The 134,937-nt window shown below is 33.7% G+C and overlaps 1 protein-coding gene and 1 long non-coding RNA gene across 2 annotated transcripts in view; both read right to left on the reverse strand.

The window, feature by feature from the left end:
• Positions 1 to 46,813: 46,813 nt before the first annotated feature.
• LOC129223979 (uncharacterized) lies at positions 46,814 to 98,986 on the reverse strand. The gene is made up of 13 exons (XM_054858370.1): positions 98,804 to 98,986; positions 93,038 to 93,141; positions 83,231 to 83,371; positions 82,854 to 82,953; positions 79,330 to 79,449; positions 74,897 to 75,008; positions 74,030 to 74,101; positions 71,405 to 71,543; positions 65,332 to 65,490; positions 62,309 to 62,861; positions 59,041 to 59,180; positions 57,052 to 57,171; positions 46,814 to 47,241 (listed from the first exon to the last, which is right to left on the reverse strand). The coding sequence occupies exons 1-13, from the start codon at positions 98,835 to 98,837 to the stop codon at positions 46,945 to 46,947; spliced, it is 2,091 nt and encodes a 696-aa protein (XP_054714345.1). The 5' UTR covers positions 98,838 to 98,986; the 3' UTR covers positions 46,814 to 46,944.
• Positions 98,987 to 134,174: 35,188 nt separating this feature from the next.
• Positions 134,175 to 134,937, reverse strand: part of LOC129224712 (uncharacterized) — a 7,087-nt gene continuing 6,324 nt past the window's right edge. Inside the window, exon 2 of the long non-coding RNA XR_008580712.1 lies at positions 134,175 to 134,322. This is a non-coding gene — a long non-coding RNA (uncharacterized LOC129224712). The remainder of the gene's footprint in view (positions 134,323 to 134,937) is intronic.

A 134,937-nucleotide genomic window follows, 5' to 3' on the forward strand; every position in this document is an offset into this window, starting at 1 on the left:
ACAATAGATTTTAACACCACGCAATTAAATTCGCACCAACATCAGGTGGATCCACTATGCCGTAAAAAGCAATTCAACGTCAAGATTTCCCAAGTGATAAATCACACTGTTCCAAAAAAATATCGGCAAGTAAAGTCGAACAGCTTTAGACTCTTCTAAGAGGCTGGTCACTGCCTCTCAAAAACGCATTTCTCCGAAACTTGCCATTCGTCATCCAAGATTTCATCTTCCTTCTCTTTTCCAAAAAAAAAAGTTGAAAAGTTTCCTCACCTTTCGGACAGCTTCTGCACTGAGCCCAGTTGGCTGGCAAACGTGCCCGAAATACATCAGAAAGCTATATATTAAACAGGGCGGAGAAACAAGGAACAGAAAAATGAAACTACGAGTTTCGGGTGACAATATGGGGGCTGAAGACGTGGATTTCACTGTACTGCCAAGAATTTTTTTTAGTCTTCGTGGCATAAATAAAAGATGGAGGAATAAACGCAAGAACCATCTTTTGTCGTTCTGAAGCAACATTTTTTTTTTTTTCTTTCAAATCGTAACTGATTTGAACTTGGAAATTTTTGAAAGTCTCCGTTATCTTCTTTTCAAACAAACTCTATTCTTCTTTTTAAATTGAAACTAACTATTTACGATGGAAATTGAATTTCACTGTTATAAAAATGGTTGTAAGAATTGAGTTTTGTTTAGTTTTTAAAATCTAATGATAAATATGCAATTGTTCGTTATATCGCTGACATCTCACTTTTTCAGTGCTTTCCGAAAAATTAATAGTAAATAAATCCTGCTTTAAATTTGGTACCACTGAAGGAAAAATGTTGTATTTCTCGGAATGAGTAATTTCTTCTTTTTGTAATCAATGAACGAATGAACAAAACTGGTATGTTTTCATTCATCAAAATTTACTGCAGCTTAGGTTGCAACTTTGTATTCCTATTTCACTGAAAGACAATAGAAATTACTTTCTATAATAATTGTTATTATTATTTTGCTTGAAAAGAGCAACTGGTAAAATGCGGCTCAGATTAAAGTTCTGTATTCGGTGGTATACAGAAACAGGGCTTTAGCTCTGATAAATTGAGCTTTAAGAGCCATTATTTTGAAGTTCAGACAAGGTGTGGCAGTGACCATTTTTGATTTTTCTAATTTTTTTTATATGTCAAAGTAAGTCATGAGAAGTGAACATTCTGAAATTTTTAGCCTTCCAAAAAAATTTTTTCGCTCGTTAAAAATTTCCAAAGTTTGAGGTTTTGCAGCGCTCTTTTAGAAAAATTCTATAAGTCGCATTTCAGTGCGCTATAGCTCTTTACAGAAACACCACCGCACGGTTATGTTTATATTTATTGGTTGTACTGTATCTAGTGATGATGACTTCATAGTTATTTTGGTTGGGGGTTGTTGCTTTCTTCAGATAAGGGGTCGCAAAGTATGGATTTTATCCGTTTTCGCGTAAGTTTAACCTGCGTTATTTCCCCCCAAAAGCCATCCCCCGAAAAAAAATTTAACATATACTGAAAGTTTATACTATGAAGAGAGTAAATAGCACAAAATTTGTTTGAGGTTTAATTTTTTTTAGGAGAAAAATGCTCTGATATTTTTCAAATTTTCAAAAATTGTGCTTTTTTGATCGCAATTAACTCAAAACAGCATCACTAGGAAAAAAAAAAACCTTTTATATATTATGGTACCTGGCTATGTGTAAAATATCATGAAAAAGAAAACAGCATGGGATCTCTTCTTGTTTTCTAGAAAATAATTTTTTTGTAGCTCATTTTATGCGTTTTCTCGTGCGTAAAACGTGTGTCTAGTATACAGATTAGATCTGCTAAAACTTAAAGTATGTAGTAGGAATGTATATGAGTCATTCCATTTCAAATCAGGCAGGCAGGTATGAAAAGTGTCATATGACCATCACCGATTTTTTTGAAAAAAATACAGTAGTTACAACTAAGGTACATATGAACTATCCCAAAAGGATTTTGCAAGAAAAAATTTTTTTCTTCAGTTACAGCCTATTAAAATTCTGCACAAAATCCGACAATTGGAAAAAACGGGCAAAACACTCCATTTGAAATGGACACTATTTCAAAAGTATTTAACCTATTCGAATAATTCTTTTTTCTAAAAATAAATAAGGACCCATATATCCTCTAGACATCGTTTTTGAAAGTTTAGTTAGGTTTTTTGATAAAGAAAAAAATTCATTTTTGCCGCCAAAAAACTGCGTTTTTACCAACTTTATGATTTTTTTTCTCCATGAAAAAAAAGTTTTTTTTACTAAACGGAGATGGCAGTCTAAAGCCCTTATATGATAGTTTCATAACATATTTTATTAGAATCCTTGAGTGCATACAGCCTCGTAAATAAAATTTTAAATTTTGAAAATTTTCAAAAATTAGCGATTTTTGAAGTGATTTTACTCAAAAAACCCATTTTTTAAAAATCTAAAAATTGGCTCGTTTGTACCCCATATAATGCTTAACTAGTGGATAGACACCGCATCCGGTATTTTTTCCCATAAAATGTTTTATGATTTTTTGAAAGTGACCTTATCGCCCATGGCCTGCATGTAAAATAAAAATGTCTAATAATTTCAGTCACTGAAAATCTGATTATATTAATGCCTAATAGCTACAAAAACGGTGCACTTTATCAGGAACAACTAAAATCTTACTGACTTTTAATAATATATCAGTAACAAACTGCTTTTGATGATCCAGTCAATTCGTCTTTTTGTAAGACTCTGTGTGTAGTTTATAGGTAGAAGAGCCTTTGGTGATTATATTAATGACTAGCTATGATAATGATGTACTTTATCAGTAACAGTTAAAATCTTTCCTTTTTTAAAAAATAAATATTAGTTTATTTCGTCTCCAAAGCTATGCATTCACCGTTACTTTCATATGGAGCAACAAATCATATTTTTTCTCTTTCAATAGTCATTCTCTTCAACTCAATTACACGACAGGGGAAATCATCAAAAGGAAGAACAATACAATGCATTTAAAACGATTAATTTTAATTTCGTGCTTTGGTTGTCATTGGCGAATGTTGTCACATAATTTTTGGATCCTACCTCGTATGATTACTTTTATACGTAAGAATATTTATACTAAATTCAAACCGTAAAACTCACTTGTAGTTTAAGAATTCAAAAAGCCCACCTGTTTAATGAGAGAAGTAATCAATTGAACATGGTTGTAAGTTGAGGTAACCAAACAGATCTCACTAAAGGTGACTATTATAGCCAGGGATCCAATTTCTAACAAAAGAAGCGCAGGATCCCTATAGTCTTCAGAACTTGTTTTAATGCTTAAGTGGCCTGAATTCGGTCAAAAATACAAAAATTTGAGTAAAACAAATAAGAAAGTATGGGAGCTCAGCTCCCATAACAATTAGGCGCTGATCAACAGAAAAATATATTTATATAACGAAATACAAAAAGGCGAATTGACTGGGTCATCAGATATTTTGAAAAAAACTGCTGCGTTTTATTCAGAATGGCATAGGAATGATGTGAAAAAAATTGGACTTCATATTCGAATTCAGTTTTGCGTTATTTTGGTTTTACTACAAAATTTCAAGGTGTACGAACGCTTTTGGGAGCCACTGAATTAGTCATTAATATAATCACCAAAGGCTCTTCTATCTAAAGGCTATACACAGAGTCTTACAAAAAGACGAGTTGACTGGGTCATCAAAAGCGGTTTGATATTGCTATATTATTAAAAGTCAGTAAAATTTTATTTGTTGCTGATAAAGTGCACCATCATTGTAGCTATTAGGCATTAATCCATTAATATGATCAGATTTTCAGTGACTGAAATTATTAGAAATTTTTATTTCACATGCATGCCATGGGCGATAAGGTCACTTTCAAAAAATCATAAAACATTTTATGGGAAAAAATACCGGATGCGGTGTCTATCCACTAGTTAAGCATTATATGGGGTACAAATGAGCCAATTTTTAGATTTTTAAAAAATGGGTTTTTTGAGTAAAATCACTTCAAAAATCGCTAATTTTTGAAAATTTTCAAAATTTCAAATTTTATTTCCGAGGCTGTATGCATCCAAGGATTCTAATAAAATATATTATGAAACTATCATATAAGGGCTTTAGACTGCCATCTCCGTTTAGTAAAAAAAAAATTTTTTTCATGGAGAAAAAAAATCATAAAATCGGTAAAAATGCAGTTTTTTCGCTGCAAAAATGAATTTTTTTCTTTATCAAAAAATCTAACTAAACTTTCAAAAATGATGTCTAGAGGATATATGGGTCCTTATTTATTTTTAGAAAAAAGAATATTTCGAATAGGTTAAATACTTTTGAAATAGTGTCCATTTCAAATGGAGTGTTTTGCCGGTTTTTTCTAAAATGGCGGATTTTGTGCAGAATTTTAATAGGCTGTAACTGAAGAAAAAATTTTTTTCTTGCAAAATCCTTTTGGGATATTTCATATGTTCCTTAGTTGTAACTACTGTAATTTTTTCAAAAAAATCGGTGATGGTCATGTGACAGACGCTGCCTGATCTGAAATGGAATGGCTCATATATGTGTGAATAGAGAAAGAGAAAAAGACTAGCAATACTTTATTTTTCTGATTTTTACAAATTGATGGTGTTTTAATTGCAGGTAAATCAGAAAACGATAAATCGATATCATATGTATATATATATATATATATATATATATATATATATATATAATATTGATTTATCGTATCAATCCCAAAATAATTCTTTTTTATTTATGTCCATAGCAGTGGAAGAAATTTCATGAATAATATCTGCTTCACTTTCCTCTAAATGTCTATTTTCTATGTCATCTTCAAATACCTGCTCAGAGTTCTGTTTCTCATGGTCTTGGTCACGTATCTACCAGTCAACAAGGAGAAAACAAAGAAGAAAACATTTTGTTAATCTCATGTGAGGGGTGGGCTCTCCCAACTCGTAAAAGTACACGATTTTCAATGAAACAAAGAGAGTTTCTTTAAGAAAAGTTCCTTTATGGTGAGAAAACCGGGAGAAATTAGACGCCCGACCAAGTAGAACATGCAATGAGAACAGAGATGATTGAAGACATAGAAATATTCCAACCGAACAATATCTGACAAAAAGTCAAATTCAAGCTGCTTTTAGCCGATATACAAAGAAAAAAAAAGCAAAAAATACTGATTTATCAAGAACCGACAGCCTTTTAGAGGTATTTGAAGATAACATAAAAAATAGACATTTAGAGGAAAGTGAAGTAGATATTGTTGATGAAATTTCTTCTATTGCAATGGACATAAATAAGAAAGAATTATTTTGGGATTGATACGATAAAACGATAAATCAATATATATATATATATATATATACATACACACATATGATATCGATTTATCGTTTTCTGATTTACCTGCAATTAAAACACCATCAATTTGTAAAAATCAGAAAAATAAAGTAGTGCTAGTCTTTTTCTCTTTCTTTATACATATATGTATACATTCTTACTACATCCTTTAAGTTTTAGCAGATCTAATCTGCATACTGGACACACGTTTTACGCACGAGAAAACGCATAAAACGAGCTACAAAAAAACTATTTTCTAGAAAACAAGAAGAGATCCCATGCTGTTTTCTTTTTCATGATAATTTACACATACTCAGGTACCATAATATATAAAAGGTTTTTTTTCCTACTGATGCTGTTTTGAGTTAATTGCGATCAAAAAAGCACAATTTTTGAAAATGTGAAAAATATCAGGGTATTTTTCTCCTAAAAAAAATTAAACCTCAAACAAATTTTGTGCCATTTACTCTCTTCATAGTATAAACTTTCAGTATATATTAATTTTTTTTCGGGGGATGGCTTTTGGAGGGAAATAACGCAGGTTAAACTTACGCGAAAACGGATAAAATCCATACTTTGCGACCCCTTATCTGAAGAAAGCAACAACCCCCAACCAAAATAACTATGAAGTCATCATCACTAGATACAGTACAACCAATAAATATAAACATAACCGTGGGGTGGTGTTTCTGTAAAGAGCTATAGCGCACTGAAATGCGACTTATAGAATTTTTCTAAAAAAGCGCTGCGAAACCTCAAACTTTGGAAATTTTTAACGAGCGAAAAAAAATTTTTGGAAGGCTAAAAATTTCAGAATGTTCACTTCTCATGACCTACTTTGACATATAAAAAAATTAGGAAAATCAAAAATGGTCACTGCCAAAATTTCCGTTTTTTGTCTGAATTTCAAAATAATGGCTCTTAACAACGTTAAAATACTCATTTTCGGGAAGGAAAGGGTAATTGAAGCTGGGTTGAGTTGTTTCACTTCCGTAGTATAGTTTTACAAAAATATTTCAACTCATCCGCTTCAATAACTCGTCCCTTTTTTACTGAACTCCCTAAGAAGCTGTAAATAAATAAATAAATAAAGCTGCAAAAAAAAAAAAAGTAATAGTCTTATATTCCGACGCATCATGCGTATTATTGATAACAAAAAGGGGAGGGAGTAGAAATTTACCAGTGCGCGTTATACGCCAGAAAAAAGATAACAATGACGAAAGAATCGGAGTAAAAAGAGATTCTCCATGTACGTAAACGTTATTTATTTAAAATAAATTACATACTTTTATGCATTTAACAATTTTCATTATTAAATAACATGAAAAAATCCGCCATAAGTCTTCCATTACACATGTAAGCAGATCCATGGAATTCTGCATCATCTTCACAACCACTACTCTGATCCCTGATTAATGAATCTTCCTCTGGTCAAACAGCTTCTGAATTATGTCATATCAGTTCTTTCTAAAAATTAATTATACGTGCTAATATAAGGAATGTAATAAAACATTAAAAATGCAGTATGAAGTTCAGTGCGTACATTATACTCCGGATCTCGTTATGTAGCGGAATATGCGGTAATAATGCTTTAAGAAAATAGAATGTTTAGTTACAAGAATCATAAAACCATATTTATTAAATGCAACAAAATACAGTATCAATATACTAACTAATATAACTAAAGTGTCTCAAAAATATAATTAGGTTTGACCACATAAGAGATAAGACTTAAGAGATAAGACTTGTTCCACTTATCTCAACTGGCCTTATTTCTTCACTTGTGGTGATTTTTGACTACATGAAAAAAAAAAGTCGGCTATGCTTAATTGAAATTAGATAAATGCACACATTTTAGCTTAATTTCAGGCAATCACGTTCATTTCTTTTCACTCAGGGACATCATTGTTTAAATACAACATTGCAATTTTTTTTTTTGGGGGGGGGGGGCTAGTGATGTTACATTTTCCTTTTCAGGTGGTTAATTAATACACATGAAGTGACTGTAGATTGTAGTTCAACTGTAGTTGGGGCAAGCCTAATCTGGCCATGCAGACTATTCAGATCCTAATCACAGCATTTCGACCCTGCCTTTCGAGGCTCTTTTTGAGCAATCACATTGCTTATTGTTCTCACTTGACTGTTTTGAGGTCCTGTGATTTTATTTTCACCCCCGCCTCCCTCTGCAGAACCACCGTCGACCGGTAACTCCCGATGCTGCTCCTCTAGCGAAAACCGTCTCCAGGTTGCGTCCATATCCTACACACACACAAGCATGCATACATACACACACGCATGCCTACACACATGAATGTCTACACACTGTCGCATACATATACACGCCTACATACACACACATACAAACGCGCGCGTACATACACACGCACTCGTTTACACAGAGACACACACCACTATATACACATACACACGCCTACACAAAGACACACACGACTTAAGACGCACACGCTCGTGATTGCGAAAAACATAATTTGAATTTAAAATGCCAAACATTCGAACTTTCTTTTAGTTTTTATTTATTTATTTATTTTATTTTATTTTGAGCAATCACGAATTTCTTATTCTTTTCACTTGACTGTTGAATGACGTCCGTCCTTTGATTTTATTTTTCTGTGCTTTTAATATAATGCAGGGGTCCATGTGCCTCGGAATCAAATTATTTATAAACAACTTTCTCGACTTTACACAATCCTTTTTACTCGAAAAGTGTATCCAGCACACAACATTCGGCTCATAATATCCAACATACAGACTCTGTCATTCATTTGATTTTTTACGTCTTGAATTTAAATTATGGTTGCGATAAAAACTATTAATAGAAAAAATAAACCCAAAGAATAGGGTCCTATCGCAATCGTGATTGCGAAAAATATAATTTGAATTAAAGATTTCAAAATTCAAACATTTTTTTATCTTCTTTTTGTTGACACAAGCGAGAGAAAAAGAAACAACTAAAAAGCATACTTTTTAGTTCAATCAGGGCCGAATTTAGCTCCATGCCGCCCCCAGGCGGATTTGAAATCTGCCGCCGCCCCCTTCCCCCTAAAAGAAGCAAAAACTCAAAAACACGCAAAAAAGTGTTCCCGAAATTTAAACTGTCAAGCTTATAAAGAAATGATAATGTTTCACATTGAGGGTGCGCCCTATAGGAGGTCACAGCGATCTCCCAAAAAATTCCTTATTCGGCAAATTTTTCTGACGATTCGGATAATTTGGAGATAATATTGCAACATATTCTTTTTTCTTCTCTTACAGTTTTAAAATTGGTTTTTTAATGATACCTAACGTTTTTTCTCATTAGATTCTTCTCATTTCTGCTTTTCAAAACTGCCTATTTGAAAAAAATATATTGCGTTAAAAAAATTTTTGAAGACTCTTTTTTGTTCTGCGATTTTTAATTTAGCATGTTTCGTTTATTTAAAACCATTTAGCCTTTTTCGCTCGTTACTCATTTTCATTTGCCTCCGAGATTTAATATTAACAGAAAACAATTTTTAAATATTAATAATGAAAAAAGGAAAATAAACGTCAATTTCTCAAGAAGCCAGTTCTGAATAAACTTTGGTATAGCACTAAAAATCTTAGTCAAACTCCAATCTTGTTGCGACTTCTGGTCAAACACAACGGCACTTTCTGAAATTGACATTCGTTTTTCGTCTTCGCTTACTGTTTTACGTTGATCAATTACCCTGATTGAAATACATTTGATTTTCCTAAGATGTGTGAAAGTAATCATTATTAAATTGCAAGAAAAAATTGTCTCTGAAAAATGAAAGAATGCTAATATTTTACTTTCAAGAATAAAAATTTCATTTTTAAAAAAAATGTGGTTAAAGCAAAATTTGCCGCCCCTGAAAATGTTGCAGCCCTAGGCAGCTGCCTATCTGCCTATTGGGAAATTGGGCTCTGAGTTCAATAACAAAGTTTCAACTTCAGTTCTAGGAGGAGGGAAGAAGAAGTACAGACGGAAAAAAGATGGAAAAGAAGGAAAGTAAAAGGAAAGATTCGAATTTCCGCTCCCATAAGAATTTAAGAGACGATCCCGAGAGACAGAAAGAAGACAAACGCAGGGAGTGAGCAGTGTTGAAGAGGAAAGCTAAACGCGAAGGGAACACAAATCGTTATTTGTCCCCTCTGCCCCCCTCCCCATCACCTCCCAACACGTGCCGAGTCACCAAACAAAAGCAATTAGGCCTAACGAACTTTAAAAGCGGACCCCGTTCCGTGATTGACGCGAATTCCCTCATTATCGGTCGAGGGAACAAATCTCATTGGCTAATAGGGCACTCGCCAGTCATCAGCGCGCCCCCTGGCCGACCGCCTGGGAACTATCGACTCTGGTAAATAAGGTTGACCGGGACAAGCAACAATTGGATGTACCCCCCCCCCCCCCTTCCTCCCAGTGCTGATTCGGTTACCTTCGGGCCGCTGGTTTTTATTGGGAGGGAGAGTGCTTAAAATGAGCTGTCAGCAAGCCCCCCTGAGGTAAGACATTAAAAGCGCGTAACTCTATCAATGGTGGTTTGCGCAGACTTTGGATAACATTACGGTGAGAGGGATACGTGCCGTTTTGCTTTTCCCCGAGACGCAATCAGTGTCACTTAAACGGGGACCCAATCCAGAGCCCCATCAACAATAAATCCAAAAGCAAAGCTCTAATCTCTTGGTATTTTCCTGGTCATTGACATATTATGTTGTATCTTTTCCTTTATGATACAATTTGTAACTTTTATTGCCTTTAAATTTTGTGTTCCGATGGAATCCTGACGACTTTTATTGTTTTGACGAATACAAACGATTTCTATTACATCGATAAAGTTGAATTTTAATGACAGCGACACAGTGACGGCACCCAGTCCAAAACTCCATTAAATCCAAAAGCAAAGCTCTAATGCTTTGGTATTTTCCTGGCCATTGATATGTATGCTGTATCCTTCCCTTCATGGTACAATTGACAACTTTTATTGCATTTAAATTTTGTCTTCCGATGGAATCCTGAAGACTTTTATTATTTTGACGAATACAGACGATGTTTACTATATCGATACAGTTGAATTTAAATTATTATCAGTGTCACTTAAACGAGGAGTCAGTTCAGAGCTTAATCAACAATAAATCCACAAGCAAATTTTTTAACCTTTTGGTATGTTTCCGACTGTTGACATGTATTATGTTGTATCCTTCCCTTCATATTGTGTATGTGTACAAATTATAACTTGTATTGCAGATGAATTTTGTCTTCCAATGGAGTACTGACAACTTTTATTATTTTAACGATTAAAGACGATTTTTACTCCATCGATAGAGTTGAATTCAAATGACAATAAGTGTCATTTAAACGGAGATTCAGTTCAGAGCTCCATCAACAATTAATCTAGAAGAAAAGCTCTAATCCTTTGGTATTTTCTTGGACATTGACATGAGTTACAATTTAAAACTTATATTGCACTTCAATTTTGTCTTCCAATGGAGTACTGACAACTTTTATTGTTTTAACGATTACAGACGATTTTTACTCTATCGATAGAGTTGAATTCAAATGACAATCAGTGTCATTTAAACGGGGATTCACACAATTCAGAGCTCCATCAACTATAAATCTAAAAGAAAAGCTCTAATCTTTTGGTATTTTCTTGGCCATTGACATGACTTACAATTTAAAACTTAAGTTGCACTTAAATTTTGTCTTCCGATGGAATCTTGACAACTTTTATTATTTTGTCGAATACAGACTATTTTTAGTGTATCAACATCAATCGATGTTGAATTTAAATGACAATCAGTGCCACCTAAACGGGGACCCAGCCCAGAGTTCCATCCATGATAAGTCCAAAAGCAAAGCTTTAATCCTTTCGTATTTTTCAGGGTGACAAGTGTATCTTTTCCTTCATGTTACAATTTATAACTTTTACTAGTGGTATGGTACCCGCACGGCTTTGTCCGTAATAGAAAAATTAAAAGGTCTTTTGGTTCGCCTGTATATTTACAAATAATGTATGTTGAATTTTCTCGCCAATCGGCTTGTACCCATGTAACGGTTCCACGTTATGATAATTTCGTATCTCGTCAATTGGCTAGTGCCCATGTTACGGTTCCACGATATGATAATTTCGTAATTTACTCGTCCATCTTAGGATGATTTTGTTCTTAAAATTGGAGTAGAAAAAGGACCACATCGAACTTTCCAAAAATTGCTTCGAGGGGCACACCCCCATGCTACAAACTAATTCTGTGCCAAATTTCATGCAAATCGGCCGAACGGTCTAGGCGCTATGCGCGTCACAGAGATCCTGACAGACAGACAAAGATCCGGACAGAGAGAGATCCTGAAAGACAGAGATCCGGACAGAGAAACTTTCAGCTTTATTATTAGGAAAGATTGCACTAAAGTTTTGTCTTCCGATACAATGCTAATAATTTTTACTGCCCCCCCCCCCCATGTGGATAAATTTAAATGGCTGGGGAAAAAAATGAAAAGCGAACAAAACTTTTCTGATTCAGATACTTAAAACAGAAAAAAAAATGATTATTTGCCAACTATATCGTTACTTATCGTCTACTATTATCGGGGGCTAAACCTTAACTCTCTTTCTAAACTCTGAGGATATATGAACACATAAGCTGAAAGGGGAAAAAAATGCGACTTTTCCGCGCTATTTTTAAGTACTACTTAAGAGAGTCGTAAAATTTTTGTGTCTCTACAACACATTCTAAATCTTCAATCTTTTGTTTTGTTTTTTTTTGAGCAATCACGATTGCTTATTGCTTTTATTTGAGTGTTTTGGCGTCCTATCATTTTATTTTCCCACGGCCACCCTCCGCACCATCACCGTCGACCGGGTCCTCACGATGCTGCTCCTATAGCGAAAGCCGTCTCCAGGTTGCATCCATGTCCTACACGCACACGCATACTTACACAACTACACACACATACACCTACACACACATACACCTACACACACATACACACACGCATACACCTACACACACATACACACACGCATACACCTACACACACACACACAAAAACATACACACAACTACCCACACATTCATGCCTGCACACAGACACAAACACATATCCCTACACACACATACACATACCCCTACACACAAACACACATACCCCCACACACAAACACACACGCTTTCATACACACACTCGTGATTGCGAAAAACATAATTTGAATTCAAGATGTCAAAATTCAAATTATTATTATTTTTTTTTTTGAACTCTGAAGATAAACACATAGATCAAAGAAAGAAAAATGCACTTTTGTTTCTTTTTTTTCTGCTGAAGAGAGTCACAAAAATCTGTGTCCCTGAAACATATCCTAAAACTTCACTCTTTTTCTGAACTCTGCAGATACAAAAAAACATAACTGAAAGAAAAGAAAAAGACTCTTTGGCTAAATTCTCGACCAGAGTGCCCCGAACTTAAATTTTTGGGAGGGCGGAAATCCTGAATTTGCCGAATGATGGAAGTCCAAATTTTGCCGAAATTCTGCTCTCGATCTGCGTGAAAAGTAGAGCAGTATCTGCATTTTTTTTTTGAGCAATCACGATTGCTTATTGTTCTCACTTGACTGTTTTGATGTCCTTTGATTTTATTTTCCCACCGCCACCCTCCGCACCATCACCGTCGACCGGGTCCTCACGATGCTGCTCCTATAGCGAAAGCCGTCTCCAGGTTGCATCCATATCCTACACACACGCGCATACATACACAACTACACACACACGCACGCACGCACGCACACACACAAACACACAACTACCCACACATTCATGCCTGCACACAGACACAAACACATATGGCTACACACACATACACATACCCCCCCACACACACACATTCATATACACAACTACCCATACACTTATGCCAGCACACAGACACAAACACACAGGCCTACACACACATACACACATACCCCCCCCCCACACACAAACACACACGCCTACATACACACACTCGTGATTGCGAAAAACATAATTTGAATTCAAGATGTCAAAATTCAAATTAATTTTTTTTTTCTTTTTTTGTGTGTATTGTACTTAAGCCTTTTGTACAAGCTTTCTTATTTGGTTTCTGATGAAAATAAAGCGCGAAAAAAGTGTCACATTTCAACATTGTAGGCATAGAATTCAAAACGCGTTTCTTAAAATACGCCAAGAACTATTTTCTGCAGAGTGTGCGGCCTTTAATTACCTGGGTAAATTCATCAAATCAGGACGCAATTAATGAGCACTCCTTCATCAACGCTTTCGGAGAAATTCAAATTATTTAATTACACAACCATTGACATATTACAATAGATTACTTTGTTAACAGAATCCATAAAGTCTGTATTGTATTTGACGAACACGAAACAAATTTTGAACAGTCGTTTGAAGAATTTAAGCATTTAAATAATTAACCGGAAAAATTACCAATTCCGCATTTCCAAGAAGCTATCATAAAAGAATTCTAACAATGACCCCATTTAACACCACAAAGTTGAAAAATATAATTCAATGGGTTTGCCTTTCGGAAAATTATTCCCACTTTTCTACTGAAGTAAATGAATGTATAACAGATTGTAAAGGAATTTCAAAATCAATTAACATCCGGAATAGTTTGAAAAATATGCGTTTTTTCCCCCTTAGTCAACTTGCCGCGGATTAACAAGAAGATTCCCTGTTGCTGTCACTTTTCAAGGTTGGAAGAGTCTCCAAGCAAACGTAATTTCCGCGAAAATCAAGGAAACCTAAATCAAACGAATTGCACAAAAGAGTTTATCCGGAAGTTGCTTTTAATTCGTATGCGCTGCAACGATTAAAAATTCTTTTCAATTAAGACTCGGCGGATGGATACAAAGAGCACCATCTAATTAGATTCCCGTATTCATAATCGAGCGGCCTGCTTCAATGGGAGTTTTCAGCCCTTGTTCTCTTAGGGCTGACAGTTGAATAATGTAGTCAATCTGGACGACATAACTCTTAAATTCAGTGTTTCTTTTGTTTTGATAATGAAGGGAAGTTTTGTGTGAGTAATTTTATTTAGAAAAGCAATTCCGAACAATTGGAGCTGATTTTGAAGAATAACGGCGAGCAAAAACTGACGAATTTTAATTTGGAAGCAAATGACAACGACATGCACTGACATTTTTGGGAGGTCTAAAATTCTCAGTTTGCCGATTGGAACTCCAAATTTTGCCGAATCGTCCGACAAAATTTGCCCAATAAGGAATTTTTTGGGAGGGCACAGACCTAACATCGGGATGCCCAGGGCTGAAGAGAGCCAAGGCGGCCCCCCCCCACCCCCAAAAAAGGAAAAAAGAAATAGGGAAAAAAAGGGGGGAGAAAAAAATCAAAACTGCATACTAGAAAACAATTAATTCTATTTTAAGTACCACAACAGTGTATACCAAAATAATATAAATGTTACTTAATTTTTATGTTTTTTCTTGTTCGGAGTTTTCCCCCCTTTTTCTTTCTTTCTTTTGCGTCAGTGTTTCCGCCCCCCTCTCCCCCAAGGCCCAGGCCCCTATTTCCGACTAGGCTGACATGGCCTCTCGTCGGGCTAGGGGGAGCCCCTGTACACAGGGCACACATTGTAATAATCGTGATCTGGCAAAATATCGGTATGAAATTCAAGACATCCCCAATCAGGGTTCGTACTCAATTTCAGAAATAAAATGAAGGATTTTTGGAGGAGTTTTGAAGGAGTAAAATGAGATTTTGAAGGAGTGCTAATGGGCTCTCCTTAAATGGTGTTGCACTTTCATTCGTCGTATTTGACCCCCTTCCCCTTTGTCACAAAATGTCACACTTCACCTTACTACTCCTCGTCACATGTCATAACATAGTGTTGTAACAACTGTGTGATGTCACTTTTTATCACTCTTTCTCTTACCCTTGTCACAATTTCATGAACCCGGCTCCCCCTTTGTCACAAAATGTCACACTTCACCTTACTACTCCTCGTCACATGTCATAACATAGTGTTGTAACAACTGTGTGATGTCACTTTTTATCACTCTTTCTCTTAACCTTGTCACAATTTCATGAACCCGGCTCCACCTCAACTTATGACATCAGACATGGATGACCCTTTTTACATTGTTAGAACTGCCATTTACTAAACAATTGTTTTCTTTAACACAATTGCTTAATATAGTACATCTACTTAGGTATTTTTAAATATTTAAATAATAATTAGACAAACTAACTTTTGCTGCTGAGAGTGTGGTGGAGGGAAAAGCAAGTTATAAAACTTGAAAAAATAGCTAAGCACCATTAAGCATGTTTTACTTCACTTATGAAATGTCTTAGTCATCTAATAATATTTTCACCTTCAACTTTTATGACTTCTATGCTCTATTTGTAAATCACATCTTTATGAAAAAAAAAAATTTACGAAATTACTACATCAAAATCGTAAATATACTGTTTGACCATCGGTTACATGGTAAGGCTAATATCCGGTTTATAGGCGGAAATGGACGTATCTATTAGTTTATAGGGATGTTAGTTGGTTTGTTTCAGATGTGCACTTTTACCTCTCTATTATTTAACCTTAGTTTAGTAAAAATGAAAATTTGCTCACTGCAGCATTTTTTAAATCTGAAGTATATTCGATCTATATTCTCACGACAAAAATTAATTGATTTATTTATTCACAACGAAGCTTTGAGCTTACCATTTTGCTTTCACGCTCCTGAACGAAATGAAAATGTTTAATTTTCCCTTTTGCTGCTTCCATGGTAACTATTTTTGTTTCCCCTCATTTTATTTTTGAGAATGCAATAAATGAATAAGGCACTAGTGACATTATGAAACGCGTGCATAAAAATCCCATCGTTATTTTCCCTTCTGCTAGATTCATTAAGATGGAATCGTCTTCACTTGGCAGATTGCCGAATTACATACAATCCGTGGTCAAACAGTACCTTTGCCCTAGTGACGATGTTAAGTTGTCGATTGAAGTATTTTAAGTCACTGTCATAGAGAAAAATTATGTAGTCTTGAACAAAAAAAGAAGGAGTTTTGAAGGAGATAAAACCAAAATGAAGGAGTTTGAAGGGCCCTTTAGGAAAATTTCCTGAATGAAGGAGTATTGGAGGAGTTTTGAAGGAGCGTACGAACCCTGCCAATAGAACGAACTGCAACACAAAATAAATAAAACAAAAATGGAGCAAGTTTTGGCGGAACAATAAAATCGTGCAATGTCAGCAAAAAATCCTTACTAATATTATAAATGCGAAAGTGACTTTATTTGTTTGTTTGTTTTTTACCTTTTCACGCCTTAACTACTCAACCGATCATCATTTGTATACACGCTGTCATGGGGGCCGGGGTACCTTTCGTTTAGAAAAAAAGTATTCCATGATTTTTGTTCCAATTTTAAAGAAAACCATAAATTTGCGACGTCACATCGAAAAAAAAAAGTCATTTGCAGCATGTTGAAGTTCTTAAAAAGATGCTCAAGGTGAACTTCATCCAAAGTTCGAGGGATAATAAGAACACCCCTCCCCCAAATTCGTCATTTTAAGTTGATTTCATAACCTAAAACGAGGCTTATCTTGATTATTTTTAGACTTATATATCGCAAATTGTTTTCGCCAATGAATATTTTTTCAGAATTAAATCCTCGAGTCTGGCACAAACCTGTTTCGGCTATATTCATTACTCTGTGTGCATTAGATCATCACCATAGAAAGGGGGAAATTTTACAAAAATATTATCAATCTTGTTTCATTGAAGGATTGAAATTTCACTTAGCTTCAAATCAAGTTTCTTGTAATAGAAAATGTATAGTTGATGCAAGGGACGATATTCTTGTTTTACTTATGCAATCTAGTTGTTAAAGAGGTACACTGCACTCAAAATAGTTGTACTAATGAAACTATGCTTAGATAAATAATATTTAATGTCAAAAAGTAAACAAAAAATAATAATAATAACAAATCAAATACTTTAGTTACCGTGCATTGAGGCTCGCAAAGGTAAACAGTGCCTTTGATCTTTTGAGTAATGATACAGCCTGTATAAAACGTTATCAGGTGAAGTATAGGTGTATAAGTAAACAAAGTTGTCAGTCTGTTTTAAGATTTTCTATTTGCATTTTTGACTTTTATTATAATGTTTCTTCTTTTATCTGCTATATTTTTGATGAACTTTCAATCGCTGGTTTCGATTTCATCAAATGTTTAACATTTTCGGCTGGGAAGAAACACAAATTAAGAGTGATGAAGTAATTTCAATGCACACAATATTCTTAAAACTATTTTATTACCAATGTTTTACACACATTGACAACATTACGAACATTGCATCTCTAAGCACTAAAAAATGCAAAAATATGACAAGTTTTAAAATAAACGCATTATGCCTAGAGACTTTAGTGATATAAAAAAGATAATCTTTAGAAATTTTAGAAAATAAAAATTCTATCCCAAAGAAAAACGCAAGTCCTTCAACAATCAGATAATACTTTGAAGGCATATTAACGAGTCTCTTGGCTGCTCTGCAATAAGGGGCCATTCACTAACTACGTAAGGGACCCGAGGGGAGGGGGGTTGGAAAAATCCCTACATACCCTTACTTTGAGGGGGGGAGGTCCAACCCATTCTTACGTAATTTTTTCCAAGTCGATGTTTTATATCAGAAATCACGCGGTCAAGTAGTTTGTCAGGGATTATACTTCATTTGCATCTGGAAGGTAAAAAACGTATTAGGATGAGCTATTTTTTATTTGTTTTACAAAGAATAAATAGCGTAAAATATAATAAAAGAATCGTACTATCTATGGTATGTTTTCTGTTTAATTAGTATCGCATCCAGGGTTGCCAGATTTAAGAACAGTAAATACGGGACAGGCTTCTAGGAGTCAAAGGGGGGGGGGGGGGGTATTTTGAGGTTGGTGGCAATTACTTGATATGGAGTATTTTTAAGGGGTGCTTTCCGACGTAGAACGTCTCTTAGTGATAAATCTGAAAAATTCAATCGTAACAAAGCATTAAACCTTACAAAATCTCACCGATCAAGGTATAAAAATGATTTTCATTGCGATTGACGACGCATGCGCAGAGATATATTTCTAACATTTGTCAATGAGCAAAGAGGAAGCAATCATTCGACACCTCATGGTCTGCCACCAAAACAAAAACCAAATTAAAACGAAAATAATTTTTGCGTTTGTTGCCACATGATTTTCTATTCATATATTTATATTTCACATTTTTTGTTTTTATTTTTTCCCTTAGAATAATGTCTCGTTTTGTAAAATATTGTTATTAGCTAGAATACGGGTCTTGAGCCGTCCCGTATGGAAGTTCCCCGGAACACGGGACAATTTTTCAAATTACGGGACTTGTCCCTTGAAATCCGGGACGTCTGGCAACCCTGATCACATCATATGCAAAAAAATGTCGAAAAAACATTCAGTCTAAATTCCAACTTTTTAGTAAATCTATCTTTACAGAAAAAGGTTTAATTTCATAATAGTGAATTTAGTAATGATTCCAGTGATGTAAGATTCGTAATGTTATTATTTTGAAAAACGAAATGGAATCTTACGTTTAAGAATAGGGGGAGAGGTTTGAAAAATCTTACGTAACCTTACATCAGGGGAGGGGGGGGGTCAAAAATTGCCAAAGTCATCCTTACGTAATTAATGAATGGTCCCTAAGCTGACATGTCGATATTTTGAAATAGTTCGTTAGAAAGTTTTGGATAGTTACAAAGTCAATGCTTTTGATTCTACACATGATAAAATATTGGGAAATCAAAAGCGACGTGGCTGATATTGTTGGTGAGCTTCGAACATATCGGCGACATTGCGACTGGACCGAATAAATGCCCAAGATATAATCGTGATCAATCCCATGCCGCACAACAGAGCGATTCCCGCCACAGCTAGCGGTTTCCAAACGATAACGGGGCTGCCTGATGAAGACACTTTTTTTTCCACGGTATCATTCCCGGCTTCCCGAGTCAGGTAGATGAAGTTGTTAGCGGACACGTCCACAGAAAGTGACGAATTGCACAAGACAGAATCTAAGAAGAGAAAAAGTGCTTTGTTATGTAGAATGGTTACTGCAAAGTAAATTTGAACTTACAAGAATTTATAGACACTATGTAAGATTGCACGAAATACAGTTACAGTATAGGGCGGTAACTTACTGAATGTACCTGCCTTGCCTTCAATATTTGAGTTGAACCGAACCATTGTTTCGGTCACTCGTCTGGCCAGTGCTAATTCTGTATTAGCTACCAGTTTGTTTGGCACTCTAGGCTTCCTTAAGAGGTTTTCCACCTCCAGTTCAGTCACTCCTATGCCGTGCTGATGAGTGCTAATAAGCACGAAACTGCAGTCCTCGGCTAAAATTGACTGAGCTGGCGGTGTGTTTCATGTATTTCTGCTTTAGTCCTGGCTATAGGGCGGTAACTTACAGAATACTACATAAGATTGAAAGAAAATATTGCAACGTAAAATCGCAAATTTGGAGAGAACTGTCAACACGTGATTCGCAGTAACACGCATCAACTTTTTTCGAGTTGAGCTTATAAATGTGTCCAGCTGTTATGCTATATGTGGCATCGTAGCTCCTAAACGGATAAACCGATTTTGATTTAGTTTCTTTCTTTCTTTCTTTTTTTTTTTTTTTTATGGATCGGTAAATTTCCAGTGAGCAGATGCATAATTTCAGATTTTGATTTAGTTTCTTTTTATTACTAAGCACTTTTTATTATACTTGGCATGTTTATCACGGAAATTCTGAGGCCTGCTTCTGCTTATATCTCAGCGATTAGACCACTTATATACTTCGGGATTCAACGAAATGATTTGTTTGATCTTAAGGTACAACTTAGCGCTAAAAAATTAAATTCTAAAATAAGATTTTTGTTTTCAGTTGGGATGGAAAAACAGTAAACTTCATATAATTTACCCACTAAAAATAAACTGATTTACAGAACCTTTATGTGCAATAAAGTAGTTGCAGGGCCGGATTAAGGATTTCGGGGCCCATAGGCATTAGAATTATTGGGGCCCCTCGCACATGTATTTTATACGTAATCTCATATATTATTTCGCTAGCCCGTATTTCTGTCACCACGCAAAATCTTCCTTATTCCTTTATCAAATTTCATAACTTACCCCTCATTTTAAAGCTTATAGTTTTAGGTTCTGACTACAATTTTAAGTATTACCAGTAATTTTTATTAACAATTAATACAGTAACTAAAATGTGCTTATGTTTACTTTTCATTTTAGAGCTAGAAAAAAAGATGTATAGAGCATTACTCAGTAAAATGTTTCTGAAGCATTTATACCATTATTGTTGACTGTAGCGGATTTGAGGGGGGGGGGGGGGGGAGGACCGTTTCCCTCCCGAAGAGATGAAAATAACTTAACTACATTATTAACTAAATTTTAAGTTACTTCTTCAGAACGTAAGTAAAAACTAAAAAATGAAAAACATAAACACATAAAACATACATTTCAATTAAGTCCCTTCGATTTTGTTATGAGAGCAATATTGTAGTCAGAGGTCAGTGCAAAAAAATACATAAAGCTCACAAATTTCGAATTCAAAAGTACAAAATGTCACGACTCCTTCATTAATACTTTCTTTGGTGGAAAAATTTGATTTTTCTGTTTTAGCACCCTCTTGTTTTAATTACGATCTTTCAAAGTAATACAGAGCATTATTATACCATTTTGGTGAAATTATTTAAATTTGTGTGGCTTTAAATGCTAAAAATATGTTTTACCACCAAGTTTGAAGTAAATTAGAACATACGAATTATGTACTTTAAAGTAGATTAATCAGCTTTAAGGCTTCTTTTAAAACATTCCAGAGGAACCTCACAAAAACTGTTTAACGAAACATTATATGGGGGAGGAGACACTTTTGACCTTTTCATGAACCTCCCCAAAACTATATTACCCACGTCTGATAGCTAATTAAGTTGATTTCGGTAAAAAATTAATATCTTGTTGCAAATAATATGCCTGCAGCAGAAATGAATGATATGTAAAACGAATTCTTGGCATGTTATTATTATTTTTTTTAAATCAGTACATAATTGTTTTCTTACCTTTCTCATAGGAACCTTATTTCTTCTTATAGAAAAGTATTTCAATATCGTTGTGTTTTGATGCTTCATTTTTAAAGCAAAAAAAATAAATAAACACTTCAATACTGGTACAAAATAGCAACTCAAAAATTAGCTTTATACAAGAACTCCACTTTGAAGTTTGGTTACCCTGCACATATAAAAACTGAAGAGGACAAGAAATTCGTTAGAGTGAAACCTCTCTTCTTAAAAACACCACCTTTCATTCTGGGAAAAAGTGGTGCGGAAATGATAAAAATAATAGAAATGGTTTGCAGGCGTCTAACCATAAGCTCCTATAGAAAAAGTGTGTAAATAGTGGGAGGTGGCCTAGGAAATCGCCAAACCAAGGTTTGGTTTTTGCACATGGAAGTTGGCCTGTGGTTCCTCTTCTCTCTACTTAAGGCTTGTTTACTGAATAGGCCCATTAGGCCGTAGCAAAGCCACTTCTATTTGGGGGCTCCAATTGGCTAAAACTATTCTAGCAAAGGGAAAAAATTGTATTGTTTGACTACAAGAGGGCATCAAAAAAGTGTTTGACCTAGGGCCCCAATATCATAATCGGGGCCCTGGCTCAATAAGTTTTTGGGCTTTATGGGCTCCAGAAAAAATATTAGAGCTTAAAACTAAGTTTGATTTTTGGAAAATTTTTGCAAAATTAAATGAAAACAAAGCTCAACAATTTTCGGGCTCCTCTTGACTCCACTCTCCCCCCCCCCCCCCGTGGTGCGGTGTCTTGCGTCACTTAGTTACACCACTGAGTTATGTGGTTTATCGTTAGCCAACACTTAATGATCTAGATGCCGTCGGGCCACAATGACGGATCTACTCGTTTTTTTTTTTTTTTTTGGCCTAACTTGTATAACGTAAATACTTTTATCATGTTCAATTTTAATTCCTTCTTGGGGCCCTTATGTTGTGGGGGACCTCCCATATGCGACGATTGAAGTATGGAAAATCTGCCACTGTCAGCCCTTTTAGCAGCTAAAACAAAAAGGCCGTTTTCTGCATGACCTTTGAAAAATGAATAACAAAACCTTTTAGTAGGAGCCCCATAGCTGTTGTGTGTGCCCCAGATACCACATGTATAAAAAATTTCTGTTTGACAGCAGTAAAAGATGAGATAGAGAGAAAAAAAAAGGAAGTGAGCCCCATTTTTTTAAAAAACTTTTTCTTTTCTTTCTTTGTTTTTTTTTTTTTTTTTTTTCAAAAAGAACTTTTTTTCTTATATATTTTCAACTTTAAGATTTCTCCGCGGCCCCTGAGAACCTCGGGGCCCCTAGGCAGCTGCCTACATTGCCTATTTAGTAATCCGGCCCTGAGTAGTTGGAGGAATATGAAAAGCGAGACAAATAATTTCTTGACCTCTCAATCTGTATCTGCTATATCCAAAAAAAAAAAAAATAATAATAATAATAATAATAATTATGAGGTATGTTATGCCGAATAGATTGAAAACGTCATGGAAGAGCATGATCTATAGTTGGGGAAAATCTAACCTGTCAGCGTCATAATGCTGTGATTAGGATATACGTAGCCTTCACAGTGCTGCTAGGTTACGTTTGACTCAACTATAGATATTTTTTAATATTTAAGCAAGTGGCAATTCGGCAAACATGAGAGTAGCTTTTGCACTGATAAACAAAAAATATTATTGCACTAGGTTGCTTTTCTTATCATTTTCATTTGTTATCATTACATATTAAGTTGATTTCTAAAAACAAAACATGCCTCTCTCATCTGAAGAAATTGATACGTAAAAAATAAATTAAAGAAGAAATAAAGCAGAAACACCTCTTTAAAAATGCAGCTAATATATATTTCAATAAAAAAATATTTACCTCAGAGCCAGACGGACGTAAGTTCACAACTTACGGCTTTCCGTTTATTAGTGCATTAAGTATGTAGTAGCGATTAGTCTATTTCGCATCGAACAAAAAAAAAATCCTTTTCAATTGTTTACCAGGGTTAAAAGAGCGCGACCCATCCTTTGCATTCGCCAGAAGAAAGTTTTTTCTCTCTCCTGTAAAATTACCATAATGTATCTTATGTCCTCCTGGCTTTGAGGTTCAGAATTATCGAATTGTTGAAAAAAAAAAAAAAAAAGCAAATTAATTAAAGCTTTGGAATGAAAATAAAAGCAAATAATGTCAACAATCATTATTTCACAGTAAAAACCAGGGATGCGAAGTCGTAGTTGGAGTCGTCAAGTCGGAGCCGGACTGATTTTGTGGTAAACGAGTTAGAGTCGGGAGTCAAAGGCTTTAAAATTCCAAGAGTCTGATCCGGAGCCGGTTATTTTCCCTCCGATTCTATTTCTTCCATGGCTACTGAGTCAGAGTCGGACTGATTTTGGAGTACAAGAATCGGAGACGGAGTCGAAGGAAAACTCTAGGAGTCGGAGGCCGACTCCGCAGCACTGGTAAAATATTTGTTCTTTGAATTCCTTTCATTTTGATTCAGTCATATTTATTTCTGAATGTCAATGCCTACGAGAGATGAAATATTGCGACTTTTATGATAACTTTTTTCCTATTTCTTAAAACTAAAAGTTAAGAACACATTCAGGATCTGTATTCCCCCCCCCCCCCCTCCCATATTTAAGGTCTTCACCGTAGGCGTCAATGTGGAAATTATTTTAATGGTTCAAAAAATATTTCTTTAAAAATAGTAAAATTATAAACAGTGTAACTTCGATTTAACAATACCCGATTTGACGATTTCCTCAATTTAAGGATACATTTCACTGGTCCGGTTTTGATGGCATTGAATGTCTATGCTCCTCGATAAAACGATTTCCTTGATAAAACGATAACTTTTTCCTGTTCCTTGGCAATCATTAAACCGAGGTTTATTGATTCTTCCGCCATTCATACATGAGACTTCTTTTTATTATAGAAAATTTGGCATTAATTTATTTTTTTTTAAGAGCACAGATTATAAAATTAATCAACTTCCTATGATATTTTTGTCTCTTGAAAAAAAAAAATCCTCAAATAATCAAACTTCCTTATAAAAAAATACAAGCGCGTGATCGAAAGATTAAAAATAACCGAATTTTTTTTTTTCTACTCGCATTTACTACTCTGCTTCTGTATGTATATTTAAATTAATTCTGTATGCTTAACAAAGTATACATAAATTCTGTATGTACTTTGTTGAGCAAAGTTATACCAACGTTGTGTGATACAAACAATGTAACTACTAGATGTAAAGACGCGAGTTTAAATACGAAAAAAATTCTTTTTTCCTGAGCCCCCCCCCCCCCCCCCCCTCAGGTTTTCCCCAAGAAAAAAAATTTTCTACAAAGAATTCCTCTCAAACCCATTTCCCCAAAGAGCACAAGATTTTCCCAAAATGGGGAAATTTCCCCCAATCTGGCAACATTGCTGTGACTGATTTTTGGAACGTTTTATAGGGCAGTTTCTTCTCAATGCTATGAATAACTGGTTACTAATTATGAACCTAAAACAGGGGTAATAAAAATGATATAAATAGATAATACTTGAAAGTTCCACTTCTTTGATGAAAAAAATATAATTTGTTGGAAAAAATACTTTGAATTATGAATAAAAAAAGTGAACAATATATAAATATATCTTTCATTTTATGACTTTTTTTGTGTGTGGGAGGGGGGGGGGGTATTAATCTTGTTGTAAAAATTCTCGCAAAATAATCCGGTTTTAATTTTACAAGTTAAAAGTTAATGTTACAAATGATATTCGCAACTCCAGGGCTCGATTACGCTACCTTGCGGTGATTAATAATACTAAAGAAAAAGGTAAAACATTCCATTCCACGTGTTTTCTTTGGAGTAAATTACTGGCTTCAGACAGTTTGTGGTGTAATGTAATTTCAGAAGAATAAAAAATAAAGCTTCCCACAAACACGATGAAAAATTACCGTCATTCACTGAGCGTCAAAGCAAGTTATAAGTTACGGCATTTGTTTGTTTTACCTTTTTCATCCGCCATTAGACAGTAGCTGCAGCGCCCCCTATAGTTTATTGGAGTTGGGAATAGTTATTATCCTAAATAGTCCTTCACAGTTTATTATTTTTAGGCTTTTTTTTTTTTTTTTTGAGCAATCACGATTGCATATTGCTTTCGTTTGACTGTTTTGGCGTCCTATCATTTTATTTTCCCACCAGCATCCTCTGCAGCACCACCGTCGAGCGGCTCCTCACGATGCTGCTCCTCTAGCGAAAACCGGCTCCAGGTTGCGCCCATATCCTACATTCACACGCATACATACACACACCTGCAAACACACATACATACACACACCTTCCACACACTCATGCCTAAACACACACACACTCATGCCTGCACACAGACACAACACACACGCACACAACTACACACACACACACATGCACACACACTCATGCCTGCACACAGACACACACCTACACACACTCATGCCTGCATACAGACACAAACACACACGCATACATACAAATTCCTATGCACACACATATCCACACACTCATGCCTGGGCACAAACACACACCCCTACATACACACACACTCGTGATTGCGAAAAACATAATTTGAATTCAAGAAGCCAAAATTCAAATTAATTTATCTTTTTATTTATTATTATTATTTTATTATTTTTTTTTTTTTTGTAATCAAATTTATCTTTTTCCGGAACTTGAAGCAAACCGGCCGGGGCACCGGGATTTCGTTTGAAAACCGAGATGCATGTCTGGCAAGCCGTCCATACTGCATATGGGTCATTTCACGGTATTTTTGACATTTATGTAGAGTCCGTAACGTGGCCTTTTTTTGCCGTAACTTTTTAATTTACTGTTTGATTAGCATATTATTTTATTTTGAGCTTTTCCTACCAACACACCAACTCAAATTAAAATAATTTGCAAATCAAACAGTAAATAAAAAAGTTATGGCAAAAAAGGTACCGTTACGGACTCTACATAAATGTCAAAAATACCCTGAAATGACCCATATTGCATATTTGGCAGACAAACCGAATATTTGGTTCAGCCGAAAGCTTCAATATTCGGCAACTGGACAGTAAATAAATTTGAATGTTCGATAATTGGTAAGCAAACATATTTTTTATACGTTGAATAAAAGTTACTCTTGTTTATATTACCACAGTAAGAAACTAATTCAAATTGTTACTTATTAATTTTATCACATTCAAAGTAATTTTAATGTAAGAGAAAAAACACTCAGATGGGAAATTTAAAATTTGTTGCTTTTCAATTTTTCTTTAATCTTTATGACATATTATACTTTACTCAGGGCAAGATTGATATTTAACGGCCCCTTTCGTAGTCCGAACAACTTTTCTGTCGGTGGCAAAAAAGTCAATTTTTAATGTTTTTTCTTCCCCCCCCCCACCATGTTTGTCTCTTTCCTCTGAGATATAAAGCCATGCTTTTTTTTTTTTTTACATACGAATAACAGATTTGATTTTTTGAAAAAAAAGAAAAGGACTGATTAACAGGACATTAGAACACTTATTGAAATGCTGGGGGCGGGAGGGAGGGGATAGATGCGAGCGTGCAAAGTAGTTGTATTCATTTAGGTTTTAAGTTACGTAACATTTTCATTTAAGATTTCATTTTGTTAATTTCTTGTAGTCAGTCATTGGTATTTTCACTAACATGCATGACGACAATCTAGTTTTAAGTCTAAAAAATAAAGGTTCAGCGCAGTGCCGAATCAACGAGTTTTCAGAGCAGGGGCAAATCTTAAAACTGGCTCCCGTACCGTACCCATGGTTTTTTAAGTTTTTATATCGACTTTCAAAAGAAAAAAGCACAGAAATAAGGCGTATTGCCGTCCCCAAGAAGTTGCCGCCCGGTATTAGGGCCCGGCTTGCATCTCATAGATCCAGCAATGGTTTAACGATGCATTTAATAGATGAAAATAAAAATGACAAATTAAGAGGCAATCGCTCATTCAGATAGTTCTCCAAACTTTCTCGAATTTCATCAAAGCTCTAATAAACATAACCAACGTTAACTTCATTTAGAAATTTAAGACAACTTTGAGTAATCATACACATTTAACCTCATTCAATGCCGGATCTTTGATTTTTCCGAGCCAGGCAAAAAACCCGAAACTGCCGCCCATATACCTATTCTATTTCAAGTTTTACATCGATTTCTAACGAAAAAAATAAAAACACATAAATAGGGTGAACTTGCCGCCTCCAGAAGTTGCCGCCCGGAACAAGGGCTCACCTCAGATTCTGCTGTAGGGGTCATTCCACGTCAATTCAACCAAGCCATGACACCCACCGACTCGGATTTCGATGAAACTTGGTGAGTTTAGTCCTTTAAGGTAGAAAAGTATCCACATCAATTTTTTCTTCTCAGCCTGCTTTAGTTTTCATTTTACAGCCAGTCGAAATTTTGAATGTTTAGTATTTTTCAAACTATGACGATTCTGCTCGTTGTTTGAAAATAATTTGTATTTCATTTATTTTTCAGCCAATCTTTATGAAAATTTACAGTAATATTAATGAAAGTATGAGGATTTCAGAATAAAATATAAAAAAATTCTAAGTAATATTTTAAAAGTAGAAAAAAATTATTTTCATATTTTTTTTTCCTAAAAGTGGGTCATTCCGTGTCAGATCATCACACGGTTTAGGACGGACCGTCACAGAACTGGATGAAACTTGGTACATGAAGAGATTTAGCCCAGTTATGAATGAAAATGCTAAAAAAAAAATTTCTTTCACCTCATTCAAAAGTTATTAAATATTAATTATTCAAATTTTCATCAAAAAATGCTACACTTTGAGACGGTTAAATCTCATTTTCTCAGAAACTATTACAGATACAAGCTTGAAATTGGTCTTGTTTTGAAGCTCTTTTAATGTGCTTTAATTTGATGTGCAACTTGATAAAATCAAAAAATAATAATTTTAAAATTTAATTAAATTAAATTTTAAAATTTTAATTTCTTAAAAATGGACATTTTTAAAATTCTGAAAAAATTCACAAAATTACTTTGTGTTATCCTCTAGCATATTACCAAGTTTCATAATGGGATCTTAATGGGATCAGATGATACAGGGAGGACAAGTTTTACATATATCAAAGTTTCTGCATTTTGGACAAAATACCTTTCTGATGGATTACTCAAATATTATTCTAAGTTATTAAATTAGCACAGGAAACTATAAATGAACTGCTAATAGTAATGTAAAACCTTCTAATGTCTTAAACCTACTTTAAAATTGAATGAAATTAAAATAATAATGGAAAAAAATAAATAAAACTCACACTAACTCTTAAAAAAAAAAAAAAAAAAAAGAGAACGTCAGCATTGTCCTACATTTGACGGAGTTTTTTACTCTCTAAGCTGCAAAATATTTACAATATTGTTCTTTTCTTCAGCTGGTAGAGTGTATGTCCTCCCTGTTGGCGTGATGGGATTTATACTTTACAAATAATGTCCGAACAAGGTATCCATAGAATGTCTGGCACTGTTGGATATGAAAATGAAGGAGAAGGTCCTGGTGGGTCGAGGAAAGTGACTTTCACTTCATTTTTGGACAAAACATAACTTAGCCAGCATTTTTTATCATATATGGAAATGACATATCCATTGAGATCTCTCATCATTAAAGGAACACTTTCTCCAGTTGAGATGACAGAATATTCAGTGGATGATGGAGAAAAAGAAAATGCCTTGGCGCTCACCTTTGTTCCACAGCTTGAGGGAATAAAGGCATGCAGCTTTTGGGTACCTGGTATTGGCACTGCTTGCTGGAAACGATGAGAGAGCTGTTCTGCGTTTTGAATATATTCATTTTGGCTGGCGTAACTGAAGTACATGGTCTTTGAAAGGTCAGATTTTGCCCATTGGTACAGTTGCATAGGTGTCGTAATTTGGTTTTCATACGGCCTTTGAAGACTTGCTCTTGCTGCTTCTCTTTTGAGTGTACCACCCACGCCATCACATGGGCCTGTACCGTGAGCAGTGGCAGAAAAATGCCACACAGCCTCAACACCAAAATCTCTTTCATGGCAGCATAGATTTAAAAAATTCTTTTTATTTTTGTATTGTGCAGCTGATCCATCGGAGAAATAAAAAATTTTGTCTAACCTTTTCTCAAATTTAGATTTAAAAAAATTTATTAGCTTTTGTTGAAATAGGTGAACAGCTACTGTGTTGTGCTCAAGACATTCTGAGATTATAATAAAGCTAAGGTGATGAATTTTGTTTTCATTTTTGAAGTATATAACAAAAGGGTGAATTGTGGCTTGATTTCTGTTCCAGTGAAATGATTGTGCTTCATTTTACGAAACAAAGCTATAGTTTTCGGAAAAGTCTCAAACTACTGCCACCTCAAACTGAGACAAATTTTCTTTTGTATGGGTCATAAAAGAACTCTGCTGTTTAGCTATAAAGTTGTGACGAAGAAGAACTTTCAAATCATTACAAAAAATTTCAGTGAACTCATTGGTGGGTTTTTGTAAAGTTTCCAGATTGCATCTGTCTACATAAATCAATTGGCGGAATGTTATCGTTTCAATCACATTTTCTTCTGTACCATCTTCCAATATTTTCTGTATCTCATCAATGCCAGGACAATTTGCACAATTCGAAAAATAACAGTCAATGGAAGCTGGGTTGCACACCATTTTTACAAGACAATCTGTATATTTTTTTATCTTTCCATTTGTGATCCATCTCATTTTGGAATTTTCAATTTTTAATTTAACATTTTGATGAATGGTACACACACAAACTGCATGTGTACCACTTTGTCCTGCTAAAATACAATTCTTGGGTCTTAATTCGGCAAATTTGGAGCATCCAACTTTGACATCGTGATACATTTCTTGAAAAAGTTTGTATGCTTCTTTTAGATTACAAAGCATTAATCTTTTAGACATTTTAACTTTATTGCCTTCACTGAAATGCAATCTTTCATTCCTGGCATTGGCCTACTTATATCTTCACTTTCATAAAAATATTTTATAATCTCAGCAGTTTCTATGGGCAAATTTTTCCCTGGATGTTGATTGGAAGTGGACAAAACCCCTTTTTGTTTTATAAGCTTTTTAGCTTGGCGTGCATGGTAGTTCGATGTTTTGAATTTTTCAGAAATTTTTCTAATGCTCCAGTTATCTGGCAATAGAGTCAATATCATTGTCTTTTTTGCTCGACTGCTACAATTTTGATAAACTTGTATCAAATGATCAACCATTTCCTTATTTGGACTCTCTTTCTCACTATCGGAATCAGCATTTGGAAGAAGTTTTCTTTTCACTGCAGAGCTAATTTTTTTTGCTTTCATATGAGAATATTTCTTGTATCTTTTTTTCTTGTTAACCGGGGATTCACCTAACTGAACAATAGTCATTTAATGATCTGAATGAGTCTTTAAGTAATGATCTGTCCGAGTAATTGTCACTCTCACTTTCCCTATCTAAGTTCTTACCTGGTGATTCATGACTAGTGGAGGCACAATTATCTACAGTTGACTCAGCGGTTTCTTCTTCAACCGCAAAAGCTCCTTTCTGCATCTGTCACATATTTTAGACTTTTCAGGCATTTCTGGTACAAATGAATACATCCATGGCATTGCAGATCTCAATCCTTTTCTTATGTGTGAGTGAGAATACTTTTTGAACGGATTGCAACAATTTAAATGATTTATGATAAAATTAAATACTTAGCAAATAATATAAATACGCTGAGTGTCAAAATTAGTTTAAAAATAGACTGTTTCAGTTCTGATATAAACCAACTGAAATAAAATAACTGAAAGTTAAAGAAATGAAGTTTGCACAGCAGAAGACAAGGCTTGAATGATGACTGAAGATAGTTTCAACAGGAATTGTGTATTACAGAACAAGAAAGTATTATAAACACCAGAAAGAATCCCTCTATCCCCCCCCCCCCTTTTTTTGTGGAAGGATCATTTTGCAATCCCAAATATACCCTCCCCCTCCCCTCTCCTAAAAATTTTCAGATCATCTTCATCCCTTCACCCCCCCCCCAAATAAATAAATAAAAATGAACATTTTATGCTCTATTTGGCAAGCATTTCTAGAGGTTTAGTTTCCCTCTTCATGTGCTGGTTTTCTTTTCTAAAAAAAGACAACAAGAAGAAAAGAAAACACTATGACTTAAACAAAACAAAACAAAAAAGGATCTTGCAAAAAAAAAAAAAAAAAAATAGTTTCAGTTTTATTCCTTCCAAAAGTCTAGACGCCTTTTGATGCAAGGGCACTTTTCTTTTTGTTCAGTTCATTTGTGTTACAAAAGAAGTTCATGTGAGTGTACTGCTTTTGATTATTTTTGGAAGGGGTTTTGGTAACTTAAGGTGCAAAATCCTTTCTTTCAAAAAAATATTGTCGCCCCCATGCCATAAAATTATGACAGGCTTTTATTAATTCATTTCTCCCTTTTCTTTAATATTAATAGTAACTATTATTTACTTATTTATTTTGTGTACTCTAAAATTAATATTGCTACAAACAATTATTTTGGCAAATTTTACAAAAACAAAATTTGATTATAACCTCCCCCCCCCCTTTTTTCGGAATTAGTAAGTTATCTTTTGAAACTAAGGGGGGGGGGTGCTCTTGAGATTTTATGGTACTGCTGACTGAACTCCACAAGCAAAAACATGAAACATGTTGAAAAATTGGTCAATCCCAAACCAGTGACAGGTGGAGAAAAAAGCAGTGAGGCAGAACGAACCATTGGATCTCATTCTCAATAGCCACCCCCAGTCTGTTTCATTTTGTTAGCAAAGGGGGTGAAAAGGGTAGCTTACTGTTTCAGATCTGAATTTGTAGTGGATTATTTTAAGTTCACATCCCCAGAGAAAATATTTTTTTTTTTCCCTTTCTTCCTTTCCTTTTTTAAAATTTTATTTCTTTTTAATTTATTTTTCTCAATAAAATGAGATTTAGATGATTAATATTTTTATTAATGAGTTATTTTTCAGGAACAAATCGTACTAAGAAAAACTTCATTTCTAGTAGACAGTTCTGCATAAAAAAGTGAACATGTATGAAGCATATTTATTTATTTATTTTTTTTTTTTTGCACATAAAATAATAACTATTCGGCACAATAACCCATATTTTGGCAGATATGTGAAACTTGTCCTCCCTGTATCAACTGATCCCATTAAGATCCCAATATGAAACTTGGTGAGATGTGAGAGGATAGCACAAAGTAATTTTGTGATTTTTTTCAAAATTTTAAAATTGTCCGTTTTTGAGAAATGTAAATTTTAAAATTTATTTAAATTTAATTTTAAATTAAAAAATTTTGAATTTCATTAAGTTGCATATCAAATTGAAGCAGATTAAAAGAGCTTTAAAACAAGACCAATATCAGGCTTGTATCTTTTATAGTTTCTGAGAAAACAAGGATTAACATTCTCAAAGTGTAGCATTTTTTAACAAAAATTTGAATAATCAATAATTAATAACTGCTAAATGAGGAGAAAGAAATTTTTTTTTTAGCGTTTTCATTCATAACTAGGTTAAATCTCTTGATGTACCAAGTTTCATCCAGATCTGTGACGGTGCGTCCTAAAATTGCTTCAAATTGTGTTGATTTAACGTGGAATGACTCAAGTATGAAATACGTTAAAGTCAATATCAACTAAAGGGAATATGATAATCAAAAAAATTCTTTTTTCCTGATGATCTTAGATGTGTGTTCTGCCATTCAAAAAAATAAAATTAATGGCTTTTTCAGTTCTTTTTATTTTTAGCTTAAAAATATATCTGCTTCATTTTTTTTTAATTTATTTTTTTATTTATTTATTTTCCCACACTATTATCAAAAAATGAATGTATTGAAAAATATAAATATCTCAGTAATTTGCACATGAAATACTCTTAATTTTTAATTTAATCACAAAAATGCTATTTTTTTACAAATTTCATTTACATAGTACACTAGTGTAGCCAGAAATGGCTTCTGGAAGGGGTTTTCGAACAAAAAATGCCTACTGGAAGGGGTTTTTGGACCAAAAATACCTTCTGAAAGGGGTTTTTTGATTAACAATACTTTCTGAAGGGGGTTTCTTGATCAAAAATATCTTCTGAAAGGGGATTTTTTCATTTATGAAGTCCTTTCATTTGCAGAAACTACTGTATTAGAATATGCATATATGTTAAAACCAATGCTTTTGGGAGAATCTTAATAGTGTGTTCTGCCATTTAAAAAAAAAAAATTAAATTAATGGCTATTCCATTTCTTTTTAAGTATGTATATATTTAAAACAAAATATTTTCGAAAAAATTTTGTTACTCAATTTGTTTACATAGATGTATTATTTGCTAGAATAAAGAGCCTATAAACTCAATTTTTAATGTATTATTTTATTAAACATTTAGCATTATCAAACCAGCCTGTTATTCCTATTATTTACAAGGTATTTTTTTTATTTATTTTTCTCTGAAATATTGATTCAACTTAAATGCTTTTCCAACTTCTTTATGTAGTGTGATGATTAATATTTTATTACCTTTTGCAGAAATTCAAACTTTTTCAGAAATATTTTGTAATGCAGACAAATAGTTTGAATTCTTGTTCTGATTCAATTCGTTGCTTTAGGAAAATTTGTTCATCTTCAGACAAATCATTAACATTTTCTATAACTTGTGTGCTCCATGACTAAATTTATGACAATGAGTTAATGTCAACTCTCCTACACTATACTTATCTTCCATTTTTCTTACTAAAACAGGTAAACATAAGCAGCACACAGAACATCTAAATGCTACTTACTGCAATAGTTGTGGAATTAAAGTATCTCAAAGTTTGACTCAAATATCTTACAGTTTCAGTCTTACTTTATGTTCAGCATTTAATTTGCTTCCCTGTGTGGGGGAAAATCCTTTTGATCCTTGAAACATTTATCAAAAGGGGATATCAAATTAAAAAAAAAAAAAGTTTTTTTCTGACTCAACAGTATATTTATTTGTAACATTGAATCAGATGGCAATTAAGGAATAGTTTTAGAAAATTCTAACTTCTAGCCTATTTAGAAAATTATAACTTCTTGTACAGGACTATGAGTCTAGCTGTTTGGTAGGAATATACGGTACATAATTATCATTTGACTACAATTTCGAGTTTGAGTGCTTTAGAATTTTGTTTTATTTTTGAAAAACAATAGAACTGCTTTAATAATCAGATATTTAAAAAAAAGGTATTTTTTTATCAACAAACATATTTGTATGCCCACTTAAGAGAAACTCCATAAGAACAAATTTCATGAACTCCTTTTTTACATACACCACAAAACAAGTTGCATAGTTTATTCCTTTTTTTATAACTGTGTAATTCACACTGTAGCAAGTTTCACCCAGAAAATTTTTCTTAAGTAAAAATATTTTTTCCCATCCCTGATGTATTTTTGGGTTGCCAATTATTCCTTCTCTTTTCATCATTAAAAGCTCATAGGAAATTATTGCTAACAAACACGGCAACTCCTTGTCCCACTTTAGTAGTGAAGCAGGCGTTCGCATATGCTCTATGTACTGTTTCCATTGAGTTGAATCGAATGTTCCGATCAAAAGCTACTGAGAAAACGAAAGTATTTATATGTTTTCAACTTCATATACCCGGTATCCATAAGTGTAACTTCTTCAGCACTCTATGGACCCCCACGCCTTGCAAGAGACAAATGAATAAATGAGTAAACAGCACATGAATTATAAACTTCCGCCATTACAATAGTATTTTTGACAACCCCCTTTCTACCCCTCAGCCCTCACGAACCCCTAGGGGTTCGCAAACCACTGGTTGGGAAACGTTTAGATGAAGAAAGATTTGTGTTTCACTTTTGCAGTAGGAGAGCATTTCACAGGCTGGAAGAAAGATGAGAAGAGAACACTTTTGAATAGACTACTATGTCAGTGGCGCAGCGAGGGGGGAACGCCCCCCCCCCCCCAAAGGCATCGGTTTTAACATACATGCGTATTCTAATACAGTAGTTTCTGCAAATGAAAGGACTTCATAAATGAAAAAATCCTCTTTCAGAAGATATTTTTGATCAAGAAATCCCCTTCAGAAAGTATTGTTAATCAAAAAACCCCTTTCAGAAGGTATTTTTGGTCCAAAAACCCCTTCCAGTAGGCATTTTTTGTTCGAAAACCCCTTCCAGAAGCCATTTCTGGCTACACTAGTGTACTATGTAAATGAAATTTGTAAAAAAATAGTATTTTTGTGATTAAAATAAAAATTAAGAGTATTTCATGTGCAAATTACTGAGATATTTATATTTTTCAATACATTCATTTTTTGATAATAGTGTGGGAAAATAAATAAATAAAAAAATTAATTTTAAAAAAAATGAAGCAGATATATTTTTAAGCTAAAAATAAAAAGAACTGAAAAAGCCATTAATTTTATTTTTTTTAATGGCAGAACACACATCTAAGATCATCAGGAAAAAAGAATTTTTTTGATTATCATATTCCCTTTAGTTGATATTGACTTTAACGTATTTCATACTTTTAGGAAAAAAATTATGAAAATAATTTTTTTCTACTTTTAAAATATTACTTAGAATTTTTTTATATTTTATTCTGAAATCCTCATGCTTTCATTAATATTACTGTAAATTTTCATAAAAATTGGCTGAAAAATAAATGAAATACAAATTATTTTCAATCAACGAGCAGAATCGTCATAGTTTGAAAAATACTAAACATTCAAAATTTCGACTGGCTGTAAAATGAAAACTAAACCAGATTGAGAAGAAAAAATTGATGTGGATACTTTTCTACCTTAAAGGACTAAACTCACCAAGTTTTATCAAAATCCGTGTCGGTGGGTGTCAAAATGTCATTTTTTGGTTGAATTGACATGGAATGACCCTGTATTGAGAAAAGGAAATTAACAACACGAGAATAAGAAACCATGAATCGAATAATCGAAACCAATATAATCGCATAATGTAAATGAAGCTAAGGTGAAAACAAAATCAATGTTAGAAATACATATAAAATTCCGAAAAAGCATTCTTTTATTTAGCTTACGATGCATATGAGGAAAATTATAATACGTCGAGTAATTTTTTGCAAAAAATTTTTTTTAAAAGAATATATCAAATACTACTTACAAGAGTGCGAGAAAGCCAAAATTAAAACCAATATCTTTATGTTCTGCATTGTAACACTACAATCAACAATGAAATTTCCTACGTTATGTGTTATCAAAAAGTAAATACGTTAACAAAGAACAGAAATCAATCTTAGGAATTGATAGTGTAATATTTATCTTTTAAGAGGAGCAAAAACGAAAGTCAAACGAAGAAATCGTTTAACGGGTTGCCATCATACATTTAATTTTATGGTTGCCATATCGTGGAACAAAACGAATTGATTTGGCCATGGGATTATTAAAATCCCAGTTTGAAAATGGTCAAAGACAACATTGTGGCATTCGCAACTCCAACAAACTATAGGGGGCACTGCAGCCATTGTCTAATGGCGGATGAAAAAGGTTAAACAAACGCAAGCTGTAGCGTAGAAAATGCTAAAGAGGCCTAGTAATTTTTGTTTGTATGCATGATTTTTTTGCTTTATTCTTTTTAAATTAATTTTAAGTCTTGTGGATATTCTGGCCCACGTAGAAATAAATGAGAATTCAAGAAGCATTACTAAACGTCAGAAATTAATGCAAATTACGTAGTTTGTAGTTCTAAGTAGCCATTTCCACGCTGTTGAATTCGATATTTATCAATTCTTGATGGAACTACATTTTCATTGTGGCCATAAGCCTGACAAAAATAACATTTAATGCTAAATAATTTAAATACGTAAAATCCCTCAAATGCGGACACTAACGGGACAATTTTTTTTGTCCGCAATAGAGAGGTGTCTGCAGGACAGGGGTTTAATAATGCTATTTGCATGGAACTGGGGAAGTAAAAATTGTCCGTATAAGAGAAGTGTCCGCCTTTGAGGAGTGTCCGTTAGGAGGGGTTTTACGTATATGACGTTACGAAGTATTACCAAAAGAGGAAGATGTTACTTCTTTGTCTTGTTTGGCTAGCGCTCATTGTTTTACATTTGTACACATTGCTCTTCCCGAATTTTTTCCGAAACTGAAGTTTTAAACACGCAATTTTGGGTTACCTTTGTTGACGTTGCTAGGGGGAGGGAGATTCAATCGTCTCCCATCGAACCTTTTTAAAATTGAAGTTTAAAACGCAAATTTAGGCTGTCTTTGCTTACGGTAGGGGATCTGGTGGCCTTCCTCCGGGTGTTTCTCAGTCTTATTGTTTCAAAAACCCATTTTTGGCTATATTTGAAAATGATAGGGGTAACGTGAAAATGTTCTGAACCGAAATGTTTTTCGGAACTAAAATCCATTATGGGCTATTTTTGGGAAGGAAATGTTTTGGGGCTCCCAAGCGGATATTTCTAAAAGCGCAATTATATATTATCTTTGGTGACGTTAACGAAACTGGGAAGTTTCGGTAGATCTTTCGGATATTTTTCAATATTAATATCTAAAAAAATACAACTTTTGACCTTTTGTCCACCTTACCTCGACCATTGATGGGTATGACCTAGCGCCGTGAAAAATTACATAAGCCAGCCAGGCAGTTGTAATCCGGAATTTCTTAGAAATTGAAGTCCCAAAATCATATTTTAGGCATTGTTTGAGAACTATGAAACTAAGAGCGGGGGGGGGGGGGGGGGGGATCAGTGTGCCCTCATGAACTGTTTTTTGAAACTGAAGTCAATTTCAGGCTAGTTTAGGCAGGAAGGGTTCTGTGGCTCCACGGAACCGTCTAAAAACGAAATTTTAAGGTGTATAGTGATAGGGTTGGAGAAAAGGGGGATCCGGGGTCCTTCTCCGAAAGTTCTTGAAACTGATGTTTGAAAAACGCAATTTTAGTTTGTCTTCCAATACGTTAAGTGAGAGGGGGTGGAATTAGAAGCCTCTCTAAAGACGCTAATTGAGACTGTCTTTGTTAGTAATGTTTGGGAATGGATTTCGGGGCCCTCCATCGCAAAAAATTCGAAAAAGAAATCCGAAAAATGTCATTAAGCAATTTTTGATGACATTAGGAAAAGCTGTCCTCTGAAAACACATTTTGGATTTTAGAGCCAACATTTTTAGGCTATGTTTGATTAAGTTAAGGTAGAAGGGGTGAATCACAGACTTAATTGGGTCCTTAAGATCGGTGGTTCAACCAGCGAAAGTTTCTGAAATTTAAGTCCTAGAAACTCAATTTTAAGCCTTCTTTAGTCTCGTCAAGGAGGTCATGGCATCGTTTTGGAGCCACATTTAAATTTGCTTCCCGCTACTAGAGCCTTGTCCTCCTACCTGATCAGAAACCGGGCAGTTCATTCTGTATCTTAATTAGAAAAAATTACCGTAAAGGTGTAAAATTATAAAATTTTAGTTCGTCATTCAAATATGTTTGACTCCCAGGGGAGTCGCAATTTTCCACTTTCTCTCCTCGCATCCACGATTGTTGTACACAGAATTTGTTGTTTGAAATGCTTGCCCGAGTATCTAATCAGTATAGCTTCTTTTTTTTATAAATAAAATATGTCTTCATTGTTTAGGTCTATAAAAGTTTGGGGGGTAAACATTAGTGGCCGCCCTCGGTGCTCTTTTTAGAAGGCACCCTTTCATGCTTCAGGAGGGGAGCCATTTCCCTCATTTCTCCTCCCCTGTATGCATGCCTGATTAACGGTTCTGTCACAAATTTTGCAACCAAATGAAGCATGTGTGTAAAGAATAGATGTTGATGGACAATGAACCAACAAAATGTTCCCTAACATTCTATTTTTCTTAAACTATGCTATGCTGTCGGGAAATCGAAACTTACGTACTTTACAAATGAACATTTAAAATTCAGCATATTTATTCGACTTATTATAAGTTATCTTGTGAGAAATTCTTGAGGAATTTTGCTTGATTATAAGCACTATATGATGCGGCCCGCGGCCGCCCCTTGCTTTGGCCGCCCTTGTGCGGTGCACACTCTGCACACCTGCTAGGATCGGCCCTGGACAGAAAGATAGAGAAGAAATTCTCTACCTGATTTGAGCCGCACGTTTCCTCGTTTGTGGAGTCTCTACTTTCCCAATCAAGTCAGAAGAAAAGAAGAAAAAAAAGCTTGAAAGTAGGTTTAATGTATCTTAAAAGTATCACGAAAATATTAAAAAAAAAAAGTCAAAAATAAATTAAATAATTAAATAAATATCGAAAAATAAAAAATTGGAATGTTGAGTATTGAAATGGAGGAATGTCTGCCCCCTCCCCCAATAACTTTTGAATGATTAGTCCGATTTGAAGAATTTTCTTTTTGTTCGAAAGATCTCGGTGAGGACACCTCATTCCCATATTTCATTTTTTGATTGGAACAATTTTTCGTTCAATTTTGAACAGTTCAAAAAAACTTAACATTGGCGACCACGTGCAAATATAAATCCCGCACTAGAGGCGAATTTGCTTCAAATAAAGTTAGTAGGAAAGTTTTTGAAAAAAAGCCATGTATAGAAAATATCTTTTTGATTTGAACAATTTTCCGTTCAATTTTGAACAGTTTTAATCCCTACGGCGAAACTAAAAGTCAATATAGATCCCGAATTTAAAGGTGGATTTATTTCAAACAAATTTTGTTGGAATATCTCCTGATGACGAACTCCCGAATTCAACTCTTAGAATTTTAGGGCAGTCGACTCCGACAACATTGGTAGAGTTGCAAAACTTTAAGGGAAAATGACCAATTCCAAGTCTTTGAATTAAAAACCTTCGAGCTTCGACTCCCGAATCTGATCTTTTACCCTAAAATGAGAGCAAGTCCCACTCCGCACCCATGAATACTTTGAAATAATTATTATTGATATGATTTGTTTTTATTTTCCCGCTATAAAGTTTTAATTTATGTATATGCAGTGTTTGGAGGAGAAATTCGGAGTCCTTTATGTTTCTACACAAAGATATGCGCAGACGATTTTTATTTATTTTTTAAAATTGAAAATTATTTCTTAAGTTGACATTTTTTTTGTTTTTTATTTATTTTGAAATTTTATTAGGGTAGACGGGGCGAGCGGGGCAATCGCCCCGGGCGCTACGAAATAAGGGGGCGCCTCTCGATTTGACGGAACACGACGACATTCACACGAAAACGACATTTTCACGAGGGGCGACTTGCGGTGCCCCTCATCGTATAAAATGCCCCCGATTGTATAAAATTAGGGGCGCCTTGCTGCGCTCCCTCATTTCGGGTATCATAGATACATAGTCATAGACACACAAAATAGAGAATTATTGCAATGATTCTCTATTTTTTCCTAGGGCACGAAAATATTCTTCTCTATAAGTCTCCAAAACATTCGTTTCCTTTGTATTTGCAGATACAATTTCTGAGAATATAACTGTTTAGAATCAAACAAAAGGCACTTCTCCTTTGTCTAGTTTTCACCAAATTTACTTGAATTCTGTCCCTGCGTGCAAGTGACGTAACCAGAAAAAAGTTTTAAGGGGGCACATTCAAAAAAAAAAAAAAAAAAAATATATATATATTTTTGATCGGATAGAAAAAAAGATCAAAAGCTGTCTGGTCAAAATTTTGAAACTTTTAGTTTCAAAAACGCAATTTTAGCCTTAAAAACGCGATTATAGGCCATGTTTATTGACGTTATGGTAAGAGAAGGAACTCAGAGACTGTTTCCGATCGATTATTTTTTTTAATAGATTGAAATCAATTCCTTCTCCCTCTGCAAATTTTCGAAATTGAAGTTTTATAAAAACGCAATATTAGACAAACGTTGAAGATTTTATGAACAGGAGGATCTGGAGCATTTCCCACGAAAATTTTTCAAAATTATTGTTCAAAAAATTTAAGCAATGTTTTACATTCAGGGGCTATTCAACTTAAATTAATAAAAATTTAAAAAAATAACATCTTTGTTTATTATAGATATGAAAGCTGGAATTAACTTGGTACAAGTAAAACCAAAAAAACCTCTTGAAAAGAGTCATTGGATGACCCAATATCAAAATTTAATTTTGATGCAATTTACTTCGATAAACACATTTTCTCTTCATAATCAGCAAATTATTTATTTGTGTTCATAATTTGATCAATATGAATAACCAACTCAGTTTTAATTGCTTGTTTCTTATCTAGTGGGATAACAATTTTACTAGATAAATATTTGGATTTTCAACATTTCCATTTTTCGAAAAGTTTTTGGGGCATTTATGTTTTGCAAATATTCGAAACAGATGCATTGCCTGTGTTTTAATTTGTATTATGCATAGCCCTCTGATTGTTCTGTTCATTAATATGTAAAAAAAAAATAAGTATGTATTATGCATTGATGTTACAACTAACTTGATTTTTCTATGTGATAGGGGGGGGGGGCGCCTGGAAACTTCCGCCCCGGGCGCCGTCAGCTCTTCGGACGGCCCTGGCAGCACCCCCTCATTTTGTGTATCATAGATATACAAAATAGGGAATCATTGCAATGATTCTCAATTTTTTCCTGGGGCACGAAAATATTCCTCTCTCTAAGTCTCCAAAACATTAGTTTCCTTTGTATCATTGAAGCAGATACAATTTCTGCTTCCGATCAATTTTTTTTTTTTTTTTTTTTTTTTTAATAGATTGAAATCAATTTTTCCCCCCTGCAAGTTTTTGAAATTGAAATTTCAAAAACTTCAAAAACGCAACTTTTTTTTTTGACAAACTTTGAAGATTTTAGGGATAGAGGATCTGGAGCATTTCCCAGGAAAATAGTTCAAAATTATGGTCCAAAAAATGTAAGCAATGTTTTACATTCAGGGGCTATTCCACGTAAATTTTTTATAAGTGTCGTTTAAAAAAACCCATTACTTGTGATATTAAAGAAAGGCAGCATGGTTATTGATGTTAAGTCCTTTTGTGCAAAAATATAAAACATTTTTACTGTTTGTAGAAAGTGTTTTGCATCAATACAGGTTACGTTTTTAAGGACAAGTTTTATCTTATTTGTCCCTCATTTTAACCTTTTTCGGTTTATCCGCGGTTTTTATTATCTGCGTCACTTGTGCCACCCAATTCCGCGGATAATCGGGAGTGTACTGTAAAATGTGAAACATATTTTGGATAATAAAATCCTGTTTTCGTTCTGTAAAATATTAAAATGTCGTTTTTTGGGGGAGAGGGGGGATGCATTTAGCAGCATTGTGAGAGGAATGTAAGATGGGCGGCAAATTTGGCGCTTGCCCCGGGCGGCAGAGACCTACGCTACGCCGCTGATGGAGACCCTTGCAGGAATATTTTCTTAAACTCAAGTCTTAAAGCGCAATTTGTAAGGCCATATTTTGTAATATTAGGGTCAGTGAATTTTTAAAATTAGAGCTTCAAAAACGCAATTCTGAGCGATTTTCGACGTTGAGTATTTGTAAAATAAATACATTTTATATTTATAATCAGCAAATTATTTATTCATGTTCTTAGTTTGATCAATATGAATAACCAATTTAGTTATCATTGTTTGTTTTTTATCTAATCTGATAATATTTTACTCGATAAATATTTGGATTTTTAACATGTCCATTTTTCAAAAAGCTTTTGGGGCCTTAATCTTTCACAAATATTAGAAACAAATTCATTGCTTGTGTTTTAATTTGTATTATGTATATTCTTCTGATTGTTCTGTTCATCAATATATAAAAAAATTCAAGTATGACGCGTTCACGCTTATTTGCACTGATTTTTCTGTGTGTATAGGGGGGGGGGTGAGCGCCATTAAACTTTCGCCCCGGGCGCCATCAGCTCTTCGGACGGCCCTGACGCACAGTGCCCTTTTTTCAAAATGAATTATAACAAGTTTATGCAACCGACTTGAACTCGAGAAACGATTTTTTTTTTTTGACAATGTATTTATTTTATGAGCTCATTATTTTTCCTTATTGTTATTATTATTATTATATATATATATATATATATTTTTTTTTTTTTTTTTGAAAGCGATTAAAGATTTTTTTCAATGGAAAAAGAATATTAGCTGTTTTGTTTAAAAGGTGCTCTACTACTTTTTTTTGTTCGTTTATTTATTTGTTACTACGCATCTATTTCTTCAGATGAGCAAGGTATATTTTATTTCTAGAGAACAGATTAAAATGTTAAAAAATTATGTTTGAAATAATTTGCGATTTAAGCTAATTTTGAGAATATTGATCAGGTACCAGAAAGTAGATATTGGTATACAGGAAAGTAGGCTCGTTTAGTTCTGGACGGAACTTCTTGATAAATTATTTTGTACGTTTTGAAGACAGACCGGTAAATTGCTAAATTCAATATTCAATTGTGTCTTGAATATTCCAGAGCTGCTCTGAATGAACCACATTTCTAGAAACATTTTCTCTGTCCTAGTAGTTTGTAGGATTGGTTAGTATAGTTTATCCGAGTAAAGAATAAATTAAATACATAATTCCAAAATAGGCAGCAAAATCATAAAATATTTAAAACAATTTAGGAAACTCATAATTTTTGGATAGTAGGAAATATTTTGTTTCATGGCCGTTAAAGCATGAAATTTGCTAACTGCACACTAGAGTAGATCTTTAATCAAACCGACTGGGGCGGGGGGGGGGGGGGGTCAGATTACAGAACATATTGGTGCCTTTTACATGTCCTATACATAACAGGTAGAACCCGGCTAAAATGGACTATAAGTGTTACAGAAAAGAGACAAGTGCTTTGCGGCATAAAATATTGTTTATTTAATTGATAGTAAACACAGAATATAAGCAGCATCAGTCTCGGATCTATAAATTTTGGGCACCCTTGCAAAAAAATTAACAGGGCCCTAAAATGCTTACTGGATTCCCCTTCCCCCCCACCCACGTATAATTTTTAAAAGAGTGCTTGTTTGTTTCCTACTGCTTGAATATGTCTACCTTTATTTTGAATTCATTTGTATAAATCTTATTTATTATTATTATTTTAAGGTATATAACTTGCCTGTAGATAAGTTATGTCAGCAAGGAAACAAATGTCCAATAACTTTACATTGTTCGTTTCTCCCGAGTTTCAACCACTCTTGTAATTTCAATCTAAGTTAAAAAATTTGCAACTTTGGTGGCTTCCTAGTAAGTTATTTCTATTAGTTAAGATTCACTGTTCTCACATAATATCCGTTGAACTTCTATTTTTTCTCAAATTTACGCAAAAACATTATGAAAATATTTTCAACTTCTAAAATTTGAGTATTGGTTCTTTTAATTTATTTTTTATATATATTTTTTCTTTTTGTTTCTTGGGCCTTGTGCCCCTTAATGCTGTGGGTCCCATAGCACTGAGGGATTTGCGGACAAGTAGATCCAGGCCTGAACAGCATTACAGTAGAAAAAAAAACTATATCAATAAACATGCAGTACAGTACAATCCTACTGTGTTAATTAATCAAAAAGTCACTCATTTGTCTCGCTGAACAGTAAGTTTTTTTTTTTGCAGTAGATAAATTTCATCTCAGAGGCATTCGGATTTGTGGACGTTCGTATAACAAGGGTATGGAAGTTATGAGATTCTACTTGATCTACAAATTAACTAGTTCACATGCGCCATCAAATCGTGGAATGACGAGTTTTCCACATTTTACTTGGGTTAATGTGTGCATTGATAGCTTCTATACCCTTGGAATAAAAAATGCTTCAGTCATTTTCTTTTTCTACTCCTCTCCCCTCTTACTCCATTGTAGTTAAGTTTGGTTCTTTAGTTATTAAAAAATGTGCTCAATGATGGCTTCCATACCATTAAAATATGCTTCTGTTATTATTTTCCTACTCCTCTCCCCTCTTCCTCCACTTTTAGTTTAGTTTAATTCTTGAGTTAACAAAAAAGAAATAGCGTTATTTTCTTTTTTTTTCAAGGGGAATTAAGCAAATTTAAGGTCCCGTATCAATTGTGGCAGCCTTCTGTAACAGACTGAGGCTGCAAAGGTGGTTTGCTGTAGCTACCACATCCCTGTATATTTAAAAAATAAGGATATCTAAGAAAAAACTTACTTTATGCAATTGTTAGTTTCAAGCACTTATTTTGAAAAGCATAAACTAGTGTACTGTGTTCAGTAAGTTACCGCCCTATAACCAGGGCTAAGGCAGAAATACGTGAAATACACCGCCAGCTCAGTCATTTCCAGCCGAGGACTGCAGTTTCGTGCTTATTAGCACTCATCAGCCCGGCATAGGAAAGTGACTGAGCTGGAGATGGAAAACCTCTTAAGGAAGCCAAGAGGGCCAAACAAACTGGTAGCTAATATAGAATTAGCGAAGACCAGACAAGTGACCGAAACAATGGTTCGGTTCAACTCGAAATTTTGAAGGCAAGGCAGGTATATTCAGTAAGTTACCGCCCTATAACCAGGGCTAAGGCAGAAATACGTGAAATACACCGCCAGCTCAGTCATTTCCAGCCGAGGACTGCATTCTATATTAGCTACCAGTTTGTTTGGCCCTCTTGGCTTCCTTAAGAGGTTTTCCATCTCCAGCTCAGTCACTTTCCTATGTCGGGCTGTTGAGTGCTAATAAGCACGAAACTGCAGTCCTCGGCTGGAAATGACTGAGCTGGCTGTGTATTTCACGTATTTCTGCCTTAGCCCTGGTTATAGGGCGGTAACTTACTGAATATACCTGCCTTGCCTTCAAAATTTCGAGTTGAACCGAACCATAGTTTCGGTCACTCGTCTGGTCTTCGCTAATTCTATATTAGCTACCAGTTTGTTTGGCCCTCTTGGCTTCCTTAAGAGGTTTTCCATCTCCAGCTCAGTCACTTTCCTATGCCGGGCTGTTGAGTGCTAATAAGCACGAAACTGCAGTCCTCGGCTGGAAATGACTGAGCTGGCAGTGTATTTCACGTAGTGTACTGTGTGCATGCTTACCATGCTCAAAAAACAACAGTCTACTGATTACAAATTTTACAACTTTTTATATTGGCATCAACTGCATAATGACAAGGAATAGATAATTGGAGGGGAAACCAATTCTGCTACCCTCGTGTGCAGAATTTTGAACATAATCCATTATTTCTTTTTGAAGCCCTGCATATACCAAGTCATTCTTAGCTAGGTATGAAATACCTTAAGTATTTGTATGAACAGACAAATTGATTAAAAGTACATATTGTAAAAGCAAACAGTTCTTTCCATTTCTTTGGCTTTTGTACTGCGTTTTTAAAATGTCCAGCATTTTTCTTCAATTGTATGCTGTACGCCCACTAACTTGTTCATATAAAATACGTCCAAGCTCATCCTGAACATTTTACTATGTTATATTCAATTCACTGGCAAATTCAGCATCATTAAAAGCACAATTTTATTTAAAGAAATCAATCTTTTTCAATGATCATGTGATGAATTTCAGTGCTCACAATTGAATAAATTACTCAAAAAAGGGGAAAGGAAGAAATCCCTGATAAAGAAAAAAAAATAGACATTTTTATTTACATTCTTTAAATATTTTTGAAAATATGGCCAACATAACTTCAGAATCCTGCAGTAGATTTTCGAGCAAATTTCACTTTTGGTTTTAAAGGGGTGTGCAACGTTTCTCCTTGCAGAGGCCTTATATCTTGGCTGGAGGGTATCAGTTCTTTAGAATAGTCAGCACTCTCAAAAAGTTCATTGCAAAAAGAATCTGTAAATACAGTTCTTGGATCTAGTTGCATCTCTAAATCCCCAAGGGATGAAGAAGCATTGGCACCTTTTTCACTGACTGTTGACTGGGTATTGAATCCTGTTTCTGTACATAAATCAGACAAATCCATATCCTCTGGAACAACCTAAGTTATGAAAGATATCTTGTTTATTCATGTTTTAAAAAACGAGAGATAAGGCTGCTGAAAAGAGACGTAACAATTCAGTAAAAGTAGTTCTTTGCTTCAAAATTTAAAAGTATTGATTTCAAAGTTGGAAAACTACACATTGTCTAGTTTCTAATTTTTTGTCACAAATGTTTTTATTGTAAAAACCCGATTATATCAGCACCAGTCACGTAAGCACCATGTCTGAAACTATGCTCATGAAATAAATATGTAAAAAATTGTATATTAAAAAAATCTGAGTGTGGCATCCTTAGTGCACGAGCCGCATCTTCAGCACATAAATTTGTTTTATATTATGTTTATTCAATTTTCATTTGCATATATGATTAAGATTGTAATTTAATGGGAATGTAGCTTTGTATGCAAGGAGAAACACTTCTAAGATTTTTTTTTAAATTTTTTCTACTACCTGAACATAATTTTGGATGTGGCACTTATGCAAATAAGGCTGATATTCTGGTTTTTGTAATAAAAACTTAGCAAAAAAAAATATTTTTTTTTAAAAATAAAATGCTTTAAATGAAAAAAGTTAGTGTTATTGAACAAGCCTTTGATAAGAAATTTAAGTGAAAATACTTTCCCCCCAAAAACCAAAATCATAAAAAAAAACCATAGGGAGAGCGTTTTCTATAAAACGGGGGTTATATTTGGATTCTGGAGGTAATTTTATATAAGAATCAGCAGGAATAGTTAGTGTCAAATGTAATTTTCATACAATGTAGTGTAATCATCCATACTTGTTTGTTATACAAGTTCCAGATTTTAATTTCCTGGACTGACGTAACGGAAAACAAGATGGCGCTAATGATTGCATATTGAAGAGCATTTTCTTGCGCATGTGCAGTACAATCTACGCCATTCTAAAGTAAGTGGTTCTCATGGAAAGGCACATTAAAACATAGCTCTAAAATTCCTGTCATCGAGGAGAAAATGGATGAAAGAATAAACATTAAGTTTTGCTATAAATTGGCAAAGACAGCTGCAGAAACATTCGAAATTTTGAAACAAGTTTACAGCCAGGAAGTGTTATCCCACTCAAGAACTTTTGAATGGTATAAACACTTTTGAGATGGGCGCGAAAGCGTCAATGATGATCCACACAAGCCCGCCTCAGTTTGTATGCATGCTGGAAGCAATTGAAAAAGTTCGCATTATGGTGACAACATGAGTTGAAGAGCTACGTTTTAATGCCCCTTTCCACGAGAACCACTTACTTCAGAATGGCGCCGATTGCACTGCACATGCATAAGAAAACCCTCTTCAATATGCAATCAATCATTAGCACCATCTTCCAGCTTTTCCTTCTCTTACAGTTATGTCAGCCCTGAAAATTAATAGCCGGAGCTTTTACAAGTCCGATAAGAACAACACGCCTCTTTCCCTTTTTTAATTTTTCTTTCTGTTGTAGTTTTGGGGTATTTTGTATTGCACATCAAAATTTTATTTAGTTTTACATTATCAGCCATTTTGCTTCACACTTCCTTTTTGTTAGAATTTTTTTAATTTGTTTTTCGTACGTACATTTGAAAGCACATTTGCATATTTTATTATATATTTTTAAAGTGAAAAGTATCACTGCAAACCGTGAACTGAATTATGCAAATGTTCTGTCCTTATAAGTTAAGGAAACAAGATGTTTTTTGGTTTTAGAAGGTTATGCCGTTAATTTGGTAAACAACAAAGATAGTAGATATGAAATTCATGTATGTTATAATATCTTCAATAAAAGATTTGCTTTTAAATAAGTGTCTTCTGATCTCAACAGACGGAAATTGTTATTTTCATGGTGGATGTAAGTTATAAACGCTATTAGCGGTAATATATTCTACATTGGTTATGGGGCCTTAAAAACCCTGATAAATAACTATAGACTTTTCGTCATATTGTTGGACTTGATATATCAGAAAAGAATGGAGAACAGCCTAGAAAAAAATTACAGTAGTATCAACTTTCCAAAGCTGAATGCGTTCAACTATAGTTCATGGAAGTGTGATGTAAAAGTTGTTCTAATTGACAGAGGATGTTGGGAATTCATCGTCGGGGAACCAAAACAACCAGCAGAAACATCCCCGGAAGCACTGATAAGAAATTTTGAGCAGAGGAAAGCCAGAGCTTACACAACAATTTACACAAGTGTTGAACGGCAATATTTAAAATTGATTCAGTGTACCGAAGATGGAAAAGAAGCTTGGACTATTTTAAAGGAAAACTTCGAGCCTTGTTCCCGCGCTCGTATAGCAACTTTAATCGATGAATTTTATGAACTGAGATATTATCCAGATGAAGAAACAGTTGGAATCTTCTGTCAAAGAGTAAAGGAAAAGCAACTTCAAATCAAGGATGCTGGATTTGAAATACCTGAACTGTTAGTAACATTTCAGTTAATTAGAAGACTACCCAAAAAGTTTGAAAACCTTGTTCAAATATTATATCGCCTGGATGATAATGAATTCACTTACAACAATGTGGAAAAGCAGTTAATAAGCGAATCGGGAAGAATTCAGTTAAAGATGAAAGACGAGGGATATCTACCCGTAGATAACGCACACATTTCCAAATTGGAAGACTGTTCGAACTTGAATACAACCCCTAAATGGAAGAAAAGTCAGTTCTCGAGCGTTAACAGTGGAAGCAAGCTGAGGCAAACATCGCATGAAAGACGATATCTTCTGGGGCCGTGCACATTTTGTGGAAAGAACAATCATTTATCTAAAAACTGTTATTTCAAGAACAGAAGAAAACCGGATGTCAAAAGTAAATCGTCTCAACCAGACAGCCGCATTTTTTACACGGAATATATGGAAGTGCAGAATTCGTCAGTCTCGAGTAATGAAGATACGATAGAACTCGGGGAATTTTTGATAGACAGTGCAGCAACAGGAAATTTTTGCAACAACAAAGAATGGTTTGAATTCATTTATCCTGTATCTAAACGTGAAGTTTTAATTGGGGATAAAAATTGCACTAGTGAAATAAAGGGCATAGGTGATATAGTGTTTTATGTAAAAGATAATGGAAATTTTGTGAAATTAATTCTTAAAGATGTTTATTATACACCTAATATGCGTAGGAATTTAATTGGAGGTGCAAATATTGATTTAAGAGGGTACAAAATAATTTGGTGTAATAATAAAATGAGAATTTTTACTAAAGATGATGAATATTTCTTAACAGCTCATAGAGTAGGGAAATTGTATGTTATTTACGGTATACCTAACTATAGGAAATCTGAAATATTTAATGTGAATGCATATAATGTTTCCATTAACATAAATGATCTGCATAAAAGATTTGGTCATGTTAATGCTAATTTACTAAAAAATATGAGTGTTAACAATAGTGTCAAAGGTATTGAAAACGTAACGGGAAATTTCGATTCTTGTGTGACTTGTAAAATTGCTAAATCTACTAGAGTTTCTTTAAACAGAAATTATGGAACATTAACTAATAATGTGTTGGATAAATGTTATATGGATTTGTGGGGTCCCGCTCCAGTTCGTTCGCTGGGAGGTAGTTTGTATTTTTTTATCGATAATAGACGACTATTCTAGAAAAGTAGATGTATTTACGATAAAAAACAAAATTGAAGTATTTGATTGTTTTAAATCCTATCTAGCCAGATCTGAACGTACATTAAATTGTAAATTAAAATCAGTTAGAACTGATAATGGCTTAGAGTTTTGCCATAAGCAATTCGAAAAATTTCTAAATGAACGTGGGATAAAAATTGAACGCTCTTCTGTTTATACACCTCAACAAGTAGGCGTAGCAGAAAGATTTAACCGTACAGCTTTAGATGGAGTTAGAGCATTATTGCATGAAAGTGGATTGCAAGAAAGGTTTTGGGCTGAAGCCCTGCATACTTTCGTTCACATTTACAATCGTTGTGAGCATAAACTTACAAAAGGTAAAACACCAATTGAAATTTGGAGTGGTCATAAACCTTCAGTACAACATTTCAGATTATTTGGATCGCTAGCATATGTACATATTCCTAAAGTTAAAAGGCATAAATTAAACGACAGAGCTAAAATTGGCATACTTGTCGGATATGCAACAAATAGAAAAGGGTATAGAATTTGGTTACCGAAAGAAAAAACTATAGAAGAAACTATTCATGTTAGTATAGACGAGCGTAAAAACGGGGTAGAAAGTCTTTTCGGTGAAGGTCGTAAAAATGAGTACGCAAACTTTAAAATTGGTACGCTAAATTGGCCGATTGAAGAGGAACATGAAATTATTGAGGAACAAAAATCTGACGCTGATAGAAAACTAAAACCTTTAAACATTTCTGAGTGGGAAAGAAAAGAACGACCGCGAAAAAAGAGCAATAGAGTTGACGTCTATTACTATCCACCTGAAGGAAAACCTAGGTTAAGATCTTTAAAAAAAGTAAAAGAATATTGTGAGGAGCAACAAATCGAATTTAAACCTGATGCATTTTTGTTTAAGCCGAAAAATGATCAAACACCGGAGTCAGAAAATGAAAATAGTGACGAGTCTAATTCGGAGAACGAAAATAATTTTACTTGTGACGAAATAGATTTCGCTTTATTTCAGGACGAAGTAAATAACGTAGAATTACCTAGAACCTTCCAGGAAAGTCAAAATGTTCCAGAAAAACTTGAATGGGATCGAGCGATGAATGAAGAATTAAAAATATTCAAAGAAAGAAAAGTATTTACTTTAGTTGAACTCCCCAAAAATTCTAGAATCATAGGAAACCGTTGGGTATATAGCATAAAAAGGGATGATAAGAATAAAATTAAAAAATTCCGTGCAAGATTAGTGGCTCTTGGTTGGAAACAGCGGGCAAACATAGATTACAATTTGGTGTTCTCGCCAGTCATTTGTTTTTCAATTGTTCGATTGTTTTTCATTTTATTTGTATCCGTGCTATGTTGGTCTCATGTACATTTAGACATAAAATCTGCCTATTTGTATGGAAGTCTAAATGAGAAGGTATACATGACCCAACCTGTTGGACATGAAGTTAAAGGTGAAGAACATAAGGTTTGGTTGCTTAATAAAGCACTGTATGCGCTTCATCAAAGCGGAAGACAATGGAATTTGGAGTTAGACTCTCATTTACTCAAACTTGGGTTTGAAAAAATGAAATGGTGTAATTGTACTTATAAACTTAAAGATGAAATAGTTTTGTTGGTTTACGTAGATGATTTAATATTATTTGGAAAAAGTAAAAGTAAAATTGATGAAATTATAGCATTACTAAAAAGTAAGTTTGACATCGTAAATTTGGGGGAAATTAAATTTTTACTGGGTGTAAATTTTGAAAAGATTGGCAATAAAATTTATTTGCATCAAGAAACTTATATAAATAAACTAATGGAAAAATTTAAAGATTTGCCAAGAAATCATGTTAATTTACCTTTCAAAAACAGTGTTGAATTACCTCAAAGGGTTGACGAGAAAGAAATTGTGGAAAATGATGTAATGAAAAAATACCCGTATAGAACTTTGATTGGGTGTTTATCATTTCTAGCTGCGAGAAGCAGACCCGATATTTCTTTTGCAGTAAATGTCATGTCTCAATTTTGCAATGGATATTTATTTAAACATTGGACTGTTACTGTAGATATCATGAATTATGTGTTTAATACTAAAAGTTTAAAAATTAATTTGTCAAATGTTAACAATTCTAGTTTAATTGCGTATTCTGATGCAAACTGGGGTTATAAGTTAACGAATAGATATTCTACAAGTGGGCATATTGTTTATTTTGCCGGTATTCCATTTAACTGGAAATCGAATAAACAGAAATCAATCGCTCTTAGTTCAATGGAATCTGAATTTGTATCTCTAACAGAAAGTGTTAAAGAACTTGTATGGTTTTCGAGAGTATTAAAAGAAATTAATGTCGTTAAAAACTTAAATATTCTTATACAATTTTGTGATAATCAATCTGCTATATATTTTTCTAAAAATTCACCAGAAAATGTTAAAACTAAGCATATAGATATAAAATATCAATTCATAAGAGATCTGATCAAAGAAAACTTATTTAGTTTAAGTTATATCAGTAGTAAAAATAATTTAGCAGATTTCTTAACAAAACCTTTATCAAAGGAAAAACTTCAGTATATTGTAAATATTATTTTTGAACTAAGAAAGAATGAATGTACGCCCGATGGGGCCGATTGTTAGAATTTTTTTAATTTGTTTTTCGTACGTACATTTGAAAGCACATTTGCATATTTTATTATATATTTTTAAAGTGAAAAGTATCACTGCAAACCGTGAACTGAATTATGCAAATGTTCTGTCCTTATAAGTTAAGGAAACAAGATGTTTTTTGGTTTTAGAAGGTTATGCCGTTAATTTGGTAAACAACAAAGATAGTAGATATGAAATTCATGTATGTTATAATATCTTCAATAAAAGATTTGCTTTTAAATAAGTGTCTTCTGATCTCAACAGACGGAAATTGTTATTTTCATGGTGGATGTAAGTTATAAACGCTATTAGCGGTAATATATTCTACACTTTTCCATCATAAAAGTCATGAAATTTGAGACAATGTTTATTATTTCTTTCCAGTGTGCACTTTTTTTTTTACCTGACTGCGTGCGCAAGACGCAAAGGAGGGTAATGTGTTTGTAAGTCTATGTATGTATGCCTGTTCCTATGTGGCGTTCTAGGGACGAAACGCCTTGACCAATTTTGGTAATTCTTACGTCAATCGCTTTGTCTTTAACCTTGGGAGTGTCACTAAACACATGAAAGAAATCAAAATTCACCATATCAACAACCAGTTGCTATATTTTGTCAGTTTGGGATCGGCGCACGTTGGGTGTTGCACACTGTGTCACACGCTACCTGCGTGCGACAAATGCAGGTAGTTTTCGCTGCCTGAATTTTTTTGTTTACTAAGTCTACTAATTGGGGTTTCAATGGCCAAGTGGTCTAAGATATTGCTTCTCCCACTTGAGGCTGTGGTTCAAGACACCCTCGCTCCGGGTGTACTTTCCCCTCTTTCTGATGTAAATTCTTTCATGTGTTCTTTATATGTATTCTGTACTGTAATAAAAAAATATATTATGCATTATGAAGGCAAGACACTCAGATTGTAGTCCTCATCAAAATAATCTCATGCAATAAGCACCAAAAGAAAGAAAGTCTACTAATTCGTTTTTTACCTCTAACATGTTGCATTTGTTTTTGCCTTGATTCAAGGGACTGAGTTTCACGACGTATACTTTCTCGACAGGCTTTGTCTGACGACGTTTTTGATTTCGCATCACAATGAGTTATACAGGGTGTTTATAAAGCTGTGCTCTGGTTGACTTAAGTTCGCGCATTTTTGTCGAAGGTCAAGCACATGTAACTTTAAGCAGAGGGACTAATTATCAGCAGTTTAGACCACCGCAAGTTACTTAATAAACCTCACGATAGAAACAAACTATCCCAATGAAATGACAAGGTTGCAAAATGTACCGTCTTATAATCATAATAACTAAGTCAATGAAAATTAACTAAAAAGAGTAAAATAAAAACCAAAAACCCGACTGCGTAAAAATCAAAAAAACTAAAAAGAAAAATGTATAAGCCAAGTAGTTTAGAATATTATTTAGTACTACTGAATAACTACACCGTTGAAATAGTTTTATAACCGTACACAGATAAGACAAATCATAAATTCAAAAGCAGAATAGAAGGATCAACAGTCGAGGCCTATTCCTTTCTGGTTCAAAGAGCCCCGTAAAATTTGGATCAGCCCCGACTGTTGATCCTTCTATTCTGCTTTTGAATTTATGATTTGTCTTATCTGTGTATGGTTATAAAACTATTTCAACGGTGTAGTTATTCGGTAGTACTTAATAACATTCTAAACTACTGGGATTATACATTTTTCTTTTTAGTTTTTACGCAGTCGGGTTTTTTGTTTTCATTTAATAATTTTTTATTTTACACTTTTTAGTTAATTTTCATTGACTTAGTTATTATGATTATAAGACGGTACATTTCGCAACCTTGTCATTTCATTGGGATAGCTTGTTTCTATCGTGAGGTTTATTAAGTAACTTGTGGTGGTCTAAACTACTGATAATTAGTCCCTCTAGGGACCTAACTCGGCTTAAAGTTACATGTGCTTGACCTTCGGCAAAATTGCGCAAACTTAAGTCAACCACAGCACAGCTATATAAACAGCCTGTATAACTCATGGTGATGCGAAATAGGAAACGTCGTCAGTCAAATCTTTCTCGCAAAACTAAAAAAGCCTGTCGAGAAAGTACACGTCGTGAAACTCAGTCCCTTGAATCAAGGCAAAAACAAATGCAACATGTCAGAGATGAAAAACGAATTAGTAGACTTTCTTTCTTTTGGGTGCTTACTGCACGGGTTTATTTTGATGAGGACTACAATCTGAGTGTCTTGCCTTCATAACGCATAATATATTTTTTATTACAGTACAGAATACATATAAAGAACACATGAAAGAATTTACATCAGAAAGAAGGGAAAGTACATTCGGAGCGAGGGTATCTTGATCCACCGCCTCAAGTGGGAGAAGCAATCGCTTAGACCACTTGACCATTGAAACCCCTATTAGTAGACTTAGTAAAAAAAAAATTCAGGCAGCGAAAACTACCTGCATTTGTCGCACGCAGGTAGCTTGCGACACAGTGTGCAACACCCAACGAGCGCTGATCCCAAACTGACAAAATATGGCAACTGGTTGTTGATATGGTGAATTTTGATTACTGTCATCTGTTTAGTGAAACTCCCAAGGTTAAGACAAAGCGATTGACGTAAGAATTACCAAAATTGGTCCTGGCGTTTCGCCCCTAAAACGCTACACAGGAACAGACATACATACATAGACTTATAAACACATTACCCTCCTTTGCGTCGCGCAGGCGCTGTCTTTTGCTTGAAAAAAAATCAGTTTTTTTTTTTTCATCTTAAAGCAAAACTTTCACAGAAATTTCCTATTTGATTAATGGGCAAAAAAATAGCTAGCTTGATTAAATGTTTTTGCATAAAGATTTTACTTCTAAAACTGCATTTTGATTTCATTTCTGTCTAAAGCAGTGGTGTCCAACTATCTGGCCCCCAAAGCTGATCCATGTGTCCTGTTGTATTGTTTAATGTTACAAATCAGAAAGAATGATTAATGACTGTTCCAAATGTGGAGTTAAATATTCAAAAAATGGTTTCTAAGAAACAGATGCATTTAATAAAAGAAGCACAGTATTGATAATAACAAGCATTAGTTTTTTAATTCTCTTTCCTTTCCCATATAATTTAGATTTTAAACATTTCACGATCCCAAGATTTTAAACATTTTAAAATTTTATGTGATTTGGCCTGCTTGTAGAAAAAGGTTGGGCACCACTGGTCAAAAGTAAACATTATGCCTCCAAAAAGAACACGGGTGGTTTATATTCAAGGGCGTGCACGGGCAGGACACACATGTTGGCCCAGGCCTGAAGGGGGGGGGGGGGGGGCGAGATTTTTTAAATGGGGGTGAAATGTATGTAGGGACATAGGGGTAAACAATATGGAGGGGGCCCCGTAAAAGTCATTTGTGACGGCACCTAAATTCCTGTGTACACCCCTATTTATATTGGCTTGCATTACTAAATATAGGAGGAGCTAAACTACTAGTTTCATTGTTTACAGCTTAATTCATTACTCAATCTACTGAGCGAAAGAGTTGGGCCTTAAACCAATGAAACAATCCTCATCATGATAAAAAAGAAATGACATTTAAAAGAAACAGCAGTACATGAAAGCAAGACTTACATTTGAATCACTTAACCAACACTCCAAAATATTCTTACTGCATGAATCTGTAAATTCGGATAGGGCTTCTATGTTTACATTTAAATTTATCCTCCCAGAATCACTGCCAATGACATTCAACTGAAAACGAAAAAAGAAATGCAATTAGAACAACATTTGTACGTTTTCCCTAATTTAAAAGTAAATAAAACTCCTTAAGCAAATTTAAAGCTCAAGTTTAACAAAAATACCAGGGGGGGGGGGAAGCAATTAAAAACACGAAGTTTATAGATGAAAATACATATGAAAAAAAGATTGCTTTTGTTGGATAGCTTTTCATTCATAAGCTTATTTTTCACATAGAAAAAGAGGTTCCTCATACAGTTCATTCCCGATTATCCCCGGAATACTTTCACAGTAACCGCAGATAAGTGAATTTGCAGATAAAGTGTATGCAACTGTTTGAAAGATCTATAACACAGGCATACATTTAAATTGGAGCTAAAACAATAACAGTGTGTGTAAAAAATGCATGTTAAGGCTGCATAAGAATAGCTTATTATTGCAAACAGATTAAACACATAATGGAGCTTTTTTTTTAAAAATTACGTGCTTCAAAATAGTTAAGAGGGTAAAACATTTAACCATTTGCTCTTACAAAGTCTTGCAGTCCAGTATAAAAATGAAATATCTCCAGAAAGGAGAGCGTCTTGAAAAAGGAGGAATCGCGGTCTTTCCGGAGTGCAAATCAGTTGAAGAGATGCCCGCCATTCATGTCAACTCCTTCGTTGCACAAAATGCAGTTAGGAGAGTCCACCAGTATAAACCGATGTACTCGTAGGAGGTCATGTCCTGTCAGCAGGCTGAAAGAAGAGACCCCTATAGCTCTAGGTAGGTTCCTGGGAGTGCAAGGTGACAAAAGACTATCCCACGGTTTGCCGACAATTTTTTCCCCACTGGAGCCTGTGCGGTGTTCATGAATTTTGAGCAAAAGTTTGATGTTTTGCAGATGACACAGGAGGGGTCAATAAAGAAGCCTCTTTTGCAAAAGTGTCTGCATTTTCATTTCCCCATAAGACACAATGGCTTAGAATCAATTGTAAAATAATCTCCTTACTGGAAGTTAGGAGAGTTATTGATAATGTTCTTGTATTCGAATTCAATGGTGGTAGGAAGCAGATTGTAGGTTGAAATAGTATGGATTGCAATCTGACAGTCAATGAAGAGCACGAATTTTTCACCATGCATCTCTTCAATCCTTTAAACAGCCAGATAAATTGCCAAGATTTCTGGACCAAAATTGTCTGAATTCAAACTCAATGGTTGTTTAATTTGAAAAAATGTGGTGAAGATGCCGAAGCTCTTCCAGAGGTTCGCTCAGTCGCATACTCAACCATACCGTGAAGCAAATTTGTACAAATAAACTAACTGCAACGGATCATGCTAGGTTACATCAAAATCGCCAAGGGTTATGCTAGGAGAGGATTTTTTTAAAGACTGGTCTGGTCACTCATTCACATATGTAAATAGTGTAGATCTAAAAATCCGTGAGTAAGGTGGGTCCAAAAATTTACAAGTAGGGTAGAACTAAAAACCAGTAAGTAGTGAAGTTCCAAAGCAGTAAGTAGTGTAAATTTAAAAATTGGGGTTTCAACTAGTCAGGTTTCGGTGATCATAAAAAGTTTGATGCTATTGGAAGGGAGGGGGAAGGAAGCAATAGGAATGTCTAAAAATAAATTTCACACTTTTTCAGTAGAAATGAGTGCATTTATCTACATTCAGTAAATCTACTGTCAGAAATATTTTTTTTTGTTAGGTTTGAAAGCCTGCGGACAATCAGAAGTTTACTGCACCTCAAAATACGTTTTTGCAATTTAATTTGTTACTCAGGCCATTTTTTTTTTAATGATCACTTCATCAGAACTTACAGAACTGAAAAAAGACATTTTTTCAAAGTGATGAATTAAAAGAAATGTCTTCAGAAAACAGAGTAGTTTTAAATAAACTTACATTTGTTGCTGCTTCACTTAGCTGTTTACTTTGAAGGTTGTTTAGACCACAAAAAGGACATACATCCGAAAAAACAAACTCCTTTTCATTTTGTTCACATCGGCACAGAATACAATCTGCAGAAATTTCTTTTGGAAATTCTACAAGGAAAAAAATATTCATGAATTATTCCAAACCAAAGAAGTGTAATAAAGAATAAAATTGTCACGATTATAGATAGGAAGAAATTTCAGTATATCAGAAGTGAGTCTGTGTAATATTTTTTGAATTTCACAACATTTTCTGGAAAAGCACTAAATGGCAATTTAAAAGACAAACAAAGGTACATATTACACAGAGAATATGGGCATGTCTGTATACATACATTACAGTCAACTTTCAAATATTCAAATAGAAATATTATGACCAGCAACAGGCTCTGGGCCAAGCTGGGCTGGTCCTAGTCAGTTTATTAGTCCCCAATGAAGAACAGTGGTCCTCTTAAGGCTATCAACCCCCTTGCTCATTGCATTCTCTTCCGGTAAGCTCTTCCCAGTGCCCACATCCCAACCAAAGTAGGGATTTTTAGTAATTTCCAAGCCTGAGATTTGAATAGCTTAAAACTTTTAAAGGTGAGTGTTTAATTGATAGAGTACCACATCTTTCAACAAGAGAAAGAGCTAAACTAATGCTCCTGCAAAATTTAATGTTTTCTCAAATGATAAGTTCTTTTCAGGGGCTGTGTTGAAGATCGATTAGGGGGGATTAACAATACAAAGCATTTGTATACTCGCGTTCCTATGACTGCTATCCTTCCCACCATCTAGTAGGAGAAAAATGTCTACAACATCATGTAAAAGAACATAGGAGAATGGAACTCCCCACAGCAAATACTAGGAGCCAGTGGCTCACACAGGAATTTTTCATATGAGGTGGGGGGGGGGGGGGGGGGGGGTACAAGATTGAAGGTCCACCCTTCTCATGTCATCCTCCAACACACATCCAAACATATTCTTTTGATTTTATCGATTGTCAGGGACAAAAAACATTTTGAAATAATATTGAATAATTACTTAGCATTAGTTAATAAAATAAATTTATTAAAAACAAAGATTTAATTAAAGTACAGAAAGCACAAGACTGAATGTCTTTACTTTTCTAATACTTAAAAATGAAAACAGCAAAGCAAAATTATCATTATAGAACAATTTATGTTCACATACTGCTAAATTTTTCAGGGGATGAAAGAGGGGAAAATAAATTTTATGCTTTCATTTATTAAATTTAAAATTGTAGTTTCCTTTGCTTGAAATTATCTTACGTGCTACATGAGTAAGATTATAGTCAATTCAAAAAACTCAAGGAAGATGGGAGAGGTCTGGACCCCCTGAACCCTCCTCCCCTTGTGTGAGCCACTGCTAGGAGCTCAAGAATAACAATTATGCACCCCAAAGATGGGCAACAAATATTTATTTCTATGCTCATTCAAATAACTTGAACTGCAGTCCTTTTTTTTTTAAAGTAAGCAAAACATTCCTAATGCCATTTCTTTACTTTAAAATAACCTTTTTTAGCTCTAAATCAAAAATTCAAGAACATTTGATTTCAAAACTGAAAATTTTTAAGATTAAAAGGGAACTAAAAATTCAAACTATATAACAATTAAATTTACCTTTATTATCTTGAACTCTAAAAAACCAAGTTAAGCATTTAGACAATTTAACAGTAAAGAAAAACCACTGTATTCTGCAAATCACCCAAATGATAAACAAAATTTGGACAGGTTCTTACATAAGATATTTAGCAGTATCCTTTCCAGTTCAAAAACTCATATGAATGAAGATGGAATAAAATAGGCTGCAGAAAGCAATTTATTCAAAAATAAGAGGCTAAAAAGAAGCAACTGTTGTAAATTGCAGAATTTCGGAGTTGAGATAATGCATTGATGAACCTGAGTCAATCAAAAAACTATTTCTCGAAACATACAATTTCAGAATGTAATTAATTTTGCACAAAAATATTTAGAGAACAATGGGGTGGTTTCCTTCAGTCAAAAGTACTACTTTTAGTCACTGAAATGGATAGAATGAGCAAAAAAAAAAATCACATGGACCCAGAAAGTACTTTTATTTTCCCAACATTTTTTTTTAAATTACTTTTTTAAAACGTCTGGTTTTCCAAACAAGGTGTGGTCTTTATGATGTCACAAATGATGCAATTTGACGCATCTTTCTACTACGTTTCCACATTATGATAAACAAGCAGCGAATTAAAATTGCGCTCTACGCTTGCTACCAGCCATATCGTTGCCAATACACATGAGTAAAGATGCGAATTAAATATTTTGTTCTGTAAATGGCAACATTGAATGGCATTTCATCATTTGTGATGTCACACGACAGAAGTGTAAACAATGAAAGCGCACTGATTTAAGTAATTTTTTAAAAATATTAAACTTAAATAAATTATTTAAAAAATGGTGAGATCCTATGTTTTTAAGCATGCTCTTTCAGAAAAAAATACCTTTAAAATTTTGGAAACGACCCCATTGAGGCAGGGAGAAGAAAAGGGATGTAAGTGAAATTTATAAAGTTTTGAGTAAAATGCGTTTAAAGTGCAGATACTAGGTAGGCTTTCATTGAATTTCTTTCTAAATCATAATGTATAGCAGCACCTACCAGGGCTACTAGTACCACATCTTGCCCAAAATCAGAGAAGAGGTTATCCTACTACTTGTACTGATTATCTCCAATTTTTTAATTTTGGCACATCCCTTTGCTTTCACTGTCTCAATTTATCTTCAAAATAAACATTTTCCTAAAGGTTTATTTTTAGAGCCCAAGAAAGGACCAAATTTAATTTTAACCCTAGAGAAGTCGCGCTTCGGTCGATTCTCCGCCCGTTGTCAGATATTTCGCTCTATCCCACCACCCTTTATTCTAATAATGGGGCCCATCTGTGTAGCTGAAGGTCAGACCCTCCCCAGCCCACACACTTAGTTCTGAGAATTTTCTTCGGTATTTCAAGGTTGCATAGCTTTTGGAAATGTATGTTGGTCATTTAGACCAATAGCGCGCCATTCTAGTCAGGTGTCATTTTCTCCCTGGCACTTCCTTTCTTCTGCTTTCGTCTCACGGATCGCTAAGGCGGGAAAAGACCGAAGTGCGAGCACTAGCGTAACAAAAGGAAATGCGACTTCTCTAGGGTTAAACAGGATTCAAAATCAAATGCCATCTTATATTAATCATCTTGAGTTACGTAAAAGTGAATAAATGCAATAATCACTTACTTAGTATATCCTTCAAATCCGCATCAATGTGAGTCAAGGAATCAGTTGACTTTTGTTCATCCAACTGCATTTGATCCAAATTCAAATATGACAGTTGACTTGTTATTTTATCCACTGGTGGCAATACACATCCTGGACCATTGCGAAAATTTATAAGAGTTTCTTCAGAACTTTCATAAAAATCTTGATAAAATACATCTCCAAGTGAAGAGAGTTGAAAACATGTAAATCCATTACTTTTTGTATGAGGCACGGCACTTAATCCAATGATTGAATTATAAAATCTAGCACACTGAGAGTTGTCCACAAACACACATTGCAATTTTAAAGCTTCTATGCAGTCAGAAGGTGATGAAAGAAAAAAAGGTAAAGTTAAAGTGGTGGGCTGTACTTCAGAAACAGATGATTTCAAAGAAATTGCACAAATTTCTCTGGATACTTGAGTGCTAAGCAAGACAAAGACATCTGATGAGGGAAGTAAAGAACTACTACAGTATTCAGTGTTGCTACAGTACAAAGGATGGCTACCCAGCAAGTGGTTCCATAACATGACCTGAAAAGTTAAAAAAAAAAAATAGTATAAAACTAGCTTTTAAGTGCCAACTATAACAAAATTATAACAAGGTAAGGAAAAAATAAAAGGGGAAAAAAAGAACTGTTGAAAAATATAGAAAAGCCCTAAGATTTGTGTAATCCAGTTCCTTAAATGAATAATTCTCTTATGCTTTAAAGGCATTTTAGACGTGGGCGTTTTTATATATATGTCGGCGTTTTATATATAAGATATGTTTCGTTTTGAAACCCACATTCCATTATTCTTCAAATGTAAATTAGTGTATATAATTATGTGTCTTAGTGAAGTTTATTGAAAGTTCATTAGCAAAATTTCATTGAGTCAAGTTTCATCGACAATAATTACAGTCCACTGAACATAATCGGCGACAAACACAAAATAAATAAACAAATGTAAAATAAATACTAAAATAACCAGTTTGTTAAAAAATTTTAGAACTATACAGTATTAAAAATGTACCCATTGAAATTGATGTTCTGTAGCTAACCGAAATTAGCGATACTGAACAGTAGCATTTTACTACCTAAAAGTATCATGAACACATGAAAGTTTAGGTTGAATGTAGATGTTAGAAAAATAGTAATATGTTTTAGCTATTTTTCTCCCATAGTGTAACGTTTTCATCTCTTGCGTGGAGACAACAAGAGAATACATAAACTCTAAGAGTTGTTTCATATAAATAAATTTAATATTTACAGCTATTTTACAAATAATTTTATGATACAAAGATATTTAGAACTTCGAGAGCTTATCGTCTGTGGAGCTCTTTGCTCAGTAATGTCTCTTCCTTTGACCTTCTGTAATTTTCCTTGTATACGGGACCCCATAAATGGGGGAGCCTGTTATTGTTTAGATCAGACTCGCGGTGGGAATTTAACTGCTATCTGGGGTTTGGAAGCTCGATGACGGTGGCCTGAATAATGTTCACTATAGTGTCCCAGACATCACCTCACACAAAACGGAGAAAGTTTATGTGAACAACAAATGTCCAGCTCCGGATAGAATTCAGCTATTCTGAAGATTATATTGCCAGCATTTCTTAGAAAAGGAAAGCTATTTACTTGTGGTCCTAGATTTATCCAGCTTCCATTCTGATGACAGATCTAAAACACAAGCGATACATGTTTTTCTCACAATGAGTGAGGTCTGGGAAAGAATTTCTAGATCGAGCCCACACACTGAATCAAAATAGCAAACAACTGGAGGAATTGCATCGGTATAATAGCTCTATTTCCCCCCCCCTTCTTTGAACTGAAATAGGGGTTGTAAAACAGGCATTGCACTGTGGAACGAAAAACCAGCTGGAGCCGTGCTTAAGCAATTTGAATTAGTTAAGAATTACACCTAAACGGAAGTCCAATAACTAAACCAGTAAAAAAATTAGATATCAATCAAGGATGTGGAATCAGAAGGAGAAGGACAGGCTCCAACTCCTATGCTTGAAACTTTAATGTCTTTAACTCTTGACGCCAACTCTTTTACCCCAAAATCAATTCGACTGCATGGCAATATACTTAAGTCAGTATTGAATATTTGAATTTTATACAATCATCTCAAAACTTCTACTTTCAACTTTTCAAATTTCTATTTAGTATTAGTACCCGAAATCATCATCCATGTTGTATTTTATGAACGTTTATTAAAAGCACAACATAAACAGTTACAAGCCTGAGCAAGAGTCTGCAGTTAAACCATAGGAGATACTATTTATAGATTACACACAAGCATCAAGTTGCAGTTAAACCTGATATGCAAATCGCATAAAACAATCCAACTATTTCATTTCAGTCTCATTTGAAAGACTGCGAAAAATACCCCTGAAGTAGATTTACTTCCTTTAGATTTCAAAACCACCAAGGCTGTAAAATCACCAAGAGAAAAGTTGTAAGCATTTTTAAATGAAAGAACAGCAATATTAAATCGGAAATTTATAAGTTTTAATTGGCATGAATAAAATCATTGAGAAGAAAGATCTGTTGCTATTTTTTTCAACTGTGAACAAATAAAATTCTTGCTTTTGTTTTGAGGCTATTCCTGTAATCAGGATATTTAAAAGTTTTCCTTTTTGGTTATTTTTTTACAATTTGTCGAGAAATTTTACAGATTTTGTTTTTTCTTGTTGTTTACTTGACTCGTTGTTGCCTAATTGTTTACCTCGAAAATAAAAAATAATGTCAAGTAGACCCTAGAAAGCCGGACGACACAGCTAGTTCAGTAATCAAAAACAATTCTAATCATTTCAGCTTTTTGTTTACAAATTCCACACAGCAGTTTATTTCTCTCTTTATAGACTAGCAATGTACATATTTGGTTTGCTTAAAATAAGGGGCACTGGTATTGAAGTTCCCCAAGCTATCTAATAATCTGACTAGAGAACAACAAGCATACATATAGATATTCATATACTGAAGATACTGATTACTGAATTAAGAAGAGGGAGTAAACTCACCGGTTCTTTTGGATATCTTTCATCACACAAAAATAAATGGTTATTAGAAGCAGCAAAGTGTTGAAAAGTATTGCTGCTTAAAGTTTTGAGAACAGAAAGTTCTTCCTTCAGATAACATGATGGATGCTGGGTAGAGAAAAGAGAGCAAGTTGGCTTACTCTGGAAAAAAAAATGAAAAGAGTTAAGAAATATAACAATTTAAAAGCATGAAAACACATTCAAAATTATAAAAAGCCCCTGATTTGTATATATTACTGATCAATTATTTTTACAATGCTTCTGTTGCATTTGCAGTATTTCTATTTCAGTGCCAGCAGAGTGGTTTGATGGTTAGGCATTGTATTCTTAAGCCCGTTGCCTGTAGTGTTTAAAGCCGTTTGGCTTTAAATACTACAGGCAAAATTCAGTTGTGCATTGGAAAGAGCATAGTTGCCTCAAATTGGTGTGGAAACTGGACCTCAACATTCTTGTGGCAATGGCATCCGTTGATAGTGGAGACACAAAACTGAATGGATGCTATATTGGGGGATCTCACGAAGTCTGAAAAGTAAAGCCTCTAATCCACTCCCAATAGGAACAGATTTTCAACATTTCAATTTCATATTTTAAATTTAACTTCAAATTTTTAAATTAAACTTCGATCTTTTAAATGTAACTTCACAACAAATGCTTATTTTTCTTATTAAAACAACACAAATATATTCTGATTATTGTTCTTACATTTAGCAACAAAATAGCTTAAGCTCCTTTGAAAACATTACTTTCAAGAAAACTGTTTGTAAATAATATTAATTCCACCATCACATTTAGATCTAGACTTATAACATTTGAGAGGGATAATCATACTGATATGATACAAAAACTAATTGTCCCGGACTAGTTTACCTAAGACTCAAGAAAAATAATTTTTTAATTAAAGAGAACAAGACATTTTTTTTTAATTTAAAAAACCAAGTTGAATTTTTGGTTAGTAGGCAATTGGAATTCAAACTTGTTTTCTCATATGCCAACAGGGCCGATGATGGGGTACAGTATGTCAGCCTCGTCAGAAACTAGGGGCCCGCCTCGGAATAAAAGTAGTGCAAAATTTTGAAAGTTTTGACCTGGAGACCAAAATGCCCTTGGACCTTGGCAGCCCTGAATGCGATATGCAGTCAAGCAATGTTTATACGTTTTTGAAGGGATTGTCTGAAAAAAGCACAGAAATGAAAAAACATATGATAGGTATAGGTTAATGTGTATTAGACTCTGCAGGGAACAATTTCAAAAAACGTATAACTGATAAAAACTTATAAAAGAGAAACGTATAAACGATGCTTCACTGTATCAATTTCATCAGTTTTCTACGATTTAACCTAATGCCTAAGACATCAAAGCTAAAAGCAAGTCATAACAACAACAGCAGATTTTTTTAACAATAAATGTTTATCTTGAAGAAATTTTACTGTTATGATTACCGGTAGGTGGCAGCATTAAAGCTGCTGCTATGTGCAACATCATTTTTTTCTTCAACCAATCAAGGAATGGAGAAATATGATTTTTGTTTTGATTAGACACTGTATAGAATTTTACTCTTATTTGTATTTAAAAGATTCCATATATATCAAACAAACTGTTGCATATTTTTGAAGATTTTATTTTTGAAAAAAAAAAAAAAGGTGAAATATTCAGATACTACAACAACAAAAGACTAAAGCAAAGTTTTTTTCAGTTATTACTGGAGGGATTGATAAAATCAGAATTTTTTTCAAAATCCTATTTTTAACTTTTTTTTTTTCTTCTTCTTCTTAAAAGTCATAAAATATACAAAAACTCCACCACTTCCTTTTTTTGTCACCATGTTAAATATTGGATTCTATTATTATTGAACAGCTAAAAAAAATCTGCAAAATTTGAAATAGTTATAAGCAAAGACAGACCAGATAATTATCATGTCAAAAATTGGATTCTATTATTGCTGGACAGCTATATAAGAGGGGCAGTCAGAAAGTTAGTTGCATTGCTCAAGAAACAGGGTGGCGACAGGAACTGTGAAAAAAAGTTCCCTGACTTTTCAATGATTAAATTCACCAAATTTCCCTGATTTATGTTACCAATGATAATGGTTTTCTTTCTTTGCTCTACTTGAAATCCATTGTATGTTTGTATAAAATGCAGTATTTTAAACGTTTTAAGTTGTGTAAAGTTGTTGAACTAAAGATATATTTTTAAAAAATGCTACTTTTTAAATAAAATTGTTAAAAAAAAAAAACACATACCAAGTCAATTTTTTTGGAAAAAAAAAACCTACAAGACAGTACATTAAATTTTTCTACATGGAAAGATTATAGAAAAAAAAATATTTTACTTCCAGAAACCACTTAGCATAAGAATTTTAAGAAACTATTAAAATCACTCTTAAAAACATATGTGTGTATTTATGATAGAACTAAAAAGTAATTGAAATTATTTTGAACTAAATTTTCAAACAGTATAATAATTGTTGCAAGAATAACAAATAATAGTGAAAGAATAGAAGTAATGTACTTATTCTTATATAACTAATTGACATAATTATGCAAAACAGATGAAACCATTTGACATCCATTCATAGGAAGCTTTTCTCTAATCAAGAACATAAGTTTTAATGAATGAATACAGCATTTTAACAATAAAAAAATAAAGATATTTACTTAAGTACATAAGTTAACTCTATTTCAAATGATTTCAGTATGTAACGAAAAAAAATCTTGGATTGCTTTTGTAACAAACAACTTTGAAATGCAAGAAAAAAAACAGAAAAAAAAGCAATTAGTTGATTTTAAAATATATAAAAGAAGAATGGAACTTGGTTATAAAATAAAAGAATCGCTTAAGTCTGAAGAAAAGAAAACCTTTATAATCTGCGGTGACAACAAATAGTATAACAGCAAAAAACAAAGTTTTTTTTAGTTGAAAGTTCAATTTTAGCAATTAAATTAAAAATGCAAAGAAATAATAAATTTTAAGCTTTTATCAGTATTAATTCAAAACCCAAAGATTTCTTCTTGAGATCCTGATTACAGTACGCTAATTACTTCGAGACAATGGAATAAAGGCAAAGGAGCAAAGGCATTAATGAAGGCTTCGTCTTTGCCTGTATGGTTGTTTATTTTATGTTTATTCTTTTTCACTGAAAGCGTGAAAGGAAATTTCAAGCTAGGTAAAATAAACAACCTAACAGACACAGAAGCAATCTTAGGAAGTTCATCCTGTGGTTAATAAGTAAGATTCAATATTTTGACGTTGAGGAAAAAATATGCACAAATATGCGGCAGTGTATAATCGCACCTCATTAATTTTACCTTTTTTTGAACAGATAATTGGCGGAAAATGCGTAGGGAGTTAAAGTACTTAATTTTGTAAAGCAAAAAAAAAAAATTTTTTTTTTCCTTCATAAAATCAATTTTCCCTGATTTTTTGTTATTTTTTCAAAATTCCCTGATACTTCCCTGATTAATAAAGTTCCCTGACTTTTTCCTGATCTCCCTGATCTGTCGCCACCCTGAGAAAACAAAAAAAGGATTGAAATTTTACAATAACTTTATTGTTATTTTAAAGTTCCATTCAAAATCTACTTTTTACTGTAACCACCTCCATTATTTAAGCATTTGTCAAGGCGTGGTACAAGTTTTTCGATGCCTTCTGCAAAAAAAAACCCGTCCAATGTCCGATAACCATAGTTGGGATGCAGCTTTCACTCGGTCATCCAAATGGTATCATCGCTTTGAAAGTTCTTGTCTTCTGGGACAAAAAACATCGAAGTCAGGAGGTGAAAGGTTAAGGTAGCTAGGGAAGGTGATGCCACACTTCCCTACCGAAACTAGGCCATCCCTCACGCTCAGCGTCGTCAATGTCTGTACGTCCATTCTCAAACATGTTGCACAATTTCACGATAGCTTAGCGTGACATTGCATTTTTACCATACACTTCATGCTACTGCCTATAAATTTCAGTGCAGTTGCTCCTTTTTGCCCACAAAATTGGATCATTGCATGCATTTCCCATTTGGATGCTACTTGCAGCTGTCAAGACATGTTTGCGTCTGATCATCAGAAAAACTAAACTTGTCTTGGGGAAGCCGCTACGTCTCTCGATAAAGGTACATGTCTGAAATATCGCCACAGAATTTCATCAAAATTGTCTTAGACAGAACTGATTTATGAAGAAGTGCAACTAACTTTCTGACTGACCTACGTAGATTCTACAAAATGTGAAATAGTTATAACATGACAGACCAGATAATTATCCTTTAAATTTTGTTAAGCTTGCAGTAGCATTTTGCATAAAAGTCTAACCCAGTATCTGATCCCGACCTGGTTTGAGCACAACTACACAAATTACTGATTATGACACTAGGGATGTCTCGAAAGTTTGTACATGTTTGCGAAAAATTAAAATTTTACTTGCCAAGTAATAACAAAAAAAAAAAAAAAATCCAAAATGGTAAAAATTTCATTTTTAGAAAGTGTTTATGAACTTTTGGGACAACCTAGTAACTTGTGGTTTTAATCCCTGCTGTGGAAAGTCTCCAATTGGATGTGGCAATCTGCTGCTAGTGCTGATTGGCAGAATATGGTTCAGATCTTTCGGACATGGAACGACTGCAACATTTTCAAAACGTGGTTGATATAAAGAAATCATACTCAAGACTTGCAAAAGATTCTGATTATATTCTTTGCTGTATACAAGGGAATAGTGAGTTTTAATAAATTTTAAAATCCTCCTTTTTGCCTTACAGGTATGGTCCACTGTGGCAGACCACCATCAGCAAATGGTTGAACCTTGACCTACACCACTTTCGCATGAAGTAGAATGAAGTGAAAACAATTTTATGATGATGTAAGTAAAAATTGTACAAAATTGTCTTGCATCCTTTTTCCTCTTAATTCATATACATTACAATATAGTTTAAAGAATTGCTTTATGTGCCTAGATTATGTTTCTTGACTTTTCTTGCTATAAATACTATGAATAAATATACAATTGATGCAACAGTAGAGAATAGTTGAATTTGTGGAGTCAGAGGTTATATGGTATGAGCATTGAATTGATATATAGTTGAACTCTCTTAATAGGGATCTTGTTTAATACGAAATCACGGCTAAAACAAAAATTGTTCTAAGTTTAGTTTGCTATCTAATTACATTAAAAATTTCGCCTATAATACGACATTAAATTGAAAGTCTTGGCTAACATGAGCAAACATTTTTGACCTCTTTACTTAAAATGTTCGTAGTTTAATACTATAATTTTCTTTTTTAGAAATTATTCATCATTTTGTTTGGTAGTAGAAGTCCTATTGTGTAGAAGAAAGTATTAAATATTTTACACAGAAAATAAAGCCGTCCATTTGTTTACCTATGGCCATTTCAATTTACTCGGAGATAAAACTGTGCATCTTCCATTGTGGATTACAACCTATTCCGCGATTGTTGATTATCATTTTTCTTTTTCAGTATTTTCCAAAAAACATTCATTTCTAAAAAATAAGTGATTTTTTTCTGAATGTTGAATTACAATGTGTGTATTAGTAGTAATGTTTTTTAAATATAGGTAAGCATTTCTTCCTTTTTTCACAGTATTACTCATTCAGGGTTGTTACGAATAACAGCTAATAGCAACAAATTTGTGGATTTTTGACATTTCCTATTAACAGAGTTCAACTGCTTTTAAAAAATAAAATATGTTTAATATTGCAATAAAAAATAACATATTTACAAGGACTACAAAAACAATTTTTAGATGCATAAGAAAAAAGAACTGGAGATTTTTACAATAAATTAAAAGTCACACACGCACATCTGCAAAACAGCAAATGTGAGATCATTTCTTTTTTGCCTTTTTCGGGTAAGTAAGGTTGAACAGCAAATTGCTTAAGAAGAACATCATTGAATGCAATTAGTGTTTAAGTACAGAAAGAAGGAAAAAATTAAACATTCACTATACATTTGACAAAAGAAGTCGAAAAAATGACATTTTTTAAAAATCTATGACAGTAAAAATATAACTTATGGCATAAAAATCGAGATTCAAATTCATATTATTAGTGTACCTTTAATCTCAAGTCGTATAACAACAATTGATGATTGCTAAGGCTTAGAAATGAAAATGGTTGAGAGCCAAAACTACATCCTCTTGGGTATTCCATCAGAGCTTCATCACAGACTATTTTTGAGACATTAGTAACTTTCCTACAAAAAATGCAAATAAACAGATAAGTTGCAAATAAAGATAAATATGTATACAAATGAAGTAAAAATCAATGTCTGTATGCACCAATATTGCAGTAACCCCCTCTACCCCCCCTCCAATATACAAGAGCATTATAGAACATAGGCACACTATATTATTGCGATCTCTTCCTTATGTTTACACATATACTCTCATTCCCCAGCTGGCAACAGCTGTGTCACTCTTTGGTGTCGGGCATTTAACTCGACAATTAAGTTTGATGAGAAAAAAAAAACAGGTGAAGGCAATAAGGGCAGATCTAGCTAATGGTGTTGTAATGTCAAAAAATTATTTTTTTTTCTAAATTGAGTTCTTGCTGCTCTGGTAGTTTAGGATTTATTTTTAAAAGTACTTAACTTATCTCCATCTCTAAAAGTGGCACGATTAAATTTAAAAAAAAAATCATCCCAATGCTTTTAAGTTTGGAGTGATTCCAGATAACAGGTGCAGATACAAGGGGAGGGTCATGGGGTCATCACCTTCTCCCCATAAACTGCTGATAATAATATTCATCCACATTGTGCTCAAACACTTTATGAATAAAATGTAAATGACTTCAGTAATCTTTTCAATTCACTGATTTTTTTAAAGAATTTTTTTTGAAATACTACTTTGCTTCATTGCTACTGCTTTTTTTGCTACTTTGCTTCATTAATTAGTAACATTTGTTCCCTATTAGGTGCCTTATTCCTGGCCGATCTTTTTATTGACATCCAAGCAGCTTCAGAAATTTTTTGTACCTATAACCGTAGGTTCCTTTATATTGGAGGGGGGTTTATTTCTTCACTATGACTCTCTAAAATAGTTGTCTGTATCCACCTTTGCCAGACACGTGCATGAAATTAAACCAAAAATATAAACATAGGTTGGCAGTTAATCTCACAGTGAACCAAGAACCCTGGGTTGAGTTATCAAGCAAGGTGCTGCCAGAAAGAAAACTTTGTGTCTTCTTCAAGAGTTACGACTGATACATCCAACTAAAACATGCAAATAAGTATCGATGACATCAGCTAGTCACCAACCCAGTGGAACCGCCACTTGTCTTCACTTGCTCTTCTTCTGCTGGGTGGTTCTTGACCTTGGGAGCCTGTGGTGGGTTCTTGTGACCCAGAATCTTGGTGTGCCTACTTTGGGGTAGTAGAAGATGACGTCTTGTTATTGATGGGCTTGCCAGCCCCATTCTGGTCTACAAGTTCTTTTGCTGTGCTTCAAGGAATCTATTTGAAACAAGGCCTCTGTGTTTCAAGAAATCTATCTGTAAAAATGTAACTCTAGGATCAAGTAGAGCGACCTGTGTATAAGACTTCTAGTTTTGAACATTTTCCCCCTTGTTACTGCATTAGTGCTGGAGTTGGTGTAGGATTCTGCATGTCTTTGCAGTGCTATTTTTACGTTAAATTTTCCAAACCAGTTTTGTAAAATTAGAACTAATAAATGTTAATTGATTTTCTTAAATATGTTTCATTATTTTTTTTTCTTCCAAAACACACTTTAGCTTCTCTAACATGGAAATCAAATCATTAAGATATGAGCTCTCAAATAGAAAAGGAGAGGAACAGTCGAAACTTTCCTCCCAATAACTGTTCGAAAATGAAGTCCCAAAAATGCATTTTTTTGCTATCCTCAAGTGTTAAATAGAGGTACACGCCCTGGATCCAGCTTGGGGCAACAAATATTGAGTAGATGAATGTTGCCTCTATAATGTGTACCAAGTATAATGAAAAATCCCACTTTAAATGCATATGAGGCAGTGAGAAGCAAAGGGATGTAAATGGACATTTTCAAGTTTTGAGTAAAACGTGTTTAAAGATAACATCCTAGGTAGGCTTTCATTGAATTTTTTTTCCAAATCATGCTCTATAGCAGCAACTACCAGGTATACTAGTACCATCTCTTGCCCCAAGGCAGAGGAGAGGTTCACCTACCATTTGTACTGGTTATCTCCAAATTTTTAATTTTTCCACTTACATCCCTTTGCTTCTCACTGACTCATATTATGAAAAATCTAGAACATAACGAGCAGAGATTACTAACTGTCTCAAAAACCAAAAAAGAAAATGATTGCGTATAGGCTATGAAAAGATAGTATAGATTTAACTAATAATGAAAATTTGGAAACTAAGAATAATGCATAAAATATTAATCATTTTATTTAAAAGAGGAAATGACTGAGGATACTGATTATGATATTGGAAGTAGTGCACAGTGGATATCAATTTCGGGAAAAATCAAATTTAATTCAGTTTTAGAGAGTATTTTTCTGGGTCATGAGCTTTTTGTTTAATTCAGGTCTTACTGTATAACAAGAAGATATATCCGTGCAACCCTAAAAAAAATGTTTACGAGAAGATAACCATAATTCCATCGATCATGGAACTATTACTTTCTTAAAACTAAAAAATTAAAGAATTAAAATGCTTTTCCAAACTAAATAACTAATGCTTACCTTGTTTCAATGTTTTTCAACTTCAGTTTTCCATCTGGAAATAATGAAAGGAGCTCCAATGGATTGTATGGACTAAAAAGAAATAATATGATATTTTTAGCAAAAACAATACATTGGCTTAAACTTATATGTTACATTTGATATTCACTTGCAATAATAATGAAACCTAATTTAAAATTAAAAAGACGTTTAGAACATTAAAAGGAAAAAAAGCTTTAACATAATGATAATTTTGTATAAATCTTCACCAATGTGTTGGTGAAAGTCTTATAAACATGGCAAGAAATCATTTTCAATGTCCTTTCTAATGTAATTTGACAATTCAGTAATTAGTTGCAATTTGAAATACTTATAACTTATCAAAATTTTGTTACCATGTATAAATAGTTTGATCTAGAGAAATAAAGTGACTGCAATTTAACTTTGGTGACCATTTAGGTTTTTAAAATAAGCTAGAATTTAAGTTCAAATGAAAATTTCCTTTCTTCTCTCATTCATTGAAGAATAACTACTTATAAAGATACCAAAAAAAAAATAGTTACTACAAGACCACTACAAGATGACTTATTGTTCATTTTTAAAAACTAAAATGTAATGAGCGCACCAAATTCAAATTATTTACAGGGATCCTTTCCTTTATGGGAAAATTGGACAGAAAGAAAAAAAGTCTAATTTTGGCCAAGTTATAAATTATAACTTCAATGTAAAAGCAATTTATTTTATAACCTTGAAGTGTGAAATAGCTGCAATTTTATAAAAAACAGAAACAGAAGTAAAGCATGTACAGTTATTAACAATATAATTTTTAAAAATACATAACTACTAAAACCTCGAACTTTTTTTTTTAATTAAGTTTTTTCTGCATACCTTGCTGCTATATTTACAGCTCCAACTCCTTTCATGGTGTCTGTTTGAATCTCATTTAAATTCATAAAATTTATGAAATGGATGGATTCCTTTTGTCGAACATAGCATATGCCTAAAAAATAAAGAGAAAAGATAGTCAATTAACAGTTTTTAATACATCACACATATACACCAAAAAAATTTAATTCCTCCAAAGTGCACGCTAAAGAAGCTATAAGAAAAACTTTCTTCTGTAATCTATATCATTTTTCAACTTGATTTTAAGTGCTTAATCAACTTGAAAACTAGTATAAAAAAAAAATCTAGAAATTATGCACATGATATTTTCTTAAAAAATTTCTGGCTGTTTACCAATTCACCCTGCACTTAATACATTTGTGTTCATACACATGTGAAGTAGATTTCGAACTTTATGAACTAGATTCATTGATTGGAAGACTAATAAAAAATATTTTAAATTATGTACGCATTGAATGAGTTTATTAATATTCTTTGCATTTTACACTTTGTGTGAATAACATCATATGATATTCATCAAATCAATAACGGAATTAAAATCAGTGATTATTACTTGAAAAAAAAAACATTAGCGAAGTTAAATAATTGAGATTTTCAACAACATAATTTTATTGAATTTAAATGCTCATTTTATTGTCTCAATATAATATGGAAAAAAGAAAATACAGTAGAACATCCATCATCTGTAACTCTTTTAACAGGAGCCTCAAAAAAGAGACCTTTGCTTGTTCGAATTGTATTATTTATTTTTAGTAAGAGCACACAATCAGTTTCAGGTCACCAGAGGTTGCCATTCCAAGCACCTAAGAACTATACGCCATTTCTAGTGCTCCTACTGTTTTTTTTAATTTTTGGAAAACACAGAAAATGGTTTTAGTTTTTAAATGCTATTAAATTTGAAAACAATCAAATCTGCAACTGCAATTCTTTTAGTAAATATTTTTTTTAAATATGCAGCTATGTTTAAAATTAAAGGGAGGAAAACAAAGCTTACTGCATTGTTAAACACCCAATAAAGATTTAAGTTCACTATTAAACATCTTATTAAATCCACATTGCACTTTCTGACTTGTATAGACATTAAAATATGTATATACATTGTTTAGAATATTGGTAATGAAACAAAAAATACCTCATTTAGTAGTTTTTTAGTAAATAGAACGGACTGGAGCTACAACCCAATTTGGCTCACACGAAGTGTTTATAACACAAGTCTTTCACGAGTAGTGTACGTCAGAGCTAACACAAACCCTTCAGTGCAATTTGAGATTCTTTTTTGACAACAAAGTGCGAGGGATAGGTAAGTTTCAACTTCATGAATGAATTTTTATCCCTTTAAGCAGCACTGGAGGAGGAAATTCTCACACCATACCAGTTTAAACCTCGCTTTGAAGTATGAATAACAACTTCATATTCTTCCTATTTTGAAAGTGAGTTTGAATAACAATTTCATATTTCCCATTCTAAATGTGAAAGTTAACTAAATATAATCAGACCCACCCCCAGGCTTGGGCGGGAGGACGCCACACCCAACATGCCCTTTGAATCTTAAAATGTGCCCAACTTGCCATTTTATCAGTAAAACGGCGTCCCACGCTTTGGATTTAAGATTTTTACTAGGAAAAGGAAGGGAGCCAGTGTCCCCTCCCCTTGTTTTCCTACAATGACTTTTTTCTTTGTGAAAATAGGGAACGTCCGCACCACTCCCACATCCTCCCAACTTGGATTGCCATTGAGCTGACTATTAGAAAAGCATGCCTTCCATTATCAGTTACCACAAGGGATAAAAAGTGGCCTGGGCATTGTAGAGACTAAACAATGTTCTTCCAATGACCTTTCACTTTCGGAACACTACTGATAAGCCACTGTTGAATTCCCAGAACCACTTCCTTACTCCTTGCTTCACGGTTTGCATCCCCTTTTATTCAATAATGGGGGGTTTTTTCACACTAGTTTCCGGTGAAGAATACTGGCTGTCATCCTTCCTCCTTATCGCTTCATGACAAGGGAAGTGTTTCTTTGTCCAATTGACATGTGTTTTAGGATAATTCCAACTCTTCTCTTCCAGCCAGATAAATGTTAAGTTAGCCCTGCATTTGATAATCCTTCATTCAAATTCATGTTTTCAACAGTACTTTTATTTTTTGAATTAGAATTAAGCAGGTGCAGTGAAGCGCCACAAACCCACCGACCTAAATTCCGCCAACACCCAAAATCTGCATCGTTTTTTTTTTAATTTTTTTTTCTTTTTGTGCTGAGAATTTAATTTTTGTTTTAATTTTTTTTCAGTCTAAAAAATCTAAATCGTGATTATTTGCTGAAACAGTTGTTTTAGCGGATAATTTGTGGATAATAGGTTTTGTTTTATTATTATGCATTATATGCACCCCGAGCATTTTTTGGTCCAAAAAATACGTTTGTATTTTTGCTCAATCTTCTTCATATTATGTACTACAGAAAAAAATAAGAAATATCGAAAACTGAAAGCAGGTGCTAAAAGATTGCTGCAGATTAACAGCAAAACGCCAATATTTCGGGCGACACGTGGCATCAAAGAAACTCAAAAATATGACAAAAATACAAAAAATTCAGCATGTAAAGGCCAAATGTGCATGATTTTGGACATTTCAATTGAAAATAAATGATTTAACGATTGAAAATAAATACAAAGTGCTTTCATACTGGTGCTGTTTATTAGTGTTTGTTTCCTTATGGTGGTGGTTAACTCCAAGAACAATTATTACTTTTGGATTTAAAAGTCTTTTCATTTATAGCTAGTAACAGCTAAAAAAATTAGTTATCATAATTTTTTTAAAATGATTATAAACAATTCAAATGTCCAAGGAAGTAATTCATGAATGTTTCGAAGTTTTTATTGTTGAAGACATTTGAACCCAGGAATAACAGTATATATCTTACGACTATATCCACTAATGCTTTGAAGCAATAACATGCCTTTTAGTTTCGAAAAAATGCCCTTTTCTCAAAAATGTGCCTTTTTTAAAAAAGTAGCACCCTGCCCTTTTTTTAAATCCAGGGAAAAGCTCTGTATAATGGCACCTAAGACGGTTGTTTCATCTAAAGCTAGTGAAGGTAGAAAGAGAAAGTTTCTTCCAATCAAAGATTTGATGCATCTAGGAGTCGATGCAGGTTTCAATTTTTATATCCGAATTTTGTAGAAAAAAAAGAAATTTTTGTGAATATTTTTCTTAGTGTGAAAAGAATAAAAATTATCTTTTGTGGTATTTTTCTTTAGTGTATTTTTTGTGGAAAAAATCCTGTCATATCGCATTTAGCATATTTAGCTACCACATACCTTCTGCCTAAAAGACTACACTCGGAATGATTTGGAAGCTGGAGGTTTTCTTACTGATGTTTTGCCTTCAGAAGAATTGATTGAACTTAAAAGTGATGAAAAAACTATTTTTACAAATGAAATTTTTTGAATGCCTAATTTTAAATTTTGTGAAGGAGGGTTCAATTTGTGTCCTGGCATCATAACAGTATTTATTTTGAAAAATGCAGTTTTTTATTTGTTACACAGTATATATTTGGTTCTTTATGTAGACAACAGTAATATATAGCCAAGGAATGGTTAAGTTGAATGGGCTTAAGTGCCTAAAATTATTATTAAAAAGTCATACACATAGCTTTTCTCACAACCCAGAATTTTGACTTGCACAAGGTGTCTTGGAATGCATCCCTTGCATAAGTCATAACCAAGGGCAGATCTAGAAAATGTTGAAGGAGGGGGCAATTGTTTTTTTATCTTTACTCTTTGCAGCTTATATTTCTAAAAACTTTTGAAGGAGTGTACTGAACCCCATTTCTTATCCTTCTGTAATCAAAGGTCAGGTGCCCTACAGTTCTGTTTCTTTCAAAAAGTATCCAGGGTGAGCCTTTGAACCTATCCATAATATCCTCTAAGAATGTCTAAAATTGAGATTTTAGAACTTCAATTTCGAAAAACATCCTGTAGAAAGTTCCGGTCCCTTCCCTAGAGTAATAAGAGATGGTCTACGATTGCATTTTCAAAACCTCAATTCAGGAAGAATTCTGGGGAAGGGCTCTCTTCTTTCTAACACTATGGAATATTATTTTAAATTGCATTTTTGAAACTTTAATAACGAAAATGTACTCAAAGCAAGTTCCCGTTTCTCGACTTAAGGAGGGGGTGATCGCCCCCATTGCTCCTCCCTTGTATCCATCCTTGGTCATAACTCCACTGCATGCATATATTTAACCCCAGAGGTAAAATTTCTGTAGTCTCCCGATAGCTATTTTTAAGTGCTTTCTTTTATTTGGAACTATTGATTCACCAAAGGAGGTTCAGTCCCAATCACTTAGGTTAATCAAGTTTTTACTGTCCTGCAAAAGGAAACTATTTATTAAATTAAACAATTTTGAGCACTTACCATTTGAAGCAGATGAAATTTGTAGAATGGTTTCTCCCCTCAGTTTGACAAAGTGCTGACTACAAACTTTAGGATTAAATCTTTTTTCAGCTGTACCATTTTCTTCTAATGGAATGATAGCTAAAGTAAGGAAAGATCAAATATAATTTTTAGCATTTGTTAATTGATATAATAATTGGCTATTAATGCATTAGAAATGTTAATAATTTTTTGATAACTTGTAAAAATTGCTCACCAAAGCGGATAAAAAAAAATCTTCACATTCATTAAAGATAACGTATTTCATCTTAAATTTATTTTTGCAAAAAAAAAAAAAGACAAAAAATATGCAGCAAAACTATGGAGTTCCAGGCATTGCTGATGAGGTCATAGAATAATTTTCAACAATAAGTTTTTGTTATGAAGGTTAAGGCATAACTCTAATAGATTAAAGAAAAGTCAGTCCTTTTCAGACTATTGCAAAGGACAGGAAAAGTCCTTTTCAGACTAATGCAAAGGATAGATTTGGAAAAGGAAGGGAAAAACATGCTAAAATATTTTAAACTGAAACTGAATATCAATTGATAATGCTACCACTAGGCTTGGAGGGGGGAGGGAAGGACTTTTTTCACACTGAAATCAAAACCGAAAGCAAAATTACTTCAAAAGTTACTTTTCCCCTGTTTATTAAATTCACATTAATTATGCCATCAACGAAAACACAACATGAACTTTGAACCTGATGTGCAGCCGCTTAATATTGGAAACTATACTTTTGAAGGAGTCACCCAGTTTAAATACTTGGGTACGCTTATTACCAGTAAGAATGAGTTTAAAGTTGAAATCGGAAATCGAATTTTGATGGCAAATAGATGCTACTTTGGCTTAAAGAGCCAATTAAAATCTAAGCTCCTTTCCATTAATACAAAAATAAACCTACACAAAACCCTCATAAGACCGATCATTTTATACGGTAGTGAGACATGGGCAATCAATAAAACAGAGGAAAACAGACTTCTCATTCTTGAAAGAAAGATCCTTCGGTCAATTTTTGGAGCAGTAAAAGAAAATGATGCTTGGAGAAGTTTATATAACTTTGAAGTATACCATAAATACAGACAACCCAACATCTTAAGAGTAATTAAAGCCAATAGAATCAGATGGCTGGGGCACGTATTTTGGCGTGCAGATCTGGACCCGGTTAAAAAAGCTAAAAGACCAGCAACAAGTGACTGGATAGTGTTGAGAAGGACCTAAAAATTTTGGGAGTGAACAGGTGGAGAAACCTGGCAACGTGTCGTACCGCCTGGAGGAAGCAGACGGAGAAAGCCTTGGCCTGCACCAGGCTGTTGTGCTGATGAAGAAGAAGAACCTGAACTTTTCCGACAAAATAGGCTTTAACTTATAATGAGTGCCTTAATTAATGACTTAACACTATGTTACTATTCAATAGGTCTGATAACAATTTCATATTGGTAAAAGTGCTGATAATTTATGACTACAATAGGGTTTCTGATAGATTTTTTTAAATCAGTTTGATATAATTTTAAAAATTATTTGTTTAAAAATTCATAAAAATGCTTTATTTTTTGTTAATACACATCATATTAAGAGTGAGCTCTTACGAGGAAAGTACAATTGTTTTCAGTGGAAAAAAAATAAATACAGTCCACGCTCATTATAACGACCACACATTATAAAGACCGTCCCATTAGAACAACCGGTGGTAAAAGTCCCAACTTTGTTCCTATGGACTCCACGTTAATTTGCCTTCGTTGTAACGACCGTTCTGTATCGTCTAATCCAATACAACGACCGAATTCAGCGGATGCTATTTCTGGTGTTCTTTCCAATAAAACAAATTTGTAGCTTGAAATGACATTGATTTATTGTTTACGGACATCTGCCTGAAGTTTTCAATGTATGTCAAATCCAACTTTGAGAGGGGGGGGGAGATTACCATTCACCACAACTAGCACAAAAAAAATAATGGGTGGAAAAATCGAGAAATTTCCAGATTCCTAAGAAAAGGGAGTTGACAGACGTGTTGGTAGTTTGGTGTTTGAATCTATAGTGGTTTTTAAGATTTGGGGTTCTCGAAGGACTTTTAAATGTTTCTTTGAAAAGCAAAAAAAAAAACATACACACACAATTTATCACCTATATCTGAAACGGAAAATAATGTTTTGCAAAAATCACGTCTGCTAAAAAGACAAACGTCTGTTTCTGGTTTTATCTTCAGAAAGTGTAGTGGTAGCAGATTTGTAAGTGTGTAACATTTTCCTCCCGATATTTTCTACTTTAAAAGTTCTTTAATATCCTGTCATAGTATTTTGCACACGATTTTTCTAAAAATTCCTATGATAAAAATAATTTGGGCATTTAACTGGAATGTTTGAAAAAGTACCATTTTTTTAATGGAACAACAGGGCATGCAGGATGACTGTGTATATTTTTTAAAATTATACTTCTTATAACGACCACTCGTTATAAAGACCTTTTTCTCTGGGACGGAGATGGTCGTTATATCGAGCGTCGACTGTAGTCTTTTTTATACCACATACATCATTTAAGTCTGAAAGTACCAATTAGGAAGAAAAACACTACAAAAAAATAGATCAAGCTAAATATGAAGCTTATGCAAATGGCAACTGCTCCCTCACTTCTGAAAGTAAAAGGACCTTGTTCCTTGCTTTTCAAAGTTCAAAATTAAAGATATATCTCAAAAAGATGTTTTTAAAAAGTGGATATTTATTTCAAGGAGTAAAAACTAAAATTTTCCCAATTCCAGGTAAACAGGCTTTCCTTGTGTTATTATTTCATAAGAATTGAATGCCAAGCTAGCTTTTAAAAGAAAGAATGATGTTTAAATATGTAGTTAATAAACTAAATTAACTACTGTTGAGAATATTAAATGATTATCATGCCGTGGATCGAAAACACAATTATTAATGTTGAAGAAACAGTAACTACACAAGCAATGACAATATATGAAATACGTATTAACCAAAGAACAAAAACAGAGTAAGCACAGAGATTATTTATAGTTTAGTTCAGGATTAGTAATTTAACCAATTAAGATGCATGTAATGTAAACCAGCCAATGAAAGATAAATAAATAAAATATAGACAAAAGAAAAGGATTAACTTAAGAAAATGTAGGACCTGTGAGAGAGCTTCAACTAAGCTTTGACCAATAGCAAAACAATATTGGTCTAAGTTTGCTTTAACCAATTTCAGTGCGATTATAGATATTTCAACAACTACATATTTATGCAGAAACAAAGCACACATTTTACTGCAAATGGTATTTTGCCAAGCTGAATAAACTAACTAACCTAACAACGTTGAGCATGAATTTACACATGAAAGTTGTATACATGTGTTTTGGAGTTATGAGAAAAATACAGAAAAAAACATTTTGAATGTAGGAAGGAAGAATTTTGAAACAGGTGAAGCAATTTTCATAGAAAATTTGCCTTGAAGAATGCTAGATTTGTTTATGTATTCAATTCATCATTTAATGAATGTCAAATATCACATACATAACTTATTCAAACGTTTCCCACTCGGATGCAAAAGAACGGGGGAATCATCAGAATATGAATGTACCAAACATCCTCCAGCATATGAAAAATTTGTATCCTGCAAAAGAAGAAAGTAATTTCAATTCAAATATTAACACATTCGTACATTTGCTTTAAATAAAACTGAGTTCCGCAATTTTCGATATTTTTAAAATGTTCATTCCAATCTTAAATACAAAAACGATGTTTCGCATGAAGATTTACATTTGAGAATGTCACCCTATAATACAGTGTAAAATAATGTAAAATAAATAAATAAACAAAAATAATTCACATGCAAATATCATTCATGATAAGAAACATACAACATACACAATAATACATTTTTTACCTACAGAAATGGGCATGAACTGTGGAATTTCTTTAGAAAGCTCAACAATTTTCTCTGGAATTCGAACATTTTGTAATGATTCGTTTGAACTATTTTTCTTCAGCATCTCTAAACTGGACAGAATTTCTTTCTTGTATTTAGAACGCTATAATAATAATATTTTTATTATTGAAAAAAAAATTAAATTTGTTTATGAATAATCTAAAAATGACATGCAATACTAAAAATGATCATAAAATACAAATTAGTATTAAAAATATCAGAAAATTCAACTGTAAGCTGAAGCTTGAAGTTATTGTAAATAAAATACAATTTAAGTTTCACTGAGTTAAACAGAGAAGAGTACGTTAATTAACATTGATTTGATGTTTATTATCAATACTGTTCTAGGGGTATCCTAGGTATCCCTGGGCTGACTTTGGAACAGGACCTAAACTTCTATTCAGGTCCTCCTTCCTCCTAAGGCTTATTCTATTTTATATTATTTATTCACTTTTTGCGGATATTAAGGGGGGAAACCAGTTTAGACAGGTCAAAAAATCCACTTTTTTTTAAATGTCATAAAGTGTTAGTAAAGCTATTCAAGAATATGATGCCCAAATTTCAGTGAAGATTTCCTATTAGTTCCCATGCTATGAGCTCTTGAAGTGACGGTGGAGATTCGAAAACGTTCACAGCAGTATATTTTTCAAACTCATTTTTCTCGAAACAACTTTTTTCAACTGGTGGGTATTCTAGCTCAAAGAGTTATTGACCATTCCTTCTCTAAATGTGGTGAAATTTTTTATTCAATTACAATCTATATGAACCTAACTGTGGGATGATATCATTAATAAAAATATCTTTTTTAGTGTGAAAAATATGAAAAACGGTGGTAGAAAAGCATAACATTGTGATAATACATATCACATTCTTTTTACCCATTTATTTTTTTCCCATTTTTTTGTCATTTTAATCGTTTCCCCCCCCCCCCATTTCGTTCTTTTTTATTTTCTTGGGCATTCCACCTTTTCCCTGCGTTCCCCTTTAAATTTCGTTCACTTTATGATATCAACTATGTGATTTATTCATTTTTCCAATCGTCTAGCTTTTTGTCATTTTTTCAGTCATGGATCCGATTTTTTTCATCTTTTTGTCTGCCATTAAAATGGTGGTAGCGTCCTTTTCCTTCGTTGTTTGGGCGCCAAACGCACTCATTGGTTCCCGCGCATCGCCGCGTACCCGAATCTGATCGCTCATTCGCCAATTCATTTTTTCCACTCCACTTCACTCTGCTTGCAGCTCCCAGTCCGCTTGGTCGTGCTTTTTGCGGCTCTCTGCTTTCTTCAACGATGGCGATGCTGAAGCATCAGTGCCCGGCGTCCTTGGATGGCCGTGGTTTTCCGCCGTATGTTTAAGACCTCAAAATGAGGTGAAACCATAGACTAATAATTGTTGGCCTAGCGCCCCTTATATAATAATTAACGAATTCATCTCACCACTTATCCCACCATAATATCAGTCACTTGCCTAATCATTGAGAAATTTTCAACGATGTTTTTCTTTCTTCTAATGCGGACGCCTGATGACGTATCTCGCACGTGCAGTCGCCGATCTATGACGTCACGACCTTCACGTAATCGGTGATGCATCGTAACAGATCGGCACGTGCCTGATGCTCATTGGCCAGGTGCTATGCTGGCGTGTATCAGGTGATTTGGCGTCCGCATGCAAATGAGTTCACTTACGATAAAAGGAAATGTTTCGAGTAGAAAGGAGACTTCTTCGGTGTTTTCTCTCTGGCAGGTTGACTTGAGCGTTCGTTTGCTTTTATGCAACGATGCGGGTTCTTTTTAATAGATATATAATAGATTGATATAGCTCAGCTCTAGTTCGCGTTGTTTCAAATGTTTTTAATTTTATTTAACTAACTTTACTAAATGACCAAATAAATTTGGTTTTTATTTTTAAGTTGTCTTCAACTATTTTTTAATCATGCATTTCTAGTCATACATTTAATTAGGTTATTGCATTTAGAGATTATTAGTCTTGAGCATTCTCTTGCTCATTAAAAGGTTATGGGCCACCTGGACTCTGTTTTCGATAGCCTATATTTTCAGTAGGACTGGAGATGGAAATGATGTTTTTGACGTCTGTGATAATTTTCGATGGGGGGGCCGTATAGAAGATTTTTTTTCGACAAGAGCATACTGATGATAAATATTAGATTATTAGTGCTCATTGATATTGTCTTCCGACTTTCTGTCGAAATAATGGCAAATCCCCAGATAACTATTGAGAAATTAAATGGCACAAATTATGTGTCATGGGCAGCAGATATGAAATTTGTCCTGATGGAGAAAAACGCCTGGGACATTGTAACTGGTAAGGAAACAGTGCCAGTAGTCTCTAAAGATTCAGGATTTACTGAGAGAGACGTTCGTGAGTTTTTGGCCAGAGAACGAGCGGCATTATCTTTAATATATTTGTTTGTAGACAGCGAATTCAAAAGAATAATAGAGCATTGTGAGTCGCCAGAAAAATCGTGGGAATGTCTAAAAGCACACTTTTATCCTGATAACAGGTGTGTGCATATGAGAACTTTTACTGAGTTAACAAACTGTCGAATTGAGCAAGGCGAATCCATTAATCTCTTCGCATCAAGAATTCGTCGAATTTATGACAGGATAAAGGGAATCGACAAGAATTTTTCGGAGTCATACTTAAATTTTCAAGTTTTGAGATATCTTCCATCGGAATATGACAGCATTTGCCAATCAATTTTGAGAAAGAAACCCGAGGATTTTTCTTTTGATACGATAGTACAGGACTTAATTTCTGAAGAGAGCAGATTAAAGCTGAAGGACGAGGATAATATTAGCGCCAACTACGTTGCTCCAAAAGAAAAAAGATCGTGTTATAATTGCGGACGTACAGGCCACATCCGCAAAGATTGTAGTTTTCCAGAGAGGAACCGCGGAGGAAGTCCATCCACAAGCTCCAAGAAGTCAAGTTATGGCCAGAGGAGGTCAAGAGGAAGAAACAGGAACCAGTATACCAGAAGAGGCAGCTCCTCATCGCCGAAAAAGTGTGAGTACCCTTCCAAAACATTTTTTATTTCTGAAGCGAACTTTAACGAGATAGACTGTAATCCTTCATCATGGGCATTTGATTCGGCGGCCAGCCATCACTTTGCAAATAATAAGAACTTTTTCCATAAATATGAACCTGTAAATGATCGAAAGATGGCCGTAGCAGTCCAAAATTATGTTTTTCCAATTGAGGGGGTTGGAGAGATAAAGTTAAAGTTCGGTCCTAAGACCATTAATTTAGTAAATGTGATGTATTCGCCGCATTTGCGAAGAAATTTACTGTCTGGTCCCAGATTTGACCAAGCGGGAGCATGTTTTAAAGGGGGAAAAGGTTTGGTAACTGTATCAGATAATGGCGAAATAATTTTTAAAGCTAAACTATCTAATGGCATTTATTTTGTTAACCCAAAGGTAATTTCAAAAAATGTACATAAAAATGTTAATTATGAAGCTAGTAGTACTGAAAGCTTAGAATTATGGCACAAAAGATTTGCTCATGTAAATGTCGATAATATAAAGAAAACTGCTGAATATAAATGTACTAGGGGTCTACCAGTTTTTAAAAATGATAAAGTAAATTGTGAAGATTGTAAATTAGGAAAGTTCAGACGCGTATCTTTCAAACCAATGGACGAAATTCGATCAAAGAAACCTTTAGAATTAATTTATAGTGACATTTGGGGGCCATCGAGTATTGAAGGTAGAAGAGGTGAACGATACTTTCTTTCAGTTGTTGACGATTATTCCCGTAGAACGTCATTGTACCCATTGAAAAATAAAAATCAGGCAGCAGAAATTCTCATTAATCATATTAAAAGGGCAGAGAGATTTCTGGGAACAAAGCTGAAAGCAATAAGAACTGACAATGGAGGGGAATTTTCAAATACAATTTTAAGTAAATTTTGTCAAAATGAAGGAATAAAACATGAATTCACTAATAGTTATACCCCTGAGCAAAACGGGGCGGCTGAAGTATTTAACAGAACTGTGGCAGATGGTACTAGGGTAATTTTAGAAGAGAGTGGTATAGGTAAAAACTTTTGGCCTGAAGCCATGTTGTATTTCACGTACACGTGGAACCGCGTATGTCATAGAGATCAAAAACTAACTCCTTTTGAGCTATATGGGGGAAAATCACCCTCAATCAGACATTTGAAACCATTTGGATGCGTAGCCTACGTTAGTGTGCCGAAGCAACGTCGGCAAAAGCTTGATCTTAAAGCCCAAAAAGGGATTTTAATTGGGTATGCATTTCGGACAAAAGGGTATCGAATCTGGATTCCAGAAAATGATAAAATTATAGAGACCATAAATGTCAGATTTAATGAGGGAAAATTTTTCAAAGACGAATTTGAGTCTAAACGCAGTGGAGTCGTGATGGGCACCATAGAATGGTTAAATGTACCAAAATCAGATGAAGATGAAATTCCTGATGAGGAAATCTTAAAAATTCCCGAACTACCACCAGTTCATTCAGAAACAGAAGAATCAGATCGGGGGGAAACTGAATCATCAGATGATGAAAGTGATAAATGTTTAAAATTAGCAAAATGGGAAAGAAAAGTCGTACCAAGACCCGATGGGTCTCGTAACGATATCTATTATTTTGAAAAAGGAAGCAACAAACGATTGAGATCAATTTATGATATAAAGAAATATTGCAGAAAAAATAATATTGTTTATCAGCCAGATATATTTTGCTTTAAAGGTAAAAATACTACTGAAGGAGAGATTGATAACTCTGTAAACAGCAACGTAATTAATGAATTTTCTCAAGCATGACTAGGACATCAAATCATTATTCCTAACACTTACAAACAAGCCCTTAAATCGCGGGAAAAAGACAATTGGATAAGTTCAATGCGGGAAGAATTAAAAGTGATGCAAGATCACAAAGTGTGGAATCTTGTCGAATTACCGCCTGATTCTACTCCAATTGGTTCTCGCTGGGTTTTTACAGTCAAAAGAAATGAAAATGGGGAAATTTTGAGATACAAAAGTCGCCTAGTAGCTTTAGGGAGTTCTCAATTGAAATATGAGAGTTATGATCTTACGTACTCGCCAGTTGTAAATTTCAGCATTATAAGATTTTTCTTTTCTCTTTTGGTGGTAAAATTAAACTGGGTAAACATCCAATGTGATGTGAAAAATGCTTACCTTTATGCACCTATTTCAGAACCAATTTATATGAAACAACCACCTGGTTTTGTAGAAAAGGGGATGGAAAATTTATATTGTAAGCTAAATAAAGCAATTTACGGACTCCACCAAAGTGGACGATTGTGGTTTTACGAAATAGAAGAAAAATTGATTTCAATAGGTTTTTGTAAATTTGAATGGTGTAACTGTGTCTATATTTATAAATCTTCTGTAATTTTACTTTTGTATGTAGATGACATTGTTTTATTTGGAAAGAGTCAAAATGATATACAAACTGTTTTAGAAATGTTACAAAAATACTTTGATTTAAAAATTTTAGGTAAAACTAAAAAATTACTAGGCGTGGAATTTGAGGAGGATTTGAATTGTTTTTCATTAAGTCAAATTGGCTATATTGAAGAAATTTATGAACGTTTTGAGAAATTCAATATCCCTATCTCCTCATTGCCGATAAGTAAAGGTATTATATACACTAAACTAGATTGTCCAAATAACGAGCAAGATGTACAAGATATGTCAAAAATACCGTACAGGAATTTGTTAGGTTGTCTTTCGTTTCTAGCAAACAGAACAAGACCAGACATTAGTTACGCTACAAACATTTTTAGCCAATTCCAAAATAACCCCGGTATAAAGCATTGGGATGGTTTATTAAAATTATTAGGCTATGTTTCTAAAACTAGAAATTACAAACTTAAATTACAATGCAATGAAATTCAAGTTGTAACATATTCTGATGCAGATTTCGCCTCTAACAGAGACGATAGAACTTCACTCGGAGGTCAGATTGTTTTCATTAACAAATCGCCGATTTCATGGCGAACATTTAAACAAAAGTGCATTAGTTTATCAACGATGGAATCAGAGTTTATTGCAATGACAGAGGCCGGCAAAGAACTTCTTTGGTTTGATAGAATCATTGATGAATGTGTTAATAAGGGGGTAATTAACAAGGAACACAAAATTAAATCTGTATTAAAAGTTGATAATCAAGCTACAATAGATTTTGTGAGATCACCGATCGAAAATTATAGGACAAAACATATTGATGTAAAGCTTTTTTATATACGCGATTTAATTTATAAAGATATATTTGATGTTGAATTTGTTAGAAGTAAAAATAACATGTCTGATGTATTTACTAAGCCTTTGTCTCGATCTGAACTAATAAAGTTCAATGAAAATGTTTTTGTAATGTAATTGCTTTTGTGATATTTTTAGTAATTTAATTTTTTTTGAAAATGTAGCAATGTGGGAAAAGTAAACTATTTTAACTATTGGTAACGGGTTAAAGTTATATATATGTTTTTTTTTTTGCGTTTTACAGTTTATATTTGTACTGTTCAAATGTGTTTATACCAAGTATTTGTATACTCGCCAAGGTTTTTCAATTTTTGCAGATTGAATGTGTTTATATGACATGAACTGATTTTTTTCGGACTTGTTACTGACTTGGAAAATGGAACAGTTTGAACGGACTGGAATCGGATTGAGTGATATTTTGTTATAAAAGAATTTGCTTGTTGTTGTATTTAACTAATCTACTAATCACGTTTATATTTATTCAAAATCTTTTTGTAAAACTAGAGCTGGTATTGAGATTTGTTAGGAAATGAATTATCTTTAAATGTATAAGAAAATAATGTTCATAAGATGGTGAGAGGGGGGGCATTGTTGGCCTAGCGCCCCTTATATAATAATTAACGAATTCATCTCACCACTTATCCCACCATAATATCAGTCACTTGCCTAATCATTGAGAAATTTTCAACGATGTTTTTCTTTCTTCTAATGCGGACGCCTGATGACGTATCTCGCACGTGCAGTCGCCGATCTATGACGTCACGACCTTCACGTAATCGGTGATGCATCGTAACAGATCGGCACGTGCCTGATGCTCATTGGCCAGGTGCTATGCTGGCGTGTATCAGGTGATTTGGCGTCCGCATGCAAATGAGTTCACTTACGATAAAAGGAAATGTTTCGAGTAGAAAGGAGACTTCTTCGGTGTTTTCTCTCTGGCAGGTTGACTTGAGCGTTCGTTTGCTTTTATGCAACGATGCGGGTTCTTTTTAATAGATATATAATAGATTGATATAGCTCAGCTCTAGTTCGCGTTGTTTCAAATGTTTTTAATTTTATTTAACTAACTTTACTAAATGACCAAATAAATTTGGTTTTTATTTTTAAGTTGTCTTCAACTATTTTTTAATCATGCATTTCTAGTCATACATTTAATTAGGTTATTGCATTTAGAGATTATTAGTCTTGAGCATTCTCTTGCTCATTAATAATAAGAGTAGACCGAGCTTTCCCAGACTTGCTGATGAAAAAATTGGTTCATGGATACATCATGTGACTGGTGGAAGGCTTGGCGAAACCTTTGGCGGCATGGTTGCAAGATGGCAACATTATCTATAGTTTGACACTCGACATGTATTTTAGACGTAATGTATTTTTATTATAATTTTTTTTTTCAGGTGCAGAGATCGAACTGTTTTTCTTTTAGTTATGCCTTATTTTGGCATTAGTTTTTGATCACAGTTTTCAGTAACTTTTATTTCATTTGGAACTGCTACGTCAGCGTTGGCGTGAACGTAATGGCGTAAACGTTTTGCGTTAAAGCAAAAATGTACTAATTGGTGTCTTAAATTGAAATTTTAGGTAAAAATCTTTGCTGATTCTTTTTGGTCGCTTGTATCTTTAATTGCTTATAGAGTTATTGAAATTGACTAAAGAAAATGCACAATACGATCTAAACGAAAAACTTACTATATTAACAAAATATTTACATCTTAGAATAACAAATTTACAAATCGGACTCCATAAAAGATCATTCTTCCGTGTTCCATCAATTCTATTTATTTTATTTCTCGCGGCCGTTGATCGTCTGCTACGATCAACGCCCGCTGTTGCTAGGATATCCACCAGTCACATGGTTTGGTTTATGAGCAGCAAAAGGGTTGCCATAGCTCGGTCTACTCTTATTATTAGTCTATGGGTGAAACCTTTTATTTTTATAACATAATTATTTAATCAAGATCGTTAAACTTTGTGGCAGATGATGATAGCATTGGGAATGAATCACTTATGTGTATGATGACTTCGGAGTGAGGTACGCAGAATGTGCCTGAATCGAGCCCTTCATTAATGACCATATTTTGATGCTCAACATAGCTGTGAGTGGTGATGCAGAGCTGCATTTACCCCAATCAAATTTTAATTGTATGATGATTTCAACACCGCCACTATGGAGATTACCAACTGATGCGCCATTTTTTGGCGTGGCATGGCCTGCAATCGACATCGTTGATATCCGATGCATCCCTGAATACACCCCACCATCTTCAAAGTGAACTGCCCGTCCTGCGCCCATTTTAAGTTGAATGTTTTATAAACCATGCGAATGAACTCCCCGTTTTCCGATTTTTAACAAACTTTGCAAGCTCCAGCTCCACGTTTTTTTCCCCTTCTTTTTGAACTTTTAAGTATGTCGCCCGCGGATTTGTGTTTTTTTATTAAGTGTTTGAAGTTTTTTTCCTGGTGATCACCATACAAAAGTCCGGTCATATCTGGTCTGCTTCGAAATTTAACATGAAATAAAGAATGTACGGTAATCAATATGTTTCATTCCTATCGTCCACATACATTCAACATGGGGTAAGTCTTTTAAATTTTTATGTTCTTTGGGCATTCAAGGCAGTCGTTGATCTGAGGTTATGTGCGGCTGCGATGCTTCCACTTCCACGGCCTAGATTGTTATCTTTTTGGGTTTCTGAATAATTCTTCAAAATTGAACGCGACGCATCATGACAAACATTGTAATCAAACACCTCAAAAACATAAAATTTTCAATGTTTTTGGTCACATTTAAGTTCATATTCTTAGAAAATATGTTGTTTACAAGACAAAAGAATTGCTATAATTACAGACAAAAATTGTGGCTTTGGTAATGCCCACCAGCAACGAGCTCTAATAGCGACTGCCCATGGACAGCAGCTTCTAACTCCACTAATTCTGGTGGAAGTAACTTCAAAACACTACAAGTTGTACTTCAAAAGATGAATAAAATATCCCCCAAATTTAAAGAAATTCTGATTATTTCTCCCCCGTTAAAAAAATTCACAAAAAATGCAAAAATTTTGCCTCCTAAACTGGTTTCCCTCCTTAAGTAAAACTTGAAAACAAGGAGTTCTTGGATATAGGTATAAAAGCGTTCTTGAATTTTTGTTAAAAAAATAGTAACAAAATGTTTACATAATTTTACGGGCAGTGATTTTTAAGCTCTTTCTGACATAAGGACTTAGACTCAGGCCATGTGTCATATGGGCATTCGATACCCAACTCCTCAAAAGCAATGCTGCACTCCCTCAAATGTCACAGAGCACACCAAGTGTGAGGCCTTGAAAGAAGAAGAAGAAGAAGAAGAAAAAAAAAACATGACCTCCTAAAATGCTTCCTTAAAAGTTTCAAAGATAAAACCTGAATTAGTTTTTATTTTCTTAAATCCAAATTTGTGGACCATTATTAAAATAACAAATCAAACTATTGGAAAGAAAAAGAAATGAGCAAAAACTTACATGGTTCACATTCGATCTTTGATGCTCAAGCCCAGTACAAAAACTGAACATTTTTTCTTGCTGCTTTCTATGAAGTTCTAAACATGGGTCTGACATTTTCGTTGCTAAACAAAAGAAAATACTAAATATGAATTCAAAATATCTTGAAGGATGAACATTAAGCAGAAAAGTTTTATTGTGTAATTAATTGCTAAATGCAATAAAAAAAATCTTCTATAAAATACATGAAGAGTAAGATTTAAAATTATTTGTATTACAAATTACTTTTTCACTCAATTTAACTACACCAGTGTAAGAAATTAAGAGAATTTTAGATATGGTCAATTATCTCCAGAACTACTGGGCCAATTTTAATGAAATTTAGTATGTACATACATTGAAACAATGCAAAACAAATAACCGTCCAAGATTTAAAATACACACGCATGATCATAAAGAACTCTCTTTAGAGTTAGATAGTATGAAAATAGTGGTTGCAAAATTGAACAACAAAATGGGTTAATGGAGGTATGGCCTCCTCTAACAAACCTATAGACCTTGCAGTGTGACTCCATACTCTAAATGAAGTTATTTATGGGATCCAGGGGCAATTGTTTCCACTCGTTCAACAACGCTGTTCTCAGACTATGGATGGTCCCCGGAGAGGTGTTGCGAGTTGCTATTGCTCTCCTGAGACAGGGCTTCCGAATACAAGGGCTAGCTCGTTCCTTTGATCTTTTCATCCGCCGCGAAGTGGACAGCGAGAGGAGAAAACTCGTTTTTGACGTCATCGGGTACACTCCGCGAGACAATATCCACAGCCAGTCTTGCATAATATAGACGAACGCGCGAACGGCGTTCGCAGAAAATTTTTGGCTCTGCAGAAATTTTTTTTCAAACTGCTAACGTTGATATAAAAAAGAAAAAAAAAAATTTTTTTTTAAAGGGATTTTTTAAGAAAATCCTAGAGTTTCTTTCTGTTAAAGTCTTTCTCCAAATGAGGATTTTAAAGCACATGTGTAAAAAAAAATGGTTTTGGTAGTTTTCTTCAGTTGGTGAGAAATAAGCAAACTACAGTCGAGCCTCCATATATCGAACTTCCACATATCGAAATTTTCTATATATCGAAATCCCAGCAAATTTCTATGTTCATTACATAGAAAAATTGTTTCTATATATCGAAAAAATCTCTATATATCGAAAAAAAAATTTCGAGACATTCGTAGATTTTTTTTCCACTTTAGATTGTTTGTCTCATTGAAAAATGAAGGTTAGGGGAGAAAATTATGTTTACTAAAGGTTGCTAAGAAACTCATAAGAAATCATGGTTTGAGGGGTGTGTAGATAGATCGTTGTTCCGTTCTGGAGTTCTTAAATTCCCTCAAGTTTATTTCAAATCTAAGTTGTAACCAATAACACTAAAATCAGTTTCAAGTTATCCTTTTTGTCTGTTGATTATCTTTCTTAGTCTTCTTAGCTTCAGTAAAATCATTCAAATTAAGTAGATTGATTTTTTACTTTTCTGTCGATTACATTGTCAAAACGAAAATCCCCTCTTGTTGCGAATCAAGTTGAACTGCCAAAGAATGAACACGTATGAAGGCACAAAAATGTAATTTCTGTTAATTTTCCAGTTATTAACTTTCGTTTAATCCGATGCTCGTATAAATTAGAAATTGGGTTTCATGCACGAAAATTAGCATTAATTTTAATGTTTCAAGAGATTTTTAGGATAAAATAAGATCGTTTCTATTTATCGGAATTTCTATATATCGAATTTTTTCCCGGAAATTTGCTATTTCTATATATGGAGGTCCGACTGTATATGTTATTGCAAAAAAAAAAAATAAAATAAATGATTTAAAGCCTTTTTTTTTGTCTCTTTCATATTTGAATATAAAATAAATTTAATTTTCTATTCAAGGGTGAGTTGGGCAAAATAATTATTTGCAGAAAATTATCCAGTTTGGATTTGTGTTCGCAGAAAGCTTTTAATTTTATCTAAGTCTGTCCACAGCGTATGCTGAAAGAACTGTAGTATGCCTTAGCTAAAATACAATTTAAGAATTTTTACTCTGTACAAGGGTTGTTTAAGAGGCAGTTGAAGGGGCCGAGGTCACTTCCAGACAAGGCTAAAAATCACTCATTATGAATAAGGATATGAATATTGTTTTCAAGGTTTAATTTTAATTTGGAAATGTCTCATAACATTTGACTAGGGTTTCTTCAGAAATAAGCGCCTGCTCCTGCGCTAAATCTGTTGGCAGGTTATTTTTCCTTCATGTTATGCTAAAGTAGACATAAAAGTCACATTTTTTAGAATCGAAAATATTTGTGTGTAGTTATATTTGAAAGTATTGAAAACGCCTTCACGTGCTGATGGCCTAGTTACTGAAAAAGTTCTGGAAACTTAAGCTTTCCGTTAAGATTTTCAAAGAGCTCAAAACACATCCAAAAAATTAGGAATACAACCTTCCTTTCTGTTTTTTAATGCTTTTTTTTATGGAATACTAACTTTGAAGCTGCTTCAATAAATAATTGGGGGAAGAATTTTAAAAAGTTAAGGTAAAGAGCAAGACAAATTTCATAAAATGTGGTGTACGAAGTTATTTTTTAATGTAGGATTTGGTTCAACCCTGTCACAATGCAACTTAATATTATATATAATGATATTTAATTAGCTTAGTAATGGCACTGTGAGACTGTAATAAATTTCCTTTAACCGTAAAATTACAATGCATTTAGATGCAATGCATGAAATTACTTTGTAAATATTATTCAATAGATTTAACTTAATTTCTTGAACACTGTATCCCTATGCTTAAAATAATTAATAATTCGCATTGATGCGACAATGACTTAAAGATGGGAGAGGGGAGATGGAAAATGAGCACTATATCTTGATTATCTCAATCGTGTATCTATTTTTGTATAGGAGCTTTTTTTTTTTTTTGTGATCATTTAAAGCTTTCAAATCAGATACATTAGAGTTTTTATGATTGTACAAAAGCTAGGCCATTTAATTGTTCTTCTGTATTGAAAGACCAATTTCCTGACCCATATAAAAATGCTATTGAACCTTTTTTTTCGAGTAAGAACATTTGGAAGAATTCGATATTTGAATGAAAAACTTTCTGATTACAAAAGGTATGCCGGCATTTTTTTTTTTTTTAAATGGACTTTGTCACAGAAAAAAACTTTGTAGAATATTCGGAAAGATTTCATTTATTACTGTAACGTAATGGTTTGTAGAATTCAGACGTGAAGAAATTTTTCAGTCTACAAATAAGTTAGCTTTATAAATTTGGTGATAATCATTGAAGATTTAAATTTGGTTTACGTTGCTAAATTTCAATATGTTATTTTTAAATTTAAATGATTAAAATGCTGATTAACAATTTCAGTAAACACCTATTAATCTAAACTTTGCTTTATAAATAAAGAACGCGTTAGCGTAATAACGTATTTTTGTAAGGCTGTATTTTTATTTTTTTAGCTTTTTCTAATGCAACTTTATATTTCATTCTCTTGAATTCAAAATACAATTTTTACTGTGTTCAAGTATTTTACTTATGAACATTGGTTCAATTTATAGGTTATTTTGCTTAATTCGTTTTAAACAATCTAGATGACATGGATCCTCTATTAGTCCAGGTTAATGAGGTTCTACTTCAGTTTTCGAAAACAACATTTGTTGAGATTCTTGGTCAGAGTTATAGTTACTTCGTAAAAAAAACTTCCTCTAAAAAACATCGGCAGTATTTAGATTCAAATAGGGTATCACGAAATTCCAATATGTTTTAGTTATTCCGTATATCTGTCTTATCTCTTTCATTTTCTTTGAGACAAGTTGGAAAAAACAATATTATAATTATTTTTTAAAGTCTAAACTGACAAAATTATGTACACACAAGAGGAAACTTGACAAGTACAGTAAATTATTTTCATTTCTTTATAAGCTCAATTTTATTGTGCGAAATTTCCGCTTTCTACCCCTTTAAAACACGCATATTGGATAAAGAATATCCAAAACTACACAAGAGAAACTAAAAATTTGCATTGTAGATTTTAATTAGGTTTACTGTTTTTCGTATCGCTTATTAACTTGTTGATGGGACTCAAAGCATTTACCCTTGTATTTCATTCCTTTTTGAAGCTTAACCCTCAAGAAATAACATAAAAACGGGAAAAGAGTGAGGAATTACGCACGCACGCGCAACACAAATGTCCCAGATCGAGCGTACCTAGTGACGTCACTGGCACTTTCCCCCTCGTTCCTACTTTCGAGGCGCTAAGACCTAGCCCTTCCTCTTCTATGGCTCTGCTCCTGAGAGCATCCCTGACATGCTCTATAGGATTGGATTCTAAAGATCTGCTTGGCTAAACCCTCCAGTGAATATCCTCCCCTTCCAGAAATTCATCGAGCAGAAGAGCTCTATGTGGCCTTGCATAAACATCCATTAAAATTACCCCAGGACTAACAGTACCTCTCAAGAGGTGAGCATAGGGCTCCAAGACCACATCTCTATTCCTCGCAACTGTCAAAGAGCCTCTCTCAAAGACATGGAGGGGTGTGCGACCACCCAACATGATGCCTGTTCAGACCGTGAAACCACCACAGTCATAATGGTCAATTTGCAGCATATTGGAGGGTATGTAGTGGGTTCTTGCTTCTATCCAATGAACGTAGGACAATAATAGTCGGTAGGGCTGAGCCGGGAGCCACTAGCTGCCCTCCAACAACCGCGAAATCGACCATTATGGATGAGAAGGTTTGACGGTATGGGCAGGCATTATATTGGATGGCTGCACGCTCCTCCATGTCTTTGAGAGAGGTTCTGTTACAGTTGTGAGCTATAGGGATGTGGTCTTGGAGCCCTACGCTTACCTCTTGAGGGGCGCTGTTGGCCCTGAGTTAATTTTAATGTGAAAATTCTTAGCAAAAAACACTTGAAAACGTGAACATTTTCCCAATTTTAGTCTACCCCTTTTAAACAGATGCTAAAGAATTAAATACTTAAGCATTCTGCTATAATTTTACATGGTCTGACTGTGAAAGAAAGACTAAATAATTACAGTAAAAGGCAGATTATGCGGAAGGTGTGGGGATCGCCATATTCAAAGATTTTCCCAATAGTCGCTAATTAATGCTCATTTTTTAAAAATAATGTAATATGTCTGCAGTGTAAAATTCTGCTGATATAAAATCAAAATAAAAGCAACAACTAAAAAAAAATGGAAACAGCGAAATTAAACCCTTTACAAAAGTGAACCCTTTCGATACAAAAGAATAAAAACCAGACATTTTTAAACATAAAAATGTGCATTACATTTCATTTTCCTCCATTTTATAACGTTTAAATTCAAAATTAGTGGAAAAACGTTCCCTATTTTCTCAGAAAGTAGGTAGACGACTTATACGCGGGTTTTAGATCTTTTCCCGATTTTCCTCCTAAAAGTAGGGGGTCAACTTTTATGAGAGTATAAATGGTAGAGGTCAAAAAAGATGGTAGAAAATAGGGATGCCCATGCCCCCCTCCCCCACAGAAATGGTGCACCCTTACATCTCAGAAAAAAGAAAAAAAAAACCTGAAGGCCTGAAAAAGACCCTCCTTAAAATTTCCATGGCACAGTCAGAGCCCTTGGTGGGCACCAATGGAGAAAATAGAGTCAATAGAAGCTGTACGTATTTTGTTAAAAAACAGTATCAAAAGCAAAATTATGGTTTTGAAAGCAATCATGTCAAGAATGAAAAAGACAAAAACATCTTCGAAAATTAATCTTTACCTTTATGCATTTTTAAAAATGGCAAAGCACACATCCTCGCTGAAAAATGCACTTGATTAGTTGTAGATTTTAAACTAGAACACTTCACTTCACCATTTTCATAACACACATCTATACCGACCCCACCATAGTCAGGAATTTTATCCGTAAAAAGCTGCAATCGCTGCGACCGACCAAAGACATCCTTCAATGAGATGTTATGCCAAATTGGAGCAATCTTGGGCAATGAATCCATTTTTATTTATTTATTTTTTATGTCCTACAAAATAAAAAAACAAATAAGTCTGCAAAATTAACAAAAATAACAAATAAATAACTTAAAATAAATATTTATTTTCATCAGCCAGTTTTTTTTTTTTTTTTTTTTTTCAGGCAAATATAAATCAGACATTATTTATTAAATGAATCTTGAAAGAGAGCTAATAATACATGTCTTGTAACCTGTATATTAAAACAAGTAGCAAAGATTTTGACTCCACTGTCTCTTTGATATGACTACGAGTGGCGGATTAATTACCGTATTTCAAATCCTAGGGGTTCTATGACCATTGAGGGTCTGTAGGAGATACAAATATGTGCATGATTAATGTTTTGCACAGGTCTATCACAGACAATTGGAGCCCTAATCAGACCCAACATTTATGGGGATCAGGAGGGGAAATTGACCCTTTCCCCAACTTTGAGAAATTAATTTATTTACTTATAAGAGGGTGTGGTTTTGTTATCTTTTGACAGAGAATTTGCATTGAGTTAGTGCACTTTGATCCTCTTTCCCCTAAAAAAATTTGAAATGACAGGCCTGGACCCAATTCATTGATATGGGTTCCCAAACTTGTAAACCCACAATTGATAACCAGTATTTTGCAGGCTTATTTTCCATTATTTGCATATTTTGTTTAAAGTTTCTTCAAAAAAGTTACCAAATCATGTAATTTATTTACCTAACGTATCAGTGACAACAATTATAGAAAAAGGACAAGTGATTTTAAGAAAAGCATTATGTTTTCCACTGTAGACATTATTTCTCCCCATCATTTCTCTATTTATTCTACAATTTTTTTTATCAAAGAAAAAAAAAATTAAATTAAAAGCCTCAGTACAAATTTAAATGAAAATACTCTTTTAACGTATTTTAATAATGAAGACAGTCATAAAAATTAATGTTTATTGATTCTTCTACCATTCATACATGAGACTTCTCAAAAAAGTTCTTTGAAACGTGAAAATTTAGCATTTTTTTTAAATAATAGAACAGAGTTACATGAATATATTTTCTGTTTTCATAATTTTATGTATTTTCTTTTCTTGCTCTGACAGTATCGTCTATCAGAGATGCAAAAAGTGTGCATTTATAAGTAGCGTTCCCGTTATGCGTTTTTCAAAGGGCGCGGCGCCCTGCCCCTTTTCTTTAAAGAGCTGATGCGCCCTGCCCTCTTTAGACCCGAAGAAACGCGCCCTGCCCCTGCAGTAGAATTTTAATCATGCGCCCTGCCCTTTTACTGGTGTACAAACAATTTATATTTACGATATCTGAAGGGGAGGAAGGAGGAAACGAAGTTTGAAAGGAAGATTCAAAATCATGACGTCAGCGCTTTCGCTCCCCATCGAACGTTCATGGAAGGAGGGAGGGGGAGGGGCGGGAACTGACCAACCCAGCACCTCACATCTTGCACCCTTTTTTTTTTATTCCATGCGGTGAACTGGACAAAGCACGTGCGAATTTGCGGTCTGATCTCTGCCTACGTTTTTCTGAGAACGCTATTCTAATTTTTTTCCGCCATGCCTTCTATGAATCGCAAACGGGAAGATGCAAGAACAAAGGAAGGAGCATTATGTAAGAAAATAGTAGATATGTTCAAAGTGCAAGAATTTTATTTTTACATTAATTTTTAATACTATCTTAGTATCGGCATCGCTTCAATTAGTGTCGAAAATCGGAGCATCCACGTGCTGTTATAAAGTAGAAATTTAATTACAATATTTCCTCCTTAACATACCTGAAATTATCATTCTACAAAATAAAATAAAGAAAGGGAAAAAAAATGTTTCATAAATGAACTTACGATTTAAAAAGTAAAATAGAAAAAGGAACTAGTTTGCGCAAGAAGTGCAGATCGACCGAAAAATAATACTGTTGAGGAATTCATATGTTTAACAAAAGTAAAATTGACTTAATAAGTGTGTATTTTATACTTCTCATTAAAAGGGTACATCGCGCGATTTTTTTTTTCATTATTTATTGCTTTATAATATTGCATTGTTTCTTTCCCCACAATCGTTTTCAGGAAAATATTTATCAAATGAAATATTTACAACCATTCGCATTTATATCGTAATATCATTCATGTCGTGAATAAAGGGCGTGAATCAGTGATGGGAGATCGCCAAAACCTCCCCAAAAGGTCCGTATTCATCAAATCTGAATCGTAACATTATGATTTCTCTTTTCCTTTTTTTTTTTTGGATGATTTTCTTCTAATTAAATATAATGTAAGTATGGTATAAGTGCATCGTTCAAGAAATTTCATTCGGTTAAATTAGAAATCCCACCCTCTCCAGAAAATGTAAGTTTCAGCACCCCCCCCCCCCCCCCCCCGTTCTATAACCATTTGATTTATTTATTTACGCTGCTTTATTTCACTTTCATTTTTAATTACACATGCATAATTCTAGCACAGCGCTGTAAGCCACGGGGAAGCTCTTTATACTATCGCTATTTTTAAAAATTAGTCTCTTTATATCTCTACAATCGAGTCCCGACTTACGCGAGGGATGCGTTCCAAGACACCTCGCGTAAGTCGGAATTTCGCGTTGTGGAACAAGGTATGTTTAGTAATTTCTTATAAGCATACCCAATTGTTTCAGACGTTTGTAACACCACTCATATTGTTTCAAACCATTTATTAATTATATATTGCAGTATCTTTTACAAAGAACCGACTTTTTTTGTATTTTAGAAAAAGCGTTATTATTTGACATAAAATTCTGCACAAAATCAATGATTAATGGGGGAGAGAAACTTAAAATAAAGCAGTATGGGGTACTTACAGTATGTACACTACAGCATTATTATAGCACTTAACAGTATATATATAGTAAATATCTTTATAATTTAAAAAATGAAGAAGGTTTATGCAGAATGTATTTTATCAACGTTCATATGTAAAATGAAAAAAAAAAGTTAAGAATCGGAGCGGTTATTTGTATAAACTAAAGCAAAGCGTTGTTAGACTAATACAGTGGGTGAACTTCCGCTTTCAGTGATGCTAAAGGGATGAAAGTCCATTCACAAAACCAATATTTAGTATCAACGAAGCCCATTCTAACTGTCCACCGCTCTTTTCCGAAAAATTTCATGTTGCAAGCGAATAATTTGTGTCCACTCCGCACTAAAAAATTCATTACTCATGAAAAACTCGCGTTATAGCCATTTCGCGTAAGTCGGATCGCGTTGTAGCGGGATCCGACTGTATTTGAAAATTTCGTGTATTTTCGATCTATTCCCTATTTCTTAATCACATGTGAGATGTGACTATCTTTTTTTTTTTTTTTTTCTCTCTCTCTCCTTTTTATTTTTCTGCTATCTTTACGCGCACGCCGAAGTTCATCGGCAACGGAGTGTACGCATGACGTCATCTTCTTGGAATCGGGTGATGGGGTTTTAGTCTTAATAAAACACTATTTTTGGGCTACGGAGGCAGTCTCCCGAACAATAATCGAAATGCTAATTGCGACGATCTTTGATGAGCGTAGGGGAAGGTGTTAAGTCCAACCGTTCCCGGTTTTTTTTTTTTTTAAATTAAGCTGAATACAGACTTTTTTTTCTGATACAATTATGCGAGTTAGTTTTCCTGAAAGGTTATTGGCTCAAAGTGGAAGAATTTGGGGAATTGTTAGTATCGAAAATAAGGCGGGGGGGGGGGGGGGGGAGGGGGAGGAGGATTTTTGGGATACAAATATGCAGGGAGGAGTGGAGGCGATTTTGTGATACAATTATGAGAATTAGTTTTTCTAGATGGTATTGGCCCAAAGAGAAAGAATTCGGAAGTTGCCAGTCTCAAAAGTGATCCAGGGGGAGTGGGGGAAATTTTTGTAATACAATAATGGGAGAGGAGCGATTTTTGTTATACAATTATGGGAGTTAGTTTTTCTGAAAGGTATTGGCCCAAGGAGAAAGAATTTGGATGTTCCCAGTCTTAAAAATGGTGCAGGAGGGCGTGGGGGGATTTTTGTGATACAATTATGCAGGGAGGAGGGGGGGCAATTTTTGTGATGTAATTATGGGAGTTAAGTTTTTCTGAAAGTCATTGGCCCAAAGAGAAAGAATTGGATGTCGCCAGTCTCAAAAATGGTGGTGGGGAAGGGGGGTGGTTGCGATACAACAATACAGAGACGGGAGGCAATTTTCGTGATACATTTATGGAAGCTAGTTTTTCTGAAAGGTATTGACCCAAAGAGTTGTTGAACTACGCACAAATTTTGCAGACAGATTATGTAGTTGTCGATGAAAGCTTTTCCCAGACAGCTACAAAACTTGTTGGAGATACCCCCAAAATGTTTTTGAAACAGCTGTCTTAAAAAATTTAAGGCTCACTTAAAAATCTCTTAGGAAAAGCATTCACTGTGAAAAAAATTTATATTTCAGAATACTATGCATATTGAACTAAAATACGAAAATATTTTTCTACGAATATATTTTCTAATTTTTTTTAATTTATACTTTAGGGATCTATTTTGATAAACTAACATGATTTTTTTATTCAGTGGGATGTAGTAAGTATCTTGTAAATAAATTTGTTTATTTTGGAACAGTTTATAATTGGTAAATAGAATTAAAACTGAGAAATTTTTCTTCATTTTTTACGTCCGGCACCATAGAATTGCCCAGAATGTCCTTTTAAAGAAAATGTAACAATCTCTGCTTACATCTTGAGAGTTACTTAGTATTATAAAAATGAATTATTGATGGTTGTACCACATCTATAAAACAACTTTCATAAAACTTAAGTCATGTTCCTATTGATGTGATGCATAAGGGATTCAGCTATCAATAATTTCCAAGACAATTTGATTAAACCAGATCAGTAGATATATAATTTTAATCTAAATTTGAAAATTATGAGTATATTCCTGTGAGTTTCTTCCTTTTAATTTCATGACTGTAATACACATAGTAGTACATGGTTTAATATGTCACAAAAGTGTCTTCAGGATCACTCCAAACCTGATTGTTTAGGAAGAAGAAATTCACAATTTACTCAACTTAAATTTGACCCAGTTATAAAATACAACCATGCACTCATACCTAGATCTAATAGGGGGTCATTAAGTGTTTTTTAAAAAGAAAAAAAAAAGTATGTTGCATTATTGTCAACAAATTTGCTGAATCGGGAATTTTTAGAAGCTCATGTTCTTCTTTTTTGGCCGAGGGGGGGGGGTGTCTTCGTGATTTTGGAGGGGGGTGCATCCTTGCTCTTGGAGGGGGGGGCACCCCTTGTGTTGACCTCCTACTGGGTCATCCCCGAGTGCCTTTTTACTTCCCAAAAGTGCCCCTTTTTAAATGGAAAATGCCCTCTCTGAGAAATTTACCCTGCCCCTTTTTGCAAAAAATGTGAACACTATTTATAAGTGCAATTTTATGCCTACTCTAAATGTTCTTGCACTCCTTTAGTTATTTTTTTCTCGTCATTTAAATATTCTAGCATTCAGATTTATACATACTATGCATCGTTTCAATGGTACATAATCTATCTCAATAAATATAAAGTAATCAAACAAATTAGGTAGCAAATGAAGTTTTGGTTAAAGTATGCTTTTTTGGACTATTTTGAAATGCAAAACACTGGAAAATAATGATATTTGAATAAATAAAAAAAGAGCTACTTGGATTTTTTCTCCATGTAATTTTGGAAAAACTTAGTTGATCTGCCTTGTATATTTATATACCTAATAGGAAAGCTGCATAGATTTAAAAAAAAGCAAAAAGAAAAGAAAAATGATTTGGCAAATTTGCATTACCTTAAAAAATAAGTTTCTAAATTTATTAAAGAATCTGTAATTTATCTAGAAAGCTTTGCTAGTTAATTTGCATTAATTAGCTTTCACACTTTGCAAAAAAAGGTAAAATTTAAGAAAACGGGGGAAAACAATAAAGTATTGCAAAAAAAAAAAAAAAAAAACATTTTTGAAAAAAAAAAAAAACCACATGGTTTAAAAAAAAAAAAACACCCTTGGTTTAAACCAAACAACCGTGCTTATAACTAGTATATTTTTATTCAGTAAGTTACCGCCCTATAGCCAGGGCTAAGGCAGAAATACGTGAAATACACCGCCAGCTCAGTCATTTCCAGCCGAGGACTGCAGTTTCGTGCTTATTAGCACTCATCAGCCCGGCATAGGAAAGTGACTGAGTTGGAGATGGAAAACCTCTTAAGGAAGCCAAGAGTGCCAAACAAACTGGTAGCTAATACAGAATTAGCACAGACCAGACGAGTGATCGAAACGATCGAAACAATGGTTCGGTTCAACTCGAGTTTTGAAGGCAAGGCAGGTATATTCAGTAGCTTGTGCTAATTCTGTATTAGCTACCAGTTTGTTTGGCACTCTTGGCTTCCTTAAGAGGTTTTCCATCTCCAACTCAGTCACTTTCCTATGCCGGGCTGATGAGTGCTAATAAGCACGAAACTGCAGTCCTCGGCTGGAAATGACTGAGCTGGCGGTGTATTTCACGTAGTATACTTTTAGTTCTTTTTTTTTTTCCATTTTCAGCTCTATCATGTTGCTTGTACTCCTGTTCAAAAATTTTTGTATCATGTTTTAAAAAAAAAATCTAAGTGGGTTAATGAAAATCATTTAATACTTGAGAAACTCATTTGTCACATTCTCATTCCTACCATATTAGCATATAACCTAAATTCTCCACTTTTTGCATCCCCGATAGACGATACTGTCAGAGCAAGAAAAGAATATATATAAAATTATGAAAACAGAAAATATATTCATGTAACTGTCTGTATTCTCTTATAAAAAAAAAATAATGCTAAATTTTCACATTTCAAAGAACTTTTTTGAGAAGCCTCATGTATGTATGGGAGAAGAATCAATAAACATTAATTTTATGACTGTCTTCATTATTAAAATACGTTAAAAGAGTATTTTCATTTAAATTTGTACTGCCGTCTAAATGAGAAGCCCTCACACAAAAAGATAGTGAACCTGTGTGAAGGAGAGTGAAATTATGCATATTACAAAATAGAAAAGATAGAAACTGTGTTTCAGAAAAGAAATTAAAAAAAAAAAAGTTGAAAAACACATTTCAGCTACACTATCACATTTCAAAAATTTTAACAAATACAGTGAAATTCCGTTACAACGAATACCAATACAACGGAATTTCCAATACAACGAAATACATTTTCAGTCCTATATAGTTGAAATTACATTATTTAAATTCCATTACAACGAAATTCCCATTACAACAAACAAAATTTGCGGTCCTTTGAAGTTCGTTGTAACGGGATTTCACTGTACATTTAATTTCAAAACTTTTTTCAATTCAAATTAAAATTTCAGTTTTAAGTATTTTCAAATTTTTGACAAAAATTATTACTTTTCAAAACAATCTAAATTAAAATCATGTCCACCTGGCTAAAGTTCTCAGCAGAGGTACCTACTTTTCCATTAAAGGTCACTTGGCTTGATGATTTGTTTACTTGCTACCTTGGCTACAAAAGGAAAATTGCTTAAAGCGATATCTACAAGTATGTGGCAATTATACAAATTAGTAATTGAAGTTGTTGAATGTCGCCAACAACAAAATTTTTAGTTTCAAATAACAATAAATTAAAATAATCAAAATAAAAAAAAAATCGCCAAGTGACGTATTTTAACGGAAAAGTACCTCGTCAGATTTTGAAGCAATTTTTTTAATTTTAAGTCTTACATAAGAAGGTTGTTCACTAATCCAGACTGATAAGTTCTAATAGATCAGTGTTAAGGCTTGTTTTGTTCATTGTTTTTATGAACGATATTCATAAAAATATTTCTGGGAGCATGATTTGTTTTGCTGATGATGTCAAAGTTATGGGGATTGTAGATAATGAAGAACAAGCAAATCAGCTGCAAGAGGATCTAGATCATATTACAGAGTGGGTTGATAAATGGGGTATGGCTGTTAATGTTGGGAAATGTCAAGTGCTACATTTAAGGCATGGAAATAAGTGTACAAATTATTTGCAAGGTTCAGTCATTAGTCAAGCAGAAAAAGTTACTGATCTGGACGTCTTAATAAGTCAGGATTTAAAGTTTAGTCAACAGTGCAGCATAGCTAGTAACAAAGCCAATAAGATGCTTGGGTTTATCAATAGATCTATTTCAAACAAATCTAAAGAAGTTCTTCTCCCCTTATAGAAGTTTGGTGAGACCTCATTTGAAGTATGTTGTTCAGTTTTGGTCTCCTTATCTTTAAGAAAGATATTAATGTATTGGAAAGGGTTCAAAGGCGGGCTGCAAGGCTAATAAATGGACTTCCTCATTTAGATATGATTCCAGGCTTAGAATGCTAAAAATGTACAGTCTTGAGCAAAAAAGAGACCGAGGGGACATGATTCAGTTGTTTAAATTTATTAAAATGAAATATGTTACGGAGCTAAAATTTAGCACTGAAAACAGGACCCAAATGAAAGTTTTCCCTCCTATTCCTATATCAGCTAATTTGCTAAGTAGAGCAACATGCGGTACCTTATCGAAAGCTTTTTGAAAATCAATGTAAACAACATCTACAGGCTTCTTAATCTCCAAAGCCATGGTAACTTGGTCATAGAAATGTAATAAATTAGTTGCACAAGATTTACCTTTCCTAAAATCGTACTGAAAACTAGTCAATAGATTATTAGTCTCTTAAAAATTTACTATTTTAATTTTTATCAATGTTTCAAAAATTTTGCAAACCACCGAAGTTAGACTCACAGGTCTATAATTCCCCTTTAGACCTTTTCTTGAAGAGCGGTATATTGTTAACCAGCTTCTAATCCTCTGGCACTGTCCCTGAGTTATAAGAAGCATTGAAAATATTTACAATTACATCTGCTAATTCCTCTGCACATTCAACTAAAATTTTTGGAAAAATACTATCTGGTCCCGTAGCCTTAGTCTCTCTATTTCTTTTCAAATGAAGTAAAACGCCACTCAAAAAAAGTTAAGAACATTAGCAATATCACCATCCTCCTGAATTAAAATTCCGTGCTCATTAACCAGTGGCCCAATATGACTACAGTGAAACCTGTGTAAGTTGACCACTCGCGGTGCAGTACTTTGGCGGTCAACTTAAAAAGGGCGGTACTTTTTTTTCTTTTTTTGTCATTTCTTGCACCATGTATTCATTTTTTCGAGGAATTCACCCTTACTCTTTCTGTTCAACTCCACTTTCATTGTTTAACATTATTGAAAGTTAAACAATAATTAAAAAATTCCAATCCAATACTTTTGTTATTTTTCCCTTGTTTTTAACTGTATTAAACACTAGTTTTAGAAATTCCATATATGCCAGCTAATTTTCTCTGGCTTTCTCCATTTTCAATTACTTTTAATCTTTCATACTTTTAATTAATCTCAAGTCCCACTAACTTTCTTTTTGAAGCCTTTTTATGTAAAACTTATAGCACAAAAAGCAACAAGCTCGACTCTCCCAGTTCATAAAGGCAAAATTAAAATGTCCTATCTCTTATAATCCCTTGCACCAGAAACATGTAACTTTACTCATTACTCATTAGCAGGCCCAGATCTGCGTACCCGCAGTGCGAGGGGCCCGTGTCCTTAAAGGGGCTAACGGTTCTAGAAATTGAAGAAAAAATAGAAAAAAAAACTAGCACTAAGGCTTATTCGCTTTACAAATAAACACTGCTGGTCGCTAGTAAGGGGCCATACATATTTTGTTGCAGGGGGGCCAAAAATGTATTGATCCAGGCCTGCTCTTTTTAGCAGAATTCCTATGTTGCCACAACATATTGCAACTGAAAGAAAAAACTTTGAACTTTTCTACTGACACCTATTTTCATTGAACAGAGTACAAAAAGCTATCTCAAATAGAACAACAAATTAAAAACAAGTTTGGAGAATAAACAGCAGCGTAAGCTTTATGCTGCTGTTTAGTTAGTAAAATGCTAGTATGTCATCAAAGCATTAAAAGCATTCTTTGAAAGCTATCAAAATATATACATATATATATATATATATATATATATATATATATATATATATATATATATATTATTATTATTATTATTATTATTATAAATAAATAAATAATAAAATAAAATAATATGCTGAAGAAAGTTAAAAAAATGAACCAAGTGGTCAACTTACAAAGGGTTTTTTACAATACTCCAGACCAAATTTGGTGTACATTAGTGGTCAAGATAGACAGGTGGTCAACATAGAGAGGTGGTCAAGTTACAGAGGTTTTCCTTCATTATATGAGATAGGGCTAGTTCCGTTCCTGATAAAAACGGTCAACATAGACAGGTGGTCAACTTACAAGGGTGGTCAACTTTACAGGTTTTACTGTATTTCGAACTTTCCCCGAACTAGCGTACACAAAAAACCTCTTAGGATTCCTGTCTATGTTATCTGCCAGTCTTTGCTCCAACTTTCTTTTTTGAATCCCTACCAAATACTTAAATTTACGCCTTGCCTTACAATATTGGAGCCTATCTGCACAGTGACCAATTTCTTTGAACCTATGAAAAGCGACTTGCTTGTAATTTAGAGCGTCTTTAGTTCACCTGGAGAATTACATCGGCCAAATTTTTGTGTTGACACCCTTTCTCTTGAAGGAAAAATGATCCCCAACCGTTTTTGCTAGATTTTCCTTAAACTCTGCCCACTGAAGATTCACATCGCTATTGTCCAATCCAAGGGCGCCCATATGGGCTCAAATATTTTCCTCATGGTCAATAGCAGCTCGTGCCTTGAAAAAGTGAGGGAGGCAGATCATGGGTGCACACCCCCCCCCCCCCACAGTTTTCGAAAAAAAATAAAGAAGTTTCTTTTTACAAACGTTTTTCTTTTATAAACATTTAAACTTTCTTGAAATAATTAATTGTTTAACAAATAAAATAAAATTAATTTTTCAACACAGGACAATGGACAAGCTACAAAATACTTAAACTACTAAGTAAATCACGAAAGATATTTATCTCATGTTTATGATTGCTGGCATTTTCACCCTATGAATTTTAAAAATAAAGTTTAATTAAACAGATAGGGAAAAGCTACAAGATACATCACGAAAATTATTAATCTTACGTTTATATCCAGCACGCTTTCTGGCGCTGTGGTACGCCTCCCTTGCAGCACTGGTAAGGAGCTGCAAGGGCGGCACTTTCACCCACTGGCTTTTCAAAATAAATAAATTTTAAAAAGCAATATTAATCTAAAATTTTTAATAGTAATATTATTTTTAATATTTCAATAGCCAATTATTATGAATGAGTAAAATTAATTTTATTTTAAGCACAGTACAAATTACAGAAGTGCAAAAATATCATGATCGCAAAACAAAAATAAATTAAAAAACCAGTAAAAAAATTCTTAGCGATTTACTTGCGGGTGCCTTCTGCATATGAATCTGCTGGCGCCCATGGGCCAGATTCAGAGATTTTATGCAGACAAAGAAAAAAAATATCCAACTCCTTTTATTTTCTTCAAATTATTGATAACTTGTCACATTTTCTTTAAAATTAAGTGAGCAGTAATTCAAAACAATAATTTCTGGGTAACAACAGGAAGACATTTTTTAATTAAAAAAGTATATCTTGTAAGGACATACATGTATACAACACAACACACAACAGTGGCGCAACTAATACATAATTTTTAAGGGGAGGGAGGAGGGGCATAATAGGAACAAAATCTCATCAATTTGATTGATTTCATTGCTCATCAAATCTCTCAATTTTGAAACTTGTAATTTTAAAAACGCAATTTTAGATGGTCTTTGGTGATGTTAGGGGAAAGAACGGTACAGGGGACTTGGCAGAAATTTGTAGAAATTGAAGCCTTAAAACGCGGTTAGAGGCCATATTTATTGATGTTAGGGTAAGAGATAAAGTTCTAGGACTCTTCTTGGATCTTTTTTTTTTCTTTCAAAAAAAAATAGCAATGAATTCCTTCTCCTCGCTCCAATTTTTCGAAATTGCAGTTCCAAAAACGCAATCGTAAACAAACTTTGAAGATTTTTTATGGGAAAGTGTTCTGGAGCTCTCTCCAGGAATTTTTTTCAAAATTGAAATCCGAAAACCTTAAGCACAATATTCTGTGATATTATAAAGAGGGGTGCAGTGACTTTTATATTTAAAATTTTCATAAGTGGCTGTTTAAGAAACCTTTTTTTGTTGTTGTTGATGATGATATTAAAGGAAAGTGGTTCGGGGGCCCTTGCCCGAATATTTTTCTGAAATTGAAGTCTTAAAAACGCAAGTCTAGGACTATATTTGGTAACATAAGGACAGCAATCTTTCAAAATTGAAGCTCCAAAAAAGCTACTTTAAGCAACTTTCATCACAATTTTAAGCGATGTTGTAAGGAAAAATAATGATTTCTTCTCTAAATTATCATTATAGTACTCTAATTACTTGAAAACAAAGAGTCAAGAAAGGAGCAATCTTGTGCAAATGAAGGCTTCGTCCCTCACTGTATGTTGTTTATTTTACATAGCCTGAATCGCGTAAGAAGAACAATCAAGATATGTAAAATAAACAACATACAAGCAGGGTAAAGGTCCAGGCGAATCTGTAAATATTAAGGTTCAATGCGTTGGTGTTGAGGGAAAAAACACACACGCACACACACACTCAGATAATCCGCCCGGACACCTCATTAATTTTACACTTTTTTAACAGATAATCCTCAGATTATACGCAGGAAAAAACGGTACAATTCATTCTTTTTTTTAATTTCAAGCAGGTACGCACAAAAAAAAGGAAAGTAAATAAAAAGTTTTAATTGTCTGAAAAAAGTGAAGGGGCCTGGACCCCCTCTGGAACCCTCCCACGAGCCGCCACTGCTCATGGTTTAGCAGGATATTTTCCCCATAGAAATTGATTTCAGTCCATATTATAGTTATTAAAATTTGACATTTTCAATAACTCTTTCAATAATTGCTGGAGAAGAAATGTTTTTACAATTTTGCAAAAAAAAAGTACTAAAAGCAAGGAAATTCTAATTTTAAAGGGGGAGGGGGCTTTAGCCCCCCCTTGCACCCTATATGGGTGCCCTTGGTCTAATCCAGAAGAAAAAAACTCTTCCAAACTCTGCCTAAGAGGCACAAAATCAATATTTCTAAAATTGAGCACAAACCGAAGATTCTCTACTTTGTGCATATCAAATTTAATTCCAAACCTAGTATTGTTGTGGTCACTATCTACAATGTTTTTCCCTACGCATAACCCTTGAACAGCACCTTCCATGTCACAGAAAACTAGATCCAAAATCACGTCCTGTCTAGTACCCTGAGTTACAATTTGATCTAAGAAACAGTCACCAATTACTTTCAAAATTTCCTCTTCTCTGCTATTATTGTGGTAAAAATTATTCCAATCAATTCCTGGAAAATTAAAATCTCCCATTATAATGATTGACCCCTTGCTTGAAATGTCACTAACAATATTAAACATCTGTTCATCTTGACCCTGGCTTGTTGGGTGGCCTATAAATGTTCCCTAAACGTAATTTTTTGCCCTTATTGCTCATCAACTCCAGCCAAATCATATCAAACTCATTAGGTTTATCATTAATTACCAATTCAGTGCAAGTTAAAGTGTCTCTGACATAAAATAAAAAGCTATTTAAATCGCAGGCTAACATGAATATTAGGAAATTTTTTTATTTTAGCAAGGTAGTGGAACCTTGGAACAGCTTACCGGAAGAGGTGGTAATGAGCAAGGGAGTATAGTTTTAAGAGGACCATTGATCTTAACTGGGGATTGTAAATTCACTAGGACCAGCCTAGCTGGGCCCAGAGCCTGTTGCTGGTCGTCACTTTTGTATTTGTATTTGTATAAGAACGAAACTGCAGTCTCTGGATGTGATAACCAGGCTGCCTGGTATATTGCATGAAAAACAAAAACTTCTAAACTTCGAATTTGCTGAATTCGAAAAACGTTATGAAGTTATGCCTTGATAGCTTCATTAACTTTTTATATTAACTAAAGGCTCACCGAAACTTTCATTATACAATGTACAGCTTTAAGTCCAAAACATAAGCAGAGAACACATCAAAGACATAAAAAGATTCTGAAACAGATTACCGCAGACAAAAACGGAGAATTCTTTGACTCGAATTTCCTTCAGAAAAGTCTTAAATGAATTTCTCGAAACATAATTACAGTTCATATTTCATGGACAGTCAAGTTTGTTCGCCTTCTTGAGCAAAAGTATGCACGTTGTGCGGAATTGTTTGTTTTTGTTTGGACTTGGAACAAAAATCGTTGCGGATGCAGGTAACAAACTTAATGCAAATTTAAATTTTTTTTTAATGCAATATTTCTGTGTGAAGTATCACATTTTTGAGGAGAGGCTGCTGATAAATGATTTCTTTCCTAATACTTTTTTCTCGCACTTCATTTTCAACAAATTCATTAAAAAAGTAATAAAACGGCAGCGGAAATCGTTAGTCAATTTCCAGGGGTCGCTTTTATTCTAAAGTTGTTTGTTTTGTTTGTTTGTTTACATTTTCAGCGGGAAAGATTTTACGTTTCGTTTAAGAAAATTTTGAATTTATTTATTTATTTCATAGATCGTTAAGCGTTCGAATGATTCAGTGCAAAATGCGTATTTCTTTATCTATTCTTTGAAAATAAGATTTTGGATTTTGTCAGCATAGATCTGTTCTCTTATTACATTCCATTTATTCCGGCGCTTTATAATTTTTAAGATACTGTAAAACAAGATATTATTTCTTCATTATTACATGTGATCGCTTTGTATATTTCTCCAAATGATTAAGAGGACAATGCAAAATAGATTTATCTACACTGTTTGCTGGAATTTAATCCTTTCATCTCACCACTGTATCAATGAAACAATTTTAAACTTTTATACTTCTATTTAGCAATATTTTTTTTTTGCCACTGAAGATCATTTTTATAGCTTATTTGGAATTAGTATTCATTGATTCCTTGTCAAAAATGTTGCAACCGTTTAATTTTAAACTGCTTAGTGGAGTGAGAGTACTAAGATAACAAGATAAAAGCTTGTTCTGAGAGCTCCATACACTGTGCCATAAAGGGGTTAAAGGTTAAATTTTTTTGACTCGTTTCTAATTTTAATGCATTTAAGGTTGGATAACTATATTTTTCAGAAATGAATTGATCAGTCACTAGTTCCTATCTTTCTTTCATATTTTTAGGATGTAAAATTTTGCATTGAATGTCTTGTACTTTTTCCACAACATTATTCAAATTGTTAACAGTTGTTAAGTAATCAAGTTCTTATTTCTCTAAATTTTCACAAATATTTCCTAACTTTAATAAATGTCTAACATTCTAAGTTAGTATAAATTCTAAGTAGAGATGGTTTCCAAAAAAGATCATTTGCATCTATAACTTTTGTTTCTGTGCAAGTAATAAGGCCTATTTGAAGCATGAAATTTGACTTAAAAGATGTCAAAAACAGGATTGCCTCTCAGTCACCTAGGTTGCAAAGCAGTGTTATTACCTGTAGTCTTAGATAGAATATATGTCTGTGGTTGCTTGTTACATGTATTTTTTATCAATGAAAAGTAAAAGTTGGTGTTTGCGTCAGGGTTCATTGATTTAAATAAGCTTGAAGAGGAAATCAAGTGGTTTAAAAAACATTGATTCAAATTATTAAAAAAATTTTTTTTTAAATAATTTTTCCTTTGTATAATGTGTTGTTACGCGGATGGTGATCAACTCCATCGCCAAGCTGTGAGAGAGCACAAAAAACTAAATTTTTACTGCATTAAAATTTAGTTTTTTTTTTTCATTTGTATTCAGTATTTCTCTGAAATGAAAATGCTAACACATAAACTTTAATTCCAGTCTTTTTTGATGATATTTGCCTATTATTAATTAATAATAATTAAAATCTTATTAAGAATTAAGATAAGAAAATATTCAGTACTTTCTCATTATCTGCCCAGTGCCCATTATAGTTTTCAGAGTGAATTTGGCAGCTTTAAAAGAAAGCCAATGTTCATCTTGCTGTGTACTGAAGAGTTTTACAGCCAGCTTCTTTTCTGTCATTGGGTGAGGGGGCGCCTGAAAATATTTGGAGTGGGCGCCATTGTCTCTGAAGGACCCTATTGTTCTGAACATAAAATTTGTTGCATTTACATATTTACAACTTTAACTTCAATTAACTGAGTTATCTAGTTCCCCCCCCCCCCTGTCAATGCAGGGCTGCCACTACCAGCAATGGGGCCAGGTACCAATTTTAATTCCGGGCCTTCCCCATTTTTCACCCCTCCCCCCATTGCATATTTTTATACCGTCGCTTCATTTCCTCTCTCACATGCAATTCATAATGAATAGTTTTAAATTCTTCAAAACGTGGGTTTATATCACTTTTAATAAAGTCCAAAACTACAAAATTATTTCTGTTTGAAATTCATTTTCACGGGATAAGAGTTCAGTACTTTGATGTATTCTGCTCCTTTGTCAAAAAATTTTTATCTCTTTTATAAATTCAGTTTTTTTGTTTTTTTTCAATTCAAAAGTTTGATCTCTAGGTCAGTTAATTCAGAAACCAATTTTGTTTCTTGAAAATTACAGGCCAGCCATCCCTTGATTTTTGAAGGTCTTTATGGATATCAACTAGAACATTAAGTTCAATATCCAGTGAAATTACACGGGTTTGAACAATTAGGTTACGTTCGTCAATACGTAACCAAAATGCTAACATAAGCATGCTCTTTAAAAAACTGAAATATTTTTAAAAAGTTTGTGCTTCACTGAATGTCTTTTCGGTCAATTGCAAAGCAAGTTTTTCACAAAAACAATCGAGTGCTTCCAATAGTCCTGGACGGTTCAAGGAAATGGTCGGAATTATTGGAAAAACAGTTTCATGACAGCCCCCCCCCCCCCCAAAGCTCTGTGCCCCGGTACTATAGGTCCAGTATCCTCACCCAAACGGCGGCTCCTGTATCAATGTGTCAGTTCACACTCTGTTTATGATTTCAATACTTTAGAAATAAACTATTTCTGAACTGGAATATTACTGAGTTATTCTTCAGAAAGAAAATAAGGATGAAAAGAAAAATTTCATGCACTAATATGGCTATAAAAATATAATTGTGCAATACAGGATTCTCCTGCAAAAAATACATATTTATGGAGAGAAAAAAACTACTACTTTAAGTTTCAACAGAAACAAAACTGCTTTCTGAATTTTTTAGGCACCTGCCAAATTATTTTCCAGTTAATAGGAAAATTCAGTTCTTGTGGCTTAAAAGTCTGACTGCTGATTTTTTTTCTTTACTAGCTTTTGCGCTTGAGGTTTGTCAGATCCTGTGTATAGTAGTTATAAAGCTGTTGAATTATATAGGGTTGAACATTTTCCATGATGCATTTAATATTCAATCAGTGCTGGATCTGAGGGTGACGAGAGGAGAAAGCAAGCTTGCCCCAAATGGCAAATTCATCCTTTTCCATTGAAACTGGGTTATAAAAACATGAAGGAAGATGGAAAGGGGCAACATTTTCTTTCCCCAGTTCAGAAAAATCATTGAACCACCACTGTACTCCGTCCATTGTATTTTATATAAAATTAGTTTGTGATTTTAATTTTTTAAATAGTATTTAATTTTGTTGACTGATTTCTATGTGTAGTACTAGAACAAAAATATGCTTAAAGTTAAAAAAAAAAAAAAATCTCTCAGAATGACATTTATTTTAATTTATGTTTTAAGTTATTTATTTATTTATTTATTTAATTTTTCTTTCAGATTGCATTCAATTTTCATCATGGAAATCTTCCAGCCAAAGACGAGTGCGCTCTATCAAGCAGTTCAAAATGCATCAGTGTCATCTTTGCGAATATTCTACCATGTATACGACCCATTTACGAAGTCATTACCTGAAGCACACAAATAAACGTCCATTTATTTGTTCACTTTGCGATAAATCATTTAAAGATAAAAGATCGATGCAACGTCATATGATATCGCATGAAAATTTTGTATGAAGTATAGAAATATACTAATCAAACAAACATTTTTGTGGTTGTAGCAAAGTTAATGTAAGACATTATGTTTACAGAAATTTCCTAGTTTATGGCAAGCAGCCTTTCAAGATCCAGGTGTCATTATGCAAATAAGTTACCAGCTTGGACTAATTTATAGAAATGATTCAGGGAGCTGTGATCAAGCCCTCACTTAAAAAAGAAAAAAAAAACCTCCAAATTAGAAGTGTCCAATTACAGTTTTCTAACTTACCTTTTATTTTATTAATTCACTTTTGTACAGTTGGAATTCAGACTAAAAATTATAAGTAATTTGTAACTTCTAATAATACTCTTTCAGATATTCTTTCAAGTCATTTTTGTATTATTTAATCATGATTTTGAAACTAAAATGTTTGCATTTAAATACACATAAATAAATTGAAAAGTAGCCAAATCTATTTGCCATTTGCCATCATTGAATCTTACTTTTCTCATCAGTAGCCGAACAATTTCTGTCATTTAAGGAATTATGATGCAATTTAAGGAATTTTTATTTATGTATTTGCAACTATTAGTGGTAAAGTTGTGATAATTACTTTATGCATGTTATTAAAATTTCACATAATACATTTCTTGTGGGAAAAAAATGTTTTGGAGTTTTTCATTAAATGGGTTCAGAACCTATTTACTGGTCATTACTTTTGTAAAATTTGTTCACCTATTTTTCATTATTTATTGCATGACATCCAAAAAAAGTAGAAAAAAGTATACAGCTTTTTGTGTTTTCTTTAAAGTAAAAAAAAAAGCCTTTTTTTTTTTTGTAGCTGAGCTGAGCTGATTTATTATTTTTAAATGTTTTCTTTTAAACTGCAAACAAACTTTTTTTTTTCAGTTGAAAAACTAGAAATTACCTATTTTCTAAAGACCAAATTATAACCTTTATTATTCTGAAGATCTTTATCAAAAAAAGAATCAAATGTATTATTTTTCATTGTATTAAAATTGCTGCTTTGATGGTTTCAAAGTGTTTTGCTTAAATTTTGCAAGTGCTACCATTTTTTCCTCAATCCATAATTTCCTCAATTTTATTTTATAGACCAATGAAAATTTCATTGCTTAAAGTTTGATAACAGATTCCAAGTTGTGCCTTTGAACTAACAACATATTTAATGGGTGAATTCTGTAAAATTTTATCACATTTAGTCCTTCTGAGTGCATTATTAAAGACTAAAGCTCTAAATACATTTTTATTTGATATTTACTTATTTAGTTTGAAACATTTACATTTCATTGTTGTTTGTTTCCATTTAAAAATATGGACTTATTAACTTAAGAGATTTTCTTCTTTAGCATTCTCAGAGGTCGTGTTAAATCAAGTTTTTCTGTCATTATTTTTGGATCATTATGCATATTCATAACAAACAATAAGCATTTATGATATTTAAGCTAGAATTGTTAAGAACTTAAACTCATTATGGTATTAATTTTTGAATGCTGCATTTTTTAAAAATCTACATTGATCAACTTCTAAGGCAAAATTGTTCATTTCAGCCTTAGAAGTTGGACATTGGATGAAATTTCAAATGGCCAAATAGTTCAATTTAGGGTTTGAAATATCTTTGTGTAACAACATTTGCATAAACTATTGCATCTTAATGAAAAGATAAATTATTAGAATTTGTTGTATAAAAATATGAAGTTCTTATTTCATCTCATGCTTTTTATTTCCATTCTCTAGGAACTCACTATGGCTCTTCAAATTTAATTTTTACAAGGAAATCCTTAATTGATAAAATTTCCCAGCACTTCTGTACCGTGTGCGGTTACTCCTCTCCAATTTTCGCCAATATGCGTAAACATATACTGATACACACTGGAGAGAAACCTTTTCAGTGCACAATGTGCGAGAAAAGATTCAGACAGAAGCATCACTTGGACCGACATCTATTACAACATTAACTGGTGAAAAATTACATGAGAACAGCTTTCTAAAATCTGTTTGATGTATAAATTGTATTTGTGCTTATATTTATATGAAAGCTATTATAGTGCAATAATAATTGTGCATGAAGTTTTGTGAATAATAAATCTAAAATTGACTGCTAATGATTCCAAATTTTTCTCACTTAACCTTGAACTTTTGTGCAAAAGCGATTGTGTATGTTTTTAAAAATATATTTATTCTTTCTGCTTTCTATGTAGTGTTTTAAGCAGGGGTTCTCAATCGGGGCACACCTAATTAGGGGGGCATTGAAAAATTTCTAGAAAACAGTGAATGTATTCCAAAAATAAAAAGTAAAAAATTAAAACTACTCAATTCAATAAATATTTACTCAATTTTATTATCACATGTAAATATTTTCAACATGTTTTTTATCTCCCTGTGAATCTGTATTTGCAACACTAGCAGGCATGAAGTCAAAAGATCGAGCAAGAATAGAGATCACAAGTGACCTAAGGTACCCTTTTTTTTGCGAATACCTGAGGAACTAATATTCCAAATTTTGTTAAGAGCAAACAGTGATGACCTTCCTATTGATGTTGTGAAAATGACTGGTATAACATGTCAAATTCATCTTGATAATCTATTACTTCAAATTTAACTGTATTTAGTTCTTTAATTTCATGTGTTCCACTAAAAATATATTCAAAATAAAGTTATTGTAAATATCAAATTTTGTTTATGAAACTAACTATATTTTTGTTTAATAATCAGCTTCAGTTATACAGCTTCAGTTTCAAATTTTGATTGCAATCTTGTACTTATCACATATGATATGATAGGGAGCGTGAACTCGCATCAGTGTTCAAAGGGGGGCGCAGAACCTTACAGTTGAGAACCCCTGGTGTATAAGAGTTCTGATTGAATTGATAAATACAACAAACAAAGCTTTATTGCTTCAATGCTTTTGATCTATTGAGGGGGGGGGATTATGGTTTATTATCATTTATAATGTATTTATTTTGATTTTGGATGATAAGTGTAATAAAATATTAATTAATCATTGATTCATGAATCAAAAAAGCTAAGATAAAAATGCATCATTACACATTTTGTCAAATTTACCAATTAAACACCCAATTCCTCTAAAATAAATGAAGATGTTGTATTAAATTTTGCCAACTTAACAAAAATACATATCTTTTCTAATTAAAGAATGTCAAACTGCATCCCTTATTGGGTTGAAAAATTGAAAAAGCTGGAATGCAAAATAACACTTTTATGGAGAATTGCCTGTATATATGATTCATTTAAATAATTTAAAAAAAAAAGAATAAGAATCATAAAATTAATCACTTTTTATATGAGTGCATAACCTTATGTAACTTATAAAAAATATATAGTTTTAATAAACCTTTATTAAATTTGACGTAAGAAGTTTCAGATTAATTCAAAATTATCTTTATTATGATTGATTAAAGCACCATTCTTTTCACCAAAAAATATTTCAGTAGTTTCTTCACCTAGGAATATTTCAGAATTTTCTAGACAGTGTAAGCACCCTTGTCCACTACATATTTATCTTAACACGTACATAAAGTCATAAAAAGATTCATGTATTATTTTGAAAACCTTTTACCAAATATCTTTTCTTAAGTGCTTTTTGGAACATTCCATGTGATTATTGACTCTGGGGATACCTTGAAATCAAAAGTCTACCCCTATCGACCAACAACAATGGGATGCTGAAAGATAACATCCAATGTTCATGTCTCAACTTTTTTTTTCTAGCAATCACATTGCTTATTGTTCTCACTTGACCGTTTTGATGTTCCTATGATTTTATTTTCCTCCCGCCTCCCTCTGCAGCATCACCGTCGACCGGCCCCTCCCTATGCTACTCCTCCTGAGAAAACAGTATCCAGGTTGCGTCCATATCCTACACACACACACACACTCATGCTTGCACACACACACATACCCACACTCATGCCTGCACACACACACATACCCACACTCATTCCTGCACACACACACATACCCACACTCATGCCTGTACACACACACATACCCACACTCATGCCTGCACACACACACCCACACTCATGCCTGTACACACACACATACCCACACTCATGCCTGCACACACACACATACCCACACTCATTCCTGCACACACACACATACCCACACTCATGCCTGCACACACACATACCCACACTCATGCCTGCACACACATACACGCACATGCCCACACACTCATGCCTGCACACACATACACGCACATGCCCACACACTCATGCCTGCACACAGACACAAACACACACGCCTACATACACTTGTGATTGCGAAAAAGATAATTTGAATTCCAGATGTCAAAATTCAAATTATTTTTATCTTTTTTTTTTTTTTTGGTGGTTGCAATAAAACCTCATGTCATTTCAAGCATGTTTGTCAATTTTTACCTATCTACATATATTATTCTGTTTATTATTAATTTTTCAAATGTATACTCATTTTCTGATCACACAGTATAAATATATTTAGAAGAAACAGAACTTTAAAATTTTTGAAAGCAACCAAAGACAGGGACTTACTATTTTTACATTTCATCTAACTCTCATTAAAGTTTTAGAATCAACACTTTTTAACTTTTAAAACTGTTGCCAAAACAAAACCTCTCTTTTATTTCAACAATAAACTTAATGTTCATCAAAATTAGCCTCCTACTTACTAAAATGATGATTTTTCTTTTCTTTTTTAAAAATGTTTTTTAAATTAATGTATGCAAAAATCTTTTCACCTTAGAAACCAATAAAAACCATTTTTAACTAATCTTGCATTTCTGTTTTTTATTAGGATACAATGGGGATCAAGGTCAAGGATTATTTGTAACCAAGAGATCTTTAGATGATGCTCTCTCAATGCATTATTGCACGCAGTGTAAATACTCTACAGCAATTCTCACAAATATGCGTTTACACGTAATGGTGCACACTGGGGAAATGCCTTTTGATTGTGAAATATGTGGTAAAAGATTCAGACAGAAAGGAAATTTAAAACGTCACTTTATGAGCCATGTGGCCGTTTAAATATATCCTTTAGTAATTTTTAGAGGAAATTGCATTATATAAATACAGTAAACTCTTCATTATCCACAGGGCAGATTATTCGCAGCCTTCAAAAAATATAAACAAAAATTATTTCCGTGATCATTAACTGAATGTAGATAAATGCACACATGTCCTTTACAAGTGCCAAAATCTATTTTTAGACATTCCTATTTCTTTCTTCTCCCTCCCTTCCATTAACATGAAATGTTCCAAGGTTGCCAAAATCTGACAAGTTACCTGATTTTTAGATCTGCACTACTTATGACTTTTAAATCTACTCCACTTGCTGAGTTTTAGATCCATGGGCGCCCATATGCATAATTTTAAGGGGGGGGGGGGTCGGCTCAGATATTTTCCTCATGGTTTAGCAGAATATTTTCCCCGTACAAACCAATTTCAGTACAGATTACAGTTACTTAAGTTTGACATTTTTAATAAATTATTCATTAATGGCTGGAGAAGAAATGTTTTCACATATTTGCAAAGAAAAAAGAACTGAAAGCAAGGAAGTTCTAATTTCTAGGGGGGCTTGACCCCCCATTTCCCCCCCTATATGGGCGCCCTTGTTTAGATCCAAACTACTTATGTGTGTAAATGAGAGGCTGGATCAGTCTTGAAAAAATCCTCCACCCCTCCCCTCAGCCTTTTTGGTGTGACCTAGCTTCATCTGTTGCAGGTAATCTGGTTGCACGATTTGCTGGCATATTTGTGTAAACTGTTTGTAATAATGTGCAATCCTTTTTTAGCTTTTACATGCATGTTTTAATCACACTGTTACTTTTAGCTATGGTTTGAATATATGTAAGTGTTATTGATATTTTTAAGTTATTGCACACTGTAGTAGTCTATCTAGTTTGCGGATTATCCTCAAATTCGTATATCCGTGGTTACCATGCCACTCTATTCAGCGGATAATTGGGAGTTTACTGTATGCATTTTTCATATTAATGTTTTGTTAATGCAGTAGGACCTCTGATATACAAGACTCTTTTAACAGAAGTTGGTTTACTCGTTTTTTATTTATTCATTCAATTATTTTTGTGGTAAATAAGCAATATAACTTCAAGGACGCAGGAGACAGCCAGTTTCACTGCAGACACAAATTATCAATGTATTTCTGTCACTTTTGTTTTTTCCTCAAACTTGGCAGTAAATTTTTGTAACACTAAATGATTCCCTGTTTAAAATTCTGTTAACTTTGAAAACAGTCTAATGTGAAAGTAAGCTACTGTTTTGTTAAGTAAATGTTTTTGAAGTATGTATTACGTTTAATGTTAAGGAACAAAAAATACAGTTGACTTTTATCAACAATAAAATAAAGTTTAAAGTTTACTCATAGCCGTATTTAAGGGGTGCATTTTTAGGATCAAAACCCGTATGAAAATTTTTCAAAACTATTCCAAACTAGTATGTTGTGGCCATCACGAAACTTTCTTCTATATTTTTCTTTTTTTTTCTGATCCCTCCCCATGCTTGACGAGGAAGCAATATTCCCAATGAAAACAAAATTACACATGCAGAAACTTGACGACCATCCCAATGTCTGAATTATTGCAAAAGCAAAGCAAAGAGCGAAAATTGAAAGTTATTTTAAAAGCCTTGCTTGAATTAATTACAAATATTTTATTTGTTAACAAACATAAGATGGCAACAGTTAAAAATTTTAAATCATTGAGATAATATTTCCTATTATTTCCATACAATTAAAATCACGAGAAATATGCAGACGACAATCTATTACGATTTATCTTTCTTATTGTTGCATTAATAAAGCTATTTTTATTTTAAAAAAAAATCAACACCTCTTGGAGCGATTGGCGTCAAAATTGAACCAAAGCCTGTTTACATATGGATTCACATATATTCCAAATTTCAACCAGAACGTAGCATTACTTCTTGAGATAGGGCACTCACAATGGAAAAAAAGAACGGGCGATTGCGCCACCCCCTTTTTAGCTGTTGACACCAAAATAAAATCAGCTCTTATACCCACTAAGGACTACTTGCCGATAAATTTTTCTTTTATTCCGTTCATTATTTCTTGAGATACAGCAGTCACAATTGACGACGAAAAACGTTCCATAGCTCAACCCCCGTTTGAGTTATTGACACCAAAATTGAATCAGCTCCTGTTCCTGTTACTGGCAACATATGGACCAAATTTTGTTTGATTCCGCCTGTTACTTCCTGAGGAATAGCAATCACGCGTAACTCAAAAAACGTCCCATTGCTCCACCCCCCTTGGAGGAATTCGCGCCAAAAACCAATGGGCACAAGTTCACATAGGGACACATATGTGTACCAAATTTCGTTCGATTTTATGCGGTAGTTTTTGCTGTAGAGCGGCCACAAAAAACTGGTCACACACAGACGTGACACACACACATACATACACACACACATACACACACACAGACGGACAGACATTTTCCAAAAATAGTCGAAATGGACTCAGCACACCTCAAAACGTTCGAATCCGTCAAAATTCGAAATTCGAAAATTTGCACGAATCCAATACTCTCTTCTATATATTAGATATAGAAGAAAGTGAAAATGCTTTTTCTTTCTTTCTTTTTTTTTTTTTTTGCTGGAAAAGTTGTGTTTACTATTTAATTTTCAATTATTTTTCAATTTGTTAAAAAATTGTACAAACTCAGTGCTTTATCTGCAGCATTCATTTTTATTGTTACTTTACTACTACAAACATCCTTTCATACAAACAATACAGTGATTTCCTTCAAAGTTTGAATACCTGACACTCATTTAAATTTTGAACTATTGTAACAAAAATCAATATAATGCACAAATGAAATCAAATTTTATTGAATGTATAGATTTCATGAAAAATGTGTTTGGTAAAACCCTTCCCGAAATAAAAGTCTGGATATGGTCCTGAGTTTACTATTATATTGCGTCTTTCTAAATTTGCATTGCATTTTCTGACTTGCATGACATTTACTGAACAGGTTTGTTTATAATTATAGCAATCTAATTGAATACATCATATAAAGCAATTAGAAGCAAAAGGATGTATGTGGACATTTTCAAGTTTTGAGTAAAACACATTCAAAGTTCCTGTCCAAGGTAGACCTTCATTGAAAAGTTTTTCTAAATCATGCTGTATAGCTAGTCTTGCCAGACATCCTGGTTTTCAGATAAAATCCAAGTGTCCTGGCCGGTTAACTTCACATCTCCGTAAAAATTGAATTTGATTACAGATGACGAAAAAAAGGTTAAAAATAATTAACTGTGAAGGATTATTTCGGATAGTTACTTTGTCATTTGTAACATTGACTTGTAAAGTTAATATTCGATTAGCTTGTGAGGATTTTTACAACACGATTAGAACCGTAAGACTCTTTTCAGAAAGCCTTTTTGACTTTCTGAAAAAAGTCTTCTCTAATGAAAGGTAGACGCAAATATTATCCGAATTTTTATTCCTCATTCAAAGTGTTGCCTCTTACAAAAGTAGTGTATAAATATTAACATTTTGGAATTAAAATGTTTAAAATTTATCTTCTGGTGTCATTTATATGTCTCCTGGTTAAGGCTAATAATTAGTAATCATTTATGCACAGCATTGAAAATAAACTATCCTGTAACACACTCTAAAAACCAGCCAGGGGTGTACTGTGTACCCTTTTGAATACTTGCAATCCTGGGGGGGGGGGTCAATCTAGTGTCCCGGTTGAACATTTCAAAAATCTGGAAGGCCTATGTATAGCGGCACCTACCAGGGCTACTAGTATACTACCGTATATACTCGCGTATAGGTCGATCTCGCGTATAAGTCGACCCCCCCTTTTTCAGAGAAAAAAATCTAAAACCCGCGTATAAGTCGACCCCCATACTTTCCAAAATCATCGTGAATTATTCTCAAAGAAATTTCAAAATAATGAACACATTTATTTACAAATAAAATAGGAATTAAATAGGAAAACATTTCTAAAAGCCTTCAAACTCGGATTCCGAGTCGGACTCAAAAAAAGTTCATTAAAGTCCGCTTCCGTCATCACCGCGTCATCGTATACATCGGCGGCTGCAGAATCGTCAATGATATCAGAGTTTGAATCGCTGTCGGCACTATGGTCATTAAATATCAGTTCATCTTCTGTGCCATCCAGTTCATTGCTTATGCAGCACTTTTTGAAGGATTTGATTACCAGGAGGCAGAAGTGTGCACGTGCTTTGAAAAGATATGATTAAGCAAGTATGTTGCCACTCTTAAAACAAAAAGTATAGCAGTTAATTATTTGAATGGCGTGACTGTTGACGATAAATATTTTCATACGTTTCACGATATTTGTTAATTGCTTATTTGATCCTTAATAAAGAGGAATAAAATGATCTTTACTTATGTGTATTATTTAGATTTTTTTAGTTATTATTTTTGAATAAGTTTACTTTTTCACACGATCAACTTATCAGCAACTACCTGTAACCGCACATCGGCATTTCTCGTAGCTTCCCAGCTCTCGTTGATCGGAAAAAAATTTTTCGGAAAATTTGACCCGCGTATAAGTCGACTCCCCTTTCTTTGATCTCATTTTTCGGACAAAATTTCTCGACTTATACGCGAGTATATACGGTATATCTTGCCAGAGGAGAAGTTCATCTTCTCAGGCGGGGGTTCAAAGGCGGGCTACAAGGCTAATAAATGGACTTTCTCATTTAGACTACGATGTCAGGCTTAGAATGCTAAAAATGTACAGTCTTGAGCATAGAAGAGACCGAGGGGACATGATTCAGTTGTTTAAATTTATTAAGATGAAAGATGTTACGGGGCTAAAGTTTAGCACTAAAAACAGGACAAGGGGTCATTGTTTTAAGCTATTTAAATCTCAGGCTAACATGGATATTAGGAAAAATTATTATTTTAGCAGGGTAGTGGGACCTTGGAACAGCTTACCGGAAGAGGTGGTAATGAGCAAGGCCGTAGATAGTTTTAAGAGAGCCATTGATCTTCACTGGGGATTGTAAATTGACTAGGACCAGCCTAGCTGGGCCCAGAGCCTGTTGCTGGTCGTCACTTTTGTATTTGTTATCTCCAAATTTTTAATTTTGGCACTTGCATCCCTTTGCTTCTCACTGTCTTATGTGTAGTGATCAATTTGTAAATGTGAATATGTTTAAAGCCAGAGTTAAGTTTCGGCAGCCTCCCTCAGTGCCTCTTTTATCTATAGTTTGGATTTGCGGAAGGAGGTCTGGTCTCAATCACTTTATTTAATCAAGGCTCTACTGTAAGTGTAAGAAAATATTATATACTATTATTAAATTTATGTATGTCTATTTTAAATATAAATTCAACCAATTAAATATTAATTTCAGCTTTCACTTTCATGTGTATGGGTGCATGTGTATTTATTTTTCATTTGTCTTTCTTTCATGACAATATGTAGCTTAGAACTATCAGATATAACTTAATGTAGATAAAAGTTTTATAAATGGCCAGTTATACCTGTTTTTTTTTCTCTCTTTATCTCTCTCTTTTTTCAAAACTCAACTGTGACAGAAAAATAAGATTCTTTTCAAGCATTTACAACATATATCTTATCGATCTTTTTCATACTGCCTTCTTTAAAAAGTAGGCTTTTTCCTAGGTTTAACTTCCTGATTTAATATAGCTATAATGCAAACTACATCTGCGGTCCATATTAATCTTAGCGTCTTAGAATATTGCATTTACAACGGAAATCATCAATTTACTAATTGGATTAAAATCCTTGTGAAAAGCTGATTTAATGCATTGATGCAATTACATGGCAATTCTCGGAAAAAGTTCCAATAGGGTAAGAACCATTTGACAAATATTAATATGGTTATTTTTTATTTTAGGAAATTGTGGACTACTCCAGTTTTATATAAACTAAATTCTTTTCTTGGTGATTTATAAACTGACGATTTTAAAATCTTTACATTTCATCTCTGCAGTTTTTTCAGCACTTGAAAGCTGGAAATATTGTTTAAAAAACAAATCTAGAAGAATAAAAGTAGCTGAATCCATTTAATGTCATTTTAACAAGTGTCTTCAAAATAAGCATGTTATAGTTACTGAGAAGGGGGGGGAGGGAGATTATCTTAGTACTTTGCTCTATCCATTTGTACACATATACTAGTTCTTCATTTCCAGAATTTAAGACTTAGACTTTTAATTGTGATGTATTCGAAAGTAAGGAACCATTACATTATGTATCATAATATGGAGTTTTAAATTTCTAAAAAAGTTTTCTTGTGCTGTACAACCTTGTTTTTCTGGACTAACTGGGATCAAAGGCAATTTGGATAAACGAAAATCCGAGTTGTCTGACTAATGCACTAAACACAAACACATCCTCATATATATAATAGCCAATGATCAAGTAACCCGCATGTTTCAACAATGAAACTCGCGCCACGGCATGAAAATTTGATCATATGTTTTGGCAATGTTTAACATGCAGGGAAAGCTTTATCCTGACAAAGCTGAACTCGATCTGGTCACTTAACTGTTTTACTGGTAAAACTCATTTCAGGGAAGTGAAGAAACTAAAAAACGGTCAACTATGAATGCGATCTACTGGAGTTAAGGGTTAATCTACTGGAGGTTAAAATTTCAACCATAAAAATATCACCAAACAGGCAATTGCTTCATTCAGAAGTTGAAGCAATTTTCACCCGTCATACCTTGACAGGCGACTTTCTAGTTCTTAAATAAGCAGACTTATGTTTCACTGCAGCAAAAAAAATTTTGCTTTATAACAAAGTTACATAGGATCATTTCGCAAACACTTTTACTTTATGAACTTCATTCAAGTGAATATAACTTTATTTAAAAACTCTACAAATTTTGTCTGGATAAATGGGGACCGGATTAACGAGGTTCTACTGTACATAAAGGCGATGTCCCAACACGTACAAATCATTATTTTTCAAGTACAAGAAATTGTTTTAGAAAGTTGATCCTTCAAATTAGAGTACATAATGGTTCTTTATGTTCTAGTACAGTGAAATCTCGTTACAACGAAGTATTCGTTTCAACGAAATAAATTTTCAGTTCTGATTTAAATTCTATCACATTGCAGGACTTCCATTACAAGGAAGTTCCTGTTATAAGGAACAAAGTTTGCGGTCCGTCGAAGGTAGTTGTAACAGGATTTCTCTGTATATCACAATGAAAAACCAAGGTTTAAAGTTCCAGGAATAAAGTGCAAATATATGCGTAAAAATGTCAAACCCGTGTAAACAGATTGAGCAATTAAACTAATTTAATATAGAGAACTTATACATTTTCTTCTTTATAGGAGTAGATTACTATTTGCCAGATTCTCAAGGTTTGTTTGTGACTCAGAAACTTGGAGATAAGCTCACAAAGCATCAGTGCACATCATGCAAATATTCTACTGCTATCCTTACGAACATGCGTTTACACATTATGGTACATACTGGAGAGCGACCTTATCAGTGCAAAACCTGCGGGCAGAGGTTTAGGCAGAAACAGCATTTAGAACGACACGCATTAAGACATATCCTGAGTCAAAAATCTTTTGTGTGAATGTCTATCATTCATAATCATATTTACTTTGTCCATGGTTGTCAAAAAAGGACGATACGTTGATGTAAATCATAAACTGTTTAATAAACAAGTATTCTTGGATTCCCTGGTACTTTAAAAGTCCTTCAAACGTTTTGAAATTTATTTAATAGCTTGGAGCCTTGAAATGCCTTAAAAATCAGCTATTATTATTGAAAACAATATTTAAATTCATCAAGCACTGTTTTGTCCTACTTTTCCACCTTAATATGTATAGCCTGGAGCAAAGGAGAGTCAGATGGGGCATGGTTCAGTTGTTTAAATTTATTAAAGTAAAGATGTTAATGGGTTAAATTTTTGCATAGAAAGCATTGTTTTAAGTTATTTAAATCTCAGGCTAACCTGGTAATTAGAAAAAATAGCACTTAAGGATGGTCATTTATTACGACCAGGGGTACCAGAATATAAGCTTCATCTTATGTATAAGTTACTTAAGATTTTGTATAACTTTCGTGATCCCTCTATGGAATCTCAGGGCTCATTTTCGTCCTTAATTTTCTAACTTAAGTAGAAAAAGTCCTAAATTTGAGAAAAAATTCCTACTTTTTAGCTTGAGTGATAAAGAGAGATGAGTTAAGAGGTGAAAACTTTGCTGTAGTTTCAAAAGTATTGAATTAATAAATTAAATTCTTGGAATATTCAAGGAATATTATGGAAAAAATTAAAGAATGTTGGTCTATTTTTTTATTTATTTCTGTTGTATGCATACACTTTAGTCTGTCTTTTTAACCGACTTCAAAAAGGAGGCGGTTATCAGTTCATACCGTATGTATGTTTTTTTTTTGTTTGTTTGTCCACTCATAGCGTCTCACCTAGTGAACCGATTTTGATGATTATTTTTGTAATGGATAGGGGATGGCTCAACTTAGGTCCCATTACTTTGTTTGACCATATTTGTTCTTTAGAAAAAAAGTTATGGGCAAAAAACAGTAATTTTTATGCAATTTCCCTATTAAATGATATTGTAGCGAAGTTCGCACTTTTCATCCGTGGATAACGGTGGCTCTGTGGTAGAATTATCGCCTCCCACACGAGCGACCCGGGTTCAAATCCCGACTAGGACAAAGTGAATTTTACTAAAATTTCGTTTCTACTGTTTCCCGTATTTTCTCGAATGTTCTATTAATTTCTGTATCTTTCCAAGTCTGGAAAGTTCCAGCACTTTCTCAAGTTGTATATAAGGAGATGTAACGTTCATTCGTGGTTCTGAATAAAGATTTCGAGTTGAGACTAACGAGTATTCGCTTCATTTGGCTTTCACATTGTCTTCACTATCTTCATCTACGCGACAATATGAAACTCATTGTTATAAAAGTTTGGTGCCATATAACAGTAACATTAATAGTAATTGTAATGATAATTTTGAATAAAGGCTTTTCTAAAGCAATACAGTGATATAGAGCCGAACTTCTTACTAGGTAACTTCTTACTTTTACTGAAATATCTACATTTACACTAAAAAGAATGAAATAAAAAAATTTTGAAAAAAAAAATAGAACCGACTTCAAAATTGCTCTAAAAAGTGAAAAATAATTTTATTCTTTAAACACCATCGATAATACTTTTAAACATAATTTTTGAAGTTGGCACAAAAACAAAAAGTAAAATCCATTGTAACCATGCTTCCTTCATATTTTTATCAAGAAATCATCCAAAGTTAGGAACGAAACATTTATATCGTTACTCAAATATGCTGTCATCAATGCGTAATGCATGTGGTAGTGAAGAAACTGGATCTGGTTAAATTTATACTTGCAGTTGAGTTATGGCTGTGAATGATTTTATCGATCGTTTTTGCGCTAACTTCAAAAATTATGTTTAAAAGTATTATCGATGGTGTTTAAAGAATAAAATTATTTTTCACTTTTTAGAGCAATTTTGAAGTCGGTTCTATTTTTTTTTTCAAAATTTTTTTATAATATTATCAATTTCAATTCATCAGAGTAACTATTTGAGGATGACCTTGTTTAACCACAGAAAAAATCTAAAAGTAACCATATACCGTGTCACCCTCCGAAATTTACCTATATTCCCCTTCAAATTATTTTTCTTTCTACGTCACTGGTTCCCCCCTACCCATTCCAACCTCTACATTCTCGAGAGGTGAAGAAATGAATTTGGAAACGCATTTTACGTCCTCATGATCAAGACTACCTTGACCTAGGGTGCGATTCGAATTTTATCTAGCTGATGATTATTTATCTGGTATTAAATTTGATGCTACAGTACTACGGCACTGAAATGCAAATTTTGCAGGTCATGCCTCCCCCCCCCCCTTTTGAATCTGCGTTTGTTTAGTGTGAATTCATAAGTTATATTTGGCATTTAGCATACATTCGCTAACTTAAATTTTGTTATACCACACATAAATTTAAAAAAAAAATGGTTCAAAAAACAAAATTAACTTTTTGTGCCCATACAACATCAACATCGTTTTTTTTGGGGGGGGGGGGGTGGCACCCGTGCTAGGTACGTCACTGCGAAAGTGTATGGTGAAAGTTGTATGAACCGTGGAAATTTTTACAAGCAGGTACAACAGTTTAAAAGTGGTCGAGAATCAGTGTTTGACGAACACCGTTCTGGCTGTAATCTGGAAAATGGAAGTTTCAGAATCCTCACTTGAAACTCGAATTGTAGCGTACAATTAACAGCCATTGCTATTCAGATATGTTTTCGAAGAAGGCGAAGCAAGTCATGAGAGAGAAACGTGGATCTCAGAGGAGAGGTGTGACTCTCCTGCAAGACAACCCGCATCTCACGTTGCTCAATTAACCCGTGAAACCATTGATAAAATTGACTGGGAGGAACTGCTTCATTCCCTCCTATAGCCCCGACTTTGCACCCTCTGACTTCCATTTGTTTGGTCCACTGAAAGAGGCAGTACATGAGAAAAAGTTCCAGAATTACGAGGACATCAAGAAATTTTGGAAATTGGCTCTGACACCAAGACAAAGATTCTTTGCAACGGTATATAAAAAAAAGGCTAGTAATCCGTAGGATAAAGTGCATAAATGTTGATGGTTATGTTGAAAAGTTATTTTGTAGAAATAAACGGTTCTTTCTCCAGCAATTAAAACTATTAAAACAGCATTTTTTCTTCCTTTAAATCCTACTTATAGTTATGCTCTGGTAAAAAGACTTCCGAGCAGCTGATGTTTAAACGATTCCATTTATTAAAAATTAGTAAAAACCCCATCCCTGATTGCCAACCTCATATTAAGATGAATCTCACGGGTTACAACATATATAAAATTTAAATACACTTATTTATTTTTTTGTTGATCACATGGGAAACACAGTAAAGGAAAGGTAATCACTACTACTGCAATTTGCTAGTCGTAAAAGCAGAATCCCCAAGAGGGGAAAACGAAAATCTTTTTGAAAGTCTTTCGTACTAAAATGAATTACAGTCGACTCCCGCTACAACGCGATCCGACTTGCGCGAAATGGCTATAACGCGATTTTTTCCCCGGTAAAGAATTTTATTCCTAACGCGAATTCTTCACCCGCAACATGAACATTTTCCGAAGGGAATCGCGGTTTTTTCGGGAATGAACCTTCATCCCTTTAGCATCACTGATAGCGGAAGTTACTACCCAGGTCAAAATTCATGCTAGAAATTGTTTGCTTTATAGCATCACATGCTAATTTCTAGCAAGAAAAACTAGCATAAACTAGCAAAAATCTTTGCTTTTTCTAGCAAACTTACTAGCATGCCATGCAGTGTTTTGGAACACTTTTCATGCTTTAAAGCATACCAATTCTAGCTTGTGTTGCTTTTATTGTTTGCTTTTCTAGCAAGATTTCTACCACAGGGTGCTTTATTTATAAGCTAGTCTAGCAAGATTTCTAGCATCTGTTGCTTTTTATTTTTTGCTTTTATAGCAAGATTTCTAGCATCTGTTGCTTTTTATTTTTGCTTTTGTAGCAAGATTTCTAGCATATGTTGCTTTTATTTTTTTGCTTTTATAGCAAGATTTCTAGCATCTGTTGCTTTTTATTTTTGCTTTTGTAGCAAGATTTCTAGCATCTGTTGCTTTTTATTTTTTGCTTTTATAGCAAGATTTCTAGCATCTGTTGCTTTATTTTTAAGCTAGACTAGCAAGATTTCTAGCATCTGTTGCTTTTTATTTTTGCTTTTCTAGCAAGATTTCTAGCATACGTTGCTTTTATTTTTTGACTTTTGTAGCAAGATTTCTAGCATACGTTGCTTTTTTCTCCTGCTTGCAAAGCAAGATTTCTAGCACATGCTGCTTTTATTTTTTGCTTTTATAGCAAGATTTCTAGCACACACTGCTTTTATTTGTTGCTAGTCTACCATAGTTTCTACCATCTGTTGCTTTTCTAGCTTGATTTCTACCTTTTGTCTTGCTTTAATTTCTGCTACTCCAGCTACCTTCTTACCACCCACTGTTGGTTTAATTTTTCACTTTTATAGCATTAAACAAGTGTCTTTCACCGAGGTTATTATAAAATTCATTTCAGACTTATATAATAAATTACTAACCTCTCCAGTGCTAAATAAAAATGGCATGCAATAAATCGGAAAATAAAAGTACAAAGAACACTTAAAATCAAATTTATTCAATTAAACTTTATTGTAACGCAGATTCTGAATTTTATCGGATAAATATTTGTTCCTTCTCTTCATCTCGGTCTCAATTCCAGAGGAGTCCTTCCCTCTTTTCAGTAGATATTTTCTCATTTTGCTCTAAAAAATAAAAAAAAAGAATGAACAAATAACAAAACAAATAAAATAAAGCAATAAAGGATTTCTAACGTAGCACTTTGAAACGCCTCAAACTAATGCAGAACATTACACTGCAGTGAGACATATTTTGAACCCACATCATATATAGTGCAACTCAAAAGAAGTTACAATATTTATAGCCCATAAACAAAATGAGCATTAACTTCACATCTTATCGAGAACTTAGAATTTTCTGCAAGGCATTAATTTTTGCTAGCCAGTCATAATCCAAAGATTTAAGTTTTGGACGTATTTCAACTGTTTGTATATGATCAACTTTTGGTTCTGTTCAAATGAAATTGGCAAAATCACAATATCTTCCTTTTGTGAAATCTACAACCTGCAAAAATAAGTGCTTTTCACTACCTTTGAACAAAAGTGTACACACAAAATAACCTAAAATTGTAAAAAATCACTCTAAGACAACTGGCGTATTTTCTCAGAACACCAAGAACTTGAAATGCAGGGCTAGAAAAGCATTTACAATTTTACATGCCCAGCCAGGCATGTTTATACATGCTGGAATGAAATTTGTACATACCCAGTTTTTACTTTTGTATATGAATAAAAACATTT

The sequence above is a fragment of the Uloborus diversus genome, chromosome 6, assembly GCF_026930045.1.
Source record: "Uloborus diversus isolate 005 chromosome 6, Udiv.v.3.1, whole genome shotgun sequence".
NCBI lineage: Eukaryota > Metazoa > Arthropoda > Arachnida > Araneae > Uloboridae > Uloborus > Uloborus diversus.

Bases quoted from the DNA above. Each gene is read 5' to 3' on its own strand.
- LOC129223979 (XM_054858370.1), bottom strand. From the start codon at position 98,837: ATGTGTGCTTTGCCATTTTTAAAAATGCATAAAG. The intron at 62,862-65,331 runs GTGAGTTTACTC...TTAACTTTTCAG, and splicing joins AAAGATATCCAAAAGAACCG to GTCATGTTATGGAACCACTT. The intron at 59,181-62,308 runs GTAAGTGATTAT...TTTTCCTTGTAG, and splicing joins GGATTTGAAGGATATACTAA to AATTTCCAAAAGAAATTTCT.